Source organism: Salvelinus namaycush, chromosome 14 (genome assembly GCF_016432855.1).
Source record: "Salvelinus namaycush isolate Seneca chromosome 14, SaNama_1.0, whole genome shotgun sequence".
NCBI lineage: Eukaryota > Metazoa > Chordata > Actinopteri > Salmoniformes > Salmonidae > Salvelinus > Salvelinus namaycush.
Window position 1 is genome coordinate 23,992,797 of NC_052320.1, and position 121,110 is coordinate 24,113,906.

At 43.4% G+C, this 121,110-nt stretch overlaps 8 protein-coding genes and 2 pseudogenes across 10 annotated transcripts; 4 read left to right on the plus strand and 6 right to left on the minus strand.

Annotated features, from left to right (window-relative positions):
• Positions 1-11,829: 11,829 nt before the first annotated feature.
• LOC120058672 (deleted in malignant brain tumors 1 protein-like) lies at positions 11,830-21,742 on the minus strand. The gene is made up of 8 exons (XM_039007420.1): positions 21,694-21,742; positions 20,442-20,768; positions 19,193-19,522; positions 18,954-18,965; positions 18,544-18,858; positions 18,067-18,147; positions 14,306-14,623; positions 11,830-11,942 (listed from the first exon to the last, which is right to left on the minus strand). The coding sequence occupies exons 1-8, from the start codon at positions 21,740-21,742 to the stop codon at positions 11,830-11,832; spliced, it is 1,545 nt and encodes a 514-aa protein (XP_038863348.1).
• Positions 21,743-22,784: 1,042 nt separating this feature from the next.
• Positions 22,785-31,142, plus strand: LOC120059300 (annotated as a pseudogene).
• A 469-nt stretch (positions 31,143-31,611) lies between these two features.
• On the minus strand, positions 31,612-37,541 carry LOC120059301 (death effector domain-containing protein-like). Of its 2 annotated transcripts, none has more exons than XM_039008254.1 (5): positions 37,433-37,541; positions 35,569-36,230; positions 35,176-35,277; positions 34,905-35,042; positions 31,612-34,638 (listed from the first exon to the last, which is right to left on the minus strand). In XM_039008254.1, the coding sequence occupies exons 2-5, from the start codon at positions 36,143-36,145 to the stop codon at positions 34,211-34,213; spliced, it is 1,245 nt and encodes a 414-aa protein (XP_038864182.1). In that variant the 5' UTR covers positions 36,146-36,230; positions 37,433-37,541; the 3' UTR covers positions 31,612-34,210. The 2 variants fall into 2 exon arrangements, with proteins under 2 accessions (XP_038864182.1, XP_038864180.1); XM_039008252.1 differs by having other exon boundaries at positions 37,425-37,541.
• A 9,154-nt stretch (positions 37,542-46,695) lies between these two features.
• Positions 46,696-49,997, minus strand: LOC120058673 (biglycan-like). The gene is made up of 7 exons (XM_039007421.1): positions 49,748-49,997; positions 49,085-49,197; positions 48,526-48,739; positions 48,245-48,353; positions 48,006-48,101; positions 47,067-47,205; positions 46,696-46,893 (listed from the first exon to the last, which is right to left on the minus strand). Exons 1-7 carry the CDS (start codon positions 49,995-49,997, stop codon positions 46,696-46,698), a joined length of 1,119 nt encoding a protein of 372 aa, XP_038863349.1.
• Positions 49,998-61,885: 11,888 nt separating this feature from the next.
• Positions 61,886-75,752, minus strand: si:dkey-6n6.1 (uncharacterized protein LOC100170811 homolog). 2 transcript variants are annotated; one of them, XM_039007656.1, is made up of 10 exons: positions 75,393-75,752; positions 74,978-75,103; positions 73,603-73,754; positions 72,674-73,178; positions 72,280-72,395; positions 67,544-67,679; positions 67,033-67,190; positions 64,166-64,305; positions 63,058-63,384; positions 61,886-62,623 (listed from the first exon to the last, which is right to left on the minus strand). In XM_039007656.1, exons 1-10 carry the CDS (start codon positions 75,547-75,549, stop codon positions 62,431-62,433), a joined length of 2,010 nt encoding a protein of 669 aa, XP_038863584.1. In that variant the 5' UTR covers positions 75,550-75,752; the 3' UTR covers positions 61,886-62,430. The 2 variants fall into 2 exon arrangements, with proteins under 2 accessions (XP_038863584.1, XP_038863583.1); XM_039007655.1 differs by having other exon boundaries at positions 72,674-73,181.
• Positions 75,753-80,391: 4,639 nt separating this feature from the next.
• LOC120058908 lies at positions 80,392-82,869 on the plus strand (annotated as a pseudogene).
• A 1,321-nt stretch (positions 82,870-84,190) lies between these two features.
• On the plus strand, positions 84,191-88,875 carry tpk2 (thiamin pyrophosphokinase 2). The gene is made up of 8 exons (XM_039007657.1): positions 84,191-84,405; positions 84,687-84,928; positions 85,020-85,083; positions 85,170-85,300; positions 85,411-85,529; positions 85,662-85,794; positions 85,895-85,991; positions 88,704-88,875. The coding sequence occupies exons 1-8, from the start codon at positions 84,330-84,332 to the stop codon at positions 88,748-88,750; spliced, it is 909 nt and encodes a 302-aa protein (XP_038863585.1). The 5' UTR covers positions 84,191-84,329; the 3' UTR covers positions 88,751-88,875.
• A 56-nt stretch (positions 88,876-88,931) lies between these two features.
• On the minus strand, positions 88,932-96,327 carry LOC120059302 (rho-related GTP-binding protein RhoA-C-like). The gene is made up of 5 exons (XM_039008255.1): positions 96,240-96,327; positions 91,367-91,522; positions 91,035-91,155; positions 90,795-90,925; positions 88,932-90,473 (listed from the first exon to the last, which is right to left on the minus strand). The coding sequence occupies exons 2-5, from the start codon at positions 91,520-91,522 to the stop codon at positions 90,300-90,302; spliced, it is 582 nt and encodes a 193-aa protein (XP_038864183.1). The 5' UTR covers positions 96,240-96,327; the 3' UTR covers positions 88,932-90,299.
• A 2,502-nt stretch (positions 96,328-98,829) lies between these two features.
• Positions 98,830-101,272, minus strand: ndufb11 (NADH:ubiquinone oxidoreductase subunit B11). The gene is made up of 3 exons (XM_039008256.1): positions 101,032-101,272; positions 100,150-100,280; positions 98,830-99,058 (listed from the first exon to the last, which is right to left on the minus strand). Exons 1-3 carry the CDS (start codon positions 101,215-101,217, stop codon positions 98,929-98,931), a joined length of 447 nt encoding a protein of 148 aa, XP_038864184.1. The 5' UTR covers positions 101,218-101,272; the 3' UTR covers positions 98,830-98,928.
• A 10,613-nt stretch (positions 101,273-111,885) lies between these two features.
• LOC120059304 (properdin-like) lies at positions 111,886-120,705 on the plus strand. Its single transcript, XM_039008257.1, has 10 exons — positions 111,886-112,019; positions 117,301-117,445; positions 117,563-117,744; positions 117,843-118,013; positions 118,138-118,332; positions 118,478-118,651; positions 118,966-119,154; positions 119,900-120,011; positions 120,245-120,371; positions 120,458-120,705. The coding sequence occupies exons 1-9, from the start codon at positions 111,965-111,967 to the stop codon at positions 120,369-120,371; spliced, it is 1,350 nt and encodes a 449-aa protein (XP_038864185.1). The 5' UTR covers positions 111,886-111,964; the 3' UTR covers positions 120,458-120,705.
• Positions 120,706-121,110: the final 405 nt, after the last annotated feature.

Here is a 121,110-nt window from a genome sequence, read left to right on the forward strand (position 1 = left end):
GGATTTTATTTTTATTTTCTAGAGGTGGAATGGGGTATGATGGGCCTAATATGAATAAGAACACATTTTCGAGGCAAAAGATTTCAGAGGAATTGCAGCACTTAGAAAAATACGATTGGAACATATTGCGTTTCTTGATAGTGGGAAAACGATCAAATTCTGCCCGCGTGAATGTGCTACATTTAATACGCGAGCTGGCCTAAGCTACTGCAAGGTTAACACCGGATAGACACCGGCTATGGTTTATTTGCAGAATAACTCATCTCTGTGGATTCAGACATAAATCATAGTAGTGACCGGTAGGCCTATACCCTATTCCCAGAATACGCCAAATCAGGATTTTAGATATTCCAGATGCCAGTGCTTCCCTACTAATGAATCATAATCTATTCCTGTTGCCCACAACATTAATGTAGCCTATCTAGATAACTGATACATGTTTTATAGCATTTCATATTGATAAAGGTAATGTAGACACTTTATGTTCAGTGTTGGATGCATGAATAGGCTACGTTTTATCTCATGGAGTAGTCAGTATTAGCCTACCAGTCCCATAATATATCAGTAGCCTTCTAGCGAGAAAGGTATAATAATAATATAAATAAATGGCGCACATCATCGACATTTTCATAGGTCATTCAAATATCACGAGGCATTTTGAGTCAATATTATCCTTAGCCTATCATAATAATAGAAGAACACCATTGAACGGAGTTAAAATACTCACCCGGCCATGTCCAAGGACGTCAACGGGGAGTTTAGAAAAACAGAAAATCCAATGTTCTTCACTTTCAAATTCACTTCAAATCCGACAGAGAAAAAAACGTTTGAGGGATGTATACCGACGTGATGTCCCATCTGTTGTTTCTGGTCAGCATATAAAAATGTAGAGCACAAAATTGTGCGGACGTCTAGGCCTATGTGGAATTCCTCTAATGCTGAAGAAAATGAAATGATACAGGGTAGATATTAGCGTGTTTGCATAAATTAATGGTTATGGACTGCAGGTAGCTATTTGATATTATTAGGCCTACTGTTCTTGTCGTTGTTCCCAATGTTTCTCGTTGCTGTTGTTTTTTGTCAGATAATACAGCATAAGCTCCAATAGGTAAGCAAGAATTTGGGTCTACATGCTGAAAAGATACCTCGCTAACCGCACTCGTCCTAAGGTGATGGCAACATGAAAATGGGCTGTTCTATGCGACGGGTAGGAGAGGGAGGGGAGGGGTGGATGGATGGATGCTGCCACTGCCGAGCTTGACGCTCGTATCCCTCCCTGCAACCCCTCCACTTGCACACCCTGACAGTACAATTTGACCAGAATATTGGTACTATATCCCTAGATTGACTGTCTATTCTTAGACCGAACTTACTAAAAAAACGTACTAAAAAAAAGACTGTCTAAGCCATTGGACAGCCATTGGAAAAATGAAATGTTTACAAATAAAAATAATCATCAAATCATCATTATAATAAATTCAAATCAGAATGACTTAATCAATTCATGGAGGTAGATAGGCCTACAGTGCTTTCAGAAAGTATTCAGACCCCTTGACTTTTTCCACATTTTGTTACGTTACATCCTTATTCTAAAATTGATTACATCGTTTGTTGCATCAATCTACACACAATACCCCATAATGACAAAGTAAAAACAGGTTTTTAGAATTTTTTGCAAATGTATTAAAAATAAACACTGAAACATCACATTTACATACAGTACTAAAAAAAGTTTGGACACCTACTCATTCAAGGGGTTTTTCTTGTTTTTACTATTTTCTATATTGTAGAATAATAATGAAGACATGAACACTATGAAATAACACATATGGAATAATGTAGAAACCAAAACGGTGTTAAAGAAATCCAAACATATTTATATTTAAGATTCTTCAAAGTAGACCACCCTTTGCCTTGATGACAGCTTTGCACACTCTTGGCATTCTCTCAACCAGCTTCATGAGGTAGTCACCTGGAATGCATTTCAATTAACAGGTGTGCCTTCTTAAAAGTTCATTTGTGGAATTTCTTTCCTTCTTAATGTGTTTGAGCCAACCGGTTGTGTTGTGACAAGGTAGGGGTGGTATACAGATCATAGCCCTATTTGGTAAAAGACCAAGTCCATATTATGGCAAGAACAGCTCAAATAAGCAAAGAGAAACGACAGTCCATCATTACTTTAAGACATGAAGGTCAGACAATCCGGAAAATGTCGAGAACTTTTAAAGTTTCTTCAAGGGCAGTCGCAAAAACCTTCAAGCGCTATGATGAAACTGGCTCTCATGAGGACTGCCACAGGAAAGGAAGACCCAGAGTTACCTCTGCTGCAGAGAATACGTTCATTAGAGATACCAGCCTCAGAAATTGCAGGCCAAATAAATGCTTTACGGAGTTCAAGTAACAGACACATCTCAACATCAACTGTTCAGAGGAGACTGGGTGAATCAGGCCTTCATGGTCGAATTGCTGCAAAGAAACCACTACTAAAGGACACCGATAAGAAGAAGAGACTTGCTTGGGACAAAAAACACGAACAATGGACATTAGACCGGTGGAAATCTGTCCTTTGGTCTGATGAGTCCAAATTGGCGATTTTTGGTTCCAAACGCTGTGTCTATGTGAGACGCAGAGTAGGTGAACGGATAATCTCCGCATGTGTGGATCCCACCATGAAGCATGGTGTAACGGCTTTCTTCCATAGGTGAAGGAGAGGACCAAAGTGCAGCGCGGCTAGTGTTCAACATGTTTAATAAAAGAACAAGTGAAACACTACAAACAACATACAAAATAACAAAATGTGCAAAAACCGAGACAGACCTATCTGGTGCAGACAACCACAGAGACAGGAAACAGACAAACTAGACACACAACATAGAATTCCCACCCAGCTCACGTCCTGACCAACACTAAACAAGCAAAACACATAATAACTCTGGTCAGGACGTTACAGTACCCCCCTCCTGAGGTGCGGACTCCGAACGCACCCCTACAACTCAAGAGGAGGGTCTGGGTGGGCATCTGTCCGCGGTGGCGGCTCCGGCGGTGGACGAGGACACCACTCCACCACTGTCTTTGTCCCCCTCCTTAGCGTCCTTTGAGTGGCGACCCTCGCCCACGACCTTAGCCTAAGAATCCTCCCCAAGGCCCCCACATGATTTTGGAGGTAGCTCAGGACAGAGAGGTAGCTCAGGACAGAGAGGTAGCTCAGGACAGAGAGGTAGCTCAGGACAGAGAGGTAGCTCAGGACAGAGGGGCAACTCCGGACTAGTGGCAGCTCCGGACTGAGTGGCAGCTCCGGACTGAGTGGCAGCTCCGGACTGAGTGGCAGCTCCGGACTGAGTGGCAGCTCCGGACTGAGTGGCAGCTCATGACTGTAGGGCAGCTCATGACTGTAAGGCAGCTCATGACTGTAGGACAGCTCATGACTGTAGGACAGCTCATGACTGTAGGACAGCTCATGACTGTAGGGCAGCTCATGACCGTAGGGCAGCTCATGACCGTAGGGCAGCTCATGACTGTAGGGCAGCTCATGACTGTAGGGCAGCTCATGACTGTAAGGCAGCTCATGACTGTAGGGCAGCTCATGACTGTAGGGCAGCTCATGACTGTAGGGCAGCTCATGACTGGCTGACGGCTCTGGACGCTCATGGCTGACTGACGGCTCCGGCAGATCCTGTCTGGTTGGCGGCTCTGGCAGATCCTGTCTGGTTGGCGGCTCTGGCAGATCCTGTCTGGTTGGCGGCTCTGGCAGATCCTGTCTGGTTGGCGGCCCTGGCAGATCCTGACTGACGAATGGCTCTAGCGGCTCCTGACTGACGAACGGCTCTGACGGCTCGGGACAGACGGGCGGCTCTAACGGCTCGGGACAGACGGATGGCTCAGACGGCGCTGGGGAGACGGATGGCTCAGATGGCGCTGGGGAGACGGATGGCTCAGATGGCGCTGGGGAGACGGATGGCTCAGATGGCGCTGGGGAGACGGATGGCTCAGATGGCGCTGGGGAGACGGATGGCTCCGATGGCGCTTGGCAGACGGCCAGCTCTGACGGCGTTGGGCAGACGGACAGTTCAGACGGCGTTGGGCAGACGGACAGTTCAGACGGCGTTGGGCAGACGGGCAGTTCAGGCACCGCTGGGCAGACGGGCAGTTCAGGCACCGCTGGGCAGACGGCAGACTCTGGCCGGCTGAGACGCACTATAGGCCTGATGCGTGGTGCCGGAACTGGAGGTACCGGGCTGAGGGCACGCACCTCAGGGCGAGTGCGGGGAGGAGGAACAGGGCTCTGGAGATGCACTGGAAGCCTGGTGCGTGGTGTAGGCACTGGTGGTACTGGGCTGGGGCGCGCACCTCAGGGCGAGTGCGGGGAGAAGGAACAGTGCGTACAGGGCTCTCAGGACGCACAGGAGGCTTGGTGCGTGGTGCCGGAACTGGAGGCACTGGGCTGGAGACACGCACCACAGGGAGAGTGCGTGGAGGAGGAACAGGGCTCTGGAAACGCACTGGAAGCCTGGTGCGTGGAGTAGGCACTGGTGGTACTGGGCTGGGGCGGGGAGGTGGCGCCGGAAATACCGGACCGTGAAGGAGGACACGCGCTCTTGAGCACCGAGCCTCCCCAACCTTACCAGGTTGAATGGTCCCCGTAGCCCTGCCAGTGCGGCGAGGTGGAATAACCCGCACTGGGCTATGCAGGCGAACCGGGAACACCACCTGTAAGGCTGGTGCCATGTACGCCGGCCCGGAGGAGACGTACTGGAGGCCAGATACGTTGGGCCGGCTTCATGACATCCGGCTCGATGCCCAACCTAGCCCTCCCAGTGCGGCAAGGTGGAATAGCCCGCACTGGGCTAAGCACGCGTACTGGGAACACCGTGCGCTCCACCGCATAACACGGTGTCTGACCAGTACGACGCCCTCTCACTCCACGGTAAGCCCTGGAAGTGGGCGCAGGTCTCCAACCCGGCTTTGCCACACTCCCCTTTAGCCCCCCCCCCAAGAGATTTTTGGGTGAGCCTCTCGGGCTTCCAGCCTCTCTTACGTGCTGCCTCCTCAATCCACCGTTCCTGGGCTGTGGCTGCCTCCTTCTCCTCCCGAGAGCGGCGATTCTCTCCAACCTTTGCCCAGGGTCCTCTCCCGTCTAGGATTTCCTCCCAAGTCCATTCCTCTTTTCCCCATTGCTGTTGTTCCTGCCTTCCTTCTCCAATCCGCTTGGTCCTGTTTTGGTGGGTGTTTCTGTAACGGCTTTCTTCCATAGGTGAAGGAGAGGACCAAAGTGCAGCGCGGCTAGTGTTCAACATGTTTAATAAAAGAACAAGTGAAACACTACAAACAACATACAAAATAACAAAATGTGCAAAAACCGAGACAGACCTATCTGGTGCAGACAACCACAGAGACAGGAAACAGACAAACTAGACACACAACATAGAATTCCCACCCAGCTCACGTCCTGACCAACACTAAACAAGCAAAACACATAATAACTCTGGTCAGGACGTTACACATGGAGGAAGAGGTGTGATGGTGTAGGGGTGTTTAGCTGGTGACACTGTCAGTGATTTATTTAGAATTCAAGGCACACTTAACCAGCATGGCTACCACAGCATTCTGCAGCGATATGCCATTCCATCTGGTTTGCGCATAGCGGGACAATTATTTATTTATTTATTTATTTATCACATGGAGTAAAACAAACATACAGTACAGTCAATAATACTGTAGAAAAATAAGTCTATATACAATGTGAGCAAATGAGGTGAGATAAGGGAGGTAAAGGCAAAAAAAGGCCATGGTGGTGAAGTAAATACAATATAGCAAGTAAAACACTGGAATGGTAGATTTGCAGTGGAAGAATGTGCAAAGCAGAAATAAAAATAACGGGGTGCAAAGGAGCAAAATAAATACATAAATAAATACAGTAGAGGAAGAGGTAGTTGTTTGGGCTAAATTATAGATGGGCTATGTACAGGTGCAGTAATCTGTGAGCTGCTCTGACAGCTTGTGCTTAAAGCTAGTGAGGGAGATAAGTGTTTCTAGTTTCAGAGATTTTTGTAGTTCGTTCCAGTCATTGGCAGCAGAGAACTGGAAGGAGAGGCGGCCAAAGGAGGAATTGGCTTTGGGGGTGACCAGAGAGATATACCTGCTGGAGCGTGTGCTACAGGTGGGTGCTGCTATGTTGACCAGCAAGCTGAGATAAGGGGGACTTTACCTAGCAGGGTCTTGTAGATGACCTGGAGCCAGTGGGTTTGGCGACGAGTATGAAGCGAGGGCCAGCCAACGAGAGCGTACAGGTCGCAGTGGTGGGTAGTATATGGGGCTTTGGTGACAAAACGGATGGGACTGAGATAGACTGCATCCAATTTAACTTTGGATTGGAGATGTTTGATGTGAGTCCGGAAGGAGAGTCTACAGTCCAACCAGACACCCAGGTATTTGTAGTTGTCCACATATTCTAAGTCGGAACCGTCCAGAGTAGTGATGCTGGACGGGTGGGCAGGTGCAGGCAGCGATCGGTTGAAGAGCATGCATTTAGTTTTACTTGTATTTAAGAGCAGTTGGAGGCCATGGAAGGAGAGTTGTATGGCATTGAAGCTTGTCTGGAGGGTTGTTAACACAGTGTCCAAAGAAGGGCCAGAAGTATACAGAATTGTGTCGTCTGCGTAGAGGTGGATCAGAGACTCACCAGCAGCAAGAGCGACATCCTTGATGTATACAGAGAAGAGAGTCGGCCCAAGAATTGAACCCTGTGGCACCCCCATAGAGACTGCCAGAGGCCCGGACAACAGGCCCTCCGATTTGACACACTGAACTCTATCAGAGAAGTAGTTGGTGAACCAGGCGAGGCAATCATCTGAGAAACCAAGGCTATTGAGTCTGCCGATGAGGATGTGGTGATTGACAGAGTCGAAAGCCTTGGCCAGGTCAATGAATACGGCTGCACAGTATTGTTTCTTATCGATGGCGGTTAAGATATCGTTTAGGACCTTGAGCGTGGCTGAGGTGCACCCATGACCAGCTCTGAAACCAGATTGCATAGCGGAGTAGGTGCGGTGGGATTCGAAATGGTCGATAATCTGTTTGTTGACTTAGCTTTCGAAGACCTTAGAAAGGCAGGGTAGGATAGATATAGGTCTGTAGTAGTTTGGGTCAAGAGTGTCCCCCCCCTTTGAAGAGAGGGATGACCGCAGCTGCTTTCCAATCTTTGGGAATCTCAGACGACACGAAAGAGAGGTTGAACAGGCTAGTAATAGGGGTTGCAACAATTTCGGCAGATAATTTTCGAAAGAAAGGGTCCAGATTGTCTAGCCCGGCTGATTTGTAAGGGTCCAGATTTTGTAGCTCTTTCAGAACATCATCTGACTGGAATTGGGAGAAGGAGAAATGGGGAAGGCTTGGGCGAGTTGCTGTGGGGGGTGCAGTGCCGTAGAAAAATGCTTATTGAAATTCTCAATTATAGTGGATTTATCGGTGGTGACAGAGGTTCCTATCCTCAGTGCAGTGGGCAGCTGGGAGGAGGTGCTCTTGTTCTCCATGGACTTTACAGTGTCCCAGAACATTTTTGAGTTTGTGTAGCAGGAAGCAAATTTCTGCTTGAAAAAGCTAGCCTTGGCTTTTCTAACTGCCTGTGTATATTGGTTTCTAACTTCCCTGAAAAGTTGCATATCACGGGGGCTGTTCGATGCTAATGCAGAACGCCACAGGATGTTTTTGTGTTGGTTAAGGGCAGTCAGGTCTGGAGAGAACCAAGGGCTATATCTGTTCCTGAGTGGTTTGGGATGAGTTGGACCGCAGAGTGAAGGAAATGCAGCCAACAAGTGCTCAGCATTTATGGAAACGCCTTCAAGACTGTTGGGAAAGCATTCCAGGTGAAGCTGGTAGAGAATGCCAAGAGTGTGCAAAGCTGTCATCATGGCAAAGGGTGGCTACTTTGAAGAATCTCAACTATAAGATATATTTTTATTTGTTTAACAATTTTTTGCTTACTACATGATTCCATAAGTGTTCTTTCATAGTTGTGATGTCTTCACTATTATTATACAATGTAGAAAATAGTAAAATGAGCAGGTGTGTCCAAACTTTTGACAAGTACTCTAAGTATTCAGACCCTTCACTCAGTACTTGTTGAAGCACCGCTGGCCGTGATTACAGCTTCAAGTGTTCTTGGTTATGACGCTAGAAGCTTGGCACACCTGTATTTGGGGAGTTTCTCCCATTCCTCTCTGCAGATCCTCTCAAGTTCTTTCAGGTTGGATGGGGAGTGCTGCTGCACAGCTATGTTCAGGTCTCTCCAGAGATGTTCGATCAAGTTCAAGTCCGGACTCTGGCTGTGCCACTCAAGGACATTCAGAGACTTGTCCCGAAGCCACTCCTGCGTTGTCTTGGCTGTGTGCTTAGGGTTGTTGTCCTGTTGCAAGGTGAACCTTCGCCCCGGTCTGAGGTCCTGAGCGCCCTGGAGCAGGTTTTCATCAAGGATCTATCTGTACTTTGTTCTGTACATCTTTGCCTCGATCCTGACTAGTCTCTCAGTCCCTGCCATTGAAAAACATCCCCACAGCATGATGCTACCACCACCATTGCTTCACCGTAGGGATGGTGCCAGGTTTCCTCCAGATGTTACACTTGGCATTCAGGCCAAAGAGTTCAATCTTGGTTTCATCAGACCAGAGAATCTTGTTTCTCATGGTCTGAGAGACAGTAGCTGCCTTTTGACAAATTCCAAGTGGGATGCCATGTGACATTTACTGAGGAGTGGCTTCCGTCTGGCCACTTTACCATAAAGGCCTGATTGGTGGAGAGATGGTTGTCCTTCTGGAACGGTCTCCCATCTCCACAGAGGAATTAAAAACAACTATTGAAAAACTTTTGCTCCTGAATGTCATTTTGAAGACTGCTGGGATTTTAAATCTTGCATTATTCAAATAATACTTATTGCAATTGTACATAATGTATTGTTTGGAAAAGGAACAACAAAGAAAGAAACAATAAAATGAATGTGCAGGTGAGTTAAAAAGAGGGACTTTACATCAAATCTACTAATAGTGCAGATATTAATGGTGATGTGTGCAACACCATTTCCCCCACATATTTTATTCAAAATAATAAAAATAATACACCTAGATTTAGCTTTTAAGTAAAACTTACTAAAAAATAATTTTTAAAAACGGATTAAATGGATTTCAACACACTTGTGTGAAACCCTATGCCATAATCTTCTACCGGGGTAACTGGCACCTTTTCTAAAAAGAACATATTATGAAATAACAAAAAAAGTCTCAACTGTAGCCATTTATTTCCCTTTATAGTTTATTCAAATAAGCATGACCTTTATGTTGCTTTTTATGCCAGCAATTAGACATTGTTCTTTGGGAGGGACTAGTAACCCCCTAGTACCCTAATTGTGATGACTTTTTCAAAATGTTGTTACGTTACAGCCTTATTCTAAAATTGAAGTAATTGTCTAAAGTCGAAGCAATTGTCCGTAGAGCTCAGAGACAGGATTGTGTTGGGGCACAGATCTGGTGAAGGGTACCAAAAAATTTCTGCAGCATTGAAGGTCCCCAAGAACACAGTGGCCTCCATCATTCTTAAATGGAAGAAGTTTGGAACCAACAAGACTCTTCTTAGAGCTGGCCGCCCGGGAAAACTGAGCAATCGGGGGAGAAGGGCCTTGGTCAGGGAGGTGACCAAGAATCCGACGGCCACTCTGACAGACGCCTCACAAGTCTTCAACTGGCAGCTTCATTAAATAGCACCCGCAAAACACCAGTCTCAAAGTAAACAGTGAAGTGGCGACTCCGGGATGCTGGCCTTCTAGGCAGAATTGCAAAGAAAAAGCCATTTCTCAGATTGGCCAATAAAAATAAAAGATTAAGATGGGCAAAAGAACACAGACACTGGACAGAGGAACTCTGCCTAGAAGGCCAGCATCCCGGAATCACCTCTTCACTGTTGATGTTGAGACTGGTGTTTTGCGGGTACTATTTAATGAAGCTTCCAGTTGAGGACTTGTGAGGTGTCTGATTCTCAAACTAGACACTCTAATGTACTTGTCATCTTGCTCAGTTGTGCACTGGGGCCTCCCACTCCTCTTTATATTCTGGTTAGAGCCAGTTTGCGCTGTTCTGTGAAGGAGTAATACACAGCGTTGTATGAGATCTTCAGTTTGAATAGCCTTCATTTCTCAGAACAAGAATAGACTGACGAGTTTCAGAAGAAAGTTCTTTGTTTCTGGCCATTTTGAGCCTGTAATCGAGCCCACAAATGCTGATGCTCCAGATACTCAACTAGTCAAAAGAAGGACAGTTTTATTGCTTCTTTAAATCTGCACAACAGTTTTCAGCTGTGCTAACATAATTGCAGAAGGGTTTCTAATGATCAATTAGCCTTTTAAAATTATAAACTTGGATTAGCTAACACTACGTGCCATTGGAACACAGGAGTGATGGTTGCTGATAATGGGCCTCTGTATGCCTACAGTATGCAGATATTCCATTAAAAATCAGCTGTTTCCAGCTACAATAGTCATTTACAACATTAGCAATGTCTACACTGTATTTCTGATCAATTTGATGTTATTTTAATGGACAAAAAATGAGCTTTTCTTTCAAAAACAAGGACATTTCTGAGTGACCCCAAACTTTTGAACGGTAGTGTACATATACAAAAAAAACACAAAATCGTTTTGTTGAAATATCTCCACAAGTTGTGATGACACAGGGGTCAGTTTTTGTTGAGCAAGAACAGTGGCAGCCAGGGAAAATAATTTGTTAACATCTTGTGATCTTAATGTCAATTACGGGGGGGCATTTACCCCAGGGGGCTAGTTACCCCCCAGTACCCTACATGTTTTTATTATCTTCATAATAATTAGCTAAGCATTTAGGCTACAGAAAATTATTAATAGATAATCAGAGAATAATAGTGTTACATAACCTACGAGACATGACAGGTTGTTTCTCTGGTCCCATTGATATGCACTGTCCATTCATCATAATCAGATCACTCCTGTCCTTCTCCCCAGAACAAGTTGCCTTCTAATGCTAAACTACGTTAATTATAGAGGTAGCTACGCAGCCAGCGAATTCCCCATGAATAAAACATAGCCCACACAGGAGTGGGGTGAAGAAGAGGGAAGAGAAGGAAGGAAGTTATTGAGTCCATGACCTTCACCTACTGGAATCTGACTTGCACTTGGTCTCTTCATTTACACAACAAATTACATAATCAATTCATTAATTTTAAATCATTTAAATGTCCAATCCAAAATATAACAAATGTGAATTGAGATCTGCCGGTCTCTAGCATAGGCCACTGCAATTGCAAGTTATCCCCTGCCATAACATGGAATTGCCTGATTGCATATTCAGAATCTAAATAAAGATTAATAAAGCTCAACCTGTGAAATGAGCTGAGTTGCTGGGCCTCTTTCATGCCATAAATGTGATCGACTGACTAGCTAATGTTTATTCAATAAACAGCAGCGCACCTCCCATAAGCCTGACTTGACATTGTGAAACCCATTGAATTAGGACTTTGGAATACTAGAATGGACATGAACTATCTGATGACAGTACAAAAGGTCAGCCATTTTGGTAAAGAACTTGGCCAACCATGGTCAGCCAGTGATGTGCTAAAATATTGTGTAAGAATATCTGCACATTATGTTTATTAGCTAGCTAGTCAGGCAGTATTAGTTGAATGATTCCATACATTTTTCTAATTAACTGTCAATATGCCAATGTTCCATTCAAATAATGCAGTCCATCCACAGCCTGGCTGATATCAGTTGATGATAGGACTTAGACAAGTTGTGACAGACCCTCCCTGCTCTGTCTACTGGGTTTTGATGCGCTTACTTCCTGCAGGAGATGGGTGGGCGGAGTAGGAGAGGTGGGCGGAGCTGGGAGGGTCATCAGTGCTGATGGGGCACACCTGTGAAAGCTCAGCTGTGGCATAAAGCCACTGTTTCCCTATTCAGCAAGAGATTCCTCTCTTCATGCATATCTTTGGTTGGTAGTGTTGGTTGGTAGTGTTGGTTGGTAGTGTTGGTTGGTAGTGTTGGTTGGTAGTGTTGGTTGGTTGGTTGGTTGGTAGTGTTGGTTGGTTGGTTTGGCAGTTGACACCTAATTTACTGACCCTCATGTGATTATTGTTGTGAGTGTTTACTTTATTTATGGAATAAATTCATTTTGTTATTCCTTTACTCAGTGTGTGGTTTCCCATTGTAACAATCTTGAGCCAGGTTGTAACAAAGTTGTAAATGCAACAAGTAAGCTACTGATATTGTAACATAGCTTTCCAAGAAAACAAACACTGAGATGTCTCTGGTCTGTTTACATACATTTTAGAGTCTATTTATACAGAACATTGGTAGGCTATAAAATGTATTTATAATTATTTGACTATTTTGGGGTGACAATATTTTTATTACACAATTTCTGATTTACAGAATCACTTGCCTTTTATTTTCCTGAATAAGTAAAAGCAGGAAATACATTACCTACGCCCCTACTGCCATTAATTCCAATTAGACTGGTTTGGATTTCTCCCTGATTAAAATGGCTGACATTATCAAACCATTCTGGAACTTTGAGGGTTCATGGCATAGCCCTTTTAATAATTAAATAGGATCTAAGGTGAAACAATTGTAGTGATTGTGGGTGAGAAATAGGACAGTAAATTATTTTGAAAAATGCATTCCTAATTGAGATTTGAAGAAAATTCAAGTGTTCAAGTTAGCCTAGGTTGTAAAGCTTAATTAGATAACTCACTACAGACCCGGGTTCGATCCCGGGCTGTATCACAACGGGCTGTGATCGGGAGTCCCATAGGGCTCAATTGGCCCAGCGTTATCTGGGGTTTGGCTGTCATTGTAAATAATAATTTCATAACTGACTTGCCTAGTTAAAAGGTTAAATACTTTTTTTGTTTTTTAATCTAACGATGACCTATTGTTGCTCTCTATTGATAGAGAAGATGGAGAGGAACTTAGCATGTGAACTTACTCTTATGTGCAACTTGGTGAATATATGGGTAAAATCCCAAATTATTTTGAAGAACAATACAGTATTTGTTTTGATTTAATTAAAGATATTTAATGATAATTCACAATAGACTAGCTTGGGAATAGGACAAACAGCATTCTACAAGTAACAGCATGTCCTAACCATGAAAGGAACAACACAGTGTTTAGTATAACCAGAAAAATGTCAACAAACTTTTAAAAGACTAAATATCATTAATTAATTGAAATGAAATCCATGAATTGAAAATGTTCCAATATTTTCAGATTTTTGGGGGAATTGAATTTAGTTCACATACTGATTTGTTAGTTACAGCATGTGAACACTATACAAACCATTTTCAAAACCTTATGCATATTCATCTTACAGGTCATGTGATTGCATTTGAACTGTATTTGAGTTAAAATTCAGAATGCCTTTGGGGCTTGGCTGGCCTAGGCTGTTTTCACCTTCTCGGTCTGGAAACTCTGACACAGGATCTTCTTGGCATTGTGTCATTATTGATGGCCATTGTGAATGATACATGAGGCAGAATTTGAAATGGTTCAACCCCACTTTCTTGCAGAAAGCAAGAATCTCCTCTGGCTGGAAATTAATTGTTACCGATAATGGTTTACCACACTGTATTTTTAGAAGTGTGTTTAATTTGCACAGCAGCATGTACCAGCTGGAGAGAGTTGACGACAAATAGAATTAGAAAGTACATACAGTGTCTATGGTTAACCCTTGATACTCCTAGACTGTACGGATGAGAGATCTATATGCTTTCAGAAACCTCCGGAACCAGAACCTAAAAATGGAAAACAATCAAATATTGACACATATGCTATGATTTGTTTCACACAGACTTTTACACAACGTCTAGGTATTTGCTAACACTCATTTTTGGACTGGTTTCTGCTTAAAGCCCCTCACATTTGCTGATTATCTTTTTTTAAAGGATGACTGTTCTGTTGTGTGTATCAGGGGTTGGCATAAGTGTTATGTTCAATTACATTACACACAATCAATCAAACATTTATTTTGGGGTACAATCAGGTTTGAAGATGTCAAAAGCTGGATATGAATTGAATCTGACCCACTGGAATGATGAATAAGGATGTAACTTACCCTGTGTCCATGATGAGTTGAATGGCTGGATGCCTCCAGAAGGACCTGTCAGTGTCAATGAACAGAATATTCAGTTACATTTATTGTCTTGGAGTTACAGTGGTGATGTTAGTACTGTTACCAACATAGACAATATCATGATATCTAAACTTCATGTCAATAAACAGTCATCTTACCAGTGCAGGTAACTCCTGCATCTTCATAGTGGACACAGTTATGGTTCCCCAGTCCACTGTGGGGACACTGCAGCAAAGAGTCTTCAGAGCCAGAACAAGCCAGGTCATCCAGAGAGATGGAGCCACTTCCTTCTCCAAACTCTGCAGATCTAGAGGCCTCTTGAGCTTCTCCACAGCCCAACTCTCTGCACACCACCTGGGCATCCCTCAGATCCCACCAATCATCACACACTGTACCCCACTGGCCAAAGTGGAACACCTCCACTCTACCAGAGCAGTTGTTGGTGCCGTTGACCAGACGCACTCTGGAAGTGCCATCTGTAAAATACAAGAAAAAATTTGAAGATTAACAAATACTGGGATTGTTGTCGAGTTGAAAACTTTGTATATGGAATATGAAGAGAATACATTACTGTAGGTCCATGTGGAGCTTTGCTGGATGTTCTCTGTAGGACCTGTAAAAAAAGATACAGTACCTGTCTGAACTCCATTTACTACGTTTTCTGATTTATTCAAATAAAAAAAATGTAACGATCAATTACGAGGTGTACATATGTTTCATGAATTTTGCATGGGTATTGCAAGGAAAAAATACAGGCCCTCTATGCACATATTGATAAACAAGATCCAAAATTGGCAGTGGGATTTATGTCCATGAGAAATTGTTTTGTTAATATGAATTCAAATCAAATCAAGTGAAATTGTATTTGTCACGTGCCGAATGAATTTGGGGGCGTGCTCGGTCCTCCTTTTCCTGTTGTCCACAATCATCTCCTTTGTCTTGATCACGTTGAGGGAGAGGTTGTTGTCCTTGCACCACATGGTCAAGTCTCTGACCTCCTCTCCATAGGCTGTCTCATCGTTGTCGGTGCGTCATCAGCAAACTTAATGATGGTGTTGGAGTCGTGCCTGGCCGTGCAGTCATGAGTGAACAGGGAGTACAGGAGGGGACTGAGCACGCACCCCTGAGTTGCCCTCGTGTTGAGGATCAGCGTGGCGGATGTGTTGTTACCGACCCTTACCACCTGGGGGCGGCCCGTCAAGAAGTCCAGGATCCAGTTGCAGAAGGAGGTGTTTAGTCCCAGGGTCTTTAGCTTAGTGATGAACTTTGAGGGCACTATGGTGTTGAACGCTGAGCTGTAGTCAATGAATAGCATAGGTGTTCCTTTTGTCCAGGTGGGAAAGGGCAGTGTGGAGTGCAATAGAGATGTTCTCATCTGTGGATCTGTTGGTGCGGTATGCAAATTGGAGTGGGTCTAGGGTTTCTGAGATATTGGTGTTGATGTGAACCATGACCAGCCTTTCAAAGCATTTCATGGCTACAGACGTGAGTGCTATGGGTCGGTAGTCATTTAGGCAGGTTACCTTAGTGTTGGGCACAGAGACTATGGTGGTCTGCTTGAAACATGTTGGTATTACAGACTCAGACAGGGAGAGGTTGAAAATGTCAGTGAAGACACTTGCCAGTTGGTCAGCGCATGCTCGGAGTACACGTCCTGGTAATCCATCTGGCTCAGCGGCCTTGTGAATGTTGACCTGTTTAAAGGTCTTACTCACATCGGCTGCAGAGAGCGTGATTACACAGACGTCCGGAACAGCTGATGCTCTCATGCATGTTTCAGTGTTACTTGCCTTGAAGCGAGCATAGAAGTTATTTAGCTCGTCTGGTAGGCTCGTGTCACTGGGCAGCTCTCGGCTGTGCTTCCATTTGTAGCCTGTAATAGTTTGCAAGCCCTGCCACATCCGACGAGCATCGGAGCCGGTGTAGTACGATTCGATCTTATTCCTGTATTTACACTTTGCCTGTTTGATGGTTCGTCGTAGGGCATAGCAGGATTTCTTATAAGCTTCCAGGTTAGAGTCCCGCTCCTTGAAAGCGGCAGCTCTACCATTTAGCTCAGTGCGAATGTTGCCTGTAATCCATGGCTTCTGGTTGGGGTATGTACGTACAGCCACTGTGGGGATGACATCCTCGATGCCCTTATTGATAAAGCCAGTGCCTGATGTGGTGTACTCCTCAATGCCATCGGAGGAATCCCGGAACATATTCCGGCCTGTGCTAGCAAAACAGTCCTGACCGAGTCACTGGTGCGTCCTGCTTTAATTTAGCTTGTAAGCCGGAATCAGAAGGATAGAGTTATGGTCAGATTTGCCAAATGGAGGGCGAGGGAGAGCTTTGTACGCGTCTCTGTGTGTGGAGTAAAGGGGGTCTATAATTGTTTTCCCTCTGGCTGCACATTTAACATGCTGATAGAAATGAGGTAAAACTGATTCAAGTTTCCCTGCATTAAAGTCCCCGGCCACTAGGAGCACCGGCTCTGGATGAGCATTTTCCTGTTTGCTTATGGCGAAATACAGCTCATTGAGTGTGGTTTTAGTGCCAGCCTCGGTCTGTGGTGGTATGTAGACAGCTACAAAAAATACAGATGAAAACTCTCTAGGTAGATAGTGTGGTCTACAGCTTATCATGAGATATTCCACCTCAGGCGAGCAAAACCTTGAGACTTCCTTAGATATCGTGCACCAGCTGTTATTTACATAAATGCATAGGCCCCCGCCCCGTGTCTTACCAGAGGCTGCTGTTCTGTTCTGCCGATAGAGTTTATAACCCGCCAGCTGTATGTTCTTAATGTCGTCGTTCAGCCACGACTCGGTGAAACATAATATAATACAGTTTTTAATGTCCTGTTGGTAGGATATACATGCTTTCAGTTCGTCCTATTTATTTTCCAGCGATTGAACGTTAGCTAGCAGAACAGAAGGCAAGGGCAGATTAGCCACTCGTTGCCTGATCCTCACAAGGTATCCCGATCTCTTTTTGCAAAACCTACGTTTCCTTTTCCATCAAATCACGGGGATCTGGGCCTGGTTGGGCGTCCGTAGTATATCCCTCGCGTCCGACTCATTGAAGAAGAACTCCTCGTCCAACTTGAGGTGGGTAATCTCAGTTCTGATTTCCAGAAGCTCTTTTCGGTCATAAGAGACGGGAGCAGCAACATTATGTACAAAATAAGTTACGAACAACGCGAAAAGACAAACAAAATAGCATGGTTGGTTAAGAGCCGATAAGATGGCAGCCCTACCCTCTCGCGCCATCTTCCTTTAGAGTTAACAGTGTAAATGTGACGCACACAATTAATCACAAACTGATTTTGATGTACAATAAGTTTTGATGACTCACATAAATTGGATATAAATTGAATGTGACCCACTAGAATATTGAATAAGAGTTTAACTTACCCTGGGTCCATGATGCGGTAAATGGCTGTATACATTTTACATTGGTTTTGCATATATCATAGTTCTTTAAAGGCAAAGGCAAAAGACGGCAACCTTTCCTGGTTCCTCTGCTCTGAAGGAATTATTTTGATAGGACATCATTAGTGAATATGGCATTTGTTTTTTCATGAATGGTTTTGATCCAGTTAATAAAGTAAGACCCCATATTAGATTGATCCGATATTGCAAAAAGAAAATAAGAAGGTCCACACGGAGTTAAATGGCTGGATATCTCCAGAAGGACCTGTCATAGAATTAGGTTTTTCATCCAGTTTGGTGTTACAGTGACACTAGTACTGTTAACAACATAGACAATATCATGATGTCTGAACTTCATTCCACCAAACATGTATCTTATCAGTGTAGGTCTTCATAGTGGGAACAGTTTTGGATCCCCAGTCCACTGTGGGGACACAGCAGCAAAGAGTCTTCAGAGCCAGAACAGGCATCCATCTGATCCCAGTCATCATCACACACTGTACCCCATTTGCCAGAGTGGAACACCTTCACTCTACCAGAGCAGTTGTTGGGGTCGTTGACTATACGCACTTCAAAGATGCCATCTTCATGGTAAAGGTAACACATATATTTACTTGTCTTTGACTATGTTTACATGCACACAATACTAAGTTTAATATAATAGTTTGATTCAAATGTTTAGATGCTTTGAAAGAAGAATGATCACCTTTACAATCTGGTTTATATGGACACATCTGATAATCCGGCTACCTGACGGGACTTTGGAAAATGCAGAAAATCGCCAATCAAAATTATTTTTGGGAAGCCTATTTGATCTGAGTTTGAACATATAAACTATTTCTAAGATGCATACTTTCATACTTTCCAAACTTACTTTACTCGTGCCAAAGAGCGAGGCTGGCGCTGCTCGTGATAGCACATGGACAGATGAAATAACCCGCAGGTACCCTGACAACCCTATTTTCCCCAACCTTTCTTACCTGCACAGATGACTCCTGCATCCTCATTATGGTCACAGTTGTGTACCCCTGGTTCACTTCCGCTGCAGTCTTGTAATGATCTCTCTGTGCCCTCACACGACACATCATCCAGAGTGATGGGTCCTGAGCCCTGACCAAAACAGGCTCTACCTGGGGCTTCCTGGTCCATCCCACAGCTCAGTGCTTGACACACCACCTGGGCATCCCTCAGATCCCAGTCATCATCACACACTGTACCCCACTGGCCAGAGTGGAACACCTCTACTCTACCAGAGCAGTTGTTGGAGCCACCGGCCAAGCGAATTGAAGGTCCAGCTTTGATAGGTAAATAATCTGTTTTAATGTTAACAAATTGATGCATCAGACTGTGGAGATTATTGTGTAGTGTGCAGACAAATTAATGTACTCACTCTGGTGTGAACCTGCAATCCATAGGGAGGAACATGAAAAACAAAGAGTTGTTGCATATACTGCATGTTACCTTGAAAAGCGTTATTAATAAATAAAGCTAACTGTGCCTTAAATTAGCTGAAATTTGTAGTGGCTGTTTAGATAAAACTCAACCGAGGAATACAGTTTCGCCCAAAAACTACTTTCAGGGTCAGGAACCATCTAATAGTAAAATACGGAACTTCCCCTTTAATCTCACCTGAGCAGACCACACTCGCATCCTCAGGATGCATGCAGTTATGATGACCTATCGCCTCAGAAGGGCAGTCAAAGAGAGTGCCTTCTGTGCCAACACAGGCTATGTTGTCCAGCAGAATGGGAATGCCAACTCCCATACCAAACCAGGCCTGTCCGGGGGCATCCATAGCCCACCCACAGCTGAGCTGTCTGCAGACCACGTCAGCGTCGCTCACGTCCCAGTCATCATCACACACCGTACCCCACTGCCCCGCATAATACACTTCCACCCTCCCTGAACACTGATCAGGACCATCCACCAGCCGGATCAACGGGCCATCATCTGGGACCACTGGAGAGAAGAATACATTATTTTAGGTAGTCCCAAGGCTTGGTTCCTCAGTGCAGTATATGTTTGCTTTGTAAGGACCACTCATATTGTCAATTTGAATATAGTTTTATGTCATTTATCTTACTGTTTCTATCTGGGTCCTCTTGTTCTTGAATTGGATGTGAGGAAAATATTAAATAATGAAAAGGTGCGTGAGATATTGTGAAAAACAGGTATTCAATTCTCCTTAATTAATCTCAACATAAACTATTTTATTCAATTGTGCTTACTGCATTTGTAGGCTTAGACTTACCCATCATGCAAGTTACACTGGCATCTTCATCATGACCACAGTTATGGTTTCCTATCCCTCCTGAGTTGCATTCCAGTAAAGATCCCTCACTTCCCATGCATGCCACTTCGTCCAATAGGATTGAGCCACTCCCCTCACCAAAGTAAGCCTGGTGAGGAGCCTCTGTGGCTGGTCCACAGCTCAGCTCCCTACATACAACTTGGGCATCTAGGAAACCCCAATTATCATCACAGACTGTCCCCCAACTCCCATCATGGTAGACCTCCACCCTTCCAGAGCAGTGATTGGGACCATCAACTAAGCACACTGTCAAGCCAGCTGTTAAAAGGAAGGGAAAGTGAGAAACACATTACGGGCACTGACTTTCACATTACGGGCATTAACTTTTTGTTTTTCAAATACGTATTATGACTCGTTCTGCAACTGACACATAAAGTAAGGAATACTTTTTTTATTACTCACAATGGGAATCTGAAGGGGATTGACCTGAGAGATGGAGAGAGAGCGAGAGATAGAGAGAGAGAGAAGGGGGGGTAGACAGCGAGAGAGAGAAATGGTAGCATTACACAAGCCTCTAGTTGAAGTTGGTAGTTTAGATGCATCTTTATAGCAAATTCAACCACTCACCTGACTGACCCTCACATATCACTCCTGCATCCTCAAAGTGTCCACAGTTGTGTGACCCCAGTCCATCTGAGCTGCAGCTAAGCAGTGACTCTTCATTCCCAGAACATTCCACATCATCTAGCCAGATTTCCCCCTTACCCCAGCCAAAGTGGGCCTGGTCCAGGGCCTTCTGGGCTGCCCCACAGCCCAGTGCTCTACACACTACCTTGGCATCCAGCAGGTCCCAGTTGTCATCACACACTGTACCCCACTGGCCTGCATAGTACACCTCCACCCTGCCAGAGCAGTTGTATGGGCCATCCACTAAACGTACTCCTCCAGCACTGACTGAGGCAGATAGAACATAATTGTTTCGTTAAGTCCCACATTAAGGGCTCTATTCAATCTGTATCGCTGAAGCATTACAGATTGCACACTAGAAATGTGAATTTCCGATTCAGCCGACATATACAGCGTTTACAGTAAATGCAGTCTCAGCTAACGCGGAAACATTACCTTTAAATTTCAATCACGCTGTAATGCTGAACTACCGCAATACGGATTGAATAGAGCCCTATTTAGACACTTTGAGTATTTATATGATAGTCACACAAAGAGATACTTTAACTCCAGTGTATGACTGACATCATGCAATGAAAAATATTTATGGAGATTAAACTTGCCAACAAACTCAATAACAGAACTTATTAGAAGTCTATGGTCTCAGTGCTTCATTATTATACTTACGTCTGTCTAGAACTCGAGATGCTCCTTCATTGGAGCAAACAACTACATGAGAGGAACATAATGATAAAACATACTATAAGTTAAAGATGTTATATTTTATAGCCATGTCAAAGGTTATGTGTGTGTGAGAGTTGATAGGAGGTGGACACGGATGTGTTTCAGTCCTTATTTGCTGTTAGTTAACAGAATAATTGGAAAACAAATTAGACCAGGATATTAGTAGTCATATACTTCACAGTGCTGTTTCTGAACTTTCGCAAATCAATACGGCATTTATACAATGAAAATGTTAGTGAGCAGAGTCACCATTGTGGATTAACTCAATAATATAAAATAAATAATGATTTGTAGAGAACCTTGCACAAAACTACTATATGAAATCCTAGAGCCCTGTGTAGTACACAAAATGTGAATTGTGTTTTAAGTATTTTGTAAAACACACTATTTGTTAACATGGGACAAACATTTTCATAAATAGTTAACATAAATATGAATGTATGGTATTGTTAAAATACAATTTGCTCACCTGCAATCACAAATGCTAGGTACCACTTGCGCTTGGGTGTAAGATTCATGATCAAAGTTGAGAATGTCATGTATGAGCCTTTTTATAGCCAGGTTTTGTTACCTTTTGTTGTGTGTCACCTGATTTGTCCAAAGAGGAAAACCGATATCTAACAAAAGGTGGCATTTATGTATCACTGAATACATATTACATAACACCAGTGAAGACTAGACTGCATCTTCTCTGGGAATAAGAGTAACACACCGTTTATCAAAACAGAATACAAGCTTTCTGTGCTGGTTGCTCTATTGATTTTAGGCTCTGATTAAAGGAGAGCTCAACAATGAGGGGACAGAATTTAACAGCTAAATGAAAGTTGTCGGGTTATTTAATAGCACGTGAGAATATCAGGCATGGGCTGACACCAGCTCCGTGATAGAAAGTATTTTGAGAAAATAGAAAGTATGTATTTGGGTAGTAGTTGTTTCAGAACCATATTAAAATGTTCCAGGTGCTTTCCTCTTCCCACTTTCAATTCCCTGGGGGGTAGGCCTGTTTCATGATAGGTTGTGGGATGGGGTCAATTTTAACAAGCTAACTTAGAAACAAAACATATCCTTGTTAGTTTTAATTTTGCCCATGTAAACTAACCTACTAGGACATTATGATACAACTCAGGATTTGCTGGTTCACTTAGTGGGCTTAACCTCTGACCAGTTTCCCAGTGACTTTGACAAGTTTGCTCATCTCACATAGCAAACATTCAAAGATTTTGACAGAATTATTGTTCTGTGGTAAACTCTCGATATAAATTGATGTAATAATGTGATGTATGCCCCTCTCGTATTCAAAATGTTAAACTTAGACAACATTCATTTAGCTCATAACAAACTCCAAGGAAATAGTCATTTCAGTGTGATGCATCAGTATATCAATGGATTACACCTATAGGACACTTTCTATTCACTAAGGACCAAATATTAAATTGGGATACAGGCACATGCATTATGTAAATGAGAGACTAAAGCAAAAACAATGTGTGTGGGTTTGGCCTAGAAGACATGACCACAATACTAGAAATCCCCTTTAGAGGTCATACAACTGCTAATGCTTTTACTATTGGTTTTCAAACAATATTTAGGCCTAATTATAATGAAGGAATATACTTGTAAATCTCATATCTTGCACTTTTAAAGAGCATTGTCTTTGGGTTATGAGAGGCTCAATCAGTGTGAATGAATTTAGCATAATCCTCTCTGCATAATCTGTTTTTGAAGCAGGCATTGAATTTCAGAACACATGCTTCAGAAGAGGCACCCGTTCTCTCTCTCCCTCTGCTATAGCACAGACCACGTCAGAAATCTAGGTCAAAGTTAATTTGTACTTTTCTTGCGGTGTGCTAAATTGCAGCGTATATGTTTGTTGTAGTAGTCTCTGAAAACCCTCGATAAGCAGAAAGAAATGCATGCACCCACAGATAAGTGAAGAAACAGCCACTGCCTGGCGTTTATTTCCCATCGCCTTGGAAATATTCAAACAATTTTTACGAAGTGCTCTCATACCCAAAGGGGTTCTTTGGTGCCACTTACAAGGTACTCATCATATCTTCAGACTCAAGGTAAGTTGTGACGTGGAAACAACGTTGATTGAACCTCTTTTTGCTCAGTGGGATGTTTTTTCCCAAAATGTTATGTCTTATCATCCGTTGAATGATAATGGAAAGGACAAGTAATTCACATTTTAAAAATGTATAGATTTGGTAGATCTTTTATCATTATTTTGACCTCCCACATTACAATCTGAAGAAGTGTAAACTCTAACTTGCCTAGTTAAATAAAGGTTAAATTTAAAAAACAATAACATAGCCTATTAGCTAGAAAGGTAACTCCAAACTAGGGCTGTGACGATTATGGAATGTAGGGTAACGATTAACGTTAATTGTCATGCAAATGGTCACAGTTATTATCATAATTGTCATTTTTGTTGATGTTGCATGTAATGCATCATAATGCATATTTGAAAGACATGAATAACACTACTGCACACCTAATGTATACAACACAGTTTTGGTGACACCCCTTTCTCAAAAAACGAATGGTTTTGACCGCTTAGATATTTTTGAAATGTAGCTTCTTCTCCCAACCGCGCCGTTCTGCTCGTAAAATGATCAACAACTTTGCCCACTTCACGTATAAATAATAAACTGCTATTGGGTAAACCATATCTACTTGAATATAAAGTCTCCTGAAAATAATGTATTAAGGCAATTATGATCATTATTATACGATAATTGTACCCTACTCCAAACACATGTTCGCCAATAGCAGCTGTTTCGCTGGTTAAAGGTTAGGGAGTGAACCAATTTGGATCTCAGAGCATTTCGTATTATTCTGTACTTAAATCTGAGACACTCCATTTAATATTATATTGTTATGTTTCGAATGGTATGTATTTATTTGTGGATGTCCGTCACCCATTTCGTATTGTATGTTACGAATTACAATTCGTGGTATATGATGTATAATAGCTAGGTGGCTAAAGTTAGCAAAGCTAGGGGGTTACGTTTAAGTTTGGGAGTTATGTTAAGTTTAGGGAAAGGGTCAGCTAATATGCTAAGTAGTTGCAAAGTATCTAAAAAGTAGTAAGTAGCTGGTAATTTGCTGAAATGCTAAAGCTGTCCGTGATGACATTCGAACTCGCAAAATCGGACCTCTGAAATAAAATGGATGGCCCTCCCTTCAGCAAAATATATTTTACCAAAACCCTCCATGAACACTTGAAAAAGTAACCTCCAATATACCCCAAATAATAATTAAAACAAAGTGGATAGCAGAGAACATGAGTTCCCTTTACCCTCATTTCTTGGACAGACCAGAGCCTTATTTATGCAGTTTTAGAAACTGTTATTTGTCCTGTAAGCATTACATGGCAACGCAGGAATTTTGATAGCGCACAGGGCAGCGGGCCACAAGGTTGTGGGTTCGCAGACGACTGTGGACAGGAGTTGGAGTGGAAAGACCTCCTTTATAGTAAAAGCATTGCATTCATCTATCATCGTATTTGCAGGTTCGAGACAAAATTGCCTTTTATAAAAAATTTCATGCAATTCTAAATAATTCTACATATTAGCAGAATATTATTTTATACCACACAAAATTACCGGAATTACAGGCTATGAATGGACAGAGAGTTAGGCCTATTTGTTCATTTTATCATATTTTTACAATGCCAAATCTGGGTCTTGTTTGCAATGAAACTGTCCCTGTTTGCAAATAATTAAATCTGAGATGCCATTAGGAATCTGAACATAGTAATTTCCAAAATTAGGGCTACTTTTCCACCCCGAAGCAGAACATCTTTACTGCTGGCTACTCTACTTCCATGGTTTAACCAATGAGAGAAGATCTCAGGTGTTTCCCTAAAAACTGTCTGGGTTTAAAAAATCTTGTATTGTACAGAAAGTGAATAGCTTAATCAATTGATAGTGACATATTTAGATTACTTCCCAAGCAAAGTTAATTGTTTTGTCTCCTTGGCTATAGAAGGTTCTAACTCATCCTCTGAAAGTCAAAGAAAGGACACAATGGAATTCCCATATATGCATCGGAGTCACGTCTTTCCCGGGTATTTTATAGCTTGATTCTAGCATAAAGCATCGCGGACTAAAGCGCTGTTATAGATCACTTTATATAATCGGATCAGTTTTATTTTCTTAAATGTTAAACTAAGGGGGTAGGCCTGTGCTTTTTTGCCATATTCTTTAATAAAAGGTCTGCATATGGCATACCCTCTCATACCCCCTCAATTCGAGTCTTTGTTTTAATTTAACAGCCCTTCACTGACACAGAGTTTAAAGAGTGCATGGTGGGTGGAGGAATTGACAACAAATCTATGGATATAGCAGCCTATAGCCTAATTTCATCTGTCAAACAGGTACTCCTACCTCTTATTTCTTAAATAGGAAGAAATCGGCTCCAACACAAAGCCCTCTTGTTGTTAGTTAAGTCTAATTAAAATGAAGACGGCTGAAAGGAATTATACCTGCTTCAAATTTCATCACCAAGTTACTCGAATTTGGCTTATTGTGAGGTCAATAACTCTGATAAATACATCATGGGCAAGTAACAAGCTATCAAAGTTGACCTCCTGTCCTCCTCATCTTCGCTCTCTCCTTCTCAAACTGAACAGAACATAGGCTGTAGGCTAGTCTGCGCGCAAGATTGGACATGACCTAATCAACATCAACAAAAATCGGAAGAAGCTTTTGACTCTGCTCCTGAACTGATAAGGTAAGCATACACAGCACAGCCATTGTTTAGGCAGCACACAAAAGAGCAGGCTGGGGCTCAGGGTTGGAATATCCATTACAGTGTGTAATGCAGCCTAGTTCTGTATTTTATTTTTTATTTCACCTTTTTTTTAACCAGGTAGACCAGTTGAGAACAAGTTTTTATTTACAACTGCGCCTTGGCCAAGATAAAGCGTGGGATGGGATAAACAATCGTACAGTCAATAACACTATAGAAAAATCTATACAATCTGTACAGCTGCAGCGATCGGTAAGCTGCTCTGACAGCTGACGCTTAAGTTAGTGAGGGAGATATAAGTCTCCAACTTCAGTGATTTTTGCAATTTGTTCCAGTCATTGGCAGCAGAGAACTGGAAGGAAAGGCGGCCAAAGGAGGTGTTGGCTTTGGGGATAACCAGTGAAATATACCTTCTGGAGCGCGTGCTACGGGTGGGCGTTGCTATGGTGACCAGTGAGCTGAGATAAGGCGGAGCTTTACCTAGCAAAGACTTATAGATGACCTGGAGCCAGTGGGTTTGGCGACGAATATGTAGCGAGGACCAGCCAACGAGAGCATACAGGTTGCAGTGTTGGGTAGTATATGGGGCTTTGGTGACAAAACGATGGCACTGTGATAGACTGCATCCAATTTGCTGAGTAGAGTGTTGGAGGCTATTTTGTAAATGACATCACCAAAGTCAAGGATCGATAGGATAGTCAGTTTTATGAGGGTATGTTTGGCAGCATGAGTGAAGGTTGTATTTACACCAACCCAGCAGCTATCTTAGAAATATAACTTTGCTCTGTGCTTCTCTGAGCATGCACTTCGTAGCCTATAGGCAATGGATTCTTTTATTGAGACCACACTAAATAGCATATAGGCAGACACTTGATATTGCACGCCCAGCGGAGAATCAGAGATGAGCGGCGGCATCAGGCACACATCGATATATAGCCTAATAAGAAATGAATTATAAAACACTGAGAAATATAGAAATGTAATCAATTCAAAATGACATGGCTCTCCCCTGGACTAGATTTAAAAAATAAATAAATACTAAACCCTCCCCTTGACCGAAGTTGAAAAAAAATGACCCTCCCCCATTTTCCTCCAGGTAATCATTCTGTAAATGTAGATCCTTCCCTTAGCAATGTGTTGGAAAAAATGAATGTCCAAGTCAAGAAACCTTACGAGCAGCCAGCGTAAAAAAATTTTTTTTAGTTTTGTTTAACACTTTTTTGTTACTATATGATTCCATATGTGTTATTTCATAGTTTTGATGTCTTCACTATTATTCTACAATGTAGAAAATAGTACAAATAAAGAAAAACCCTTGAATGAGTAGGTGTGTCCAAACTTTTGACTGGTACTGTATATAAGTCTGTATATAAGTCTTTCTGACAGAATATTACAATTGGGTGAAATAACGTTTTTGGCTTTTGTGTGACAGAATTACACTATCCAAAAAAACACTTTTCATAGAATGACCCATGTGTAAGCTACATTCTATTTTTGTAAAATAATGTCAAAATACTGCAACAAACTACTAACAATAAGTGTGGCTAAACCCCTGGTTCTTGCAGAGACCCCCCCCCCCCACACACACACACACACACACACACACACACACACACACACACACACTCACACACTTTTGGATTCAGGGAAAGTTGAAAGGATGTGTTACACAAGTGATAACAAAATGTTATGATTTTCTGTAAATGAGTAACAGAAAGGACCTGTACATAAGATCCTCAAGCTTAATCAGTAGCATGAACTTACTTGAACCAAGAATTGGTTCAATAGCACATTTTGCTTCCAGTGACCTCCCATTATCAGAAATGTAATTTCCTCTAGAATCTTCACATTTGTCGAACACATTGCTCTTGCCTCCCTCTGATTACACTGAATGAGATCATATCTATGCACAGTGCATATCATCACACAAAAGTCCATTATCTGGTCAAAACTTGTTTGACCATGTCACAAAGGTTGGTGTCGGGTAAAGGGAGGGACCCAACTTTGGTTCAAGTGTACAACATGACTACAACTACTGCTATTCGAATGCTACTCTCATCTTTTTTAATCTAAGCATGAATTATTGGTTAGAGCGTTGGACTAGTAACCGAAAGGTTGCAAGATCGAATCCCCGAGCTGACAAGGTACAAAATCTGTCGTTCTGCCCCTGAACAAGGCAGTTAACCCACTGTTCCTAGGCCGTCATTGAAAATAAGAATTTGTTCTTAACTGACCTGCCTAGTTAAATAAAGGTAAAAATATATATATATCTGCCTAGCCAGCTTCATATCCTCTTCTGACGGCAAGTCTTGAAGTTGCAGTAACTCAACTCTTTATCATTGGCAGTCTGAAAATATGCAACCAATACACACACAAACTATGTTATACTTGGTTAGATACAGGTAACTGACAAAATAAGGGAAACACTTGAGTAAATGAGGGATACAAAGTATGAAAGCAGGTGCTTCCACACAGGTGTGGTTCCTTAGCTAATTAAGCAATTAACATCCCATCATGCTTAGGATCATGTATAAAACTGCTGAGCAGGCCATTATTTTGGCTACCATGGTTAAGCCGCCATAGGATGACAATGCCCTCATCCACAGGGCATGAGTGGTCACTGAATGGTTTGATGAGCATGAAAATTATTTAAATCATACGCCGTACCGGTCTCAGTCACCAGATCTCACCCACAATTTAACACTTATGGGAGATTCTAGAGCGGCGCAAGAGACAGTGTTTTCCACAACCATCAACAAAACACCAAATTATGGAATTTCTCGTGGAAGAATGGTGTTGCATCCCTACCATAGAGTTCCAGACACTTGTAGAATCTATGCCAAGGTGCACTGAAGCTGTTCTGGCTTGTGGTGGCCCAACGCCCTTATTAAGACACTTTATGTTGGTGTTTCCTTTATTTTGGAAGGTACCTGTATGTTTGAGACTATAGTCACATGAGTTAATGTCTCTGTGTGTGGTGAGACAGGGTGGAAAGCAGTGGTCAATGAAAACACTTTCAAATACAGAAAGCAACCGTATTTGTTACGTTCTTTTTCCTCTCCAGACAAACCATGATAGTCACCGTGGCAGCCCCACCCTGCTTCCCTCCACGTCCTGCTCTCCTCCTTCTGACCTGTCTCCTGTGGGTGTTCCCAGCTCAGAGCCAGGCTGGCAACATCCTGGTGTACCCTGTGGACGGCAGTCATTGGCTTAACATGGACATCCTCCTGCGAGAGCTGGACCTGCGAGTCACACTTTAACAGTGGTCCGCTCATCCACCAGCTGGTACATCCCTGAACACGCCCGCCACTACTCCTCCATCACATTTCCCGTGCCCAGGGCCAGCAGCCTGGAGGACCTGGAGTACATGGCATCCTTCCTGAGGAGGAGCCTAGAGATATGGACACGAGAGCGCTCCATTTTGTCCTTCATCAAGCTAAAGAAAGAAACAATTAATTTGCTGGAGGCGGCCCATGGCTGCAGTGCTGAAATGGCCCGCTTAGCCATGGAGGACAAACAGTTAATGGAGAAGCTGAAGGCAGCCAATTTTGATTTAATATTGACAGATCCTGGATTTGCAGGAGGAATTGTATTGGGGAGTTACTTGGGTCTTCCTATTGTGCTCAATGTTCGTTGGATCACCAATGCAGAGGGACACTTTGCGATTGCACCTTCGCCCCTTTCTTACATACCAACTATTGGGTCGCTGGTCACAGATAAAATTAGTTTTGTCAACAAACTGAAAAACTTCTTGCATTATGGAATCTCTCTTTATATTGATTATGGCATAACAAGACCTCTATACCAGGGTCTGATCAACGAATTCATCGATCCAAACACCAATATCTATTCTCTCATTCAGGGTGCTGATCTATGGCTGATGAGAGTGGACATTGTGTTCGAGTTTCCATGCCCAATGTGGTCTACATGGGGGGCTTCCAGTGTAAGCCCTCTAAGCCTTTGCCTGCGGAGTTAGAGGCATTTGTGCAGAGCTCGGGGGAACATGGGGTCGTGGTCATGTCTTTGGGGAGTCTGCTGGATAGCCTCCTCCTGGAGATGTGAGGTAATTGCAGCTGCCTTCGCCCGCCTGCCTCAGAAGGTGGTGTGGAGACATACAGGAGAGAAGCCCTCTACTCTAGGCAACAACACACTGCTGGTGAACTGGCTGCCTCAGAACGACCTACTTGGCCATCCAAAAACAAGAGCCTTTGTGACACACGGGGGCACCAATGGCATCTATGAAGCCATCTACCATGGGGTTCCCATGTTAGGCCTTCCTCTCATCTTTGACCAGTTTGACAACATGCTTCATCTAAAGGCCGGGGGTGTGGCTAAGATTCTCGAGGTGACGGACCTAGAGGTGAAACCTATGACACAGGCTCTGACAGACATCCTGGACAAGAGTAAGCCCTACAGAGATAATATGCGCAGGATGTCAAAGCTCCACTGTGATACCTCTCAAACCAATGGACAACGCCATCTTCTGGCTAGAATTTGCTATGAGGCACAAGGGTGCAGCACACTTGGGCACCGAGTCCTACAAGATGCCCTGATATGCTTACCATAATGTGGATGTACTGGTACTTCTCCTGACTGTTGTTGTGTCTGTCCTGCTACTAACCCTAATGACTTGCAGGATTCTAGGTAGGGCTCTTTGCCAAAGGAAAAACTGCAGTAGCCTCTGATGAATTCCAGTTTTACATACTACAGTACAGTATATACAACTACACAACTACTATATTCTACTACAACACAAATGGGCATGAAACATTGTCAAAATAACAAATGTTTTCATTAGACTAGAGATGGTTTCAGTCATTCTCAATCATTCTATTTCTTGGAATAAAATAAAAAACAGTACTTAAGCAAATGTCAAATCAATGCAATCTGCTCAAAATGTCACATTGTTTACACAACATTTTTTATTTGTGCAGACAAATGTACCAGTCACACATCAATGTAAATATTCACATAAAACCACAATCTCTTTTTTGGTCAGCACAAATAAAAGAATTACAAAATAACAACATATGGCAAATATGGGCAAACAATGTGATGCATTTCTTGCTTTTATGTCCTAGATTTCTGAGTAGGGGATTTGACTATGTTTGTGTGCTACAGGGGAATATTTAATACAGGGAAAAAATAAAGTGCTCCTTCCCATCTGCTGTATGGTATGTATTGACAATATCTCTCCAATTTATGACCAGTTCCATTTGCTTGCACTACACAAGAAAAATGCATTTAAAAAAGTTGCAAAGAAAACTAAATATAGCCTATTGAATTATCTACAGAAGGTTACAGAAGTTGTCTCATGTTTCTGGGGATCATAACTAGACATGCAATCTATTAAGGCTTAAAAACAATTAACATAGAACCTATATAATAGATACCAATTTGCAACTTTGTGTTATATTCCATTAGGGAAACATGAACAGCTGTATTGCATCGTAATACTTGCTTTAATGTGTGGTGTGGCAAACTCAATAACGTCAGTTGGCTGAGGGGACTCTTTAAAAGAAAAATCTATAGATAATTGGGTAACAATTCCTTTTAAATGTATTTTTATCATCTAAAAGCAAGAAAATGTCAAAAGTAGCAGTAAAACTGAAATAAAAGATGGCACATGACATATTGCAAAACAATGTGAATTTAATTTCTGGTCTTCAGAACCTGGCAGAACCTTTTATGTACCAAGATTAGATTTTAGTACCAAATATGACTAGCTCTTTTATTTAATACATGGAAAGGTAAAGGGAAATGTCCCTGATCATTTTAACAAGAGTTAAAAGCAAGAGTGAATTTTGAAAGCAGTTGGCAAAATCCTTTAATCTTCCATAAAAGTTAATTGATCCAGGAAAAATCTAAGACCAAGTAGCAGCGCTAAAATGCTAATCTTGTCGGCTATAACATTAATTTACCAACACAAATTAAAACATATTAGGGGAATACAAATATAACAGATACTGCACTCTGATTAACTATATTACCTTTTCATGTGGAATCGTATAGATATTGAACATCCGTTTAAAGTAACTGATGTACACATTATACACTGTTAAACAGATGCGGTCAAATATATTCGCACTCTTGCATTTCACAATAGAGCGCAATGGAGGTGAATCTTCAGTTTGTTCTTTTCAAAACTGATTGAATGGCAATTTTTACCCCATAGGCACCTGCAACTTACAACAGGTGAGTAAGTAAAATTATGCAGTAAATGAGAATCATACCTCCAACCAAATTAATTAGACTATTAATTAGTCCAGGCCATTTTTTACTTTGAAGGGAAAAATCAGAAAAAATATGTTTTTGTTCTTCTTGCCCATGTGCCGTTGTAAATCAAAAAAATACACTTGTAAACACCAAAATGTTTTTTAATTTCAACTTATTTTAGAATAAATTGTGAATCAAGCATGGGTGCCAATATATTTGACCACATCTGTATATGAGACTGAGGACATTCTTACAATGCAAACAAGTATGAAGTGAACCACTTTCCAACACCTCACTGCTCTTGACCTTGCTGCATCTATGAAAGCCAACCTCACAACCTATAAAAAATGTTGCCTAGAAAACACCCTCATATGTCAGCGGTATAGCCAACTGTATTAAATAATTTATCAGATGGCAGTCTGATCAATGTCTGTGGATCTGACTCTGGCTGTACGTTCATCACACACGATATCTCAGACAGCACTGGGACGATTTTGACTAAACTTACTGATTGGTCCAAGGCGGTGAAACATGTTTAAAGTTTAAGTTAAGTTGAAGTTAAAGTTGCCTCGTTTCCTAAAGCAAGTATCAGAGGCTCCTAACTTGGGTAGCACTACACCATGCTACATTGTGTCAGACGGATTGTAGGATAATGAACTGTGGACAAAGATGTCTTGAAAATGTGGTCCAAAATAATCACCAACTACTCTGGTCTTGTACATTTGCATGAAACACAATATGCCTAATTATACCGTTGTAGTAAAATGTATGATATTGATGAACTCAATCAAACAAAATGGTGCTCCCAGTGTACTTCCCTAAATAAATGGTTGAAAGTACTAAATGCAGTGTGTAGAGCCTTTTCTCTTTACATGAAATTACCATTAAAAAGCAAAAACAAGGGGGGAACTTTGTATGTTGGTTGTAACTCAAATATAATAAAACAATTGTTTAAAGTTGAGATCCACATAAGGTGAAACAGGCCACTGGTCACCCCAGGCGCTTTTTTTTTTGTTTTTATGAAACAGAGCAGCGGAGCATCGTGGTACCTACTCTGCTGGTCTATCGTGCTTGCAATGATGTGAGATGATGTCAGAGGGGAAAAAACTGTGTTGTTTGAAGTACCGTCTTTGTTGTAATATCGCAAACAGACGTGGCAGTTTCACCACTAAGGATTCCAGCTTTAATGAATGTGTCTTTCTGATTAAATTCTAATATTGACAAGCAAATCAAGAAATAAAAGTCTGAGCCATGGGTGAATACACATATTCAAAAAGGACATTTGTATTTGAGATGAGGGTAGATTCAAAATTATTTCAAAATGACTTGACGTTTTTTTTAATACTTATTACTGCATTCTGTTGTTGAATTTTGTATTGAAATTTTCAAGCACATCTGAAACCACTCAGTACGCTTAATCTTTTCAATCCTTTTGAACCAAATCATCAAGAACGACCCACACAAGTATAGTTCATTTGACAACGTACCAAAAATATTTTGAAATTATTTACTACCAAATAATTGTATGATGGCATGTCTCTGGCTTACAATGATTTTGTCCTTGTCTGGCAGTAAACAAAATGCTAAATGTTCCAATAGGGACTTGTTTATAGCCATGTGTAGTAATAGTCTACTAGGGGCCATTTCAAGAACACTTTATGGCAAAGAGCTGTGTGATACCAAAAGAAAATGTTAAATCAGATTTTATAGTCAATTCACAAGTTACAATAAAAAATATTAACATTGTCCTTCCAGCAGAAAAAACTAAACCTTCAACATTCAAAACACTCATCTTATGTCTGTGTTCCATACATCTAACTCAACTTGCTCTTGCTCACTTTAATTTCACATTCCCTTCATAGATGAAAGGGCAGGGCACCCAGCATTCTTCCTCATACTTCTTCCTGAATCAGACCGTACTTTACACTTTCCTTGCTTCTGTCCTCGCCATGAAGTTAAGTTATCTTATTTGGGACATGGGTGCCCCTTCTGCTAAAAGAAGCAGACATGCGCTTCTAGGAGGATGGAGTCCCTCTGCTCCCTTCGGGAGTGGCAGCAGCCCCGGCCCCAGCCCCACCTCCAGTGACCAGGTTCCGGAGCAGCTTGCGGCGGCCGGCCTGATAGTCCTCCTCATCCACATTGACCAGCAGTTTGATGGCCTCATGGCCCACCGCCTGTTTGAGTGAGTCTGTGATGAAGACGCCCTTCAGGGCCTCCAGCAGGGAGCCATTGATGTAATCCCGCCAGAAAGCATCTAGGTATGTGAGCTCCGAGAACTTGATGTCACAGATGATGGAGCCCAGGTCCCGGGACTTGAGAATAGTGTTTGCCTGGTTGAACCTCTCAAACTGCCTCTCCAGAGCCTCCTGCTTGTTGGAGAAGACGTTTCCCTGAAGCGCTGATTCATGCTGGCAGTACTCGGCGCGCACTCGTAGGCGGATGTCTGCAGGGGTGTGGGGTGAATAGGGAAGAGCAAGTGGAATGTTATACAGAGGAAGTGTGTGCCGTCTAATGCCATGGAAACAATACAGTCAAGGAATGACTTAATTCAGCAACTGTATAGTTTGGTCGCAGATATGTATGCATGTGCTTTAGCCAACTCTTTTGTAATTCATTGTCATGAAAGAACTGTCAAAAAGTAGATACACACATGCAACCTCTGAAGGCATAAAGTTACTAAACAAAACAGTTGCTTTTGAATTCCCTTACCACAAGTTTGCTTCTCCCTGCAGTCTCCTGTGGTGTGGGCCCTCTTCCTTTTGCGGCTCGGTAATGGGGGGCCTGGCTTGGTGCGGGGGGGGCCCACCTGGGGCCCCGATGGAGAACAGCATATTACTGGTTGGGGGCCTGTTAGTGGAGTAGGGGGAAAAATGCTAAGATATTTAGAGATGTATTCATTTCACTATTTCCACCAACTGTATTACTCCCCCCACACACACATACTGTATGTAGATGTATACATGTAAAGTCACACATTCACCTGTCCTCCTGTGGGGTGTAGCCTCCCTGCTCTCTCCTCCTCTGGGGGACACATAACGCACTGACGTCTCTTCCAGGTACTTATCCACTGGGTCTGGGCACACTGAAAAGCAAAGCACAGCAACACTTTTGGTTAGTGACTTAATATTTACATTTAATGCAAATTGTCAATTATTAACTAAGAAAACACAAAAAGTGTGTTTTCAAGAAGTTGGCGAAAAGTGGTAAAAAAATGTTTGGTATAACATTTTGGAGACCGACAACATAACATTTTGGGGATCGGCAACCTACGTTTTCTGCCTTGACGCCAATAGATTTAGTTTTCTTTTTCATTTTCAATAGTATTTTAGTGGGCCTGAAAAAGGCAAAGGTTGAGAAGGAAACCACCACTCACCGGTCTGTCTCTTCCTGAGTGTGACATAGGGCAGCAGGTCGTGCCGTGTGATGATGCGGAGCAGCTGCAGGACGTGCCTGAAGTTGGTCTCATCACAGCGCCCCTGGCGCTCCAGAGCTAGCAAGAAGTCCCGGCCGCTCCTGATGCCTCCGCGCTCATACTCGTCGATGACGTCCACGAACAGGAAGGAGAGCACTCGCACGTCACGGTGCGTGAGCTGGGCTCCCACTATGTCAAACATGCGGTGCAGTGAGTACAAGCCGTAAGCGTTGTCTACGGCCTCCTCAGGCCAGGGTTCGAAGCGTCCCGACGAGGGCCTCCTGGAAATGGCAGAGTTAGTGCAGGAGGCCGAGGCGCCCCTGTTCACTGCCACTCCGCTGGAGGTCCCCACTGATGAGGACCCCACACCACCCATCAGACCTCTGTGGGGGGCAAGGTGCCCCGCAGCACTACTCTGAGTAGAGTCCAGCTGGTTTGGGTGAATGTGAGGCCTACCGTGGTGTGCTGAAGAGTTCTGGGGGACAAGGAGGGGAGGGTTGACGTTTGCATTGGGGAGGGGATGCTGCTGTGAGGTCATCACTTTGTTAGGGGTGGAAGATGACAACGGGGATGCAGAAATCCCAACAACTTCTTTGTTGTGTCTGAATACTTAAACTGCTTTCCTATAAAAAAAAAAAAAGAGGGACAAAACACTTCACACCTGGCAAAACAGTAAAAGACCGGAACTGAAAGAGCATAAACTCAAACAAAGGAATGATTTTTAACATGAAATTAGGTTGATTATCTAAACTCAAGTTTCAGCATCTAGATAGGTAGCTAAGCTCTCTATTGTGTAGCTTAACTAGTAACGTTAGTGTCTACCATGCCTATAGCTAGCAAGCCAACCAAACTGAAAGTTACTAATGTAATGATAACAGCTAGCTTCTAGGCCAAATCATCTTGCACGGTTTATCCCTTTAAAATAAGAATTACACACTTATTTGAGCAAGGGAAACAAATATACACAACATGGCTGTCAGTCATGATATCAGTGACGTAACTCTCTCCCGAAGTTTACTAAACATCAACATGGAAAATGGGCAATGGGCAATGATGACTGGCTTTCTAGGCTAGCTCAATGCACCAAGCCAACAACGACGTAGCTACAGTAGCTAGTTAGCCCACTCAGACAGGCAGAGGTCCAAGCTAGCTGGCTAGCTATATACAATAGCATAGCCAGTATATATATATATATATATATATATATATATATATATATATATATATCATCTTTGGCATTAGTAGCTAACGTTAATCACAACAGTCAGGAAGCTAGGTAGGTCATTGTTAACAACAAACATCTAACGTTACAGTAAGTACAGTAGCTACTAGCTAGTTAAGTTAGCTACATGACATTGTTAAATTTCGCTAATCCTAAATGACTAGCTAACGTTAGCTAGATAAACCACCCAGATAACTGGATAACCACCAAGCTACAAGCAGCTTGTTATTGTAGAAACGCAACTAGTTAGCTAATTAGGAGCTCGTATGGAGCTAGTTAGTTAACAAACTAACGTCGTTACGTCAACTCGTTTCAATTTAAATTAACGAACGTTAGCTAGCTTGCTAAACGTTATTTAGTTACACAAAACAACAAAAACGTGGTCACAAATTAAACGACATCATCGGTAGCTAGCTAAGATTCGTTTTTTTAAAGACATTTAGCCACAGTAAGGACTGGTTTTCGTATGCTAGATAGTTGGCTAACTTTAGCAATGTAGATAACTAGTGCTAACCATGTTTACCTTAGCTACGTTACCTTAAGTTAATGGCGTTAGCTACCTTGATTCAAAATAAATCAACTTGAAAGACCGTACCTACTTACTTAACGTTCTTGGTGGAATGCTAAGCTCCTTCAAGATCAGAAAACACAATTATGATGGATAATGTCACACTCTTTCCAGAGGCTACAATTAGCATGCCCATTGTCCTTTCTCAACTAAAATGAAAGAATATCCGGTACACAGTATGATTCACATCCAGGTTATTAATTCAGGCCCTGTTATAATACTTGTAAACGAGACAGTCTTTGCTTGTAAAGTGCACCCTTCCTTCCTCTCTCTCTTGAACTAATATTTCATCTAAACATGAAATGGATCATTTGTTTATGACAACAAAAACATAAACAGGAGTATGTTTTGGGTTATGATAGGTGATATGCAGCTCATAACTGAGGCATTTACAAATTAGGCTTCAAGATGGGAAGCCTATAACATCAGGGCATCGTCCTGATCGCACCTATCCTATACATTTAATTCAATATAGCCTACACAGTATTAACAGTATATATGATGTGGATTTTAATCTTTGTTTATACAGGTACAGGTAAGTAAATTAAGAAACAATTCATGTTTACAATGACAACTTGTCCGTCCAAACAAGAACCTATTTGAAAAAGAAAGTAACAGGCTGATGTAGAGAGAGCGTAAACTGTATTTGGGCTGGATCCATGGATTCTGCGGTGCAGAGCCACAAAAGCTTTAGGCCTAGGGGCGGAGGCAGAGCCTCTTTCCATTCACACCAAGCCCCAAATGGCAACAATTCCTTACAAAGGCCATCCCACAGCTACCACCAATGTAGCCTAATATGCACTATACTTTACTTGTGGTTGATATAAAATAATATAGACGCAGGCTACTGATTGAGGAGTGAATCCACACTGGAAGCTTTACTTCTTAACACACACTACAGTTGCCCTGTAGGACACCTCATCCAAATACCACACATGTCATAACAAAATCATCCACAACTCAAAGGCCAAATTATTTCATATTGCTCCGATACATTGGCAACATTTAGCACATTTAGTAAAATAGATCACGGTTTATTAAATATATTATATTTACCACAATGTCTTGGAAAACATCTGTCCTGTCTTCACAATCCTTATCCTTGGTTCTTCTGGGAATCTAAAAAAACAACAACATAAAATTAAAATTAGCTTCTCAAATATATTTCTTTTATGAATACTTTGTGCCCAGAAAGTCCTTGATATGCATCTCTAACTTTGGTCCTGGCAGTTCCAGCCAAGCACTTACACACACGATTCAATCTCCAGGACTTGTTATTTTTATTTAACCTTTATTTAAAACCTCTTGGAAATAGGGGGCGCCCTTTTCACTTCTGGATAAAATTGTGCCCAATTTAAACGGCCTCGTACTCTGTCCTAGATCATATGATATGCATATTATTATTACTATTGGATAGAAAACACTCTAAAGTTTCTAAAACTGTTTGAATTATATCTGTGAGTAAAACAGAACTCATTTGGCAGGCAAACTTCCAAACAGGAAGTGAAAATTCTGAAATGGGTCTCTGTGAAAGGCATTGCCTATTCAATTGTCTTGTATTTATGGATCTGTATGCACTTCATACGCCTTCCACTAGATGTCAACAGGCAGTAGAACGTGGAATGAAGTGTCTAGCCTTCCCTGGGACCGGATGAGAGTCGTTGGAGTGAGAGGTCAGCCATATTGGTAGTACTTGGCTACGCACTTAGGTTTGTCATATCGTTGTCTGCAATGCGTTAGGTAGACACGAAGAAATGCTCCGTCTGGAACGTTATTGGATATATTTGTGAAAAACATCCTAAAGATGGATTCTCAACTGAGTTTGACCAGTTTATTCGACTTTTATTATGACTTTTTGAATTTTTCGTTCATGTGTAAAATCTTCATGGACACGTGAGCTCCACCATGCTAGCCAAAGTTGCTAATTCGACAGAAGAAATGGACATTCTAAAACAAAACAACGATTTATTGTGGAACTAGGATTCCTGGCACTGCATTCTGATGAAAGTTCATCAAAGGTAAGGGAATATTTATGATGTTATTTTGTATTTTTGTGGACTCTTTGGACTCCAACATGGCGGAGAATGGCTGAGCGCTGTCTCAGATTATTGCATGCTGTGCTTTGTACTAAAGTTATTTTTTTTTAAATCTAACACAGCGGTTGCATTAAGAACCAGTGTATCTTTAATTATATATGCAACATGTATTTTTCAGCAAAGTTTATGATGAGTTTTTCTGTTAGATTACGTGGCTGTCTAAAATTTCTCCGGACATTTTGGTGCCATTTGTGACCATGGCGGCAATGTAGAACCACGATTTATAGCTATAAATATGCACATTTTCGAACAAAACATAAATGTATTGTATAACATGATGTCATAAGACTGTCATCTGATGAAGTTGTTCAAAGGTTAGTGATTAATTTTATCTCTTTGTGGGTTTTGTGAAAGCAATCTTTGCGGTGAAAAAATGGCGTTGTGTGTTGGGCTATTGTGGTGAGCTAACATAAATATATGTTGTGTTTTTGCTGTAAAACATTTAAAAAATCGGACATGTTGGCTGGATTCACAAGATGTTTATCTTTCATTTGCTGTATTGGACTTGTGATTTCATGAAATTATATTATATGATATCCCTGTGGCGCTAGGCTAGGCTATGCTAGTCAGCGTTTCTGATAAGGATGATCCCGGATCCGGGATGGGGGGTCCGTAGAGGTTTTAACTGATGGAGACCCCAGTTCTACTGTATATGTATGTTTCAACTTACCTGGTTGCACACAGCTTCTACATATCGTACAAAGGCAAAGTGTTCACAGTTGAGTGAGAATAGTCGGTATGGGAATAATAAATGTTCATCAGAGCATCAAGCCTCTGATTTATCTTTTCCTGTGATGAGGGCTGGTGACCTCCTTCACACACAGGAAATTCTGCTTGCAGGCCATGGCGGATGGTACTCATCAGTCACCCCTCATCTAGGATCAAAGCAGTTTGGGAATAAAGATGCACTTGAGGGTCATAAAATAGTAATTACATAAAAGTAGTTGTACATTTGTTGACTCAAGACTTTATGGGTATCATTAACTCTAAATATCAATATAAGAACTCTGTAACACACCAATCTTGTATTACCCTGTTTTCACATTCATGTCTCACCTGTCACTGCAAAATGGATTATGTGTCCATCTTCATCATATACACCCAAATGTGAGTATCCAATAGGGTAAGAGAATTCGATCAAGTCTCCAAACTTGGTAGCTGACAAAATGTCATCAATATGTACAGAACATACCATAAGAAATGCATTCAAAACTCCACCCTATGACAGCTTACCTATTCGGTTTAGCAGCAGAGTTGACATTGTAGATGCAGGTGCAGGTTTGTAAAGGATTTCACACAATTGTTCTTGCAATTTTCCAACATTCAATCAGTAGTTTTACTGTAGTTTAGTTATAGACTTGCAGTGCTTAACTTTTTTTTTTAAAGACATCATACAGTGCCTTCAGAAAGTATTCACACCCCTCGACTTTTTCCACATTTTGTTGGTGTTACAGCTTAAAATTAAATTGAGATGTTTTGTCACTAGCCTACACACAATACCCCATGATGTCAAAGTGGAATAATGTTTTTTGAAATTAATGAAAAGCTGGGCACTACAGACCCTGGTTGTCACTCCTGTAACAACCAGCCGTGATCGGGAGTCGCATAGGACTGCGCACAATTGGCCAAGCGTCGTCTGGGTTAGGGGAGGGTTTGGCCGGGGGGGGCTTTACTTGGCTCATCACACTCTAGCGACTCCTTGTGGCGGGCCGGGCGCCTGCAGGTTGACCTCGGTTTGTCAGGTGAACAGTGTTTCTTCCGACACATTGGTGCGGCTGGCTTCCGGGTTAAGCTGGCGGGTGTTAAGAAGCGCGGTTTGGCGGGTCATGTTTCGGAGGACGCATGACTTGACCTTTGCGTCCCGAGCCCGTTGGGGAGTTACAGAGATGAGACAAGATCGAAAAAGGGGGTAAAATAAAACATTTAATTAAAAGCTGAAATGTCTTGAGTCAATTCAGCCCCATTGTTCTGACATGCCTAAATAAGTTCAGGAGTAAAAATGTGCTTAGCAAGTTACATAATAAGTTGCATGGACTGTGTGCAATAATAGTGTTAAACATGATTTTTGAGTGACTACCACATTTCAAACACAGATTCAACCACACAGAGCAGGGACATTTTCCAATTTGTCACGAAGGGCACGTATTGGTAGATAAAAAATAAAAGCATACATTGAATATCCTTTTGAGCATGGTAAATGTATTAATTACACTTTGGATGGTGTATCAATACACCCATTCACAACAAAGTTACAGGCGTCCTTCCTAATTCATTTGCCGGAGGGGAAGGAAACCGGTCAAGGATTTCACCATGAGGCCAATGGTGACTTTAAAACAGTTACATAGTTTAATGGCTGTGATAGGAGAAAACTCAGGATGGATCAACGACATTGTAATTACTCCACAATACTAACTTAATTGACAGAGTGAAGAGAAGGAAGCCTGTACAGAATAGAAATATTCCAAAACATGCATCCTGTTTGCAATAAGGCACTAAAGCAAAACTGCAAAAACTGTGTCAAAGTCATGAAAACAAAGCATATGTTTGGAGCAAATCCAACACAACACATCACTGAGTACCACTCTTCACTTGTTCAAGCATTGTGGTGGCTGCATCTTGTTATGGGTATGCTTGTCATCGGCAAGGACTATGACGTTTTTTTATGATAAAAGGAAACACAATATAGTTAAGCACAGGAAAAATCTTAGTGGAAAACCTGGTTCAGTCTGCTTTCCAACAGACACGGGATGTCACGATCGTTATAATGAGTGGACCAAAGCGCAGCGTGATCTGAGTTCCACATCTTTTTATTTTCGAGGTGAAACTCACAGCAAAACAAAAACAATAAATCTCAAAACGAAACGTGAAGCTAACAATAGGGCTAACATGCAACTATACATAGACAAGATCCCACAAAGCACAATGGAGAAATGGCTGCCTAAATATGATCCCCAATCAGAGACAACGATAAACAACAACCAGGCCAACATAGATCATTAATCACCTAGATAACCGACCCTAGTCACTGTCACGCCCCAACCAACATAGAGAATAAACAGCTCTCTATGGTCAGGGCGTGACAGTACCCCCCCCCCCCCCCAAAGGTGCTGACTCCGACCTCAAAACCTGACTCAATAGGGGAGGGTCCGGGTGGGCATCTACTGTCGAGGGCGGCTCCGGACCGTGGATCCTCGCCGGAGGAACCCGGACCGTGGCTCGTAGCCGGAGGATCCGAATCGTGGGTCGTCGCCGGAGGAACCGGACCGTGGATCGTTGCCGGAGGAACCGGACCGTGGATCGTCGCCGGAGGAACCGGACCGAGGATCGTCGCCGTAGGAACCGGACCGAGGATCGTCGCCGTAGGAACCGGACCGTGGGTTGTCGCCGTAGGAACCGGACCGTGGGTTGTCGCCGTAGGAACCGAACCGTGGATCGTCGCCGGAGGAACCGGACCGTGGATCGTCGCCGGGGACTCCAGACCGTGGATCGTCGCTGGAGGAACCGGACCGTGGATCGTTGCCGGAGGCTCCGGACTGGGAACCCTCGCATGAGGCTCTGGACTGGGAACCCCCGCTGGAGGCTCTGGACCGCAGACCGTCACTGGAGGCTCTGGACCGCAGACCGTCGCCGGAGGCTCTGGACCGCAGATCGTCGCCGGAGGCTCCGGACTGGGAACCCTCGCAGGTGGTTCTGGACTGGGAACCCCCGCTGGAGGCTCCAGACTGCAGACCGTCACTGGAGGCTCCGGACTGCAGACCGTCTCAGGAGGTTCCGGACCGTGGACCGTCTCAGGAGGTTCCGGATCGTGGATCGTCTCAGGAGGTTCCGGACCGCGGACCGTCGCCGGAGGTTCCGGAACGGGAACCTTCGCCGGAAGCTCCGGACCGGGAACCGTTGCCGGAAGCTCCGGACCGGGAACCGTTGCCGGAAGCTCCGGACCGGGAACCGTTGCCGGAAGCTCCGGACCGGGAACTGTCGCCGGAAGCTCCGGACTGGGAACTGTCGCCGGAAGCTCTGGACTGTGGAGGCGCACAGGAGGCCTGATGTGTGGGTCCGGTACAGGTGGCACCGGGCTGGACGCGCATTGGAGGCCTGATGCGTGGGACCGGTACAGGTGGCACCGGGCTGGTGACACGTACCTCAAGGCGAGTGCGGGGAGGAGGCACAGGACGTACTGGACTGTGGAGACGCACTGGAGGCCTGATGCGTGGGACCGGTACAGGTGGCACCGGGCTGGTGACACGTACCTCAGGGCGAGTGCGGGGAGGAGGCACAGGACATACTGGACTGTGGAGACGCACTGGAGGTCTGGAGCGTAGAGCTGGCACAACGCGTCCTGGACAAGGCAAGTGCGGGAAGCTGGCACAGGATGCACTGGGCTGTGAAGGAGCACTGTGGATGCAGCGCGTAGAGCCTGCGCAGGATATCCTGGACCGAGGAGGCGCACTGGAGACCAGGCGCGCTGTGCCGGCACAACCCGTCCTGGACAGATACCCACTTTAGCACGACAAGTGCGAGGAGTTGGCACAGAATGCACCGGGCTGTGAATGCGCACTGGAGACACAGTGCGTATCACCGCAAAACATGGTGCCTGACCGGTCACATGCTCCTCACAGTGAGTACGGGGAGTTGGCTCTGGTTCAAAACCTGGCTCCGCCAACCACCCCGTGTGCCCCCCCAAAAATTGTTTTTGGGCTGCCTCTCGGGCTTCCGTCGTGGCCGCGAACCCCGGTGTCGTCATTGTTGTTCCCTCGCTGCCTCCGTCTGCTCCCATGGAAGGCGATCCTTTCCGGCCTGGATCTCCTCCCACGTCCAGGATCCCTTACCGTCCAAGATATCCTCCCATGTCCAGGATGTCTGCTCCTCCTGGCCACGCTGCTTGGTCCGTTTGTGGTGGGATCTTCTGTCACGATCGTTATAATGAGTGGACCAAAGTGCAGCGTGATCTAGGTTCCACATCTTTTTATTTCTAGGTGGAACTCACAGCAAAACAAAATCTATATTTCTCAAAACGAAACGTGAAGCTAACAATAGGGCTAACAGGCAACTATACATAGACAAAATCCCACAAAGCACAATGGGGAAATGGCTGCCTAAATATGATCCCCAATCAGAGACAACGATAAACAGCTGCCTCTGATTGGGAACCATACCAGGCCAACATAGATCATTAATCACCTAGATAACCCACCCTAGTCACTGTCACGCTCCAACCAATATAGAGAATAAACAGCTCTCTATGGTCAGGGCGTGACACTGAAAGACAAATTCACCTTTCAGCATGACAATAACTTAAAACACAAGACCAAATATACACTGGAGTTGTTTACCAATACGACATTGAATGTTGCTAAGTGGATTAGTTACAGTTCTGACTGAAAATCGGCTTGACAATATATGGCAAGACTTAAAAATGTCTGTCTAACAATGACCAACAACCAAACTTGAGAGAGCTTAAAGAATTTAAAAAATAATAATGTGCAAATATTGTACAATCCAGGTGTGCAAAGCTCTTAGAGACTTAACCAGAAAGAGTCACATCTGTAATCCCTGCCAAAGGTGAATCTAAAAGGTGAATCTAACATGTATTGACACAGGGGGTTGAATACTTATCAATATACAGTATATTAGTGTTTTATTATTCATTACTTTTTTACAAATGTTAGAATTTTTCTTCCACTTTGACATTACAGAGTATTTTGTGTAGATCGTTGACAAAAAATTACAATTTAATTAATTTTATTCCAATTTTGTAACACAAAACATTCAGGAAAAGGTCAAGGGGCATGAATACTTTCTGAAAGCACTGTACATTATAGGCCTACATCTCTTCTGTCATGAAACAATACTAGGCTACATAGGCCCACTATTTTGTAAAGTTGTTAGTTGGTCAAGAAATAAACTATAAGAGTAATTTATTAATAACCTACTTTCAAAACATAATACACACACCACAAACAATTCCTTACCTGCGGCAGAAAGATAGGCTACAGTCACAGAGTACAGTAAAGCTGCAGGTGTTCTCGCGCGTTAAATAAAATGAATTTCGAATTTCACCACTGACTGTTGTCGAACGCAATATTTTCTTAGTATATGAGGCTATGGTAAAATATATTGTAGCTCACATGCTGCGTGTAGTCCATTATTGTGTCAATAGTTTTGACCATTAAATCTTAGCAGGTTTGGTGGCAGGGCGTGTTTTTTTTAGTTGAAGGGAAAGTCGTTTGTAAATTATTTCAAGTGTCAGTGACTCATTAATGTTTGGCCAGTATTTGTATTGTTGTCAGGCTGAAGCCTATTAAAAAGTTAGCCAGTCTGCAAGAATATTGAGAATATTCTAATAGGTGGGATAAAATAGTAAAATATTGAAATACCTAGAAAAACGTCTAATGACATTAATTTGTTGAAGAAATCACACGATTTCATTAAAAGGTATGCAAAATGTGTTCTAAATAATTTCCAAACACATCATAACAACAAAAAATGTTGAACAAAGTTTATGAGTGATCAATTCTTCTGAAGGTGATTAAAGCTTTCAACTGACAGTTTGTATTGTTCTTTTATATCCAAAACATGAGGTCAGTTGAAAACAAACAAAGAAAATTATTTATTAATAATCATGGTTGACCTTAAAATGAGGGACAGGTTTTTTTTTCTTAAAATGATTCACTAATCACATAATATAAATAATAATCTTCAGAAATGACTTTGTCAAGCAACAAAAATAACTAGGGCTATGATGGTGAAAACTTGGGAAAATGTAGGGGTTAAGTGGGTTAAACTCTTCCTTGAAGTTCCAGAGTGCACATAGGAAATTGTCAAAATGCTGAATTTGCGAGTATGAATGTGCTCTATATTAAAGGGCACTTAATTTAACTGACTATTAAAATGCATTATTGGTGCTAAATTATTACTTAAAATTTCAAAGGGACGCAAAAGGGACTCATTTCGTGGAACGACCTGCCTAACGACCCGCCTAAATACATTGGATTGATTGATTGAAGTGATGAGGATGATCAATTTTTTCCCAATATACAATATCGCCCACCCCATGCATGCAAAACAGACTTCAGTTATGTTTTATTTATCTATCTTTTACGCTACGTCAGACTATCAATTAATTGTTTTTGAACTATGTAACAAAATTATTTATTTTACATCTGAGTTGCATGTATTCCTCCCCAGCTGGTGCCTCTCATGCACTACTTTTTGTGGTTGCCAAACTGTACGGCCATCCTGTTGCTGACACAGCGGAAGGTGGTCGGCACCACCTCCCAGGAGTTGATTGGGTTATCAAAGAGACTGATCCCGTTGTAGTAAGTCTTCTTCACACCAAAACCCTCAGGGCAGAAGTCATTCATGTCAACCTGGCTGATGTTGTTGGAGTGAAGGTAGACCACCTGTTTAAAAAACATTACATATATCAACTGTTATCAACATAACATAACATATCAAGTGAAATCACCAATGTTGATGTTTAAAAAACATTACAGATATTAATTGTTATTAACATAAGTGAAATGACCAATGTTGATGTGATTGATGCTGCTTCACAACCCCCTCCACACTTTACCTGCAGATGCTTCATTCCAGCAAGACCTCCAGGGACATTGGGGATCCGGTTGTTCTCTAGATGCAGCTCTCTCAGGTTTTGCAGGTAATCCAGGCTGCCGTGCTCAATGTGGCGAATGTGATTGTAGCCTAAACCCAACCTAACACACACACACACACACACACACACACACACACACACACACACACACACACACACACACACACACACACACACACACACACACACACATTGAAATTGAGTGATTGATGAGACAATGAAGGGCAGACCAACTAGAGAAGGGGTCCCTAATTACATTCAGCCGTGTGTTGATTTTTCCTTGAGCGAATGGTCGGGCCACCGAAACATAGTTATTAATAATTTGTACACTGCAAATTGACCGCAACAATCCTAAACAGATATATTTTTTGACAAAAACAGAATAATTTCAAACGTTGATGATTACATTGGGATACGATCACATATGCCTCTCCATTTTTGCGTGGGAATTCTTGGAATCAGAATTCCTAAATTAAAATCACTTTCAGCTAATTTCCTGGTGATTAAACTGTATTTTATGTCCAAGAACGAAAATGATATATAAAAAAATCTTTCAGATGCTCACTTCTTATCTTCAAAGGAAAACATTTATTAAAAATTTTAAAAAGCATATAAGTAACAACAGCATAATAGAAGAGTCATTGTTCAAGTTGCACAACAGAAACTGTCGGGTATCATCATGATAGAGGCACCCTCTATTGCAGGGTTCCCCAATAAGCGGCTCTCAGGCCAAATTCGGCCAGCGGGTGATTTTATTTCCCCCCCAAGTTTTCTGAGCAAAGAAAAAAAATATATAGATCTACAGCATTCATAAACTCCTCATAAATGCATAATGCGATGGACTTTTAGAAACTCTCAGATATTGAACACCCTCTTGTAAAGCTACTTGTCCAGACGTACCTGTGCAAACCCTCATATTGCCTTAGGTCTTCTAGTTCAATGGCTTGAATTTGATTCTGATCCAAATGCAACTCATGTAGACCCTCAGGGAGATCCGGAAGGTGAAGGAGAACAAGTGACTGATAGATTCAAAGGATTTTTCAGTGGAAATGTGTGGGAAGTTGCAATGTAACAAACAGAACACTTAGCAGAACACTCCAAATATAATTATTGTAAAGGTTATGCCATGCTTTCTACCTTTAGGGATGCCTGTGAGTTTTGCCTCAGAAATGCAAAGGAAGGTAAGTTTGAGACCATCAAAGGCTCCCGGCTCCAAACCACTGTTCTGAATAGGATTCCTCCCCATCTCTGTAGGAGAAAAGTATGTGTTTAAGTCAATGCCAATACCTGCTCCAGTACTCAAGCGGCTAGATGTAGACCTCAAAGACCTTTAGATGTTAGATGTGTTTTGCTGTTCCCATATCTGGTACTAACACATAATAAATATGGCCTAAGGTCCAACTATAGCTTGTCATCTCACCAATGCAATTCATGCTGCCCAGGCCAGAGAAATCACCAGCCGCCACCTTCTTGATGTGGTTGTCATGGATACGGAGCTCCACCAGAGAGGAGGGCAGGTTCTTGGGCACGGCTGTCAACTGGTTGTGGGAGAAGTAGAGCTTTTGCATCCTTCTGAGGGGCATGAAGGCCCGCGGGTGCACCCTGGAGATCTTGTTATTCACTAACACCAGAGCCTGAGAAAAGAGGGATAGGTCATGAGGAGACCAGCCACCCTGACCCAAAATAAATATAGACCATCGCTCATAGAATAATACAAGCATTGTTTTCATTGTAATACTAAACCATGATATATTCAAACACAGATACGAATCAACCCATTACCATTATATAATAAGTTATGTACTATATATAGTAAACAATATATTACTTTTAACAGCATTAAAAGTGTTTATGTTTTCAGTATGGACACTGAAAGGGGGCACTACTATGAAAAAAGCAAAGACAGACAAGTGATGTATCCTTCTATTGAAATGCCAGAACTCTCTTCCACCATTTGTGTTATGACTGTTGGTGCTCACATAGAGGTTGCTGAGACCCTTGAAGTCATCCTCTCTTATCTCTCTGATCTGGTTGCTTTGAAGGTCCAAGAGCCTGGTCTCCGGGGGGACGTCATATGGCACATAGTGTGAACCTGCAGATCAAACCACAAGAGATGAACTTACCTGCTTGACTTTACAAACTTTTCCACATTCTGTCAGTTCGCCCACCCCATGCATGCAAAACAGACTTCAGTTATGTTTTATTTATCTATCTTTTACGCTACGTCAGACTATTACAATTCAGTTGTAATATAAACAGTTGTTATTGTTGCTTTTCAAAAAGTGTTAAATCTATGAATCATGACAATATACCTCTTGGACACACACCGTATGTTCTCACTCTTAAGGTTATGTCTGGATAATTCTACAAGTTAGAATTTATCATCATACTGTAATTTGGTAAATGCTGAGTAATTTTCTAGGCTATGGTTTGTATGCATATGTTGCACTTTGTTGTTGTTTGTGTGTGAGATGTCACCATATAATTAGGAAGACACCAGATACCCCAGACTCCACGTAGCACTAACAAGTAACGTGCAGTTGTGCAGTGTGGCTGCTGTCTATACATTAACAATTGTATGTTAAGTGTGAAGAATCATTTGGAGAGAATATAATATTGTGACTTTGTATCTCTTAACTCACCCAAGTCAGAGCACTGCACAACCTTCTGGTTACACTGACAGCCGAATGGGCAAGTAGGCTGTTCTGGTTTGTAGTATTCCTCAACTGCTGAGCCCTCCTCTTCATCGTTCATCATCATCATCATCAGCCCCTCTACATCGATGCTCTTCCCAAAGTCCAAGAAGCCCTTCTGCTCAAAGGGCAGTGCCACAGAGGGGATGGGTAGAGGGGTGGCACACAGCAGGAGAAGGACAACAGAGAAGGGAATCATGGCTAAGCCTTTTGTTGAAGAGAAATCACAAGAGGAAGACAAAAAAAAGCACAAGGAAAATGAACAGCAGTCAATAAAGAACCACAGTTATGAATCCAGCAACTATTCCTGTAGCCTACAATTGCAGAGTTGCTCCTCAATGTAAAAAATCTATTATAAACTGGGTGGTTTGAGCCCTGAATGCTGATTGGCTGAAAGCGGTAGTATATCAGACCGTATACCACGGGTATGACAAAATAATTATTTTTACCGTTCTAATTATGTTGGTAACCAGTTTATAATAGCAATAATGTACCTCTGGGGTAAGCAGTATATGACCAATATACCACGGCTAAGAGCTGTATCCAGGCACTCCGCCTTGCATCATCCATAAGAACAGCGCTTAGCTGTGGTATATTGGCCATATACCACACCCCCTCAGGCCTTATTGCTTAATTAACTTCCAGTTAGAAAATAAAACAATACTGAGGATCTCTAGGCTTGGATTTGTGTCCCCTGCTCTATGGTGTGATTAAAACACACACACTTAGGCAGTTGCTGGTTGTTTCATCCTTAGTGGATGCTGAATTTGCCCTTTAAGTGGTGAGATAATACAAAATGGTTTATTTTGGGCATATATCTTAAATATAATTTGCTTAACTCACCAGGAGTGGTGGGATTGTATTGTATATAGTGTAGATATTGAATGAGAATAAGTTTAAAATAACAAAAATGTCTCTCTGTTTGTCACACACACTCACACACACATACCAAACCTATAGCTAGCATTGTGTTACAGTTATGAGTAATTTCATAGTCAACATTGCCACTCCAGAGCAAAAGTCAGTCCAAAACAAATAGTAACCAGGGACAAAGAGGGAAATACACCCTGGCTTTCATACATATGTTTGTTAGGCTTCAATCTCAAGATGTGATCTATCATAGATGTCATAGGCGTTCTCACTTAAAAGTCAGTCTTACTCTTCCCATCAATTTTGGGCTTGGCATAAGAGGCAGTACAATCATGGACCATGGATACTATGTGGTCTTTGGGTCTGTAACTACTACACTGTGTGCTATCTGTCAATATGTATTAGCAGGATTGTACTGCAAACTATCAATAGATGCCCTAAGGTAATTTGGAATCATCTCAGATGAGCCTTCAGTTCAAGGTTCTTTGTTGAAAATAAGAAGTTATTTTTTCATATGAGCAAAGAGTCTTTACTCTTTACTGTGGAACTGGAGTTTGACTTTTCTCTGCCTTTGCCACGTGTTGTGAAAGGCCTGCTTCCTCCCCCTCTCAGGAGTCAAACTCCCACACCCTTTACCACAGTAAGGCCCCAGAAGCCACATAACTGGCTTTTCTCAGGAAAGGTTTTTTATAGACTAAGGGCTGGATTCAATCCGTTTCGCAGAAGTATTGTGGAAGATCCACATTATAGCTCGATTGAAATTTTGTTCCCACATTCTTAGAGACTGCATTCACGGTAAAACACTGCATATGTCGGCTCATTCTAAAATTACCTTTACATTTTTATGTGGATCTTCCTCGATACTTCCGTGATACAGATTGAATCCAGCCCCCACTCTTTCACAGCCACTCTTTTCCCAAAGCATATGCTATTTCAGCATAGGGTCCAACCTGCGCTGGAGTAGCGGTAACATAGTAAAAGTAAATTAGTATGATATGTTTTAATTTGTGGCTGTCCATCATCCATTTCACGAATTCCAAATCTTACAATATGTTACAAATTTGCAAAATGTATGATATACTAAGAATTCCAATTGGCTGTGGCTAACATTAGCTACAGTTGGTGGCTCACGCTAACATTAGCAAGGTGGCTATAGGGGTTAGGGTTTGGGGTTAAGTTTAGGGTTAACTTTAGGGTTTGGAGTTAGGTTAAAGGATTAAGGTTAGGGGAAGGGTTAGATAACATGCTACTGTAAGTAGTTGCAAAGTATCTAAAAAAGTAGTAGGTATTGCAAAGTTGTCCGTATTGAGATAAATGTTCACTTTATACACCTAGCCATCCACCCCAAACAGCTACCCTACTTTTGTTTTTGCGTTAAGTAACCTTCTGTCTTACGTAACCAGACATTTACTATGTTACGTCAAGTCTATGAGGCCAGGCTGGAGGGTCAAATTTCTAAATACAATGAATGAGATGGATGAGGGCTAGAGGGCTCTAACTCCTCTAGCTCCACAATGAAATAGGGTGCAGGCCAGGCAGCAGGCTGTTAGCCAACCTGCCAGCTTAGTGGAGTCTGCCACTAGCATAGTCAGTGTAGTCAGCTCAGCCATCCCCATTGAGACTGTGTCTGTGCCTCGACCTAGGTTGGGCAAAACTAAACATGGCGGTGTTCGCCTTAGCAATCTCATTAGGATAAAGACCTCCTCCATTCCTGCCATTATTGAAAGAGATCGTGATACCTCACATCTCAAAATTGGGTTACTTAATGTTAGATCCCTCACTTCAAAGGCAGTTATAGTCAATGAACTAATCACTGATCATAATCTTGATGTGATTGGCCTGACTGAAACATGGCTTAAGCCTGATGAATTTACTGTGTTAAATGAGGCCTCACCTCCTGGTTACACTAGTGACCATATACCCCGTGCATCCCGCAAAGGCGGAGGTGTTGCTAACATTTACGATAGCAAATTTCAATTTACAACAAAAAAAATGATGTTTTCGTCTTTTGAGCTTCTAGTCATGAAATCTATGCAGCCTACTCAATCACTTTTTATAGCTACTGTTTACAGGCCTCCTGGGCCATATACAGCGTTCCTCTCTGAGTTCCCTGAATTCCTATCGGACCTTGTAGTCATAGCAGATCATATTCTAATTTATGGTGATTTTAATATTCATATGGAGAAGTCCACAGACTTCTGATGGCTTTCGGAGCCATCATCGACTCAGTGGGTTTTGTCCAACATGTCTCTGGACCTACTCACTGCCACAGTCATACTCTGGACCTAGTTTTGTCCCATGGAATAAATGTTGTAGATCTTAATGTTTCTCCTCATAATCCTGGACTATCGGACCACCATTTTATTACGTTTGCAATCGCAACAAATAATCTGCTCAGACCCCAACCAAGGAGCATCAAAAGTCGTGCTATAAATTCTCAGACAACACAAAAATTCCTTGATGCCCTTCCAGAATCCTTCTGCCTACCCAAGGACGTCAGAGGACAAAAATCAGTTAACCACCTAACTGAGGAACTCAATTTAACCTTGCGCAATACCCTAGATGCAGTTGCACCCCTAAAAACGAAAAACATTTGTCATAAGAAACTAGCTCCCTGGTATACAGAAAATACCCGAGCTCTGAAGCAAGCTTCCAGAAAATTGGAACGGAAATGGCGCCACACCAAACTGGAAGTCTTCCGACTAGCTTGGAAAGACAGTACCGTGCAGTATCGAAGAGCCCTCACTGCTGCTCGATCATCCTACTTTTCCAACTTAATTGAGGAAAACAAGAACAATCCAAAATTTATTTTTGATACTGTTGCAAAGCTAACTAAAAAGCAGCATTCCCCAAGAGAGGATGGCTTTCACTTCAGCAGTAATAAATTCATGAACTTCTTTGAGGAAAAGATCATGATCATTAGAAAGCAAATTACGGACTCCTCTTTAAATCTGCGTATTCCTCCAGGGCTTAGCTGTCCTGGATCTACACAGCTCTGCCAGGGCCTGGGATCGGGAGAGACACTTAAGTGTTTTAGTACTATATCTCTTGACACAATGATGAAAATAATCATCGCCTCTAAACCTTCAAGCTGCATACTGGATCCTATTCCAACTAAACTACTGAAAGAGCTGCTTCATGTGCTTGGCCCTCCTATGTTGAACATAATAAACGGCTCTCTATCCACCGGATGTGTACCAAACTCACTAAAAGTGGCAGTAATAAAGCCTCTCTTGAAAAAGCCAAACCTTGACCCGGAAAATATACAAAACTATCGGCCTATATCGAATCTTCCATCTTCCAATTTTAGAAAAAGCTGTTGCGCAGCAACTCACTGCCTTCCTGAAGACAAACAATGTATACGAAATGCTTCAGTCTGGTTTTAGACCCCATCATAGCACTGAGACTGCACTTGTGAAGGTGGTAAATGACCTTTTAATGGCGTCAGACCGAGGCTCTGCATCTGTCCTCGTGCTACTAGACCTTAGTGCTGCCTTTGACACCATCGATCACCACATTCTTTTGGAGAGACTGGAAACCCAAATTGGTCTACACGGACAAGTTCTGGCCTGGTTTAGATCTTATCTGTCGGAAAGATATCAGTTTGTCTCTGTGAATGGTTTGTCCTCTGACAAATCAACTGTACATTTAGGTGTTCCTCAAGGTTCCGTTTTAGGACCACTATTGTTTTCACTATATATTTTACCTCTTGGGGATGTTATTCGAAAACATAATGTTAACTTTCACTGCTATGCGGATGACATACAGCTGTACATTTCAATGAAACATGGTGAAGCCCCAAAATTGCCCTCGCTAGAAGCCTGCGTTTCAGACATAAGGAAGTGGATGGCTGAAAACTTTCTACTTTTAAACTCGGACAAAACAGAGATGCTTGTTCTAGGTCCCAAGAAACAAAGAGATCTTCTGTTAAATCTGACAATTAATCTTGATGGTTGTAAAGTCGTCTCAAATAAAACTGTGAAGGACCTCGGCGTTACTCTTGACCCTGATCTCTCTTTTGACGAACATATCAAGACTGTTTCAAGGACAGCTTTTTTCCATCTACGTAACATTGCAAAAATCAGACATTTTCTGTCCAAAAATGATGCAGAAAAATTAATCCATGCATTTGTTACTTCTAGGTTAGACTACTGCAATGCTCTACTTTCCGGCTACCCGGATAAAGCACTAAACAAACTTCAGTTAGTGCTAAATACGGCTGCTAGAATCCTGACAAGAACCAAGAAATTTGATCATATTACTCCAGTGCTAGCTTCCCTACACTGGCTTCCTGTTAAGGCAAGGGCTGATTTCAAGGTTTTACTGTTAACCTATAAAGCGTTACATGGGCTTGCTCCTACCTATCTTTCCGAGTTGGTCCTGCCGTACATACCTACACGTATGCTACGGTCACAAGATGCAGGCCTCCTAATTGTCCCTAGAATTTCTAAGCAAACAGCTGGAGGCAGGGCTTTCTCCTATAGATCTCCATTTTTATGGAACGGTCTGCCTACCCATGTGAGAGACGCAGACTCGGTCTCAACCTTTAGGTCTTTACTGAAGACTTATCTCTTCAGTAGGTCATATGATTGAGTGTAGTCTGGCCCAGGAGTGTGAAGGTGAACGGAAAGGCTCTGGAGCAACGAACCGCCCTTGCTGTCTCTGCCTGGCCGGTTCTCCTCTCTCCACTGGGATTCTCTGCCTCTAACCCTATTACAGGGGCTGAGTCACTGGCTTACTGGTGCTCTTTCATGCCGTCCCTAGGAGGGGTGCGTCACTTGAGTGGGTTGAGTTACTGACGTGATCTTCCTGTCTGGGTTGGCGCCCCCCCCCCTTGGTTTGTGCTGTGGTGGAGATCTTTGTGGGCTATACTCGGCCTTGTCTCAGGATTGTAAGTTGGTGGTTGAAGATATCCCTCTAGTGGTGCGGGGGCTGTGCTTTGGCAAAGTGGGTGGGGTTATATCCTTCCTGTTTGGCCCTGTCCGGGGGTATCATCGGATGGGGCCACAGTGTCTCCTGACCCCTCCTGTCTCAGCCTCCAGTATTTATGCTGCAGTAGTTTATGTGTCGGGGGGCTAGGGTCAGTTGGTTATATCTGGAGTACCTCTCCTGTCTTATCCAGTGTCCTGTGTGAATTTAAGTATGCTCTCTCTAATTCTCTCCTTCTCTCTTTCTTTCTCTCTCTCGGAGAACCTGAGCCCTAGGACCATACGTCAGGACTACCGGGCATGATGACTCCTTGCTGTCCCCAGTCCACCTGGCCTTGCTGCTGTTCCAGTTTCAACTGTTCTGCCTGCGGTTATGGAACCCCTACCTGTCCCAGACCTGCTGCTTTCAACTCTTAATGATCGGCTATGAAAAGCCAACTGACATTTATTCCTGATTATTATTTGACCATGCTTGTCATTTATGAACAGTTTGAAAATCTTGGCCATGTTCTGTTATAATCTCCACCCGGCACAGCCAGAAGAGGACTGGCCACCCCTCATAGCCTGGTTCCTCTCTAGGTTTCTTCCTAGGTTTTGGCCTTTCTAGGGAGTTTTTCCTAGCCACCGTGCTTCTACACCTGCATTGCTTGCTGTTTTGGGTTTTAGGCTGGGTTTCTGTACAGCACTTCGAGATATTAGCTGATGTACGAAGGGCTATATAAAATAAACTTGATTTGATTTGATTTGATGACATAAACAAAAATCACTTATTTGCTGTTAAATTAAATTCTTAGTCTATCATTTTGTAATAGATTTGTCTTCCTGCAGTGAGCACTTTAACTACAGTATGGGGTGGCTCAAAGTTTTGATTGTTTGTGAAATTATCCGTGTTTGTTCTGTCTCAAGGGAAATTGATCAACAGCTATAAAAGGAATATATAATTTGTAGGCTAGGTAGGATTGCGTCACCCCCAGAATGCTAAAACAAATAATTTAAAGATACATAGTCAATTTCAAATGTTATTTATTACTTTAACAATCAAAAACATTTCAAATGTAGAATGTTCAACCAACTGTGAAATAAATCTGTAGCATATAGTGTCCTCTAACTGTAAATAATACTGAATATATGATTTACATTTTAAGTCATTTAGCAGACGCTCTTATCCAGAGCGACTTACAAGTACATACATTCATACTTTTTTTGTACTGGCCCCCCGTGGGAAACGAACCCACAACCCTGGCGTTGCAAGCACCATGCTCTACCAACTGAGCCACACGGGACCACAATATGATCATGATATGATCATCTTTAAGTCAAGAAGCTCAAATATATTTACTGTGACAGTCATAATGAGACAGGAAGACATTACCGTAAAAAAACAAAAACTCATAAACTGACATACAGGATAAGTGTTTCATTCCATGAGATGATCCTTTATCTATGAACCCACCTGCCAGCAGAGTCAGAGCTCTGCACAGTACCTGTTAAAAACCACAGAAGGAGTTACCAAAAGTATTTTAAGCCATAACCAAGAATTGTTCCAGTCCCCTGTCATTGCCACTTGTGTGTGTGTGTGTGTGTGTGTGTGTGTGTGTGTGTGTGTGTGTGTGTGTGTGTGTGTGTGTGTGTGTGTGTGTGTGTGTGTGTGTGTGTGTGTGTGTGTGTGTGTGTGTAACCAGCTAATCAGCTACAAGCTATTTAGTCATTTTTAGCCGCTGCTAGCAGCTTTTACCTTCTGCACAGACACCAGCCCTGTTATTAGCCTGGATATTACTCTCCAATTTACCAGCATCGGACTGTCTCTCCACAACAACGCCGGATTCCTGCCGTAATCCCTGAGCCACTACTTCTGATCCTCACAGCTAGCTTGCAGCTAGCACCACTGCCACGAAGCTAGCACCAGTTAGCAAACACAATTCTACAATACCTCTTTCGCCATCGCCATCCGGCTTGGATTCTCTGTCGACACGACCACGTCTGGTCTGCAGACGAATATCCCATCCGCTGTGCCCTCAACCGGCCTCCGTCTGAGCAGACCCCCTCCGTCTGAGCAAACCACCCCCCGGGCTACTAACTTTAAACGCCGCGTGCTAGCGTAGTGGCGGCTTCCCTGCTCCATCTACGGCTGCCCCCTGGACACTATGATCACTTGGCTACATAGCTGATGCCTGCCGGACTGTCCATTAATTCACGGTACTCCATTCTGTTTATTTGTGTTTTATTTGTCGGCTCTGTGTTTTAACTCAGGCTCTGTGTGTAGTTAATCTGACCCTCTCTGCCTAGTCGTCGCCATTTTTACCTGCTGTTGCTGTGTTAGCTGACTAGCTGCTGTTATCTCACCTGTTGTTTTAGCTAGCTCTCCCAATCAAGACCTGCAATCACTTTATACCTTACTGTATGTCTCTCTCAAATATCAATATGCCTTGTATACTGTTGTTCAGGCTAGTTATCATTGTTTTGGTTTGCAATGGACCCCGTAGTTCCACTCTCCGTACCTCTGATACCTCCTTTGTCCCACCTCCCACACATGCGGTGACCTCACCCATTGAGACCAGCATGTCCAGAGATACAACCTCTCTTATCATCACCCAGTGCCTGGGCTTGCCTCCGCTGTACCTGTGCCCCACCATACCCCTGTCTGCACATTATGCCCAGAATCTATTCTACCACGCCCATAAATCTGCTCCTTTTATTCCTTGTCCCCAACGCTCTAGGCGACCAGTTTTGATAGCCTTTAGCCGCACCCTCATCCTACTACTCCTCTGTTCCTCGGGTGATGTGGAGGTAAACCCAGGCCCTGCATGTCCCCAGGCACCCTCATTTGTTGACTTCTGTGATTGAAAAAGCCTTGGCCTCATGCATGTCAACATCAGAAGCCTCCTCCCTAAGTTTGTCTTACTCACCGCTTTAGCACACTCTGCCAACCCTGATGTCCTTGCCGTGTCTGAATCCTGGCTTAGGAAGGCCACCAAAAATTCTGAGATTTCCATACCCAACTATAACACTTTCCGTCAAGATAGAACTGCCAAAGGGGGAGGAGTTGCAATCTACTGCAGAGATAGCCTGCAAAGTTCTGTCATACTTTCCAGGTCTATGCCCCAACAGTTCGAACTTCTAATTTTAAAAATTAATCTCTCCAGAAATAAGTCTCTCACGGTTGCCGCCTGCTACTGACCCCCCTCAGCTCCCAGCTGTGCCCTGGACACCATCTGTGAATTGATCGCTCCCCATCTAGCTTCAGAGTTTGTTCTGTTAGGTGACCTAAACTGGGATATGCTTAACACCCCGGCAGTCCTACAATCTAAGCTAGATGCCCTCAATCTCACACAAATCATCAAGGAACCCACCAGGTACAACCCTAAATCCGTAAACATGGGCACCCTAATAGACATTATCCTGACCAACTTGCCCTCCAAATACACCTCTGCTGTCTTCAATCAAGATCTCAGCGATCACTGCCTTATTGCCTGTATCCGCTACGGGTCCGCGGTCAAACGACCACCCCTCATCACTGTCAAACGCTCCCTAAAACACTTCTGCGAGCAGGCCTTTCTAATCGACCTGGCCCGGGTACCCTGGAAGGATATTGACCTCATCCCGTCAGTTGAGGATCCCTGGTCATTCTTTAAAAGTTACTTCCTCACCATATTAGACAAGCATGCTCCGTTCAAAAAATGCAGAACTAAGAACAGATATAGCCCTTGGTTCACTCCAGACCTGACTGCCCTCGACCAGCACAAAAACATCCTGTGGCGAACTGCAATAGCATCGAAGAGCCCCCGCGATATGCAACTGTTCAGGGAAGTCAGGAACCAATACACGCAGTCAGTCAGGAAAGCAAAGGCCAGCTTTTTCAAGCAGAAATTTGCATCCTGTAGCTCTAACTCCAAAAAGTTCTGGGATACTGTAAAGTCCATGGAGAACAAGAGCACCTCCTCCCAGCTGCCCACTGCACTGAGGCTAGGTAACACGGTCACCACCGATAAATCCGTGATAATCGAAAACTTCAACAAGCATTTCTCAACGGCTGGCCATGCCTTCCTCCTGGCGACTCCAACCTTGGCCAACAGCCCGCCCCCCCCCGCTGCTACTCGCCCAAGCCTCCCCAGCTTCTCCTTTACCCAAATCCAGATAGCAGATGTTCTGAAAGAGCTGCAAAACCTGGACCCATACAAATCAGCTGGGCTTGACAATCTGGACCCCCTATTTCTGAAACTGTCCGCAGCCATTGTCGCACCCCCTATTACCAGCCTGTTCAACCTCTCCTTCGTATCATCTGAGATCCCCAAGGATTGGAAAGCTGCCGCGGTCATCCCCCTCTTCAAAGGGGGAGACACCCTGGACCCAAACTGTTACAGACCTATATCCATCCTGCCCTGCCTATCTAAGGTCTTCGAAAGCCAAGTCAACAAACAGATCACTGACCATCTCGAATCCCACCGTACCTTCTCCGCTGTGCAATCCGGTTTCCGAGCCGGTCACGGGTGCACCTCAGCCACGCTCAAGGTACTAAACGATATCATAACCGCCATCGATAAAAGACAGTACTGTGCAGCCGTCTTCATCGACCTGGCCAAGGCTTTCGACTCTGTCAATCACCATATTCTTATCGGCAGACTCAGTAGCCTCGGTTTTTCTAATGACTGCCTTGCCTGGTTCACCAACTACTTTGCAGACAGAGCTCAGTGTGTCAAATTGGAGGGCATGCTGTCCGGTCCTCTGGCAGTCTCTATGGGGGTACCTCAGGGTTCAATTCTCGGGCCGACTCTTTTCTCTGTATATATCAATGATGTTGCTCTTGCTGTGGGCGATTCCCTGATCCACCTCTACGCAGACGACACCATTCTGTATACTTCTGGCCCTTCCTTGGACATTGTGCTATCTAACCTCCAAACGAGCTTCAATGCCATACAACACTCCTTCCGTGGCCTCCAACTGCTCTTAAACGCTAGTAAAACCAAATGCATGCTTTTCAACCGTTCGCTGCCTGCACCCGCACGCCTGACTAGCATCACCACCCTGGACGGCTCCGACCTAGAATATGTGGACATCTATAAGTACCTAGGTGTCTGGCTAGACTGCAAACTCTCCTTCCAGACTCATATCAAACATCTCCAATCCAAAATCAAATCTAGAGTCGGCTTTCTATTTCGCAACAAAGCCTCCTTCACTCACGCCGCCAAACTTACCCTAGTAAAACTGACTATCCTACCGATCCTCGACTTCGGCGATGTCATCTACAAAATAGCTTCCAATACTCTACTCAGCATACTGGATGCAGTTTATCACAGTGCCATCCGTTTTGTTACTAAAGCACCTTATACGACCCACCACTGCGACCTGTATGCCCTAGTCGGCTGGCCCTCGCTACATGTTCGTCGTCAGACCCACTGGCTCCAGGTTATTTACAAGGCTATGCTAGGTAAAGTGCCGCCTTATCTCAGTTCACTGGTCACGATGGCTACACCCACCCGTAGCACGCGCTCCAGCAGGTGTATCTCACTGATCATCCCTAAAGCCAAAACCTCATTTGGACGCCTTTCCTTCCAGTTCTCTGCTGCCTGCGACTGGAACGAATTGCAAAAATCTCTGAAGTTGGAGACTTTTATCTCCCTTAACAACTTTAAACATCTGCTATCCGAGCAGCTAACCGATCGCTGCAGCTGTACATAGTCCATCGGTATATAGCCCACCCAATTTACCTACCTCACCCCCCATACTGCTTTTATTTATTTACTTTTCTGCTCTTTTGCACACCAGTATCTCTACTTGCACATGATCATCTGATGATTTATCACTCCAGTGTTAATCTGCTAAATTGTAATTATTCGATTTATTGCCTACCTCCTCATGCCTTTTGCACACATTGTATATAGATTCTCTTTTTTTTCTACCATGTTATTGACTTGTTTATTGTTTACTCCATGTGTAACTCTGTGTTGTTGTCTGTTCACACTGCTATGCTTTATCTTGGCCAGGTCGCAGTTGCAAATGAGAACTTGTTCTCAACTAGTCTACCTGGTTAAGTAAAGGTGAAATACATAAAGATCTACAGTATATACACCAATTACAATCCAACCACTCCTGGTGAGCTAAGAAAATTATATGTAAGATATATGCCCAAAATAATCAATTTTGTACTATCCAACCACTTAAATAAAGCATAAACTAAGGATAAAACAACCAGCAACTGCCTCTACCCAGTGCTGCACATGTAGATTGATTGAGTTACTAAGACATACACAGGCTATTTAAAGTAACCATAGACAATGAACAGCAATTATTTTACATGTTTTATTTCCAAAATGTTTCATTACACAAGTTGGTCACAAAGTTGAAACAGTTGTTCATCAATTCATAAAAAACAACAGTGAGTCTAGAGTAGAGGGCACTACTTTCAAGTAGCTACCTGGATCACCCTGGGTAACTGCACATTCTGTTTCTTTTGATACATGCTACTATCAAGCAAGATTAAAGTCACAAGTAAAACCTAACACTGCCTTACAGAGTGAATCTGTGAAACAGGTCAAAGACAAACACATAATCTGTCTTATTACTTGTGATAATGAAGCCCACTGACAAAGGGCTGGTTGCATTAACATTGCCCTGGACTTATGGTAAGACTTAGGATAGAAGTCTAAGTTCACCTGTTGCATACAGCGTGGGTATCATAAGTCTGACTAACCTAATCACAACGCATCAGAGAAGAAGACAATCAGAGACAGACTCAGAGGGAATTATGTAATGAGGCACTAGGTCAAACCCAGGACAAACTGACAGGGGGTTGGAGAGAGGGGTGAAAGAGGAGGAGGGAGGGGAGGAAGAGGGATACTAGTAATCTTCATGGTGGTAATCTTCCTCGTGACTCTGTGGCCGTAGTATGATGCTGTGGTAGGTCTTGATGCAGGAGAGGGCAGTGGGTGGGATGAAGCGCCGGTCAATCAAGTTGTACTCCAGGTGAACGGAGATTAGGGGCGAGTCGTCGCTCAGGCGCGTGTCACACAGAGAGTTCAGAGGAACGTACCTGCAGGGAGGAGAGAAAAACAGACAGATGGACGCTCAGTGACCACTGATAGAAAGACAGAATACTCAGACAAGACAGAAGGACCTTTGACCCAATCAAAGGAAATAACAACTGAGAGAGAAAACAAAAATTACACAGTGAGATTACACGGTGAGATTCACAATAGATTTGGATGTGCCATTATGGTTAGAGACTGCATGTGGCTAACTGGCTATCTGTCTCTATTTCGAAAAAGAGTACAGTACTGTGCTCTTCTCAAAGTTGGTTTGTCTCCCAGTGGGAGGAAGAGTACAGAGAGAGGAACTTAATTATGTTAGATAACGTTGTAGCTGAATTACCAGATAACTTCACAGTTGAGTTACCTGATAACATTGAGATTGAGTTACCTGATAACATTGTGGTTGAGTAATTTGTTAACGTTGTGGTTGAGTTACCTGATAACATTGTGGTTGAGGCGGAGGAGCTGCAGGCTCTTGAGCTTCAGTAGCCCCCTGGGGATGGAGCGAAGCTGGTTGTGGTCCAGCAGGAGTTCAGTCAGAGTGTTGTACAGACCCAGGAATGACACATTATCAATGCCGTCGTTGCTCAGCCTGTTGTGGGACAGGTGAAGGAGGTTCAATCCCGGTTTCATGTGGCCAAACACGTAGCCAGGGATCCGCTCAATCTGGTTGTGGTGCAGGTGGAGCTGCTGTAGGCCCACAGGGAGGAAGGAGGGAACATGCACCAGCTTATTGTGCGACAGGTCCAACGACTCCAACTTTCTGAAATGGTAAGGAAAATACAGGGAGATCTTTTGCTCAATATGTGAAAAGCTTGAAGACATGAAGAGATAGAAGGTAATGAATGTACTGCATTATGTCTCCAATTGACAGAGTTTTTTCAATTTTAGGACTATATTACTAGTCCACCTTTCCTTTAGAAGGCTGGTTCAATGTTTCCAAATCTTTCACCAGAGGGTTCCATCATATCCATCACATCTATGCCACGACTTTGTAGTTTCAAACCACTAAGAGCCAGCAGTCCCTCCCTTTGGGCTTGACTCTCTCCAGAACCTATCATAAAGCTGGACTGTGTCTGCTGATCCGCTGTGTAGCCAGCCACATCAGCACGTCCCAAAACAATCTTCCGCTGCTTTTCCCTCTCTTCTCTTTTTTCCCCCTTTCTCCTCTTTCTTCAAATATGCAATTAAAATTGTGCCCTGCAAACATTATATTTCCCGCTCATTATTGCCACCCAAACTGGGAGACTAACACATGCACTGAGTGTCAGATGAATTACATAATTTCACGTTTTGCTTCAGAATCCTGTATGTAATCATGTTTATATTCATACATTTTACTACATCGTTTGTCAAAAAATTATATTCAATACATTCATAAAGTAAATACAGAGGATCTGAAATACTGTATGTTTGCATTAATATTCCCTTCAAGGTGGAGATCAAAACCAGAGTAGCAGAAATCAGTAATCATTGCACTGAACAACAACCTCCTAAATGCTGCAAAAGTAAGAATGGAGAGAGGTTGGGTTGTTGGGACTTACAACAGGTGTATCCAGGCCCTTGGGGCTATGCGGTCCTCCCGGATCTTGTTATAACTGAGGTCCAGAAACCTGAGGTTAACGGTCTTGTTAAGGATCCTCTCATGTACCTCTTCTATTCTGTTATCTGACAGGTGAAGTGTCTGGAAATACAAGTCGCAAAAACCTTTAGTATCCGTGTTTTTAGGGGGTTCAGGGGGACTTACTGTGTTGTTAGGGGGGAGGGGGACCTACTGTGTTGTTAAGAGGGTGAGGGGGACCGACTGTGTTGTTAAGGGGGTGAGGAGGACCTACTGTGTTGTTAAGAGGGTGAGGGGGACCTACTGTGTTGTTAAGGGGGTGAGGGGGACCTACTGTGTTGTTAGGGGGGTGAGGGGGACCTACTGTGTTGTTAAGGGGGTGAGGGGGACCTACTGTGTTGTTAGGGGGGTGAGGGGGACCTACTGTGTTGTTAGGGGGGTGAGGGGGACCTACTGTGTTGTTAGGGGGGTGAGGAGGACCTACTGTGTTGTTAAGGGGGTGAGGGGGACCTACTGTGTTGTTAGGGGGGTGAGGGGGACCTACTGTGTTGTTAGGGGGGAGGGGGACCTACTGTGTTGTTAAGGGGGTGAGGGGGACCTACTGTGTTGTTAAGGGGGTGAGGGGGACCTACTGAGTTGTTAGGGGGGAGGGGGACCTACTGTGTTGTTAAGGGGGTGAGGGGGACCGACTGTGTTGTTAAGGGGGTGAGGAGGACCTACTGTGTTGTTAAGAGGGTGAGGGGGACCTACTGTGTTGTTAAGGGGGTGAGGGGGACCTACTGTGTTGTTAAGAGGGTGAGGGGGACCTACTGTGTTGTTAAGGGGGTGAGGGGGACCTACTGTGTTGTTAGGGGGGTGAGGGGGACCTACTGTGTTGTTAAGAGGGTGAGGGGGACCTACTGTGTTGTTAAGGGGGTGAGGGGGACCTACTGTGTTGTTAAGGGGGTGAGGGGGACCGACTGTGTTGTTAAGGGGGTGAGGAGGACCTACTGTGTTGTTAAGAGGGTGAGGGGGACCTACTGTGTTGTTAAGGGGGTGAGGGGGACCTACTGTGTTGTTAAGGGGGTGAGGAGGACCTACTGTGTTGTTAAGGGGGTGAGGGGGACCTACTGTGTTGTTAAGGGGGTGAGGGGGACCTACTGTGTTGTTAGGGGGGTGAGGAGGACCTACTGTGTTGTTAAGGGGGTGAGGGGGACCTACTGTGTTGTTAGGGGGGTGAGGGGGACCTACTGAGTTGTTAGGGGGGAGGGGGACCTACTGTGTTGTTAGGGGGGAGGGGGACCTACTGTGTTGTTAAGGGGGTGAGGGGGACCTACTGTGTTGTTAAGGGGGTGAGGGGGACCTACTGAGTTGTTAGGGGGGAGGGGGACCTACTGTGTTGTTAAGGGGGTGAGGGGGACCGACTGTGTTGTTAAGGGGGTGAGGAGGACCTACTGTGTTGTTAAGACGGTGAGGGGGACCTACTGTGTTGTTAAGGGGGTGAGGGGGACCTACTGTGTTGTTAGGGGGGTGAGGGGGACCTACTGTGTTGTTAAGGGGGTGAGGGGGACCTACTGTGTTGTTAGGGGGGTGAGGGGGACCTACTGTGTTGTTAGGGGGGTGAGGGGGACCTACTGTGTTGTTAGGGGGGTGAGGAGGACCTACTGTGTTGTTAAGGGGGTGAGGGGGACCTACTGTGTTGTTAGGGGGGTGAGGGGGACCTACTGAGTTGTTAGGGGGGAGGGGGACCTACTGTGTTGTTAGGGGGGAGGGGGACCTACTGTGTTGTTAGGGGGGTGAGGAGGACCTACTGTGTTGTTAAGGGGGTGAGGGGGACCTACTGTGTTGTTAGGGGGGTGAGGGGGACCTACTGTGTTGTTAGGGGGGTGAGGGGGACCTACTGTGTTGTTAGGGGGGAGGGGGACCTACTGTGTTGTTAGGGGGGTGAGGAGGACCTACTGTGTTGTTAAGGGGGTGAGGGGGACCTACTGTGTTGTTAGGGGGGTGAGGGGGACCTACTGAGTTGTTAGGGGGGAGGGGGACCTACTGTGTTGTTAGGGGGGAGGGGGACCTACTGTGTTGTTAAGGGGGTGAGGGGGACCTACTGAGTTGTTAGGGGGGAGGGGGACCTACTGTGTTGTTAGGGGGGAGGGGGACCTACTGTGTTGTTAGGGGGGGAGGGGGACCTACTGTGTTGTTAAGGGGGTGAGGGGGACCTACTGAGTTGTTTTGGGGGAGGGGGACCTACTGTGTTGTTAGGGGGGGAGGGGGACCTACTGTGTTGTTAGGGGGGAGGGGGACCTACTGTGTTGTTAGGGGGGGAGGGGGACCTACTGTGTTGTTAAGGGGGTGAGGGGGACCTACTGTGTTGTTAGGGGGGTGAGCGGGACCTAACCAGTCTACACACTACAGATCGGAGTTTGTGATATGTGTGGACCTAGCTTGCAATTACAAAAAACAATGCATGTTTAGTAAAACATCAGAAACCTCTGTCATGTTACTACATTATTGACGAGTCTGTGGACTATACCAAGGCGTATTTATTTTTTATTATATACTGTATATTTTGGCTTTATTCAGACAGTGGGGAAATTAGATGGGGAAGGCTGGACGCAAGGATTGAACTCTGGTATCCAGTGGGGAGTTGTATATGTGACATGTGCCGGGGAGTGTGACCACTACATCATGGCTCTGCACCCAATAAGTATTTCAAATAAGGGAAAATAATTTAGTTTGATTGACCCAAATGTCTCAGAAAGTCATACCTCCCCAAGCTAAACTCCTCTGTTGGATTGAGGCTACTTACTGCATGTCATTGGCTCCTGCATGCTCACTAAAGTGGCATCACAGGCACCTTGTCCAATCACTGACCTGCAGGGTCGTAGGAAGCCCAGAGGGGATGGCCCGGAACTTGTTGTCCTCCAGTCGAAGATAGATGAGTTTCTTCAGGGGCCGGAAGGTCAAAGGTGACACATTCCCATCGTGGAAGTGGTTATCCTCAAGCTCCAGTGTCAGCAGTTTGGACAAACCTGAGGAGAGCCACGTTTTCAAATCGCAACACAACAATATCAACATGTCAATAATATCTGATGTAGTTATTTGACTTGTTTTCCAGATATTTGTTGCCAAATGGGCTATGCCAACAATGCTAAAGTACTATTCTGCACATCCTATCAGAACAAATCTTTGTACATACACACACACAAACACACACAAACACACTCTGTCTGTGTCTGTGTCTGTGTCTGTGTCTGTGTCTGTCTGTCTGTCTGTCTGTCTGTCTGCCTGCCTGCCTGCCTGCCTGCCTGCCTGCCTGCCTGTCTGCCTGTCTGCCTGTCTGCCTGTCTGCCTGTGTGTGTGTGTAAATCTCATACTCCTATACCTTTAAAGCTACTAGGTGTGAGGCCCAGGATCTTGTTGTCATTGATCTTCAGCTCCACCAGGGATGGCGGTAGAAACGAGGGGACTTTGGTCAGATTGTTGCCATCTAAATTCAGCCTCCTCAGCTTGGTCAGGATCTGAAACAAGCCAAAAATCCACCCACCTTAGAACAGAAGGCGTGCTAGAACAGAAGGCGTGCTAGAACAGAAGGTGTGCTGTGATGTAACCAGTATCCCTCTCTCTCTATTATGGCCAAGCACAAGAACTGCAATTTTACCTTACGCTTCTACTTTGCTGTTTAAGAGATGTACCAAATGAAACACACATTGATGGTATACGGCCTTATACCAGTGTAACTACCAGCTGAATAACCTATGTAATTACTATACTCTGTAATAGGCTTGTAGGCTATGTACATAATTGTGTTTTTCAATGGCGCAGGAATAATAATTTAATTTCTCCAGCAATGGCTGTTCTCACTGTGGGGATTTTATTTGTCTTATTTATGAAGTGTTTCTCATAATGTGTTTTGTTATATAGTCTTTGTGTAACGGTTCTCCTCTTCCTCTTCATCCGAAGAGGAGGAGCATGGATTGAACCAAGACGCAGCGTGATACTTAGACATGATATTTATTTAGACACGACAAAACAACGAAGACAAAAAACGAACTATACTTGAATTAACTAACAAAATAACAAAACGAATGTAGACAAACCTGGACGTAAGAACTTACATGTAACACGAAGAACGCACGAACAGGGAAATGACTACATAAAAACCGAACGAACAAAATGAACAAACAAACCGAAACAGTCCCGTATGGTGCAACATAGACAGACACTAACACAGGAGACAACCACCCACAACAAACAGTGTGAAAACACCTACCTTAATATGACTCTCAATCAGAGGAAATGAAAACCACCTGCCTCTAATTGAGAGCCATATCAGGTCACCCTTAAACCAACATAGAAACAGAAAACATAGACTGCCCACCCAAACTCACGTCCTGACCAACTAACACATACAAAACTAACAGAAAACAGGTCAGGAACGTGACATAACCCCCCCCTCAAGGTGCGAACTCCGGGCGCACCAGCACAAAGTCTAGGGGAGGGTCTGGGTGGGCATCTGACCACGGTGGTGGCTCAGGCTCTGGGCGAGGTCCCCACCCCACCATAGTCAATCCCAGCTTACGTCTCCCCCTTAGAATGACCACCCTCATTTTACACCCACTTAATTTTAAGGGTAACCTTAAGATAAGGGGCAGCACCAGGACAAGGGGCAGCACCAGGACATAGAGATAGCTCAAGACAGAGAGGTAGGTCAGGATAGAGAGGTAGCTCAGGATAGAGGGGCAACTCCGGACTGAAGGGCAGCTCCGGACAGAGAGACAGCTCTGGACTGAGGGGCAGTTCTGGATAAATGGCCGCTCTGGGCTGAGGGGCAGCTCATGACTGGCTGACGGCTCTGGACGCTCATGGCTGGCTGACGGCTCTGGACGCTCATGGCTGGCTGACGGCTCTGGACGCTCATGGCTGGCTGACGGCTCTGGACGCTCATGGCTGGCTGACGGCTCTGGACGCTCATGGCTGGCTGACGGCTCTGGACGCTCATGGCTGGCTGACGGCTCTGGACGCTCATGGCTCGCTGACGGCTCTGGACGCTCATGGCTCGCTGACGGCTCTGGCAGATCCTGTCTGGTTGGCGGCTCTGGCAGATCCTGTCTGGTTGGCGGCTCTGGCAGATCCTGTCTGGTTGGCGGCTCTGGCAGATCCTGTCTGGTTGGCGGCTCTGGCAGATCCTGTCTGACGAATGGCTCTAGCGGCTCCTGACTGACGAACGGCTCTGACGGCTCGGGACAGACGGGCGGCTCTAATGGCTCGGGACAGACGGATGGCTCAGACGGCGCTGGGGAGACGGATGGCTCAGACGGCGCTGGGGAGACGGATGGCTCAGACGGCGCTGGGGAGACGGATGGCTCAGACGGCGCTGGGGAGACGGATGGCTCAGACGGCGCTGGGGAGACGGATGGCTCAGACGGCGCTGGGGAGATGGATGGCTCAGATGGCGCTGAGGAGACGGATGGCTCAGATGGCGCTGCGGAGACGGATGGCTCTGGCTGATCCTGTCTGGCGGAAGGCTTTGGCTGCTCCTGTCTGGCGGAAGGCTCTAGCGGCTCCTGTCTGGCGGAAGGCTCTAGCGGCTCCTGTCTGGCGGAAGGCTCTGTAGGCTCATGGCAGACGGGCGGCTTTGCAGGCTCATGGCAGACGGGCGGCGTTGAAGGCTCAATACAGACGGGCAGTTCATGCGGCGCTTGGCAGACGGACAGTTCAGGCGCCGTTGGGCAGACGGCAGACTCTGGCCGGCTGAGACGCACTGTAGGCCTGGTGCGTGGTGCCGGAACTGGAGGCACCGGACTGGAGACACACACTTCAAGCCTAGTGCGGGGAGCAGGGACAGGGCACACTGACCTCTCGAAGCGCACTATAGGCCTGGTGCGTGGTACCGGCACTGGTGGCACCGGGCTGAGTGCACGCACATCAGGACGAGTACGGGGAGAAGGAACAGTGCGTACAGGGCTCTGGAGACGCACAGGAGGCTTAGTGCGTGGTGCCGGAACTGGAGGCACTGGGCTGGAGACACGCACCATAGGGAGAGTGCGTGGAGGAGGAACAGGGCTCTGGAAACGCACTGGAAGCCTGGTGCGTGGAGTAGGCACTGGTGGTACTGGGCTGGGGCGGGGAGGTGGCGCCGGAAATACCGGACCGTGCAAGCGTACTGGCTCCCTTGAGCATTGAGCCTGCCCAACCTTACCTGGTTGAATGCTCCCCGTCGCCCGACCAGTGCGGGGAGGTGGAATAACCCGCACCGGGCTATGTAGGCGAACCGGGGACACCATGCGTAAGGCTGGTGCCATGTAAGCCGGCCCGAGGAGACGTACTGGTGGCCAGATATGTAGAGCCGGCTTCATGACATCCGGCTCAACGCTCAATCTAGCCCTACCAGTGCGGGGAGGTGGAATAACCCGCACCGGGCTATGCACACGTACAGGAGACACCGTGCGCTCTACTGCGTAACACGGTGTCTGCCCGTACTCCCGCTCTCCACGGTTAGCCTGGGAAGTGGGCGCAGGTCTCCTACCTGCCCTTGGCCCACTACCTCTTAGCCCCCCCCCAAGAAATTTTTGGGGTTTCTTCTCGGGCTTCCTCGCTAGCCTCGTACCTTCATATCTCCGGTTCCCTTGTCCGGTTGCCTCTGCTCTCCTCAGTGCCTCCAGCTGTTCCCATGGGAGGCGATCCCTTCCAGCCAGGATCTCCTCCCATGTGTAGCAACCCTTGCCGTTTAATACGTCCTCCCATGTCCATTCCTGTTTCGTATTCCACTGCTCGAACTTATGCTGCTTGGTTCTGGATTGGTGGGTGGTTCTGTAACGGTTCTCCTCTTCCTCTTCATCCGAAGAGGAGGAGCATGGATTGAACCAAGACGCAGCGTGATACTTAGACATGATATTTATTTAGACACGACAAAACAACGAAGACAAAAAACGAACTATACTTGAATTAACTAACAAAATAACAAAACGAATGTAGACAAACCTGGACGTAAGAACTTACATGTAACACGAAGAACGCACGAACAGGGAAATGACTACATAAAAACCGAACGAACAAAATGAACAAACAAACCGAAACAGTCCCATATGGTGCAACATAGACAGACACTAACACAGGAGACAACCACCCACAACAAACAGTGTGAAAACACCTACCTTAATATGACTCTCAATCAGAGGAAATGAAAACCACCTGCCTCTAATTGAGAGCCATATCAGGTCACCCTTAAACCAACATAGAAACAGAAAACATAGACTGCCCACCCAAACTCACGTCCTGACCAACTAACACATACAAAACTAACAGAAAACAGGTCAGGAACGTGACACTTTGTCAACTCTGAGATGGACTGCAAGCAGAGTAGTTGATAAACACTAATGTTCTCTCAAGGTAGTCTTTAGCACTGTGAGTTCTTGGCATCAAGGGATTATGACAACTGAGTGGGAACAGGTGAATGTTAGGACACCTTACCAAAAATTATTGTTCTGTTTTTAGTTGTGGCTTGTCTGTTGACCGACAATATTCCCCGATTTATTTCAACAGCTAAGTGAGATTCAACCTGATGGCGCCAGATTCGACTTCTGCTCTTATGCACTACCTGGGAGACAGCAGGAGTTCTTGCAGTCCAAGTACAAGATGGATCATCTTGTTGAAACATTAGGCGCTACCTATATGGGGATGTGGGCCAATGACTGTAACATGCACATACCTGTACTATTCTATAACAGGGTTTCCCGAACTTGGTCCTGAGGGCTACCCCTGGGTGCACGTTTTGTTTTTTGCTCACACAGCTGATTCAAATAACCAACTCATCATCAAGCTTAGATTATTTGAATCAGCTTTGTAATGCTAGAGCAAAAAACAAGACGTGCACACAGGGGAGGGATCCAGGACCGAGTCTTGGAAACCCTGTTCTATAACACTAGACTGTGACATATATTCCATGTTAATATTCTATCAGAACAGTCCGAGAGGAATCCAGGTAATGCAGCATGAGAATGGTCAATAGAGCCCTCAGTAACATAAGGCTGAGATGTGTAGGTGGGTCTGGGAGCGCAGTAGAGGTCCAACTGGAACCAAAGACAAATATGTTGAGAAGAAATATGCTCCAAGACTCACCCGGAACAGGTCAGGGCTGATGGAGGAGTCGTCCAGCTTGTTCTTGCTCAGGTCCAGCCACTCCAGGTTGGGCAGCCCAGCCAGTGCCTGGTGAGGGATCTTACTGATCTTATTGTCTGATAAGAGAATAGAACACAAGCTGACCCAGTCACTTCAAACAGAGAAAAACCTGGGCCCTCATGCTATTGGACCTGCATTAGTGTTTATGCAGTATCTTTGTGTACAAACTATGTTTATATGCAACTGTGTATGCACCGCAAACCACATTTGATTGTATTGAAGCCATTATAGACAATGATAAATCCTTTGCCTTCATGAAATTCAAACTGATTAAACATAGCTTGACTATGCTAATTGTCCCTGTAAGTAGCATGTGAGATCTCTATCTCCTTACCTGCCAGATAGAGGGTCTTGACCCCCTGGTCTGAGAGGATGGGGATGTGGGCCATGCCAGTGCTACCACAGGTGATCAGAGACTCTAAGAGCAGGCAGCCAGCAGGGAGAGACTCCATGATGCTGTGTCTCCTGGGGAACGTGACCACAGAATGTCCTGGCCCCGGCGCCCTCACCACGGGTTTCCTAGTGGTGGTCGTAGCCAGTCGGCCAGTCACCATGGTGACTGGTTTCCCCGTCGGTGCCACAACCGGGTGCCCGTTGGCCCTCATGGTGGGTTTTCCCATGGCCCTGATGATGTAATCGTCATCGTCGTCATCATCATCATCATCATGCTCGCTGTGGTCGTGGTCATCGTGATCGTCATCATCGTCATCGTAGGGAAGGTATGGAAGGCTGACTTTGGTTATCTTCGGGTCACGCCTTTTGGCCACAGGGACCTCAGCCCTCCTAACCTCTGTCTTCACTGCCACTTCCAGTTTCTTCACCGCTTCTTCTTGCTTCTTCTTCTGGGTGGCCACGGGTTTTACAACATAGACATCACACACAAAATATATACCATTAGATATATTTAAATTGATTCTGCATTTGGTGACTCATTGTCCTCACAAATATCCCTGTCAGCCAATTCTCAGTCATAAACGCAGGTTAGTGTTTTTCATCATGAATCTTGTTCTGGAGGCAGCTCTGCAAAGTGGTCACTAGCTGGCACAGCCACAAAGTCATAAAATATGATTTTAAACCTAACCCTAACCTTAACCAGACTGCTAACCCTAAGTCCTAACCCTAAATCGCCCAGTTCTGCCTCCAGGACAAGAATAATGACAATAAACGCCAACCTGCATCATAAACAACATTTAAAGCATTGTTAGTTCATCTGCTGTGCAGGTCCTATAGCATTGCCCTCTTCATATTCCCGTGGGCCCCCACCACTTTCACTGGAGTAACAGGCTGCTCCTCTTTCTTCTGACTTCCTGCTCTCCTTTGGAAACTCTTCTTCCACTTTGGGATCCCCTCTTTGTCCTCTGCATTAGGGGAGGGCTTCTTGGCTTTGGGAGCCACTGTCTGCTGGTTGTTTGAACCTGAGGGAAAGAGCAATATATGTTAAATTCACATTTATACAGTATATATGTACACATGTACAGTACCAGTCAAAAGTTTGGACACACCTACTCATTCCATGGCTTTTCTTTATTTTTACTATTTTCTACATTGTAGAATAATAGTGAAGACATCAAAACTATGAAATAACACATATGGAATCATGTAGTAACCAAAAAACTGTTAAACAAATCAAAATATATTTTATATTTGAGATTCTTCTAAGTAGTCACCCTTGCCTTGATGACAGCTTTGCACACTCTTGGCATTCTCTCAAACAGCTTTACCTGGAATGCTTTTCCAACAGTCTTGAAGGAGTTCCCACATATGCTGAGCACTTGTTGGCTGATTTTCCTTCACTCTGCGGTCCAACTCATCCCAAACCATCTCAATTGGGTTGAGATCGGATGATTGTGGAGGCCAGGTCATCTGATGCAGCACTCCATAACTCTCCTTCTTTGTCAAATAGCCCAGTTTCATCATAGCGCTCAATGGTTTTTAAAAGTTCTTGACATTTTCCGCATTGACTGACCTTCATGTCTTAAAGTAATGATGGATTGTCATTTCTTTTTGCTTATTTGAGCTGTTCTTGCCATAATATGGACTTTTACCAAATAGGGCTATCTTCTGTATACCAACCCTACCTTGTCACAACACAACTGATTGGGTCAAACGCATTAAGAAGGAAAGAAATTCCACAAATTATCTTTTAACAAGGCACACCTGTTAATTGAAATGCATTCCAGGTGACTACCTCATGAAGCTGCTTGAGACCATGTCAAGAGTGTGCAAAGCTGTCATCAAGGCAAGCGTAGATATTTTGAAGAATCTCAAGTATAAAATATATATTGATATGTTTAACCCTTTTTTGGTTACTACATGATTTCATATGTGTTATTGTATAGTTTTGATGTCTTTACTATTATTCTACAATGTAGAAAATAGCAAAAATAAAGAAAAACCCTTAAATGAGTAGGTGTGTCCAAACTTTTGGATGGTACTGTATGTATGTTCAATTCCATGCCCTGATCAATTTGTACACTTTATGGGAGCATGGACCATTTCAACTAGAAGCTGCCATGAAATCTAATGACCACAAATAAGACTATAATTGTTCAATAACAATCTACAACTTGAATGATGAACAATAGGAGTGAAGGCAGACGTACAAACTGGCTGCTGTGTAAATGCAGCTGCAGCTTACCGGCGCAGGGAACAGGGTGACAGCTGACAGTTCCCATCTGACACTGGCACACGAGGCAGGGCTGAGGCGACCACATAGCCCCGTCAAACAGGGACATCCCATTCACCGAGCACTGCCCGTTGCGGACTGCAATAGACAGACAGACACACACACACATACACACACAGACACACATAGCATTACTCACCTGCACGACACATGATCCACAGGTAAAGTACACATGAAACTGATACAAGCCCCACACTCCAATTCAGTCTTAGAAAACTGAATGCAGTTCTTTGTGAAGCATTGTGGACCACCCTTGACTTGGGTAAATGCTATAATCACAAAAACTAGAAGCACTGTGAAGTATGCATGCACATTTCCTCCATCTAACATTCCACCACCCTTTTCCAAAATCATGTTGAAAACTTACCGGGGAAAACAGCATCATTAGTATCATCCGGTTCAGATGAGTCAGTTGCTACCAGGGGTTTGGACCTCCTGAGCTTCTCTGCTCTCCTGCTGGGCTTCCCACTGATTAGTGAGACTGCTGCGCATAGGCAGAGACATAGGAGCGCTAATCTGTTCATGGTCAGCTCTGCCCTGGACTCTCCTGGTCAGTCTTCCTTTGGACAGAAACCCTTTCAAACTGAGTGTGAGAAATCTCAACTCCTGAAGGACCTTTATATACTCTCACCCCCAACAAATATTTTTTGGCCACACACCCCAGAAAAACCCCAAAGGTGAGAGGAGAGAGGAGTGGAGAGAGGAAGCAGGGGAGTGGGTGAAAAAATAAAAGGAAAACATTTTCAGGACAAAGACCCTCTTTCATTCCTTTTCAAGAACCACCTACCTCTTCTCTCCCCACCTCTCTCCTCTCCGCCCCCAGCCCCTGGTATACCTAACAAACCAATAGAGGAGGTCCAGTCAGAGACTGCTTATCGAATTACAGTGATGTCAACCAGCGGAGTGCTTTCTGACAGCCCAAACAGACATTCCCATTGGTTACAGGCCAGAGGAGGTATAGCCCGCTGTACGGTATGGCCAGGAAAGAAGAAAAAAAATATCTCTCAAAGCCCAGCTGGAATGAAAGGCTGCTTTGAGCCCAACACCGCCACAACCCACCCCCACCACCAACCACTACCAGCCAACAGGACAGGGAGACACAGAGACCACACTCCTGAGAAATTCTTGGAGTTTTTTTCCTCTGGTTTGTGACCCTGCTTGACCGCACAGTTTTCCCCCTGTAATGTCCCCAGGGCCTTGCCTCTCCTCTGTTTACACACAATGCGTGTAACTATGACAACCACAATGTATGTCGACAAAGTCGATTCATGTTTCCCGATATAGTAAGTTTAATATACATGAACACCAAACCTTATCCCTGGGAGTGGAGTGGGATATGGTTGCAGCAACACTTACTGCATTCTGGGCCACATCTATCACTGACCCTCTACCATTATTTCTCCCAGTATGACCCCTGGTTGTATTTCATGTCTAATTTCTTAAACATTTCTCAAAACCCCATCCAAATTGTCCAACTCCTACTCGATTGTGGTGTCCACATCCTGTTAGTGAGATTTAAAAAGGTGTGCCTGACACCAACCACTCAGAGAGAGTAAATACCAAACACTCCTACATCATCCTGCTTTTAGAAACAGACACCTGCTGACCTGCTGCCTGGCCAGCCAGGAACAAAACAGACTGAGTATGCAATCCTAATGAGTAATCTGAGCATAAGCCATAGATACTTATAGGATCAGATTTACTCAAAGATTGCACTAGTTCAAAGTTTGCAAATGGGCCTGTATTCATAAAGAATCTTAGGAGTGCCGATCTAGGACCAAGTCCCCCCTTTCGAAAAGGCTAAACAGATCCTAGATCAGCGATATTACTCTGAGACGGTTTATGAATATGTGCCCCAAAATGTACTGGTAAAGGTCAATAAAAGATTGTGAAAATTACAACCTTACTGCAAGTATAGAAAACAAAGGTGCAAACTTTGCACTGGCGCAAATGCTTAATAATCTGTCCTTGTGCCTTTCAATGCACTGCATGGTCTGAGAATTCAGAAATCTTGAATATTTTCACAATGCCTTTTTACTAAGAAGGTGATTGGCTAAGAGGCTGACCTCAATATACCCTTGACAGCGAAACACAGGTTATTTGAGTCCATGTGAGAATCAAGTCTGGTTTGCAACACAATTCATTTACTATTGTTTTTACTTTTATCATCTCTCACTGTTATAGAACATTTGTCTAAATATATATTATGTTTTAATAAGTACCTAAACCTCTGTTGCATCTGTATCTGTTGCAACAATAAGGAAATGACATAATTCCAGACACAAAATAACATGTGGCTAAGTAAAGTGCTCAAAGTAACTGAATTCATCCATCCCCATTATAAGTCCTGACACACCTCAGGTTATTCTAGAGAGTAGTGTGGTGTGAGAGGAAGTCACATTTGCCACCCACCTTTCAAAATAATATTTTTACTCAAGGCCTGGTATAGCACTTTCAGAAATGAAATAAACCTGAAACCTCACTACGTGCAAAGAAATTATGTTCACATCAGACATGGAGTACCAGTCAAAAGTTTGGACACACCTACTCATTTAATTTTTTTTTATTTAATTTTTTTACTATTTTCTACATTGTAGAATAGTGAAGACATCAAAACTATGAAATAACACATATGGAATCATGTAGTAACCAAAAAAGTGTTAAACAAATCAAAATATATTTGACATTCTTCAAAGGAGCCATCCTTTGCCTTGATGATGGCTTTGAACACTCTTGGCATTCTCTCAACCAGTTTCATGAGGTAGTCACCTGGAGTGCATTTTAATTAACAGGTGTGCCTTGTTAAAAGATAATTTGTGGAATTTCTTTCCTTCTTAATGCGTTTGACCCAATCAGGTGTGTTGTGACAAGGTAGGGTTGGTATACAGAAGATAGCCCTATTTGGTAAAAGTCCATATTATGGCAAGAACAGCTCAAATAAGCAAAGAGAAACGACAGTCCATCATTACTTTAAGACATGAAGGTCAGTCAACGTGGAAAATTTCAAGAACTTTTAAAGTTTCTTCAAGTGCAGTCGCAAAAACCATGAAGAGCTATGATGAAAGTGGCTTTCATGAGGACTGCCACAGGAAAGGAAGACCCAGAGTTACCTCTGCTGCAGAGAATACGTTAATTAGAGTTACCAGCCTCAGAAATTGCATCCCAAATAAATGCTTCACAGAGTTCAAGTAACATACATATCTCAACATCAACTGTTCAGAGAAGGCTGCGTGAATGAAGCGTTCATGGTCGATTGTTGCAAAGAAACCACTACTAAAGGACACCAATAAGAAGAAGAGAATTGCTTGGGCCAAGAAACACGAGCAATGTACATTAAACCGGTGGAAATCTGTTTTTTGGTATGACGAGTCCAAATTTGATATTTTTGTTTCCAACCACCATTTCTTTGTGAGACGCAGAGTAGGTGAACGGATTATCTCCGCATGTGTAGTTCCCACCGTGAAGCATGGAGGAGGAGGTGTGATGTGTGGGGGTGCTTTTCTGGTGACACTGTCTGTGATTTATTTAGAATTCAAGGCACACTTAACCAGCATGGCTACCAAAGTATTCTGCAGCGATATGCCATCCTACCTGGTTTGCGCTTAGTGGTACTATCATTTGTTTTTCAACAGGACAATGACCCAACACACCTCAAGGCTGTGTAAGGGCTATTTGACCAAGAAGGAGAGTGATGGAGTGCTGCATCAGATGACCTGGCCTCCACAATCACCCAACCTCAACCCAATTGAGTTGGACTGCAGAGTGAAGGAAAAGCAGCCAACAAGTGCTCAGAAGATGTGGGAACTCCTTCAAGACTGTTGGAAAAGCATTCAAGGTGAAGCTGGTTGAGAGAATGCCAAGAGCATGCAAAGCTGTTATCAAGGTAAAGGGTGGCTACTTTGAAGAATCTCAAATATAAAATATATTTGAATTTGTTTAACAGTTTTTTGGTTACTACATGATTCCATATGTGTTATTTCATAGTTTTGATGTCTTCAATATTATTCTACAATGTAGAAAATTGTAAAAATAAAGAAAACCTACCCTGGAATGAGTAGGTGTGTCCAAACTTTGACTGGTACTGTATATTCACACAACTAACTGACAGAGTTTGCCTCGGTGCAGATTGTGGTCACCTATCACCATAAAAATCTGATTATTATTTATGGTCTGTATATTTTAGGTCCGCATAAGAGATTTGACCTTTGACCTGGGGCCTGTAATACAGCTGGCAGACAATGGCAGGTACTGTCTGTGTCTCCAGCAGTACAGTAGATGAAGAGGAAATATTTATCACCGTGCCATATCACCAAAACATATTCTCTCTCTCGCTCTCTCTCTCTCTTTGACAGCTGAGATGTTGGTGCACACTATTTCCAATTCAAGGACACAAACCATCCAAAATAGCTTTACTGTATCTATGTATCTATTGTCATAATGACTTCCCGTGCCCATTTCACCCAACGATTGGCAGGGCATTCTCTTCCTCTTCTTTTGCTGATTTCAGAAGTTTGCTGTATAAAGTATTTGTAGCTAAAAATATTATACATATATAGGCCTATCAAGAAATAGGGAACATGCAGACCAATACACTCCGGTGTTCATGTGATTGCTTTTGAATAATCCTTAAAAACGACAAAATATGAAGAGCTTAAACAATTAAAATTAAATGTACATTTGATGCTTCTCTGTTGACTTTGGGGACATTAATACAGCTTATGATAGGCAGGGCTTCACTGTTGCAGCCCTCCACTTAGGCCCAACTGTAGTTTAAACCCCCTCTTAACACCATAAAGACTATTTGTACTGTATACACTTCATACACAGTGTTCACTATTATCTCCATAGTCAAATGAAAGATAAAGGTGCAAGTACAACACATAATATGTACAGTATCCCTGCAAAAAGACACTGATTGGAACTAATTTCTCTCCCCACAGACCAGTGCGGAGAGGCCACCAAATCCCCAAATCTTGTATTTGAAAGATAATTATTTTGCTAAGAAATTGCTGTTATGTCTTACTGATTTGACATGCTTAAAAAAAAGTGTTCCTACTTGGTTTCACGTTCGCTCTAGGTCTAGCTTGGAGACAATACATGTCACCAATTTAGCTGCTGCGGCCTAGGCTCTCTTATTGTTGGACCATCTCTGTAATTCATCTATTTATAGTTATCCTTCTCTCTCTTGTGATGAGAACAGTGGGATGACGCAGAGAGGGGGTTCAGAAGTTTTTTAACACCACATGCCCCGAACAATAAAGGCTGGGGCAGGTGTTGCTTCTATCCTTTGTCCTGTGTCTGAGGCATTTGTGGAAGTATCGTTGTGTTCCGGTGACTGAAACAGAGACAAAGGCAGGCCAGCAGCCATGGATGATGTATACAAAGCAGCGGTGAGTACAGATACAGGGTCAAAACCTGCAGGGTGGTAGTTAGGTGACACAGGGGGATGCTAGATAGTTTATGTCGAGGACAGTTAGAATCAATTAGGAGTCTTCATCTGATGTACTAAGGAGGAAGGAGGTTCATGATCTCAAACTTCCCTCATTGGTGTTGTAAAGAGTTGTAAAGTCAATGGAAATTCAACATTGTATCTTTTGAATAAGCAACTTACAAGTACCAAGATTCACCAAGGTTAAACACAAAGTTAGTCATGTTCTATGAGCCCAGCTATTCTGAAAAAGTTAATTCAATTTGAATTACCCCTGTGCTAGCACAACAACAGAAAGCATGTTGTCATGTCAGTATGATCATTTGAGCTCATCATTATCTTCTCTGAGGACCCGGAGAACATCCTGTGTGTTTACATGGGATTTCTGGCATTTCTCTGCCTGACAACAATAAAACAAGGACAGTTAGGAGGAAGAAGAGTGTCGACAGCTTTCGGCTCAAACATATGGCTGTCAGTGGAGTCGGTGCCAGAGCCCCCCATCGCCACCCGACAAGAATAGTAGGTGAAGAAAGCAGCGTGACATTTCAGTCAGACGGCACCAGGGGTAGGTGGCTGTGCTCGACAGGTTTTGGGCTGAGTTCAAGGAGAGGGAGAAGGTGCATTACACACTGCGAGGGCTAGGGGCTGACTGCGGATCAAGGGGAAGAGAGACAAGAAAATGAGGAAATGACCACCAATGGCCTCCAGTGTGGTCCAAGTATGAGTGGTTTGTCAAATAATAAATGACAAGAGGCCAACCAACCTGCATAATTTAGACACATAAAGTAGGTTAAAATGAGTTCTAAAGCACTATAACTGCATTTTTAACTTGCTCCACTATTCCCTTCAGGTTGAGAACTTAACAGAAGAGCAGAAAAATGACGAGCCTTGCTTTTTGTACACAATAATCCCATGACATTTCTTCTTTACCTTTGCACCATTCATATCTATGTAGAAACACTAGGAATACCCATAAGCGCCACTAAAACTGCTTCTCACCACTATGTCCCCACAGAGTTCAAGGCAGCCTTTGACATTGCATGTCAGGATGCGGAGGACGGCTGCATCAGCACAAAGGAGTTGGGGAAGGTGATGAGGATGCTGGGGCAGAACCCAACCCCAGAGGAGCTGCAGACGAGGTGGATGAGGATGGTGCATCACCATGGCTGCAAACTTATTAACACTCAATACTACACACACAATATTACTGTACATCCCCTATACTAGCATGCTAACAGATACCCATAGACTTCTGCATTGGCTTGCAAAACTACCTCTAACTTCCTTCATACTGGACACAGAGACATAAAGATGGTATCCACTAGTTCATCTGACTCTGGGGAAGTAGAGAAGAGGCCTCATTGCCAAATTCCTGAAGTATACCTTTAACCTCAGGCAAAATCATTAGGTCAAGTAGCCTGAGGGGGTGGTTCATACATAGTTTTCAGACTGGTCTGAAATGTTACTTTGGAACTCACCTTACTATGTTTCAACATTAAGACACCATGTTACAGCTGCTGTGTGTATGTGTGTGTGTGTGTGTGTGTGTGTGTGTGTGTGTGTGTGTGTGTGTGTGTGTGTGTGTGTGTGTGTGTGTGTGTGTGTGTGTGTGTGTGTGTGTGTGTGTGTGTGTGTGTGTGTGTGTTTACAGGGAGCGGGACAGTAGGCTTTGATGAGTTCCTAGTCATGATGGTGCGTTGCATGAATGAGGAAAGCAAAGGGAAACCGGAGGAAGAGTTGGCCGAACTTTTCCGCATGTTTGACAAGTAAGGCTAATATCAAGCAAAGTGGTTGCCAAAAAACATTTGGGTTTACTCTAACAAGAACCTATAAAGACAAACATATAGACAACTAAAACAGTAATGTCAATAAAAGTCTAAGTATATAAATTAATTAATATTGTTGACAGAGTAAGTAGAGTACAGTACAGTGTTATAAAGAATATGTGTACTCATTGGTGCTGCTTACAGAAATGGAGATGGCTACATTGATTTGGATATGCTGAAGACCATTCTGGAGTCAACTGGAGAGGCCATCACTGAGGATAACATTGAAGAACTCATGAAGGATGGAGACAAAAACAATGATGGAAAAATTGATTATGATGGTAAGACAAGAGGCCCAACAGTAATAGTTATGTTATGAAATACTGTGAATAGAATAGAATACTGCGGTCAATAATACATATCAAATATAAATGCGCTCAAAGACATTTGAGCCTAAAGATCAGGTTGGCACTTCCAGAATGTGTAATTATATTTTTTTTTTGACACTCATCTAGGCTATCCTTTCATGCCAAACCTTTCACAGTTCAAATCCAGGCAGTCAGTAAGATATTTTATTGATGATCTATCATGTGCCCTGGGTGTCATTCTCTTCCACAGAGTTCCTGGAATTCATGAAGGGGGTGGAGTAAAGGAATCAAAAGACTCATGGACCCTCAGACCGGGAAAATACTCATACCTCCTCTTAGCGCTGACATGCCATCACACCATTGCCTGAACAAGTTGGAAAACATAAAAGCCTCATCTGCTCGGCTCCATCTACCACATGCATCCATCCTCAACGTGTATTGGCCTTGGTTAACATCTTGTATGTGGTCCAGTTTCTATCCACAACACTATCATCCACAACACGGCCAGATGTGATACAGCCTGGATTCAAACCAGGCACTGTAATGACACCTCTTGCACTGAGATGCAGTGCCTTAGACCACTGAACCAGGGTCTGTAGTGACCCCTCTTGCACTGAGATGCAGTGCCTTAGACTGCTGCGCCACTCTGGAGCCCTAAAAGCCCTTAAAGACAAGGGGTCTTGTTATGTCCTTGAAGTGAATTTCTTAAATATAAATGTATTTAATCCCCAATATAATCCTAGATTATTCTATGCAAAATCTTAACAAAGGGGAGTTAACACTATACTCCACAATACTGTATATTTTCAATAAAGAAAGATTTTCAGTAATGCAGATGAAAGTGTATTCAGTTCAATAAAACTGATATCAGCAGGATTGCTTATCAACATTGTATTGTAGCCTATTGTATTATATTGTGGACGAACGAATAGCTAGCAGGGTTGATGCTGTATATATCATAAGGTGAATGCACCAATTTGTAAGTCGCTCTGGATAAGAGCGTCTGCTAAATGACTTAAATGTAAATGTATAGAGGGCACAATGTAGGCCTGGTGAGGCTCTTTAGATGAGTGAGAAAGTCCATGGTATTGGCAAGGGTTAATGCCACGTTCAAAACAACTGGGAACTCGGGAAATCTCTGGCTACCGAATTCAGTGCGTTCAAGACAACTGGGAACTCGTGAAAAAACGTTATCCGACTGAGAAAACTCGTTTTGAATGGTCATCCGGGACAACTGGGAACTCAGACAGAAACAAGGTCAACTCATGATGTCAGTGATCTTCAGGTCGGCGCTCTAGAAAGCTCCCCTAGTTTCCGACATGGAATTCCGAGTTGAAATACCGTTCAACTTGGAATGTCAAGTCGGAGCTTGTTTTTTTTCCAAGTTCCAAGTATTAAAGGCATTGAAGTCGGCGATTTCATAGTTCCCAGTTGTTTTGAACATGGCGACACGCACGCACACATACATACATACATACATACACAGCCCTGTGAGTCCAAATATCGGCGTACGTTAACCAGCTGCTGCAGCAGACGCGTCTACAACCAATGGAAATGTTGCGAATCATGTGGGCGTTTTGTGCAGTGCGCAATGGCGCACGCCGAGTATACACCGCTGAGAGGAACATGGCGTTGGCAAAATAACCACAGTGAAAAGATTATGTAGCTACCTGAATAAAACATAACATATTGTTGTTTAATTTTTACCCTTCATAAAAACATTGGACTCGCGTCAGAAACCTATGCTCGAAATCATGACTACCTGGTCGGAAAAAATGCTCCAGGTGCTTCGCCGAATGAATAACTTTTATTCGCCAGGTTAGAGTTAAAACTATTTGTGATAACTGGAAGTGAATGATAAACTGTGGCTAGCTATGTGTGTTTGATAGCGAAATGATTAGGTGTTATGCCGCGTTCACGTGCTAGTCAGAACTAGGAAATGTCTGACATACTAACTGGTAAATCTGGCACGTGTATAACTACAACCAGTTAGAAAGTCGGACTTTTCCGAGTTCCGACTAGTACATGAACGCGGCATTATCTAGCCTATACTACAAAGCATCTCTCTCGCATCCAATATGTATGTTTGTGTCACCCAGGCTCCAGTCGCACCACATGCCTTCGGTTTGAGGTTGGAGGAGAGCAAGTTGGGTGGGTGCCTTCCAAAGTGGCGTCCATTTTGAGTACATTTCCAGAGGTCTTCAATCCACCACAAGGTGGCGCTATTACTCTGTGCCAAAATCTTGACTCCTATGGGAGGAGGTCAGAGGCTGTAGATTCTGTTCTTCAGTCACTTAGGAGGGAAGGCTTGTTGACTGTCTTGAAAGGATGGAGAGATGAGGTGAGAGTACTACAATATGCTGTAAAACTGAAAACAGACTATACGAATTTTTTTAATTCCCTGAAATTATATATTTGGGCCTCTTCTATAGAAGTATGAAGTAATGCCCAGATTCTGCGACACTCCACTAATGTGTATGGAGAGATCTGCCACAAGTAAGTCGTGTCCTAAGCAATAACAGTAGAAAATAATCCCAGTGTTCCCCCTGCAATTGCATGCCCCATTAACATTGTCTTTGTAGGCCTTTTTGGAGTGAAACGATATGGAGTCCATATTAATGGGTACTGCCAGGATGAACATGGGGAACTCAGGATGTGGGTGGGACGACGATCCATGACCAAGCAGACCTACCCTGGAAAACTGGACAACCTGGTCAGTACCTATTGATTTAAAATTAGAATACAACCGATTACATTTTACCGGTACATCTTTTTTTGTGAATGGCAAACTGGTTTGACCATGTTCTTCCACCATGTTTTCAGGCAGCTGGGGGACTAGCAGCAGGTATCAGTGTGAAAAACACCCTGATCAAGGAGTGTGAGGAAGAGGCCTGCATCCCAGAAGATATAGCAGAGACTGCCCGCCCCGTGAGCACAGTGAGGTGATTGACATCTCAACAGGAGTAGCCAGCTCTGTCTGCAGTGTCTCATTGAGAATATCTCTTTGCATGCTTTTACATAGGCCTACAATCGTATCCACATTATTTCAATCATCTCTGTGTCTTCTCTCATAGCTATACCTATGAGGATGAGGAAGGGGTGTTTCCTGAAAGCCAGTTTGTGTTCGACTTGGAGCTACCTCCTGAGTTCAAGCCTAAGATAGGGGATGGGGAGGTGCAAGATTTCTACCTCTACTCCATGGACAAGGTCAGCCACTCTACTTTTGAGCACCTCCAGTACTGCATGTTAGCTTTTATGTCTGGCCCACAAGGAATGTCTTCAAGTAGGCCTACAATGTTGTTTTCAGGTGAAAGAACTGCTGATCAGTGACGACTTCAAGCCCAACTGTGCCATGGTGGTCCTAGATTTCCTCATCAGACATTCCTACATACAGCCTGATACAGGTTTGCATCAGTACAATCAATCAATGACATGGGATAACATAGTTATAAAAACTAGGCAGAGGCTGCGGATCTGTCGTTAACCACCCCCCCCCCCCCCCGGTTATTTTCCCCCCAGAACTGAATATCCGATTCATGTTCCGCGCATGTGTTATTTTACGGACACGTTTTGTTTACGTAGGTGCTGCTCACGCTCCCTTCGTTTCCTCACCCTCTTCTGAATCTTCTACCAATATGATCGACAAGATGTAGCTACGTTTCTGCCGCATATCTGAAAAGCAGAAATAAAAACCCCACTGCTATTTGAACGAACATTCCAAAGTAAATATATTTTGTAGGCTACAACCTTCTATGTCTGTTGTAAATAAGAATATTGCAAAAGCACAAGCAGGGCTCGGTCTACACATTGCATTAGGGAAAAACAGTCTGGTTTAACCACACTGTACATCTGTGATGTAGCCTCATCTTTATAGTTATGCTGCCATATCGTAGCCTGAGTTGCTGAAAAATAACACTACGACTGCCACCTGTTTTGTCGATGCTTGCAATGATGGTGAACTCCCCACCTGAGTTTTGCATTGGGGCAAAACAATCTGCGTAACAGGTTAAAACTGTTATTTCGCCAGTATCACAGGATATGATTGAAATTCGCCAGAGTAGCTGTTCCACCTATGGGCAGCCGAACATTATAGGCAGCCGAAGTGTGTACAGCCGTGGCCAAAAGTTTTGAGAATGATACAAAAATGTATTTCCACAAAGTTTGCTGCTTCAGTGTCTTTAGATATTTTTGTCAGATGTTACTATGGAATACTGATGTATAGTTACAAGCATTTCATAAGTGTCAAAGGCTTTTATTGACAATTACATGAAGTTGATGCAAAGAGTCAATATTTGCAGTTTTGACCCTTCTTTTTCAAGACCTCTGCAATCCGCCCTGGCATGCTGTGAATTAACTTCTGGGCCACATCCTGACTGATGGCAGCCCATTCTTGCATAATCAATGCTTGGAGTTTGTGAGTTTTTGTTTGTCCACCCACCTCTTGAGGATTGACCACAAATTCTCAATGGGATTAAGTTCTGGGGAGTTTCCTGGCCATGGACCCAAAATATTAATGTTTTGTTCCCTGAGCCACTTAGTTATCACTTTTGCCTTATGGCAAGGTGCTCCATCATGCTGGAAAAGGCATTGTTCATCACCAAGTTGTTCTTGGATGGTTGGGAGAAGTTGCTCTCGGAGGATGTGTTGGTACCATTCTTTATTCATGGCTGTCTTCTTAGGCAAAATTGTGAGTGAGCCCACTCCCTTGGCTGAGAAGCAACCCCACGCATGAATGGTCTCAGGATGCTTTACTGTTGGCATGACACAGGACTGATGGTAGCGCTCACCTTGTCTTCTCCGGACAAGCTGTTTTCCGGATCCCTCAAACAATCGGAAAGGGGATTCATCAGAGAAAATGACTTTACCACAGTCCTCAGCAGTCCAATCCCTGTACCTTTTGCAGAATATCAGTATGTCCCTGATGTTTTTCCTGGAGAGAAGTGGCTTCTTTGCTGCCCTTCTTGACATCAGGCCACCCTCAAAGTATTCGCCTCACTGTGCATGCAGATGCACTCACACTTGCCTGCTGCCATTCCTGAGCAAGCTCTGTACTGGTGGTGCCCCGATCCCGCAGCTGAATCAACTTTAGGAGACGGTCCTGGCGCTTGCTGGACTTTCTTGGGCGACCTGAAGCCTTCTTCACAACAGTTGAACCGCTCTCCTTGAAATTCTTGATGATCCGATAAATGGTTGATTTAGGTGCAATCTTACTGGCAGCAATATCCTTGCCTGTGAAGCCCTTTTGTGCAAAGCAATGATGACGGCATGTGTTTCCTTGCCGGTTAACCATGGTTGACAGAGGAAGAACAATGATTCCAAGCACCACCCTCCTTTTGAAGCTTCCAGTCTGTTATTCAAACTCAATCAGCATGACAGTGATCTCCAGCCTTATCCTCGTCAACACTCACACCTGTGTTAACGAGAGAATCACTGGTCCTTTTGTGGCAGGGCTGAAATGCAGTGGAAATGTTTTTTGGGGATTCAGATAATTTGCATGGCAAAGAGTGACTTTGCAACTCATCTGATCACTCTTCATAACATTCTGGAGTATATGCAAATTGGCACCATACAAACTGAGGCAGCAGACTTTGTAAAAATGTATATTTGTGTCATTCAACTTTTGGCCACGACTGTAGCTGGAAACCAGTTTGACAGTGGAAAAATGTTAATGAAATCTAGTGATCGGTCTGCCGTAAGGACAATGGAAAAACAACATTAAATCGCTATTTAGACTGTGTCTTGCTTGTTTAATGTCTAAATATCTGCATGTACTTCCTCCTGAAAAAAGAACATGGAATCGCTACTTAGACTGCCTGTTTGTGTCATGCTTATGTTTGTAATAGCCTACTGTTACAAAAGTGTGTTGTACAACATGTCAAAGTTTGTAGACTACACCACACAGACGTCCAATCCGGAGCAGCTATGAATAAAAAAATATATGTAGAGTATCCCGCACATCTGGCCTCTCATACCTTTAACTGTTGGGACGAGGTCAAGTAAAAGTCGGATCCGCAGCCACACCATAAAAACTATTTACAGTAGTGCAATTGTCAATAATTTAAACACCAACAACAGCAGAAGATTCAAGAAAAATCTGACCGCTATCTTTTTTTCAGAGCCCTATTACCAGGAGTTTGTTGCTGGACTCCACCACACTTTGTAAATACTGAAGTGAAAAATGTTACATGAGGGATGGTCAGATGCAGCACTCCTTTCTAGATGCCTTGATCTATTCTGTCAAATGTTCAATCTTGTACTGTTTTGGAACAGAATCATGAATAAATTCCATTCACATCTTGGGATTTCGTGTTGAGAGGCATGACACATGAAAGAACGACAACCAATCATTCCCTATAACAATTTATTTTCTTAAGAGTACTTTTAAAAAGAGGACTGAGGAAATGTGAGGGTGCATTTTATACAAAAGACCCCCCTCACAAATGACTAAGATATTATTTAAAGAAATGACTTGCGTTTAACAGTATGACATCTTGTCATAATCTTTTTCATGGATTACTAAGCATTTTACATGTTATTTTTTAAACTCTCATCCTAAAGTTACTAATTTTTGCTAAATATGCACAACTGATACAGGATAAGCCAGTAGACTCTCACAAGGTTGGTTAAACATACAGTACAAGAGGGAAAAAAAGGGAAGACATACAGTTTTAGAAAGACGGACTGGAGGGAGTGAGCAATAGGTCACATTAAAAACCCACTCCCAATAATAGCCTGGCATGCAGGCAAAAACAATCTGCAAGAGGAAAATACCAAATTTGCAAAACCTTTATCACTTAATAAAAAGTCACCCCCCCCCCCCTTTCAAACCAAACAGTGTCTGACAGTCCTCATCAAATGTAGATTATTTATCTGGCTTGAGGCCAACTAATGATAAAACCAAATTCTAAAATTATTTTTCATTACAATACATAAACAGGTGTACAAAAATCAGTTAGTATCAATATTATTGTATGCATTTTAATATGAATTTTATAGTCAAAGGCAAATAAAAAATATGTAGCCATTTAAAATCAAAATTGCTTGTATCAAATTAACTATACAATTGGACCAATTATATCATAGGTGCTGGTCCACGCAAGATTATGATACCATAGAAGGAGATGCTGGTCCGCGCAAAGACAGGGTTAGTCTATCCATTGGGAGAACAAAGAAAATAAACACCTATGGTATGGCTGGACAGAAATGAAAGACAAGCGCAGACACACACTGCAAGCCAGGGAGGTCAGAGTTGGGAGAACATGCACCATGATGCAACGAAACCCCCTTTTTCTCTGACAATGCTCAGCTCTATGAACCAGGGCAATAGCGCTGTGGTGAACAACCTATCATGAACACCAATTTTATCCCGTCCCTCAGAGTACACCACCCTGACAAGTTTACCAGAGAGATGTTTTTTCTTTACCCTTCTACTTGTCCAAGACCCAATTAAAAAAAACTTAAATCATACGATTATCTTATTTAAAAAAACAATTGGCAATCACCTTGGCCTTAAATGTAAACTCCCCTTTTCGTTACATTTGACCTTCACCGTCTCCATTTCCTTTGGCCTAGTTTAATTGTGTTATTCTCCCTCACACCCCCTTTGAAACTCACCCCACCCTTCCAGAGGCAGACTTAGGAGAGGGGTGCAGCGTTTTCCTCGGCCCAATTTGTTTCCCCCTTCCTACCCGCTCCCGTCTTTCCCCAGCTCTCTATAGCAGGAGGCAGGCATTCTTCTTTCCACGTTTCTTGGCCTGCAGCGCGGCCCTGGTGGCCATCTCAAACACCTCCCTCACACCGTCTTTCGTCTTGGCTGAGCACTCCAAGTAGCCAAACGCGTTGATGCGGTTAGCCATGTCCCGGGCCTCTTCTGGCTTCACTGGTTCCTGTTCATGTGTCAGAGGTGTAAGTGTTCAGACGTATTCTATGGTTGGCATCCATTGTGACATACTAAACCACCAATCATAACAAGTCAAACAAAAACATAACTAGCATAACTGAACAAAACAAAAACCTCAACCTGTGTATATTTAGACAATAGCAGACAATACATGAAGTGTCAGTAGCTATGAGGCAACACAACCACATTAAAACAAATGTCATGGATTGTTTAGTTTCAATGCTACATTTAAGAAATATCCTGAATGGATCAGGACAATGAGTGTTTGCTGAAATTATAATATACATTTTTACAATGAATACTGTACCTGCTTCATTTTTGCTAGCTCCCGACGTGTGTGCTCGTCATTCCGCAGGTCCTTCTTATTACCCACAAGAATGATGGGTACATTTGGACAGAAGTGTTTTACTTCAGGGGTCCACTTCTCTGGGATATTCTCTGTTTCAGACACAGGGGATCATTTTAGGAAAATGCTGCTAGTGAAACAGAATAATTTGTTGCATTTACCACACATGATAGATTAACATTACAGTCACCAATGTATTACCCAAGCTGTCGGGGCTATCTATGGAAAAGCACATGAGGATGACGTCAGTGTCAGGGTAAGAGAGAGGCCGTAGTCTGTCATAGTCCTCCTGTCCAGCTGTGTCCCAGAGGGCCAGTTCCACCTAGAACCCACACAGAGCAGAAATTCACATTTTAATCATTTAGCAGATGCTCTTATTCAGAGTGACTTATAGTAGAGAATGCATACACTGCTGTTTGGCCAAAAACTGTAACTTGCTCTGGAGAAATGGTGAAAACTAAGACTTCAACATAAAAATTGTGTTTTAAGTTATGTCTTAATAGCATACTGTGTGACTAACAGTACAATCTCACCTGCTTACTGTCCACCTCAATATCTGCCACATAGTTCTCAAACACTGTAGGTACGTAGACCTCAGGGAACTGGTCTTTACTGAAGACTATGAGCAGACAGGTCTTTCCACAAGCACCATCACCAACAATCACCAGTTTCTTACGGATCGCAGCCATCTGCAAGAAAATTTCTCAGTTGAAGTGCAAATCCAGCAACATTTTGAGTTTGTGATAATATAGCACAACCAAGAAAATTAAGATTTGTAAGCAAATGTGTTCATACAGCGTTAACCTGTTACTCAGACCCCCTTTGGTGGCATTTTCTAAACAATGCATAATATTGTATACTACCCTCAAAGTAAATTTTGTTTTCAAAATTATAAGTCCTACAAACACAGTACTGTTAGAAAAGTATGAACTGTGGGACTCAGATAAAGGTGTCAGAAACTATGTAACTACTACAGGGCCTGAGATACAGCAGACCATAAGAGATTTAGTCTAGATTTGAGAAAATATGTCACCAATTACTGTTTAAATATTTTACCTAAAGATGGCCTAAACATACGCAAATTCCCATGGGATCACAGACATTTTAAAAGTGCAGGGCTTTTGGAACGTGCTATACTGTCATCTTACAGGAATGATATACTGTACATATGAGTAGAAAGCTGAAGTCTACCTATCCATTTATTTAAATATATCCTCCGCCTAATTCCCAGTTCTTCCACTAGAAAGCAGTAGGAGATCACATGACGTCTCTTGGCCACTTGAAAATAGTTGCGTCTGGTTTGGGTAGTGAGTCATTGTGCCAAAATGGCTGAACGGATTTTCAAGCCTGTCATCTTAAATTACCTTCGCAATCGGGGCTTTCAAGTTATGAGGTCGTTTTTTTGGTATAAAATACAGACCGGTGAAGAAACGTAATTTATTTTCCCATTGTTAATGAGCTAGCTAAACGGCACATGTGGAGGATGCAAACAAGGTAATGTGGATGGAGAAGGAAATGCATTGCATACTCAATGCATATGTGGTCAGTGTTCTGGAACTCTACGGCACTGACTGAGTTGGCCTAACGTTTTCATCAGCCCATATGTCCAATAGACATTTAACCTTCGTTGCGTCCCAATTGTAACTACATGTGGCCTCTTGCACACCTCCCAACACATAAAAGCATTGGATTGTAGTAAGCCACCTTTTATATCCATGAAGGCCATGCACTCCTTTTGGCTCCAAGTAAGTCTGAGCCTTTTTGTCAATTGCCCACCGCCTACAATCCATAATACTGTGTAAACCACTTCATGTGTCGGACTGGACTGCATTTTATCCAACGGCCTTTGAATGTGACCCAAACCATGGTTCAATGGTACCACAACGGTGCATGTTTAGTGCACAAGTGTTCCTACCATAGTTTCCATTGTGAAAACGTGGCGCTGGGTATTTGACCGGCAGCATTGTAAATTTACGGGACCCATGTGCATTGGATGCGTAACTTGATTAGGGCGTCCACCCATGGTGCTCAGAATGACAGAAATCACATTTCAATTAATTAATCTTAAACAGAACATGCAAGTCGAGCGTGTCTTTACCACGCACTTTGAAGATGTTAGAATAACTCCACATGTACTTTACCTCAGCCAACAAGAACCAACAGCGAAATAGCCTACTATTCGTAATGTGAGTAGATTTGATCGAGATAATCTGTCTAAATTCTGACTATCACTGTTTGCAAAAAATACTGTTCAATGCATGGATGAGCGCGTAGAAGGCCTGGGCTATAGACTATCAGATACGTTACTTATTTCTTTATAAGGGAAAAACACATTTCATGCAATTATACTACACGTCTGGAGACATTATCAAATGTTTTTTATACGACAAATTACAGGGTAGCCTACTCTGCTAACACTGACAAACATATCAAGAAAAATGACGAATATAATAGGCCTACGAGAAGGGGAAACAAATAGAATGACGTCCATCTAAACTGGAGGAAATGATTGTCCAAAACAAACTTAAGTGGCACTGACTCAACAATGATAGTGAATATGCGTGGTGCGCACTCACCGGGGATATGGCGGATGCTCTCAGCTGGTGTCAATAAGATAGACTCTAGGCCTACTGTTTGCTCAATTAAGTTGAGAATTTTGATAACTAATAGACCGTTTGGGGTAATTTCATTGTCTTCTCTTTACAGCAATAGCCAGTTGCTTTCCCGGGATTTTATTTTTAAATATTGCGATATGACTGGTTGGGCCTCTACTTTTCACTGACAATCACAACTCAGCTATCTGATACTTGCTGCCTTTCCTTCCCACTGTAGGCAAAGCAATAAATAAAAATTGTTTTAAGGCTAGGGATAGCTAATGATCTACTGTGGCCAAATCTTGCTTTAGAAGGCTATTTTGAATGGTTTTATTTATTTCTGTGTAGACAGGAGTATGCTAATTAGCCTGTCATTTTGGCAATTTAATTCAATTTACTAGCTTATGGGCCTGTGAGCCCATGTCATTCTACTACCCCCACCCCCATTAGTAGAAAAGTTTACCTATTATATTGGTCAGCTTGTTGAGAAAGAAATAGCCCAAACAGACTCTAGGACAGTTGTGGGACGGTAGATCCCAAATTCATACAAATCAGTAGGCCTAGGCAACAAAAGTTAAAAAGCAATGAATCTCATGCAACAGATCAGAAAGTTTAGCTTAGTGTTGATAAACTATTTCTTAACATTATTAGCACAAGAATGCGCAATAGGCTAGATGCAAATGTGCATTTGGTTACCCGAAAATGAAATATATATATATATATATAGTACATGAGCGAAAATAGGCTTCGTTTCAATTGCTTAATGAAGTCTATAAAATAATATCTTCCACGGATATGGTCGGATTTTGCCTAGGCTACTTTGAAGGAAGGTATTGAACTATGCCTCATATGAAGTAAAACGTTCAGGGTTCAAACAATTAAGTAGCTATGTTTTCAAAATGCATAGTGCCTCATACTCATGGCAAAGTGTTGTGATGCGGTGATGAAGCCTGGCATGTTGCCTAGCATTTGAATGGCGAATGGGTAGCGCGCTTCAATTACCAGTTGAGAAATATACGATTGCGTTTAGAATTGTTGCGCAATATTGGGTTTATAAAAGCGCCGTATAAAAGATTTTCCGCTCACAGGCTCTGTATCTATGTTGTGCACGTGTGATAAGATAAACGAATACACACGCGCGCCAATTTAGTACCACGAAATTATGCAAATTACCCATAGAAGATAGGTATGATCGGTGAAATGTATTTACATCAACGAATAGGCTAAAAGTCGATTTCGCAATGGGATTTTTTCCCGGGCAATTTGCCGGTGCCAATTTTATTTATCGGCTTGATATTACCGTCTAATTGAAACCCTGTTTCCCACCTGTTAAACAACTGAATTTGGGGCTAAGCCTCCTAAATTCATCAACGGACCTATGAAAGCCAGCCACCAACTTCAGCTCCAATGACAACAGAATCTGTACATCTGGAACATTACCCTATAGACAGTTTCCCACACACAGATTTAGCATAGTCCTCCTCGACTAAGAAGAACATTCAACGAAGAATCGCCATTGCACAGTGCTTTTCAGTCCAGGACTAGGGTTAACCTGAGTCCTGGAAAACAGTCCATAGTGCTCAAGGCCTGTAACCCCATAGATTTATAGTAACCAAACTTAAATTATTTCTCTAAGCCTACAGAATTTCAGGAAAATACATAAATGCAAATATTTAACACATTAACATGGAATGATCCCTCATACCAAAAAAGTCACTATCATCACTAAGGGCAGACTGACTACCTGCAGAAGACCCTTTGATTGTCATCCAGCGAGCCACCACATGGAAGCATGTCCTCAACACCTGCACCCTAACTCACAAAAACCCTCAGTAGGGTTTTCAGGGATTAGCTTCGCCCACGCTGTGTATTAACGTTAAGAAACGTCACTCGTCTCTTGCTAAACGGTTTTTGAAACATGCTGATATGCCCCTCTTTCATATCTGGGGGAAATAATCTTTCAAATAAAAAATATAGTAAGTAAAGCAGTTTTGCACAGACCTATATGCTGTGTGTGCCTCCAGTTGACGAACTACACTTCCTATCCAGTTACACTTACAGGTGTCCAGAGTAAGCTAGGTAACACAGGTACAGCTTCCAAAACCTGTACCGCAAGCGAAGTGTTAACGATGAACGTTGGGGATCTTAAAATTCCCCATGGCAGATGATGCTACAATAGGCGCTAAATGTAGTTCGTCTATGAATGGATTAGCCGCTCCCAAGTTCTATTAGCTAGCTAATTTCCCCCTCTTCACGTAAACTCAGTACTAGATAACTACTGTAGCTAGTTGGACAAACAAATGGTTAGCTACAATGATTGTCTCATTTAAAAACGCCCAGTATTGCAAGTGCGGTTCGGTGGACGGCGGTTATTTATATTGTCACTTGTCATGTCAGTGGTATCTAGCGAGTTAGCTAGGATAGCTTGTTAACCAAGTTAGTTAGCGAGAGCTTGTCGACTACACAGGGCGAAGAGTTAGCTAGCTAGCTCTCAGACCAGGGATGTGTTACTAACTTCCTAATGGTGATGATGACACTGTATACCCGACTCTGGTGACCTGCTAGCTATCTAGCATTGGCCTGTCTAGTTCTGACTGGTGGAACTGAAACGAGGAGTCTTTTCACTTCAATTGTTCGTTCGTTTCCGGCATCAACGCCGCTAGCTAATTTGTCACTGGCCTAATGTCATCTTGGCTACAGAAAACACGTTTTAAAGCCTCATCCACGCATTTAGTTTATAAATGGTCCCTTTTCATGGTGATCAATAACAAAGATGTTAAAATAGGTTACATTTAGCTACTAGTTTTATTACCGTTTTCGTTACAGATGTCCTCGCCTTTTTCTTTTCCTGTCCGACCCTTCAACCCCGCCCCCGACAGTGTGCCACGCCGATAACATCCGCCTATGCCCATGATCTCGCGCCAATAGGACGCCTCAAATTAATGAGTGACAGATATTTAAGTCAACAAATAGATACATGTTTACCGGTTCAGGGAAAAAAACGGAAGTCAAGAGTGGATCTTGTTCGGTCCATGCTATTCGGGATCCTTGGGACGTCCCTAACCCAATATAGACCAGAAACTGACGTTCCGATGGGAGAAAAATAATCATAGTGAAAAGAACAAGCAAGGTGGGCAGAGCCAAGCACAAGATAGTGTGATCCTATTTGGGTATTCTACCATTTATTTGCATTTTTACGTTAGGGAACGCCTACTCTGTGCTAAAGCGAACTCAATTTGCCCTTGCACTAATTCAAAACAACACACTTTTGTGAAACTTTGGCAAAGGGTAAGGTCTACAAAACGCAGTCCACTCAGTTACAAATTCTAGTTTTGGAAACACAAAACTGTATGGAGATCAAATGTTTAATCGATGAGATAATTAGCAGAATTTCGGCCAAAATCGATCTAGCTACATCTTCTCCCACAACCGGCCATTGGGCTTCCTCTCAGCACCATATTTGGTAGTAAGTGGAAACGCCAAACGGAAGCTTCTCATTTATAGATCTGGGGAAATATCTGGCTCATTGTTCTATTTTTTGTAAAATGTTAAGGGTTATGGTAGGGTTTAGGGTACAAGTAGGGTGAGTCAACATGTTCTTTACTTGCACGAATGTACACACACAGAGAGAGAGAAATCAGAACCATAGACAGCCACATCATATCGAGGCTTACATTGATTGGACTGAATTGTTTTTGGTATCTTTCAGTTGTCACTATTAGACTAAGCATAGGTGATTTGATGATGTTGAACTGGTGCTGTAATAGTGGAGGCAGCTCCTGTTTTCTTTGCGACTTGCGCTTGCCCCCCATGGTTCTAAATCAATAGTTGTTTGTTAGTCCGAAAATGTTGGAAACATTAACTTGCTTGAATATGCTGTAGGTCATGTAACTGTTTGTTACATGTAATATGCTTTGTGGACTTCACCGGACAGAGGTTGCTTTCCGGTTTTGTGATGAAACAAAAGGTTTGGTTGAATTTATTTCACCACTGTCTTATTGTCTCGGCTTTAGGCCTATACATCACGGTCGCAAGGCATATGAACTAACAGGTTATAGAGCAAACAATGCAATTTAGCTAACCCTTCAACCTAACTCCTAAACATAACCCTAACCTTAACCCAGCTAGCGTTAGCGAGCTAGCTAACGTTAGCCACCGAGAGAATTTGTAACATATCATATGGTTTGCAAATCCATCAAATATTGTACATTGACATATAAACATACTGTTTACTGTTGTTTTTCGCAGTCTGCACAGGCTCAGTTGCGCATATCATGGGTGTTGTGCAGCCTATGGTGTTGTGTGATAACGTTTTCATCCTGATTGTCAAACAAATCACTTTGATCCACCATAATAATTGCATAATAATTTATTTTGCTGATACTCCGTACCTTTAACCCCTAATCTAGCCAAGGTTCTGCTTATAATTTTGGACATTTGGTAGGTAATTTGTTTGTCAACTATAGTCATATACAGCTTCTCTTCTGTCATAACTTGTTGCCCTAGAAGACTAAATAAAGTAGTGCTCACCAGAATGTCTTACGTCGATAGAATTAATTCATTAATGTTGTTAAGATCGGTAAAATTGTCTTTCGTTTAGGGACTGGGGGAAAAATGCAATAACTCAAACAGTGGAAAGATTGGTCTTGTGCAAATGTCCAATGTCAGTTTAATTAAGGAAATAACATTTTTCTGATAAGACCTAAGTTAATCTTGGGCGCATATTTCAATGTGGTTGAAATACTGTCTGCTTGCATAAGTGTCAAATAACACATTACACGCATCTTCACGTTTTCAAGAAATAAATCATATTTCTCCACTCCTTTTCCAGAGACAAATTAACATTTGTTGTATCATTTTACTGCAAGAAATTAATTCTGCAGAAGTTAATATTATAACATACTATATGTGAGAGGTTATAGGCTTGAGATCAACTAGATTCTGCAGCGAGCCCCAAAAAAATCTTGAGTGTATTGTCAGGGGGCCCGGAATGTAATTACAAATAATTTGTTGACTGCAATTTGACCACAGATACATTTGTATACGATCACATACTGTATCTCTGTATTATGCGTTGGAATACTTTGGAACAGATTTCCAAAATTAAAATTCCTTTAGCTGTGTTTTATTGGCCATATACCACAAACTCAGAAGTGCCTTATTGATATTATAAACTGGTTACCAAATTAGAGCAGTCAAAATAAAGGGGGCGATGCATGATAACAAAGTCACACTTTCACAGCTGTGGTATCATCCATTGGAGATGTGATGGCATGGTCCGGGGCAACTACAAGGGGCTCACAGAGTTGACTCTATCGTACCATTTCATGATCACTGATAGTCACAGTTGCTACTAAAGGCTATTCAGTTTGACCACTGGCTACAAAAGAATGATCAAGCAATGGTGTAGTAGAGTAGTGTATTTTTTATAACATACTGAAGAGAAATTTACAGTCAGAGAAATAAACAAATTATTAATGTGCAGCTCCTTATAGTACATCCTACTCTTCTCCGGCTCCTGGTAGCACAATCTTGCTTGGGTCATAGTAGTTCTCCTCCATAAGAGGAAGGCCTGCAGCCTCCCTCTGTGTGATCAACCTTTCTGCTTCCCTCCTGGCCCACTGCCTCATACTGGTGAGAAAAAGACAGGCCAAAAAGATTAATGATCAATTATTGTGTTTGTGATGATCAGTTAAATCAAACATGTAAGATGTGTGTTGGTTTGTTGGATGCTTGTTTAGAGGTTCAGAGATGGAGACAACATAAGTGAATTTGTGGAGTCCAGAAGGGTATCCTACGAAGCAAGCTAGTCCTACTCAGGGGTTTCTAAAGCTAACCAGCTTCAGTTAGCTTCACATTCCAGCTCAGGCTTCATCCGTACTACGATGGTGGATATTGCTCGTCCGCCTTCCAACTCAAGGAACATTTAAGTAGTCTCTCCTGTCTTAGATTTGACGAGGTTGAAACACTTCTGACACCATGTTATGATCTTAGTCAGATATGACTGTACTGCAGAACACGAGCAAATGGCTCAGCTTCAAAATGTTAGTGATCAATTTAGTGATACCCGACCCCTGCCCATATCCTAGTTATTGATGAAAAAAACAGGCCCTAACCCAATATATAATGTCGAAGTCGGGTAGCAGAGCTCTTATCAATGCACAGGCACCTCCCCCCCCCCACTCCTATCGATACAAAAAGTCATACAACTGTTACTGTGCTTGAAGTTTAAAATGCATTCTGTCATTACTAAATGTGTAATGTGATATTAACATTACTATTTTTTTTAACACAAAAAAAACATTTGATTAATAAAATACTCTGTCTTCTTCGTCAAATGAAGGGGATGATGACGCAACCTTTTCCAAAGACAATTTATCTCCTCACGTCGCTGCCTTTAACTGAAAAGGACTGGTTTCCGGTAGTTTGGTTTCCTCAAAGTAGTGTCTGGTTGACAAGCTTCATCAAGACATTCTTCTTTAACCTGTCTCCCCCCCTTCATCTACAATGATTGAAGTGGATTTAACAAGTGACATAAATAGCGTTCATCTGAATTCACCTGGTCAGTCTCATGGAAAGAGCAGGTGTACTGTATGTTTTGTATACTCAGTGTATATCTACTGTAGCTGGGCTTTTCAGTTCTCAGTTACTCTGTGAGAGCAAGTGAGAGCAAGTGACAGATCAAGTAACAAAGAGGGATGTGCAGTGCAGCTTAAACATACCCATGGTCTGGCAAATAGTGGATGAAGGTACCCCCAACCACAATAGCCATAGAGATGCCAAAGAAGAAGGCCATCCTCATGTTCCACTCGTCAACGACAGGGTCCTGAGAGAACCCATGATAATCTCGATTCTGTAGAGATTTGAGAGAGATTGTTGTCATGATTTCATGATACCCTGCACTGTGAAGAAAGTGTTAACTAGCTAGCTAACTTTTCTAGCTAGTACTATCCCTGAATGCAGATAGGCCAAACATATCAAGGACAACAACCACCCAAGCCACTCCACTGCCTGCACCCCGCTACCATCCAGAAGACGAGGTCAGTACAGGTGCATCAAAGCTGGGACCGAGAGACCTGAAAAACAGCTTCTAACTCAAGGCCATACGACTGTTAAACAGCCATCACTAACACAGAGGCTGCTGCCTACATACAGACTCGAAATCATTGGCCACTTTAATAAATGGATCACTAGTCACTTTAATAATGCCACTTTAGTAAGGTTTACATTTCTTACATACTCATCTCATATGTAAATAATGTATTTTATACCATCTTGCCTATGCCGCTCGGTCATCACTCAACCATATATTTATATGTACATGTTGTTATTACATCCCTTCAGATGTGTGTATTAGGTAGTTGTGGAATTGTTACTGCACTGTCGGAACTAGAAGCGCAAGCATTTCGCTACACTCGCATTAATAACATCTGCTAACCATGTGTATGTGACCATTAACATTTGATTTAGTAATGTACCTAGCCACTATGTTTGACTGAAGGAATGTGTATCGTTATGTCAAAAACTACAATGGATGAGAAAAATGTAAATAACAGATGAGCGCTAGAGAATGTTATTTACGTTTAGATTCAGGACCAACTCACCTTTTCGAACGCGCTGACCTCTGCGTGTCCATGACTTTCCTTGGCATGTGAAGGCTGCAAATCCGACACTGTGGCCGAACCAGCAGCACCCGATGGTGGCGATTGAGATACGAACCGAGTCCCGCACACAAGATTAAGGCGAAAACGGGTCAAGGCAGGCCCAAACCGTGACAACCGGGCGAGCATTTTGTCAGGTCAACACTTCGAGTCTCCGGAACCGGAATTGTTTCGCATTTTCTTCTTCAACTTGCGAGACAGCAGCAGAGAATTCCAAGATAGGTATTGTCGCCACCTACAGGACGGGGTGGGAAAAGGGGGGATTGCAGTCTGCTGCTGTCACCAACCACGAACACAGCCCAGTGGGCCAAGTATGACGTCTTTTTATGACGCCTTATTTTGGTCACAACTGGTTGAATAAAAAATAAAAAAAAGTTGGTCCAGTTGGTCATAATTGTGACCACTATATTATGTACCGGTCAAAGTTAAGACCTCATCATAACCTGGTAATGACCACCTGTTATTACATTTACATTTTAAATGTGTCATTTAGCAGATTATTTTATCCAGAGCGATTTACTCATACAATACTAGTGGTTAAAATTGTTTCCTCAAACCGGTGACATCTATGAAAATTTTTAAGTAATATACAAGAATAAGTAGGAACAGGAATAGTACTTAAGTATATGTTAATTTACATGTTTTTCACCCAGCCTAAGAAATTCCCAAATTTGCCCTTCATTACATAACAAGCCCATACCCTACCTGCATTTGGCAAGGAAAATTAATTAAAGCATTCATAAAAAAGGCACTGGATAAAGTTGGATATTGAAGACATTGTTAATTACATTTATATTTGTTTCCATAGTCACCAAAATTAAAGTTTAATCTGCAACATATTCTTACAGTACATTTAAAATAGATCAAGTAATCGCAAAAACAAATCTAAATTACAATTTTGTTGCACATCTGCATACAGTAATTGTTTCATAATTCACCCACAGACATTGCATACAGTATTGACAACAACATTGAGCCGGGTGTGAGGGCTGTCGCTGACCGAGAGGACTGGGTGATCTCAAGTCGGCCTCGGCGAGCGAGAAGGGTCTTTAATCAGGTCAACACCCACAGGGCTGCGGGCCCTGACGGTATTCCAGGGCATGTTCTCAGAGCATACGCAGAACAGCTGGCAGCCATATTTACTGTCATTTTCAACCTCTCCTTGCCCCAGTCTATAATCCCTGCATGTTTTAAAATGACCACAATCATTCCTGTTCCTAAGAACTCTCAGGCTTCATGCCTCAATGATTACTGCCCTGTAGCACTCACTTCTGTAATCATGAAGTGCTTTGAGAGGCTGGTTATGGCAGACATTAATTCTACCATCCCAGCCACCCTAGACCCACTCCAATTTGCGTACTGCCCCCACAGATCCATAGACGATGCAATCTCAATTGAACTCCACCCTGCCCTCACCCGCCTAGATAAGAGGAATACCTACAGTTGAAGTCGGAAGTTTACATACACTTAGGTTGGAGTCATTAAAACTCGTTTTTCAACCACTCCACAAATTTCTTGTTAACAAACTATAGTTTTGGCAAGTCGGTTAGGACATCTACTTTGTGCATGACACAAGTCATTTTTGCCAACAATTGTTTACAGACAGATTATTTCACTGTATCACAATTCCAGTGGGTCAGAAGTTTACATACACTAAGTTGACTGTGCCTTTAAACAGCTTGGAAAATTCCAGAAAATGTTGTCATGGCTTTAGAAGCTTCTGAAGGGCTAATTGACAAAATTTGAGTCAATTGGAGGTGTACCTGTGGATATATTTCAAGGCCTACCTTCAAACTCAGTGTCTCTTTGCTTGACATCATGGGGAAATCAGAAGAAATCAGTCAAAACCTCAGAAAATAAATTGTAGACCTCCACAAGTCTGGTTCATCCTCGGGAGCAATTTCCAAATGCCTGAAGGTACCACGTTCATCTGTACAAACAATAGTACGCAAGTATAAACACCATGGGACCACGCAGCCGTCATACCGCTCAGGAAGGAGATGCGTTCTGTCTCCTAGAGATGAACGTACTTTGGTGCGAAAAGTGCAAATAAATCCCAGAACAACAGCAAAGGACCTTGTGAAGATGCTGGAGGAAACAGGTACAAAAGTATCTATATCCACAGTAAAACGAGTCCTATATTGACATAACCTGAAAGGCCGCTCAGCAAGGAAGAAGCCACTGCTCCAAAACAAGTTCTCCCACTTAAAAAGATGAGGCCTGTAATTTTCATCATAGGTACACTTCAACTATGACAGACAAAATGAGAAAAAAAATCCAGAAAATCACATTGTAGGATTTTTAATGAATTTATTTGCCAATTAAGGTGGAAAATAAGTATTTGGTCACCCACAAACAAGCAAGATTTCTGGCTCACAGACCTGTAACTTCTTCTTTAAGAGGCTCCTCTGTCCTCCACTCATTACCTGTATTAATGGCACCTGTTTGAACTTGTTATCAGTATAAAAGACACCTGTCCACAACCTCAAACAGTCACACTCCAAACTCCACTATGGCCAAGACCAAAGAGCTGTCAAAGGACACCAGAAACAAAATTGTAGACCTGCACCAGGCTGGGAAGACTGAATCTGCAATAGGTAAGCAGCTTGGTTTGAAGAAATCAACTGTGGGAGCAATTATTAGGAAATGGAAGACATACAAGACCACTGATAATCTCCCTCGATCTGGGGCGTGGAGCCCCAGCGTGGAGCCCCAGATCATGATCTCACCCCGTAGGGTCAAAATGATCACAAGAACGGTGAGCAAAAATCCCAGAACCACACGGGGGGACCTAGTGAATGACCTGCAGAGAGCTGGGACCAAAGTAACAAAGCCTATCATCAGTAACACACTACGCCGCCAGGGACTCAAATCCTGCAGTGCCAGACGTGTCCCCCTGCTTAAGCCAGTACATGTCCAGGCCCGTCTGAAGTTTGCTAGAGAGCATTTGGATGATCCAGAAGAAGATTGGGAGAATGTCATATGGTCAGATGAAACCAAAATAGAACTTTTTGGTAAAAACTCAACTCGTCGTGTTTGGAGGACAAAGAATGCTGAGTTGCATCCAAAGAACACCATACCTACTGTGAAGCATGGGGGTGGAAACATCATGCTTTGGGGCTGTTTTTCTGCAAAGGGACCAGGACGACTGATCCGTGTAAAGGAAAGAATGAATGGGGCCATGTATCGTGAGAATTTGAGTGAAAACCTCCTTCCATCAGCAAGGGCATTGAAGATGAAACGTGGCTGGGTCTTTCAGCATGACAATGATCCCAAACACACCGCCTGGGCAACGAAGGAGTAAGAAGCATTTCAAGGTCCTGGAGTGGCCTAGCCAGTCTCCAGATCTCAACCCCATAGAAAATCTTTGGAGGGAGTTGAAAGTCCGTGTTGCCCAGCAACAGCCCCAAAACATCACTGCTCTAGAGGAGATCTGCATGGAGGAATGGGCCAAAAAAACAGCAACAGTGTGTGAAAACCTTGTGAAGACTTACAGAAAACGTTTGACCTCTGTCATTGCCAACAAAGGGTATATAACAAAGTATTGAGATAAACTTTTGTTATTGACCAAATACTTATTTTCCACCATAATTTGCAAATAAATTCATTAAAAATCCTACAATGTGATTTTCTGGATTTTTTTTCTCATTTTGTCTGTCATAGTTGAAGTGTACCTATGATGAAAATTACAGGCCTCTCTCATCTTTTTAAGTGGGAGAACTTGCACAATTGGTGGCTGACTAAATACTTTTTTGCCCCACTGTACATACTGTACTTTTATTTGGGCAAATTGCCAAAATTGCTTAATATATTTCCACATTGATTCATACCATGATTAAAATGACTGTACTAAAAATGTATGATAATCATACATCCAAAATCTAAAAGTGGATCTCTAACACGCTGCCCAGATTACAGCCAGTTCTGGGCCATACACATTGATCTCTCGATTGCTGTTTGTGTACTACTTGATGACATTTTTTATTTATCTTTCATCTTTGTCGGCCGTCATTGTAAATAAGAATTTTTTCTTAACTGGCTTGCCTAGTTAAATAAAAATAGAAAAATCTTCTTTTGTTTTGCCTATTCAGTCTGGCAGGGTTAAACAGGGTGCATTTGTGCAACACTGTATAACAATTGAGCAACAATGCTGAAAAAATGTTCAAGATGGTCAGGGGGACGTATGACCCAGTGAGCAAAATGACGTCCGGACGCTGAAAAGATGTCTTGTACGAACATTGAAAAGACGTCTTCTACGCACGCTGAAAATACATTTATGGACATTGGAAAGACTCCTTTTACGTTCATTGTTTCTATGGCCAAATTACAACCGTATATACAATCACTTATATCGACATGCCAATGAAGAAAGCATATCACATTCAACATTTTTATTCCAATTAATATAGGAAAATGGAGCAAACTGAAGATTGCATTATGGAATATGTATTATTCCTCCCATCTGTCACATGCACTTATGTTTGCTTTTTCTGGCAGTGATCATGTTCAAACTTTTCAGACCAAAAGAAAAAGCAACAGAACGAAGGTTTTGTATGTAACCACAGTTATGTGAGCTATATGGATCACTCCAATATATTAGTATCACTCTGCGGCGGAGGGATACATCCGAGGATTTACAGATTTACTCCCGTTAACACCTGCGTCACGACTGGGGTCCGCCCCTATATAAAGACCCCATGGCCGCGACACACGTTTCCTACATAATTTTTGAGGTGCCTCAAGCACCGTAGAGGATTGGATTGATCCATATAGCTCACATAACCATGGTTACATACGTAACCTTCAGTATGTTTCACTATATTGGATCACTCCAATATATTGGTATACCCGTACCAGATTTAGTCGGTGCTAGAGGGACCTGGCCAGGCAGCGGTGAAGTCCCAGCGCAGGACCGAGACGCAGGGGCCATCAATGTGAAAGCGGGGTCCCGGCACAGTCCCCAGAAGGGGAGGCGACGCCCAGGACCGCTGAACCAACCGCAGAGGGAGGTGCCACATTTACCCGAAGGTATCTAGCAAAGCTGCAAGAGGAAGCCCAGCTGGCTGCAGCACAGATATCAGCGAGGGGTATTCCTCCCAGTAGAGCCCAGGATGCAGCCACACCTCGTGTTGAATGTGCCACCACAGATCTCAGCACTGGCCTGCCAGCCAGGCGATGTGCTGCCGTAATCGTGTCCACGATCCATTGAGAGAGCCTCTGCTTTGATAACCCAGCCCCCAGGAATCTCTCACCATAACAGACAAAGAGCTGGTCTGTTGTTCTCACTGTCCGCTCATGTCCGCTCCACATAGCCAGCCAGTGTCCGCACAGGGAACAGCATTCCGGAGGGAGGCCCAGACTCCCCCGCCACTGCCGGTGGGTCGTAAGCAGACAGGACAAAAGGGATGTTCACATGCCTGTCTGACAGAACTTTCGGGAGTTATGAAGGGTTGGGGCGTAGAGATATACTCCTCCCATCGGGGTCCATCCGGTAGCACTCAGAACTTACCCGAACGAGCATGGAGCTCACCCACCCTCTTCATGGAAGTAATTGCTACCAAGAAAGCCACCTTCATAGAAAGGTGTTTCAGGGAGGCAGACTCCAATGGTTCGAAAGGCGGCATTGCCAAAGCTGCCAAGACAACATCCAGATCCCAGCTTGTCATTGAGCGGGTCCTAGCTGAACGCAGGTGACGAACCCCCTTCATAAACCTGGAGACCAAGGGATGGCGCCCCACTGGCCTGTCCATCCACCCCACATGGCAGGCCGATATAGCGGCCAAATACCCTCTCAGTGTAGAGGCTGCCAAGCCCTCATCCATGCGAGTCTGCAGGTATTGGAGGACATACTGCACCCTGCATGACTCGGCCACAACCTCAATACCAGTGCACCAAGAGCAGAACAAACGCCAGCGCAACTGGTATGCCGCGGTTGTAGCCAGTGCCCTTGCGCTCTGCATGGTGTTCATTATGCCCTCCTGTAGTCCTAGCATGGACCATTGGTGCCGTTCAGCGGCCAAGCCCACAGACTGTCCAGCACAGCCTGGATCAGGGGAAAAGGGGGGAATGATTTCCAGCCCTGGCCAATCGTGAGCCAGAGCATCTAAGCCCAGAGGCCCTGGTGGCTCTGACATGGAGTACCACAGGGGGCAATGTGCATTGTCCAGGGAAGAAAACAGGTCCACCTGCGCCCTCCCGAACTTGTCCCACAGGTGCTGCACCACCTGGGGATGTAGGCTCCAGTTCCATGCCAATGGAGGCCACCCTCTGGGTGGGCATCAGACGACAGCTCTTGTCATTTACAGTAATGCCCAACCCGCCAATGTGGGTCAGGAGCATGTCTTTGTCTGACAGGACCTGGGTCCTTGTCGGGGCACAAATCAGCCAATTGTCCAGGTAATTGACAATCAACAATCCTCGGGACGTGAGAGGTGCCAGGACAGCATCCATGCACTTTGTTAAAGTGTGGGGTGCCATGGAGAGGCCGAAGGAAAGAACCATTCATTCGTAAGCCGTCCCTTCGAAGCGAATCAGAGGTACTGCCAATGAGCCGGGTGAACAGGAACATGGAAGTACTCATCTCTCAGGTCCAGCGTCACAAACCACTGGTCCCTGGACACGGCCTGAAACACGCGGGCTGGGGACAGCATGTGGAACCTCAGTACCTTCAAGTACCCATTGAGGTTGTGGAGGTCCAGAATCGGTCGCAACCCTCTATCTTTTTGGGACCACAAAATAAGTGGAGTAGAACTCACCTAGCCGTTCTGATGTCTCAATCCTGCGGATGGCACCCTTGTCCAGGAGTGAGGAGATCTCCAGGGTTTTCTTTTTCAGGGGGTCGGCCACCGTTGTGACACGAAGGACAGGGGCCGGCACCGGAATTGGAGTCGGTACCCCTCGAGCATTGTGGACAAGACCCAGGGAGACTCCACACCCAGGGGGACTCCACAGATCAGGAGGACTGGCCAGGGAAGGGTGTATCAGGGGTCCTGCTGGGACCCGCCTTTCTTCTGGCGCCCCGAGTGCCAGGGTCACCCAGGCACGTCCCTGTGACGGTTGACAGGTTGTTGCTCCACCGCACGCTGTGCCCCTCGCCGCTGTCGTCCCTCAGCACGAGGCGATGGGGCAGGAGGGGAACTCCACCGTCGTTCGGGCGCAGGTGGGTGGCAACGGTCCGTCTGCCTTGGGCCTGAGGAGGCGGCATGAACCGTCTCAGGGTCTCCTGGTCCCTATGAACCTTATCGGTCTGCTCCAAAATGTCATCAACCCTTGGGCCAAACGTAAGCCCTGTAGTGAGTGGCAAATGTGCTCTGGAGTGCAGATGGCAGACGGGATTAAGCCAGCCAGAGATGGCGCCGAGAGGTAACCACCCCCAGTTCTCCTGCAAGGCCTCGCAGAACTCAGCAGAGATGGGGACAGATGGAAAGTCATCACTGTCCACCAGTCAATGTCCAATGCAGTGAGTAGGCACCTCAGCCTCTCGAGCCGCTGGGGGCGATGAAGCCCCACTGCCGACTTCTGATGGCCTGTCAGCCTGGCATCCCTGCTTATGTTGGTGAACAGTGCCAGCACCGTCCCCCAGGAACAGCCTATCACTGGCCAACAGGGAACAGCTGTCGTCGCCATCAAAGCTATCAACCTCCTGACGCAGGGCATGCGCCCTCCATTCAAGGTGGTCCCAGCGGTCTGACTCCTGCCCTCGTCCAGGACTGGCAGCAGATTGGCTCTGTCTGTGGTGGCTCGGGCCACACTTCCTGGGAGGGTTACTGGGCACAGTAGAGGGACTAATAGCTCGCTGGCGCACCACTCCTGAGGGAGAGAGCTCGTCCCCAGCCTGAGCCCGAGCCTGGCCAACCCACTTGCACATGGCCTCCAATCGCGCCAGGCACAGTCGTTCTGAGAACACCACACAAACAGGCATCCAATAGGGCGCTCCACCGCCCTCGTCGCGTGGCTCAAACCCAGGCAGTGCATACACAAGTTTTGCAGATCATCAGGGGGGGATGCCACCATCACACTTGTCACAAAGGGAAGCCATAAGCTCAGCCAAGCCAACAAGGCCACGGAGCAGAGGTCCGACGCCCTGGGAGAGCTTATGTCGTGACCCGCTTGGAGGAATAGGAACTTGGTGAGGGATAAATTACCCAGTACCTCTGCAAAAAAAGAAGGGAAGACCTGTGTGGGAAAAGCAAGCAAACCAAAAAAAAACAGCAACAAGGTAATGTTTAATATCCAAACAGCACCATATGGAGTAACTCCGTTAAGGAACTCCGAAGTTAATGTCTCAACGTAGTGGAAAGCCCACCACGACACTCTTCCAGTCGGCAAGTTGTGTAAGGGAAATTAGTTTGTGGCAGCAAAAGCCACCATACTAATGGATGCACACGGAGTCGTAGTGTAACGCTAAGTATGACAAACCAGGGGCGGTAGATACAGATCAACCACGCGCAGCGAGTGGAGCACTCAAGAGGAGGGACTGGCCATGTGGCCGGCTGCTCCAGGCTGCAAACAGCCAGAGTATACTTCCACGCAAGATATTACACTTACCAGTGACTTACCAAGCGAACTTCAGAAAGTTTGTACCTCAAACCATACGGACGTCCGCCGAGAAAATGAAAGAGAACGTGTGTCGCGGCCATGGGGTTTATATATATAGGGGCGGACCCCAGCCATGACACAGGTGTACACGGGAGTAAATCCTCACCTCGGATGTATCCCTCCGCCGCAGAGTGATACCAATATATTGGAGTGATCCAATATAGTGAAACATAACACTTCAACTACAATAAGATTGTCAGTAACAGTTACAAAAAAGTGTATTTCTTGCTATGACTCTGATATGTTGTTGTTGTTTATCTACCTCTGTTGAATGCACCGACAGGAAGTCTCTCTGGATAAGAGTGTCTGCTAAAGGACCAACATGTAAATGTAAAAAGGAACACTGCATCTACAGTACCAGTCAAAAGTTTGGACACCTACTAATTTACTATTTTCTACAATGTAGAATTATAGTGAAGACATCAAAACTATGAAATAACACACATGTAATTTTATATTTTTCAAAGTACCCACCCTTTGCCTTGATGACAGCGTTGCAAACTCTTAGCATTCTCTCAACCAGCTTCACAAGGAATGCTTTTCCAACAGTCTTGAAGGAGTTCCCACATGCTGAGCACTTGTTAGCTGATTTTCCTTCACTCTGCGGTCCAACTCATCCCAAACCATCTCGATTGGGTTGAGGTCAGGTAATTGTGGAGGCCAGGTCATCTGATGCAGCACTACATCACTTTCTTTGGTCAAATAGCCCTTACACAGCCTGGAGGTGTGTTTTGGGTCATTGCCCTAGTGATTGTCCCACTAAGCGCAAACCAGATGGGATGGCGTATCACTGCAGAATGCAGTGGTAACTATGCAGGTTAAGTGTGCCTTGAATTACTAAATAAATCACAGACAATGTCACCAGCAAAGCACCCCCCACACCATCACACTTCCTCCTCCATGCTTCACGGTGGGAACCACATGTGGAGATCATCCGTTCACCTACTCTGCGTCTCACAAAGACACGGCGGTTGGAACCAAAAATCTCAAATTTGGACTCATCAGACCAAAGGACAGATTTCCACAGGCTAATGCTTGTGTTTCTTGGCCCAACAGGTCTCTAATTCTTATTGGTGTCCTTTAGTAGTGGTTTCTTTGCAGCAATTCGACCATGAAGGCCTGATTCACGCAGTCTCCTCTGAACAGTTGAGGTTGAGATGTGTCTGTTACTTGAACTCTGTGAAGCATTTATTTGGGCTGCAATTTCTGAGGCTGGTATCTCTAATGAACGTATTCTCTGCAGCAGAGGTAACTCTGGGTCTTTCTTTCCTTTGGCGGTCCTCATGAGAGCCAGTTTCATCATATCGCTTGATGGTTTTTGCAACCGCACTTGAAGAAACTTTAAAAGTTCTTGAAATTTTCTGGATTGACTGACCTTCATGTCTTAAAGTAATGATGGACTGTCGTATATTTGAGCTGTTCTTGCCTTGGTATTTTACAAAATAGGGGCTATCTTCTGTATACCACTCCTACCTTGTCACAACACAACTGTCTGGCTCAAACGCATTAAGAAGGAAATCATCTTCATAAATTAACTTTTAACAAGGCACACCTGTTAATTGAAATGCATTCCAGGTGACTACCTCATAAAGCTGGTTGAGAGAATGCCAAGAGTGTGCAAAGCTGTCATCACGGCAAAGGATGGCCCCTTTTGAAGAATCAAAAATGTCAACACTTTTTTGGTTAGTACATGATTCCATATGTGTTATTTCATAGTGTTGATGTCTTCACTATTATTCTGCAATGTAGAAAATAGTAAAAATAAATACAAACCCTGGAATTAACAGGTGTGTCCAAACTTTTGACTGGTACTGTCTCACAGGTTTGGACAGTACAGTACAGCACAGTAGAGTTTAGTACAGTACAATGGTACATTATACTGTACTGCACTCTACTGTATTGTACTCTACTGTACTGCACTGTATGCTGTACTGTCCAAACTTGTGAAACATAGACATCTATGATTGACCAAATCTGAACCAAACATGTTTGTGCCAAATCAAGGCCCGTCCAGACCGGACCAAAAATCTACATCCATGGACATTGAAATCAAGGCCGGTCCGGACCAGAAAAAAAAGAGGTCTGGACCAAATAAAAGACAGCCAAAAGACACCGGCGTCGGTCTGTGCTTACTGGGGAGTTTATTAACCTTACGGGAATGGGAAGCACATCTTTCCTGTTTTTTTCCAATAAAGTGAAACATTAACCAGATAAGCCTGCTAGAGAGAGTGAACAGAGCTTACAGTAAGAAGTACTAGGCTTAGACAAAGACAGAGAAATGGTGCAGTTGTTGTGGGCTTCATTAGTGTTGCTGATGACAGTAAGGGAATCAGGTCAGTGCCTTTACTATTGTTGTTTAAGTAACACTAGAATAAATGTGATATTTAAAAATATTGATTTGTGAACACAACACTTCACTATAATGCTAGACACCACGTTACTTTTCAATTCTGACTCTGGCATCATAACTGAGACGAATGGCATAAGTGATGCTTTTAATAATTTTATCTCTGCAGACTTTTTGTTTGAGAGACACGGTGGTTGAATTGACCCTGGTCAGTCAATCAACTGCTCTTCCTTCTGCTAGCCTCTAGCCAACATGACGGTTAACTCGTCAACTTCTAGTGAATCTCTGTTTTCATTTCAACAATTTACTACCTGTGATGTGCTAGATGCCTTGCTTAAAATTGATGTAAAAAAAAAAAAAAAAAAAAAATCCACTGAGGCTGATGTGCTTGATCCATTTTTGCTGCAGTTCTCGGCCACCCTGATTGATGAATCATTAACCCATATTTTTAATCTGACGATTATATCTGGTACTATCCCCAAGATTTGGAATCCGGCCCATGTACTACCCCTTCACAAAGCAAGTGACCCTTGTGACCTAAATAATTATCGCCCATTTTTTTTATTTCTTGCCTAGCTAAAATATGTGAATCCTTGATTAATTCTCAGGTAAGATCTTTCTCATCTTTGAAATGTATTCTAAATGTAAATCAGTTGGGCTTTAGATCAGGTCATAGCACTATCTCTGCTGCATCCCTAGTTATAAATGATGTGGTTAACTGTATAGGATTCCTTCCAAACCACTCATTGTTGAATTTGGGATTTCCAACTTGTTGTGTAATGTTTATGTCCAATGGCCAATGAGCACTGATACGTTTAATCTATCATTTCTCTTCATATGACAAGGATTGAAAAAGATTTTCCAGTATATAGTCAACTTGATTCATGATGATGACTGCTTGTCTAGCTTGCTAGCTAAGTTTTATGTATGATGTTGTATGATGTTGACATGATCAGTCCAATCAAAGCTACGGTAAATAAAACTAAATTTTTTCTGTGGCCAATAACCTTGAGCCTTCTTGGATGGGCACTTCTAATGTTAATCTATGGCAGCACCCAAGGGGCTTGAATTATCAAGCTCTCCCCGTAAATGGGGTGACGTAGTGTCCCCATGCGTGACAGAACACTGAGCCATTCATAGCGCAACAAGAGAACATTACCAACCCCTACGCTCCTTTTTTTCCGCTGGCTGCCCCACCACCACAGAAAGCACTGAGCTAGGCTGAAACACCTGTTTTTTTAAGCTGCCTTACTCAAGAAAGCAAAAAAGAGACAATGTTTGTATGCAGCTTCACTAACTCAATGATTTTCTTTTAACATTGTTTTCAAACTGATATGTAACAAGTACAGTGCATTGCAAAAGTATTCACCCCCCTTGGCCTTTTTCCTATTTTGTTTCATTACAACCTGTAATTTAAATAGGTTTTTATTTGGATTTCATGTAATGGACATACACAAAATAGTCCAAATTGGTGAAGTGAAATAAAAATAACTTGTTTCAAAAAATTATAACAAATAAAAAACGTTAAAGTCGTGCGTGCATATGTATTCACCCCCTTTGCTATGAAGCCCCTAAATAAGATCTGGTGCAACCAATAACCTTCAGAAGTCACATAATTAGTTAAATAAAGTCCACCTGTGTACAATCGAAGTGTCACATGATTTGTCACATGACCTCAGTATATATACACTGTTCTGAATGGCCCCGGAGTCTGCCACACCACTAAGCAAGGGGCACCTCCAAGCAAGCGGCACTATGAAGACCAAGGAGCTCTCCAAATAGGTCAGGGACAAAGTTGTGGAGAAGTACAGATCAGGGTTGGGTTATAAAAAAATATCTGAAACTTTGAACATCCCATCGAGCACCATTAAATCCATTATTCAAAAATGGAAAGAAAATGGCACCACAACAAACCTGCCAAGAGAGGGCCGCCCACCAAAACTTACGGACCAGGCAAAGAGGGCATTAATCAGAGAGGCAACAAAGAGACCAATGATAACCCTGAAGGAGCTGCAAAGCTCCACAGCGGAGATTGGAGTATCTGTCCATAGGACCACTTTAAGCCGTACACTCCACAGAGCTGGGCTTTACGGAAGAGTGGCCAGAAAAAAGCCATTGCTTAAAGAAAAAAATAAGCAAACACGTTTGTTGTTTGCCAAAAGGCATGTATGTGGGAGACTCCCCAAACATATGGAAGAAGGTACTCATATGAGTACTAAAATTGAGCTTTTTGGCCATCAAGGAAAACGCTGTCTGGCGCAAACCCAACACCTCTCATCACCCCGAGAACACCATCCCCACAGTGAAGCATGATGGTGGCAGCATCATGCTGTGGGAATGTTTTCCATCGGCAGGGACTTGGAAACTGGTCAGAATTGAAGGAATGATGTATGGCGCTAAATACAAGGATATTCTTGAGGGAAACCTGTTTCAGTCTTCCAGAGATTTGAGACTGGGACGGAGGTTCTCCTTCCAGCAGGACAATGACCCTAAGCATACTGCTAAAGCAACACTCGAGTGGTTTAAGGGGAAACATTTACATGTCTTGGAATGGCCTTTGCATCTTCAAAGTGGTAGTCAGGTTGTGTAAATCAAAAGATACAAACCCCGCAAAAATCTATTTTAATTCCAGGTTGTAAGGCAACAAAATAGGAAAAATGCCAAATGGGGTGAATACTTTCGCAAGCCACTGTCTAAATGCCAAAATAACATGCAACACAGGGAGGAATAAATAAATATATTTATTTTTTAGCTATACAGGTGGGGCTCAAACAGGTTGGGCTCTGCCCCACCTGCCCTTAATGACAGGTCGTCATTAACTACCTTCACTCCAACAGTCTACCTTCACTGTTTTACAGAAAAACTTTATTGACCTGAAATTAATATTGAATACAGGTAAAACTAAGTCTGTTGTTGTCTAGAGCTCATACAAATAATTAAACATATGTACTTTGGATGGTGTCTATATTGATCGTGTCCCTGATTACAAATATCTGGGCATCTGGATAGATGAAAAGCTGTCTTTTAAAATGCATAATGATGAGTTACTTAAGAAGCTGAGAGTAAATATGTATTCTGTAGAAATAGGTCATGCCTTTTGCAAAATAGTAGAAGTAGAAGGCAGATTATTCAGTTGACATTCCTATTAGTCCTAGACTATGACGACATCATATGTATAAATGCAGCTCCCACTTTATTAAAGCCGTTAGATGCAGTTTATCAAGGGCACTTTATTACGGGCGACAGTTTCGGTACTCATCCCTGCATTCTCTACCTGAAATTTGCTTGGCCCTCGTTGATGTCCCGTAGGTTGATACATCGCTATGTTTTCATGTATGAAGCCCTTTTACAAAAACTTGACTGTAACTAACATCATTACTAAACTTTAGACTTACCCGGTCTAAGGGATGGCTAACTCTGGAAATTCCTTCGGTCGTTGAGTTAACAAAAATCTGATTTACCTTTCTTACACCTTATCTGTGGAACAATCTTCTAAATGTTCTTAAATTACTGACCTTAAATCATGACCATGTTTTTCTCTCTGCTTGCATTTTTTTTGATGTGTGTATTTTCTGTAATTCAGCACGTGGCAAATAAAGTTTGATTTGATCTGTCAAAGACACCTTTGTGTCAGTATGACTCCCTGATAAACTAAAGGTTCAGTAAAAAATAAATATGGTGAAATACTAGAAAAATGATTGAAGCATTGATTAGAATCTATGAATGATCTACAGTTGAAGTCGGAAGTTAATATACACTTAGGTTGGAGTCATTAAAACTCGTTTTTCAACCACTCCACAAATGTCTTCATAACAAACTATAGTTTTGGCAAGTCGGTTAGGACATCTACTTTGTGCATGACACAAGTCATTTTTGCCAACAATTGTTTACAGACAGATTATTTCACTGTATCACAATTCCAGTGGGTCAGAAGTTTACATACACTAAGTTGACTGTGCCTTTAAACAGCTTGGAAAATTCCAGAAAATGTTGTCATGGCTTTAGAAGCTTCTGAAGGGCTAATTGACAAAATTTGAGTCAATTGGAGGTGTACCTGTGGATATATTTCAAGGCCTACCTTCAAACTCAGTGTCTCTTTGCTTGACATCATGGGGAAATCAGAAGAAATCAGTCAAAACCTCAGAAAATAAATTGTAGACCTCCACAAGTCTGGTTCATCCTCGGGAGCAATTTCCAAACGCCTGAAGGTACCACGTTCATCTGTACAAACAATAGTACGCAAGTATAAACACCATGGGACCACGCAGCCGTCATACCGCTCAGGAAGGAGATGCGTTCTGTCTCCTACAGATGAACGTACTTTGGTGCGAAAAGTGCAAATAAATCCCAGAACAACAGCAAAGGACCTTGTGAAGATGCTGGAGGAAACAGGTACAAAAGTATCTATATCCACAGTAAAACGAGTCCTATATTGACATAACCTGAAAGGCCGCTCAGCAAGGAAGAAGCCACTGCTCCAAAACTGCCATAAAAAACCCAGACTACGATTTGCAACTGAACGTGGGGACAAAGATCGTACTTTTGAAGATCGAACACCATCCCAACCGTGAAGCACAGGGGTGGCAGCATCATGTTGTGGGGGTGCTTTGCTGCAGGAGGGACTGGCGCACTTCACAAAATAGATGGCATCACGAGGTAGGAAAATTATGTGGATATATTGAAGCAACATCTCACGATATCAGTCAAGTTAAATCTTGGTCGCAAATGGGTCTTCCAAATGGACAATGACCCCAAGCATAGTTGTGGCAAAATGGCTTAAGGACAACAAAGTCAAGGTATTGGAGTGGCCATCACAAAGCCCTGACCTCAATCCTATAGAAAATTTGTGGCAGAACTGAAAAAGCGTGTGCGAGCAAGGAGGCCTACAAACCTGACTCAGTTACACCAGCTCTGTCAGGAGGAATGGGCCAAAATTCACCCAACTTATTGTGGGAAGCTTGTGGAAGGCTACCCAAAATGTTTGACCCAAGTTAAACAATTTTTAAAGGCAATGCTACCAAATACTAATTGAGTGTATGTAAACTTCTGATCCACTGGGAATGTGATGAAAGAAATAAAAGCTGAAATAAATCATTCTCTCTACTACTATTCTGACATTTCAGATTGTTAAAATAAAGTGGTGATCCTAACTGACCTAAGACAGGGAATTTTTACTTGGATTAAATGTCAGGAATTGTGAAAAACTGAGTTTAAATGCATTTGGCTGAGGTATGTAAATTTCCGACTTCAACTGTATATGTTTCCAGTATCACAGGAGGTGAACTGTTACAGCAGCTTTGATTCTGGAAATTGTGATGATCTCTGGCTACTGGGAGAAGTGACAATGGATGACTGTTGTCTTAACCCTCACTACGGATACATTGGAGCAGACGGAAAATGCAAGTCTTGTGGGTGAGTACAGAATAATACAAAATGCTCTGAGACCAGGTTGGTGTCAATGAGTTTCAGATTTGAACATCCAATGTCCCAGTGCAGGATGTGATTTGTTGTGTTTTTTGACACCTGTAGCCCACCTTCATGGTCTGAATGGACTGCTTGGGGCCGCTGCTCTGTCTCCTGTAAGGAGGGAGTTTCGCAGAGACGACGAGAATGCCAGGGACAGGGAAAATGTGCTCAGACGACTATCCGTACAGAGATTCAGAAACTCGCATTAGAGACCAAAGTCTGCATTGATTCAAGCTGTTGTCCAGGTACATACCCTCTAACAGACAGGGAACATAAATTAAAAAATATCAGAAGTCAAAAGTATTTTGGGCCTCTTTTGATGATCTTGCCTAACATTTTTAAGAACAAGGCCAATGGAGTAAGTGGGGTCAGTGGCAGCCCTGCTCAGTGACTTGTAATAAGGGCGTAAGAAACAGAGTGAGGACATGCACCGAACCCCAACCTAGATGTGGAGGCAGCTGTGACGGTCCAAGTGAAGAGAAGGAACCATGCGTGGTTGATTCCATCTGTCCAAGTAAAGACCATCAGGATTTAGACAATACACACTTCCTTCACGTGCAGTAACCATCACCATACATGATACAAGTTTGGCATGTCTTTCCAGGAGTAAGTCGGCTCTCCTCTTCTTTTGACTGTAGCTCATGGTGGTTGGTCTAACTGGGACGGCTGGCAGCCATGCTCAGGCACTTGTGGGGGGGAGAATTTACCCAGACCTACACAGCGGCGCAACAGATCATGCAACGACCCACCACCGTCCTCAGTGCCTCCTGGTGACGAATGCCCTGGGTTAGGGAGCAACACTAGGACCTGTGATGAGCTTCCTTTCTGTCCTGGCAAGTGGCATGGCAAAGCGATCTTATTTTCCTCTGAGGGTCTGACTGCTACCCTAAAGTGTTTGCTTGTTTACATACACAGAATGTAGCAATGGCATGTACTCATACTGTATGTGAAACCAACCTCCCTCTTTATCCTCAACAGTGAATGGTAACTGGGGGCCGTGGGGCCCCCCTAGCTCCTGCTCCATTACCTGTGGGGTGGGGATTCATGAAATGCTCAGACAGTGTAACAACCCAGCCCCTAAACATGGAGGTCTGCCCTGCTCTGGATCCAATAAAGACCAAAAAATCTGCAATACCAAAAACCATTGCCCAGGTAAATACTGACAGCCAGAGGAGAACCCATTCCCTCTGCCCATTTCATCAATTATTAACATTTGAGCAAATATTGTTTTTAGCAGAATAGCCATTTGATAAAATGTTGCCTCTCTTAGAAGGATTATAGCCGTCAACAGCTGATGTTCAGTTTAGATGTTTATTTCATCACTGTAATTAGAATAATATTATACACTTTTACAGTAATACTATTACTGTATATGGTACTCTGTAGTGAAAACATTGTATCCTTCTAGTCCTCCTAACAACTGAAAGACTTCCCATGAGGATAATAGTTATTTCTTTGTCCAACAGTGGATGGTCAGTGGTCGCAGTGGGGGAGATGGGAAGAATGTAAATCTAATAGAGGAAAAATTCGTTGTCGAAAAATTGGTGGACAGCAAAGACGGCAAAGATGGTGTGAACACACAGGTTTTGATGGGAAGACGTGTGAAGGAAAGATTACAGACTACAGGGCCTGCTATGACATTAAGTTATGTGACTGTGAGTTAAACAAGTTTTAGCTTCCATTTATTAAGCTGTGTTGTTTGCTTTCTTTCATTACATTTTATTCAGCCCAAGTGTTGTATGTTTTTGCAGTGATAATTGGATTATACAAATTATGCATTTCATATGCAGTAGGCTAAAGGCATCCACATGCATAGGTTTGGTTTGCTCCTTGCTGAACTCGGCTAGGCGAAGTGATCTTCTGTGTTCGCATGCTCCCTTAAAATACCTTCGCTTGAAAAACAAGACAAAAGTGGCAGTATTACTGTTTGTCCCACTTGAGACGTCGTAGCAACAAGTACACTTCCTGAAAATAGTCCAAATTAATCCTAGATAACTCAATAAATCTGTAATTAATTTTGACGTTTTTTGCAGAGGAGGTCTTAGTCTCGCAATTGGACATTTAACTAAGATGTTTGGGGCAGTATTTCTCAAATGAGAAAATGTGTATGAAAACTAGTCATTTGTTGTTGAATGACAAATACTTCATAGAAGAATCCCTACTGTTGACCAATCACAGATGAAGGGGCGTAGACTTCAGCTACCAAACTCCAACAAGCCTAAAAAAGTATATTGTGTGCGTGAACAGCCAGATAAAATACAGCCTAATGCTGCCGAATCCCAAAATGAACAAAAACGTCACAAAATGTTTTCATAATATACATGTGAACTGTTTAGACTGGGAAGAAAATGGTAAGCTTAAGAAGTAATATTCCTCACATAATGCTCCACTTGTGTTTAGTTGATGGTAAGTGGAGTGAATGGAGTGAGTGGAGTCAGTGTGAGCCCCCCTGTGGAGAAGGAGCCAAAAGGACCAGAGAACGAACGTGCATACCTGATCTGTCCAAATATGAGTAAGGAGACTGTATAATATATACTATTCCCTGATTAACCAAGTAGTTTGTGTGTATCTGCTCCTATGCCTCTTAATAAATAGGCTACATATGATTTATGCATGGCTTGGTCTCTGTGGCACATTCAGGATTATCCGGTACAGTGTGAAATCTATGCACTCTGCTGTGTTTTGCTGTGTCAGATGTAAATTAGGTGAATCTAACTTTTTATTTGCTATTTGTTTCCTTGCCAGTGAGACAGTAGGGTTTCATATTAAGGTTAAAGCATACTTTGATGGGACACCATTTGCGAACTGTACACTGTTGAAGGACCCAAAACAAAGTCTGGCCTGTATGAATGTTCCTCCATGTGACACATAGGTAATATTATTATTAACACTGCTTTCAGTTACAATATCAATTTCAAATGGACTTTGGTCAGCTCTAATGTTTTCTCTACATTTCAGAATTTTTTCCGAATCTTTTGACTGCTTTGAGGACTTAAGACAACTCAATGTTCAACAACCATCAAACCACAAGTCTGGAGGGGAATACACATTGTCAATTTCTAGCAATGTGATTTCACTGCCTTTGGTCATGTGTCTGTGCAGCCTTCATGAACCATCAGTAACACAAAGTAGTTTATTATGACTACACTTTTCATAATAGTGTAATTTCCTGAAGAAATAAAAACATTTCACTTCCTTTCAGCTTATTACTTTAGTCTGAGACATTTTTTTATGAGCTGGAGAGATTATGGCAATTAATGCATACAAATTTGGTGAAGTGTTTGACTTTAGGCATTTTAGACCAATTATATGAATATTTCTACTCAAAACCAAAATGTAACATTATGCAATATTTACTGTAGTTAGACTGGTGTGATGAGCAATGCAGTGAAATGGATTGGTGGTGTGGATGATAATGTGTTGAAAGTGCAGTGTATGCCTCTGGTAGTTTTAATTTTTTATTCCTGTGTATTATTCAAACATGTCTGGGAACTCCTGTCTTATACAGGACACCATACAGGAAAGTATCATATTTGCACATTCTTTATTAGCAGAACACTACTTCCACAGTATTATGTGTAGTATGGTTTATTCTACATGGAACTGTTACA

What these genes read in the sequence shown, in the direction of transcription:
- si:dkey-6n6.1 (XM_039007655.1), bottom strand. Translation starts at nt 75,549, where the DNA reads ATGAACAGATTAGCGCTCCTATGTCTCTGCCTATGCGCAGCAGTCTCA. An exon ending in TAATGATGCTGTTTTCCCCG is followed by an intron (nt 75,104 to 75,392) that starts GTAAGTTTTCAA and finishes TGTCTATTGCAG; the next exon opens with TCCGCAACGGGCAGTGCTCG. An exon ending in AGGGCCTGGATACACCTGTT is followed by an intron (nt 63,385 to 64,165) that starts GTAAGTCCCAAC and finishes TTACCATTTCAG; the next exon opens with AAAGTTGGAGTCGTTGGACC.
- LOC120059304 (XM_039008257.1), top strand. Translation starts at nt 111,965, where the DNA reads ATGGTGCAGTTGTTGTGGGCTTCATTAGTGTTGCTGATGACAGTAAGG. An exon ending in GGTTGATTCCATCTGTCCAA is followed by an intron (nt 118,014 to 118,137) that starts GTAAAGACCATC and finishes TTTTGACTGTAG; the next exon opens with CTCATGGTGGTTGGTCTAAC. An exon ending in TGACATTAAGTTATGTGACT is followed by an intron (nt 119,155 to 119,899) that starts GTGAGTTAAACA and finishes ACTTGTGTTTAG; the next exon opens with TTGATGGTAAGTGGAGTGAA.
- LOC120058673 (XM_039007421.1), bottom strand. Translation starts at nt 49,997, where the DNA reads ATGATTCCCTTCTCTGTTGTCCTTCTCCTGCTGTGTGCCACCCCTCTA. An exon ending in AGGGTCTCAGCAACCTCTAT is followed by an intron (nt 48,740 to 49,084) that starts GTGAGCACCAAC and finishes CTCTTTTCTCAG; the next exon opens with GCTCTGGTGTTAGTGAATAA. An exon ending in CAATATGAGGGTTTGCACAG is followed by an intron (nt 47,206 to 48,005) that starts GTACGTCTGGAC and finishes TGTGTGTGTTAG; the next exon opens with GTTGGGTTTAGGCTACAATC.
- ndufb11 (XM_039008256.1), bottom strand. Translation starts at nt 101,217, where the DNA reads ATGCTCGCCCGGTTGTCACGGTTTGGGCCTGCCTTGACCCGTTTTCGC. An exon ending in AGGTCAGCGCGTTCGAAAAG is followed by an intron (nt 100,281 to 101,031) that starts GTGAGTTGGTCC and finishes AAATCTCTACAG; the next exon opens with AATCGAGATTATCATGGGTT. An exon ending in CACTATTTGCCAGACCATGG is followed by an intron (nt 99,059 to 100,149) that starts GTATGTTTAAGC and finishes TTTTCTCACCAG; the next exon opens with TATGAGGCAGTGGGCCAGGA.
- LOC120059301 (XM_039008254.1), bottom strand. Translation starts at nt 36,145, where the DNA reads ATGACCTCACAGCAGCATCCCCTCCCCAATGCAAACGTCAACCCTCCC. An exon ending in ACTCAGGAAGAGACAGACCG is followed by an intron (nt 35,278 to 35,568) that starts GTGAGTGGTGGT and finishes TTTGCTTTTCAG; the next exon opens with TGTGCCCAGACCCAGTGGAT. An exon ending in CAGGGAGAAGCAAACTTGTG is followed by an intron (nt 34,639 to 34,904) that starts GTAAGGGAATTC and finishes ACACCCCTGCAG; the next exon opens with ACATCCGCCTACGAGTGCGC.
- LOC120059302 (XM_039008255.1), bottom strand. Translation starts at nt 91,522, where the DNA reads ATGGCTGCGATCCGTAAGAAACTGGTGATTGTTGGTGATGGTGCTTGT. An exon ending in AGATAGCCCCGACAGCTTGG is followed by an intron (nt 90,926 to 91,034) that starts GTAATACATTGG and finishes TGTCTGAAACAG; the next exon opens with AGAATATCCCAGAGAAGTGG. An exon ending in AGCTAGCAAAAATGAAGCAG is followed by an intron (nt 90,474 to 90,794) that starts GTACAGTATTCA and finishes ACACATGAACAG; the next exon opens with GAACCAGTGAAGCCAGAAGA.
- LOC120058672 (XM_039007420.1), bottom strand. Translation starts at nt 21,742, where the DNA reads ATGAATCTTACACCCAAGCGCAAGTGGTACCTAGCATTTGTGATTGCA. An exon ending in TGCAGGAGTCATCTGTGCAG is followed by an intron (nt 18,148 to 18,543) that starts GTAAGAAAGGTT and finishes TTTACCATGAAG; the next exon opens with ATGGCATCTTTGAAGTGCGT. An exon ending in GTTCCACTCTGGCAAATGGG is followed by an intron (nt 14,624 to 18,066) that starts GTACAGTGTGTG and finishes TGTATTTTACAG; the next exon opens with ATGGCACTTCCAGAGTGCGT.
- tpk2 (XM_039007657.1), top strand. Translation starts at nt 84,330, where the DNA reads ATGCTCGAAATCATGACTACCTGGTCGGAAAAAATGCTCCAGGTGCTT. An exon ending in GAATAACTTTTATTCGCCAG is followed by an intron (nt 84,406 to 84,686) that starts GTTAGAGTTAAA and finishes TGTGTCACCCAG; the next exon opens with GCTCCAGTCGCACCACATGC. An exon ending in CGCCCCGTGAGCACAGTGAG is followed by an intron (nt 85,530 to 85,661) that starts GTGATTGACATC and finishes CTTCTCTCATAG; the next exon opens with CTATACCTATGAGGATGAGG.